The 144,179-nt window shown below is 39.2% G+C and overlaps 1 protein-coding gene across 3 annotated transcripts; it reads right to left on the bottom strand.

Moving 5' to 3' along the window:
- Positions 1-58,123: 58,123 nt before the first annotated feature.
- On the bottom strand, positions 58,124-130,693 carry GPBP1 (GC-rich promoter binding protein 1). Of its 3 annotated transcripts, XM_067730718.1 has the most exons (12): positions 130,426-130,693; positions 128,229-129,191; positions 96,488-96,607; positions 84,370-84,493; positions 84,010-84,233; positions 82,204-82,270; positions 73,350-73,534; positions 72,597-72,737; positions 70,897-71,064; positions 70,240-70,424; positions 65,925-66,027; positions 58,124-59,105 (listed from the first exon to the last, which is right to left on the bottom strand). In XM_067730718.1, the coding sequence occupies exons 3-12, from the start codon at positions 96,548-96,550 to the stop codon at positions 58,947-58,949; spliced, it is 1,419 nt and encodes a 472-aa protein (XP_067586819.1). In that variant the 5' UTR covers positions 96,551-96,607; positions 128,229-129,191; positions 130,426-130,693; the 3' UTR covers positions 58,124-58,946. The 3 variants fall into 3 exon arrangements, with proteins under 3 accessions (XP_067586819.1, XP_067586820.1, XP_067586821.1); XM_067730719.1 differs by lacking the exons at positions 128,229-129,191; positions 130,426-130,693 and adding an exon at positions 97,485-98,021; XM_067730720.1 differs by lacking the exons at positions 96,488-96,607; positions 128,229-129,191; positions 130,426-130,693 and adding an exon at positions 92,247-92,306.
- Positions 130,694-144,179: the final 13,486 nt, after the last annotated feature.

The following is a 144,179-nucleotide window of genomic DNA, read 5'->3' as shown; positions in this document are numbered from 1 at the left end:
CTGCAATTCAGACAAGTCCCTCTTCACCTTTAGTGGAAAAAGAAGTACAGGGACTGCCTGCTACAAACAACATTTCAATATAAAATCCTCTCTTCATTCATTAGACAAACACTTATTTGAGGGCATACTATGTGCAAGTCACTGTGGTAGGCTAGGGACAGAATAAAATCTTCCTGTTTTTGGATAGTGTATGTCTCTAAAAGCCAAACTGCTCACTCCAGGCAATAGGCCAATTAATTATCTCAAAGCCAAGTTTGGGCCTTGACCTTAAAAACATTATTCAAGGATTAGACCCTTCTGAAAATCAGGGGAAAAAATGCCTTTTTTTGAAACATAATTACCTTCTTTATGCTTCCTCTCAAACTCTTAAATGACTTTTCATGACACTCATATAAATTGCCCTTTTTTTTTTTTGCGGTACGCGGGCCTCTCACTGTTGTGGCCTCTCCCACAGGCTCCGGACGCGCAGGCTCAGCGGCCATGGCTCACGGGCCTAGCCGCTCCGCGGCATGTGGGATCTTCCCAGACCGGGGCACGAAACCATGTCCCCTGCATCGGCAGCGGACTCTCAACCACTGTGCCACCAGGGAAGCCCTAAATTGCCCTTCTTTCAATGATACAGGATAAGTTCTCCAAAGGGATCTAATCTTTCTCTCTCTCTCTCTCACACACACACACACACACTCACATATACACATCCTAAGGATACATGAAGAACTGAGTGCATTTCCTGGCACGTTGTAAGTGTTCAATAAATTTTCCCCAAATGTGACTTCAGTTTTATGCTTTACATTGTATATTCTATCTCTTGCATCATACCATGTAATAAATATTTATATTTGTATAAATCATGACTATTTCTTTACTTCTGTGTTTCTAGTATTACTGGAAATTATCAATTACACACACTGGTCTTCAGGAGATTCGTCCAGAAGGCACCATAATTCAAAGTACAAAGAAATCACATATAATGTCTATATGTCATTGAAATGTGTTTCTGTGGTTACGTTTGAATGTGAAAATGTCTCCTCTGAAACCGTTGTAAGAAATCTCTTCGACTAAGTCGAACCGTGAAGCCATGAAGATCTGCACCAGCAGCAACTGGAAGGCTGGCTGGCTTCCCCAGGGCTGTGGTTTGGGTTGAAAAGAAGAAATCAGACAAACACCGTGTTAATGAGGTGTGAAACTGGGATGCTCCTGCCAACCAGGAGGCAACCTCCTTCCCAGACACAAGCCAACGGAACTGCCTTCTTCAGAGTTTCCCTCCCTAAGTCCCTGGCAGCTAACGAAATATTTTACTTCGAAAGGGCTTTTCCAGAGCAAAAGATGAAGCTGCTATAGAGCATTCACACGATGATAGGCGAGAGCATTAACTACGTGGGGCAGCCTGCATTCAGGGAAGGAGGAGTCCAAAATCATCCCTACGCCCAGCCCAGGGCCAAGCCCAACTCTCTTTTCTTGGAGTGGCTGAGCTGGGGTAGACCAACTTCTGTACCTTAAACTTGACCCACTCACCCTACTTTCCAGCCTGGGGCAGACAGGCACATAAGCCAGTAGTATAAGACGTCTCCATTTAAAGCCTGAAGGTAGAATTTTCAGTGCAGGTCCCTGTATCTAAAAGGAAGCAACCGGGGTTAATTTCTAAAGGCTGCCCTTTGTATAAACAATTTAGCCACACTTAAGAGCATGTTCACTTAGAAGGAAATTTTCTTACTCGTTTCTTTTTTACAATTCCGAAGTTATACACATAAAAAGAAACAGGGCTTTTTCCATTCATCTGGTTTCATGTACTATTTTTTCTTATTCCTTTCTCTCAACATCCTGTTGGGCTTATGCTGCTAAGAAAGCCTCTTACATATTTGGGGTTTGGGGGGGAGCAGGACACGGGGAAGGGAGGATGTAGGAAAGCTCTTGATGAATTTGAACAGGAAATGTCTTTAACAAATGAAGTCTCTCTTCCCTTGCCTAATTCTGAAATGCCTCTGGCTTTTAAATCCCCCATATGCTCGTTATTTATGTATACCACGCAAATTCTAAACAAAGAGTTCCATTCTTGGTCCCCCCTACATACCCTCGAGCTGTGAGGAAATTTTCCACCAGAGAGATATAGGGGGAGCCGGAGCAAAACCAAGGGTCACTGCACAAAACATTCTGGGCAAAATCCAAATCTAAGGTTGTATATACAATGTGCAGCTGATTAACCCTGCAGTGATGAATTTGTTTTCTTCCAGAAAGCCCAAACCTTCAAGTAGGTGCCTAGATTCATTTTCTAGGGCTACTGTAACAAAGTACCACAGAATGCATGGCTTAAACAACCGAAATTTTTGCTTCACAGTTCTGGAGGCTGGAAGTCCGAGATCAAGGTGTTGGCAGGGCTGCTTCCTCCTAAGGCTGGGAGGGAAGATCTGCTCTACACCTCTTGCCTGGTTCCTGATGGTTTACTGTAATCTTTGGTATTTCTGGGCTGGTAGAAGCATCATCCTGATCTCTGCTTTCATGTTCACATGATGAATACTCCCTATGTGCATGTCTATCACCGAATTTCCCCTTTAGATAAGGACATCAAGTCATATTGAATTAGGACCCACCCTAATGACCTAATCTTAATGAATTACATCTGCAAAGACCTTCTTTCCAAGTAAGAGCACATTCACAGGTACTGGGGGTTAGGACTCCAACATAAGAATTGAAGGGGGGGACCACAATTCAATCCTTAATGTTGCCCAGTGTAAAGCACCTGACCACAAGGCTGAAAACGCTGCCCAGGGAACAGCCAGTGGGATGATTAGGTGTCAGCCTTTCAAAAAACACTGTGGCCTCCCTGGGCTGTGAAGAGCAGGTTTCTGAGCCGCAGGGATCCTCCAGGAAAAGCTAAGCGCTGAAAGGTTCTCTTAAAGAATAAGAAAGCCGACAACTCAAGATGAGCAGCTCTCCCCGCGCCCTCTGGTTCTCAGAGTGCCGGTCCCATCTCTCCACAAGCAGGTGGGCAAAAACTAGGCTACATCTGAGAGAGCTGCAGGTCTGCTGGGTGCCAGGCTTCCCCTGTTCAGAACCAGCCTTTCCCATTGCTTCTCAGAGATGCAAGGCAGGAGGGAAGGTAGAGATGGGGACTAATCACCAGCCTTTGTTGCCTGTCTGCATTCCACTCTGATTTCTCCCTCCCAGTCACTCCTTCCTGCTTCCTTCTCCTCCACTCTCTTCAACCCTGAATACGGAGAATGCTGACCGTAGGAAATGCAAAGGAAAGCAGTGAAGTGAGAAAGAACAATGTTGCAGACAGCAACATGTTTGACGTCTCTGAGTCCTGGCTCCTTTGGATTCCACAGACATGGAGGCCCGGCGGTGCTGGCCGGTTCACAGGCACTGGGGACCTGAGGATATTTTTCCTTCTCTGTTTGTTTTTTGGGGTTTTTTTGCGGTACGCGGGCCTCTCACTGTTGTGGCCTCTCCCATTGCGGAGCACGGGCTCCGGACGCGCAGGCTCAGCGGCCAGGGCTCACAGGCCCAGCCGCTCCGCAGCATGTGGGATCTTCCCAGACCGGGGCACGAACCCGTGTCCCCTGCATCAGCAGGCGGACTCTCAACCACTGCGCCACCAGGGAAGCCCTCCTTCTCTGTTTTGATTGAACTTCCTCAGGACTCAAAGGAGTAGGCAAGCTATTGTGGAGAATCCTTTTCCAAGTCATTTGTTTGTTCCCTTCGAAGCATCTGTGCCTCCCTCTGTTACACAGTGCAAGAGGAGGACTCTAGAGAAAGAAGGTGCAGGAGAGCCAGGGACAGGATGGAGAGGCCGGCCTCCTCTCCCATGGCCATGCCCGGGCCGGCTGAGCCCAAGCGGTCTTTGACCTGCCTTCACACCGAAGGAGAAAGCACTAAAACGGGGACAGAAGCTCTGGGGCACCAACACAGCTGGTCAACTGGTGGGCTTAGCTGTAGGGTAATCAGGCCAAACCTCACTGTTTTATTGAGGGAACCCCAAATGCCAGTTTCCCCAGAGAGGATACCTCCCCTTCTCCTGGGGGATGTAAGCCTAGGATGGAGGATTCCAAGGGTCCAGAGGAGGAAGAGGGTAAAGCCCTCGCTGTCTAGGAGATTGTGATAGGAGAAGTGGGCATTAAAACACTCCACAGAGGCAGCAAATGCCCCTTCTCATGACTCCCCTTTCTCCACTGGATAGGTCAGTTGTCTGGTGTCTCCCATCACAGCTGACCATGAAGACAGCCGTGTCCTTCAACTTAGGCCACCTCCTGATTCTGCCCCTCCTATAGATCTTAACCACACCTTGGCCCTGTCACCTCCTGCCTGAATTGCTGTAAATGCCTCCATATCAAAGGTACTGCAGGTTTTGTCCTCTGACATCCCAGCTCCCTGCTCCAGCAAAGCTTCCATTTCACCCAATTTGCAGTTAGTTCAACATCATACACACCCAGTGGATGGAAAGGCAGACAATCGGTCTCACCTGATGAAGACCATCTGATACTTTTTCCCAGGACATCTGGTAGCCTCAGCACGGGCAGGCCTGAGAGGGTAGAACCCTTTGCCGTCAATTAAAATCAGCCCTGGGGAAGCTGGGGGCTATTTCGTCAATACATATTAACTTTTAACATGTATTAAAAGGAAGTATATATGCTCCCTGTAATACGTTAGCTCCAGATTCCAAAATCTGTTAAGTTACAGTCTAATCCATGAATTTAGAACTTCCGGTTTGTCAAACTGAAACTGAGCAGGACCCGGCAGGGAGCTTCCTAGAACAAACCCCCATGTCCCTCGCCTCTTGTTTGTAGAAAAGCTTTAGCCTCCTAGGTCTTCCCGGAGTTCCAAAGAGCAAATACGATCAGAGAAGTGAGAAAATGCAGAAACAAAGGAAAACCATCCAGCAATACAAAATGATAATAGTATAGCCATAAAACAAAGTCAAGGACCTATAGTTCCTCTTCAAGGGCTATAGATAGTATCCTGAGCCATATCCTTGAGTTGTTTCGCAGGTACTAAAACCCTCGCCAGGTGGAAGAAGTTAACTGCATTGCTGACCACAAGCACATAGACCCCAGACCAGCTGAAACCAGAAGGCTGATGACGTGGACTTCCAATTACCTCACCACTAATCAATTAGAAGAATGATCAGGCACCCTAAAACCCTCTCCCTCACCCTGTCTTTAAAAACCTTTCCCTGAAAGCCATCAGGGAGTTCGGGTCTTTTGAGCATTACCACCTTTATGCCTTGCTTAGCCTTGCAGTAAACACTGCACCTTCCTTTACCATAACCCAGTGTCAGTAGATTGGCTTTACTGCACACGGGCCAGTGGACCCAAGTTTGGGTTGGTAACAAAACGTCATTTTATTTATTTAGCAAATATGGTAAATAACGTTATTTAGCTAACAAGTAACAGAGCCAGGATTCGAACCTGCTCCATCTAATATACAGAGACCACGGTCTTAACCACTGCATGGAGGACCAACTGTAACTTTAATATGTCAAACGGAGCAAAAGACAGGAGGAAATAATTGAAAAGGTATAGCTGAAATGGGGCCCTGTGGACACGAACTCACTTGTGTTTCCCTGGGAAGCGTTTACTGCACTTCAACACAGCCTTTCTCTAGCTCAACCAGGCTGGCCAGAGATTGCACAAGATGCGGCCCATTTTAGCACTGCAGTACAGCTACAACTATCAAAAGCAGTGCCTTTGCTCCTAAGTACGATAGTACTGGACCCCTGAGGGGTGCTGGGCTGCGTTGTATATCCTCTCACCACTGACAGCTTGTCCCCTGCTCTTCTCTAGAGGGGAATTCCTATGTGGCAAACAGAAAAAGTCTGGTACAATTTCTATTAAACGGTGTTTTCTCCACCTAGAAGGAGAAAAATAATATCCAAATCGTCCACATTTCATTTTCAACTCAGTCAGCAACTCGTGGATTCCCCGCTGTAGCAGGGCGGGGACATTGCCATTCCCGCCCTCAGAGAGGGAGAGCCTTTAGACTTGCTTCTTTCGCTAGTAAGTTGGCTCTTCCCTGTCAGGCAGGGAGTCTGTCATTGATAAGTTCATCATTCTCATCATTCGCTTGGAAAAAGGCCCTGCAAAGTGCTCCTCAGCATTTGGCAAATCCAGATTATAGCCTCTGTCAGATGTGCCCACACATTTGTTGCTTCTCAACAATGGAAGAACCCCGGTGATTACGGCTGCTGACTAAAACTTAACAACCTAGTTTATTCCAGCAGGTTCCTGGTAAACAGCACTGCAGCTGAAAAGGCTTATCCTGTTTATGTTAGCGTGAAATAGTCTGGGTTAGGGCTCCCAGAGCAGGACAGAGGCTGAGCTCCCTGAATGTCAGCTGTTTGAAGGCTTTGTGTTTAGACAAATGGTGTTTAGGTAAGAAAGCCGCTGTTGATGTGATCTTTTCTATCCACTTCGAGCATCTGACGTAGATGGACGCTGTTCTATTTCAGTACATGCCAGACCTTCTCCAAGAGGAGAAGCATCAGTGTGTGTAATGATTGAAAGCTCTCTGTTGACTAAACCTACATACACAGTTTGACCTTCTTGAGTTTCCGCCTCTGTGTCAGGCTTTCCCAACGTGGGCACTATTAACATTAGGACCGGATCATTCTCTGTTGTAGCAGCTGTCTGTGCATCATAGAACGTTTGGCAGCAACCCTGGCCTCTACCTGCCATATGCCAGCAGCACCCCTCCCCTGAGTCATGACATCCAAAAATGCCTACAGATAATGCCAAATGTGCCCTGGAGGAGGGCAGAATCACGCCCTGCCTGAGTTCAGACCACCACTCAAAGTTAAAAAGGAAGTTTTTCCTTATAAAGGCCAGCAAGGGAAGAGACCATTTGGAGACCATTCAGGAATTCTCAAAGCATACTCAGCCTGGTCCCCTCCTTCACCATCATCCATGTCCATGAGGAATTCTAACTGGTCCTGCTTATTGGAACTTGGAAACACAAATACTTAAAAGACTTTAAGAAACGTTACCAGAAAAATAGGAATCATCCAATGAGTACTGAATGCCCTCTATATGCCCAGTTAATGTGGTCTGCTCTCTAGAATCTTTTTTTTTTTTTGCTGTACGCGGGCCTCTCACCATTGCGGCCTCTCCTGTTGCGGAGCACAGGCTCCAGACGCGCAGGCTCAGCGGCCATGGCTCACGGGCCCAGCCGCTCCGCGGCATGTGGGATCTTCCCGGACCGGGGCACAAACCCGTGTCCCCTGCATCGGCAGACGGACTCTCAACCACTGCGCCACCAGGGAAGCCCTCCTTCACACACTTCTAAGCCCCAACCTGAATCCTGATAATCACACGAAGTCAGCCAACATCCTAACATACAGTTGATGAAAACTTCTCTTCATCAATTGTAACTTGCTTCTCCAATAAATCTTTTTAAGAGTAGTCAAATTCAGAGACAGAAAATAGATATGTACATTTAAAATACATACATTTAAAACCACGTCCTTTCCCTCTTTGGGCCAAATTTCTGCAGGAAGTTCTAATGAAGCTTGTAACACCTGAAAGCCTGAGGGTTGAGGGAATGGGAATTGATACTTTTCCAAATTGCTAATCAGGCCGCAAAGAAGCTGTGATTGAAGAAAGCGTGGAGCTATATTGAGAAACCCCCCCTGCCCCTGGCAAGACAGATTCCACACAGGAACAGAGCAGCAAGGGCACCTTGGGTTGAGAGGGATGGGGCCAGGGAAAGAGGGAGAGAGGCCACTGACTGGACTGGGCGCCACGAGAATCTGGCCCTTCCCAAAAGTTGCCCCAATGGCCAGGAAAGGGCTCCCATATCTCAAAATTTGTGTGACCAATGGCCACCTGCAGCTTCCTGTTCTCAGATAAGCAGAAACAAACATGGTAAACAATACAAGATTCAGATACTTTTTTGTGGTGTTCAAAACAATTGCCCAAATTTTACACTAATTTCCTTTTGTAGGAACATTCCATGGGAGCAGAGTGTGCTATGCTTTCATACTGCTTACAGGGCCTTGAATATTTCAAACCTGCCTTCCTCGCCAGCTTGGGTTCTTTGACCAGCACCACTTTTATGGGGGTTATTTTGTTTGTTCCCTTTTAACTTACAGTGGTGTTTCCGAACTAGGGTCCAAATAAATAATAAATAAAATGTGTATAGATAAATAGGTAGATAGATAGACATAGAGATACATAGAGAAAGGCAATATTTTTCTTTTAGATATATAAAAATTAGAAAATGCTAAATACATGTGTATATATAGCTTTATCTTAGTTGTCTAAGATGAAGAATTTTTTTTGCATTTTAATGCTTCTGAAATCAGCCTGTACTTAGTAATTGACACGTGGCACTTAATTTTTTTCCTGAAAAGCTATTATTAAATCAATGGTGGGGCCACAGGAGTCTCAAAGCAATGAAAGACTGTATCATGTAACCATATGAGAGGTCTCATGACCTGATCTCCAGGCAGCTAGGACCCTAGGCACCAGGCATTCATGAAAACTGTGAGCCCACAGGGCACTTCTTGGTGATCCTGGGCAGGGCAAATCATATCTCCAAGGCAGGCTGTCCCACCTACACTCGTCTCTTAAATTATGGCTGGTCTGGAATATTGATTTGATCTTAAAATACCAACAGATATTTTTCATTTTATTGGATACTGAACATGCATACCTTACACACTCATTTCCCATGGTGCTTTTTCTGAAAGAAAGTATTTTGCATAAAATGTAGAGGTTTGTGGCTCTCAAACTGTGTATAAATCAAACATGTAAAAGATCGGAATTCTCCAAAGTAAAAATGAAAATTTTCGGGCTTCCCTGGGGGCGCAGTGGTTGAGAGTTCGCCTGCCGACACAGGGGACACGGGTTCGTGCCCCGGTCCAGGAAGATCCCACATGCCATGGAGCGGCTGGGCCCGTGAGCCATGGCTGCTGAACCTGCGCGTCCAGAGCCTGTGCTCCGCAACAGGAGAGGCCACAACAGTGAGAGGCCCACGTATGGCAAAAAACAAAAACAAAAAGAAAATTTTCTGTCTTTGATTTATAAGAAACTGAGAGATAGGTTGTCCAAGACAAAATAATTCATGAATTTTAAAGTAGTCTAGTTCATATTGACCTGAATATTATAAAACATTCAAATGAAGTTCATCTTCCTTTTGCTACAACATTCCTAATGCAAATGGAATTTCCAAATTAGACTGTAATTTTAAAATATGTAAGAATGGACTCTATACTGCTTTTGATACGAGAATCTGACTCAGCAATATCATTATAAAATTTAGCAGACATGGAAAAATGGTCATAAACACTGCTCTCATACAGACTTAAAATTCCAATGCATTTGTTTACAAAGATAGAACAAACAATCCTAAAATTTGTGTGGAACCACAAAAGTCCAAATACCCAAAGCAATCTTGGGAAAGAAAAACAAAGCAAGAGGCATCATGATTTCTGATTTCAAACTATATTACAAAGCTACAGTAATCAAAAGAGTATGGTATTGGCATAAAAACAGAGACACAGATCAATGGAATAGGATAAAGAGAACAGAAATAAACCCATGCACATATGGTCAATAAATTTACAATAAAGAATCCAAAAATACACAATGAGGAAAGGAGAGTCTCTTCAACAAATGGTGTTGAGAAAACTGGATAGCCACATACAGATGGATAAAACTGGACCACTGCCTTACACCATATACAAAAATTAACTCAAAATGGATTAAAGACTTGCATGTAAGACCTAAAACCAAACACTCCTAGAAAAGAACATAGACATAAGCTCCTTGACATGAATGTTGGCAATGGTCTTTGGATTTGACAAAAGCAAAAATAAACAAGTGGTACTATATAAAACTAAAAAGCTTCTGCACAGCAAAGGAAACCATCTAAAAAATGAACAGGCAACCTACTGAATGGGAGAAAATACTTGCAAATAATATATTTGATAAATATACAAAGAACCTATAAACTCAATAGCAAAAATTCAAGCAATCCAATAAAAAAATGGACAAAAGATATGAATAGATACTTTTCCAAAGACAACATACAGATAGACAACAAGTACATGAAAACATGCTCAGTATCTCTAATTATCAGGGAAATGCAAATCAAAACCACAATGAGATATCACCTCATACCTATTAGAATGGCTATCATTAAAAAGACAAGAAATAACAAGCGTTGGCAAGAAAATGGAACCCTTGTGCACTGTTGGTGGGAATGTAAATTGGTGCAGGTACTATGGAAAACAGTATGGAGGTTTCTCAAAAAATTAAAAATATAACTACCATATCATCCAGCAATTCCACCTCTGGGTATTTATCTGAAAACACTAATTCAAAAAGATCTATGCCTCCCCATGTTTATAGCAGCATGATTCACAATAATCAAGACATGGAAATAACCTAGATGTCCATTGACGGATAAACAGATAAAGAAGATATTTTATATATATGTGTGTGTGTATATATATAAATTATTCCATTATAAAAAAGAATGAAATCCTGACATTTATGACAACATGGACAGAACATGAAGGCATTATGCTAAGTTAAATAAGTCAGGTAGAAAAAGACAAATATCATATGATCTCTAATATGTGGAACCTTAAAAAAAATGGAGCTTATGGAAATAGAGAACAGATTGGTGGTTGCCTGAGGTGAGAGGTTGGGGGTGAACAAAATGGGTGAAGGACGTCAAAAGGTACAAGTTGCCAGTTATAAAATGAATAAGTCATGAGGATGTAATATACAGCATGGTGACTATAGTTAATAATACTGTATTACACATTTGAAAGTAGCTAGGAGAGTGGATCTTGAAAATTCACATCACAAGAAAAAAAACTGTAACTATGCATGGCAATGGATGTTAACTGGACTTTTGTGGTGATCATTTTGCAAATATACAAATATTGAATCATTACATTGTACACCTGAAATTAATATAATGTTATGTTGGGACTTCCCTGATGGTCCAGTGGTAAAGAATCTGCCTTCCAATGCAGGGTTTTATCCCTGGTTGGGGAACTAAGATCCCACGTACTGCAGGGCAACTAAGCCCACACGCCACAACTACTGAGCTCATGTGCCTCAACTAGAGAGAAGCCTGAGCACTGCAACGAAAGAGCCCGCGTGCCGCAACTAAGACCCAACGCAGCTAATCAAATAAATTAAATAAATAAATAAAATATTTAAATTAAAATATATACAATGTCAACTATACTTCAAAAAATACTTCTCTCAGTAAAAAACGCAAAATAAAATTTTGCTTAATCTTAATATAGTTTATTTTTTATTCTTAAAATTTTCATTTATCTAATTTTGTCCCATTATAAAAAATGTTAACTAAAATTTGATTATTTCTTGCAGGAATTTATTCATATTGATTCCATATTTCCTGTCTACTATAATTCACATGCAAATTTTATTTAATAAGTTCTTTCAGTGCTTTTACAGTTCACTATAATTTGAAAAGTATCCTTTAGTCAAATGAGTTCAGAAACCCCACCTCAATATGAACTGTACAGTCTCTTGTTGATAGAACAGGCAGTCTCAGTATTTACAGTTATTTGTTAACATCAGGCATTGTAAAGGGTCATCCTGGTGGCAAGATGTTGGGAGTACCCACGTCTATCTGAGGACTTTTCTGCTGAAAGCAACTAGTAGCTACATCACACCAGATACCAAGAATCCTAAAAAATGGAAGGTAAGTTGAAACCCTAACAAAAACTTTTTTTAATGGAGGAGGAAGATCATATTACCATGTTGCTTTTCAATATTTCATGACAGGTCAGTGGTTTACAATAGGATATGAAGGGTTCTGATGATGTCAGGTGGTAGGTTGGAGAGTACACTTGAGAAGTGTTACTTGGAAAAGTGTTATAATTTGGAAAGGAGATTCTCCCGTATAAACTTTAGTCAAATTTGAATCCTTTGAGCTGGTCCTATTCCCAGAAGGCCAGTAGCTCTTGTGAACCCCATAGATCATCCTATGAGATTTTGAGCTGTACAAATCACCCTCTTCAGTATTTTTAGAGAGGGGTATACATGGGCATGTGTGTACATCATGCTCACATATGAGGGAAGTAGTTGTAGTACAGTAGCATCAACTTATGATTTCTGACATCCACTTTATAAGGAAGAGGAGCCAGATGGGGAAACTGAAACTCCATGAGTCTAAGAAAGATGGTTACCGAACGGTGATCACCAAATCCCAGAAGGTCCACAGAGGCCACCTGGATGGGGTGAGGGGGATCAGAGGAAAGGATGAGGGGGCAGCATTCCTAGGAGGAAGCCGCCCCATGCTTTACATACAGGCCTCCACCTAAAATTTCACTTTGAGGAAAGGTTTCAGCTTCTAGAATTTGAAAACCACTAGACTAACTCTAGGTTCCTTTCCCGCTTAAACATCCTGAGATCCCATTAGAGCTGGTTCATTATTCATTTGACGATTTAGCTGGCTAATCCCCCCTAAACTGGGGTCCCAGATATAATCCAGGCACAGCACTAAGAAATAAAAACCAATAAGACACAGCCTCTGTTCTCAAGAAATTTATGGTCCAATGGGATCCAACAACATATAAACCAAAAAAAACTTCTGTCCAGTACTCTAGTAAAAGGACTTATAAGTTGAAGGAAGCAAAAGGAAGGAAGTCTTTCCCTGCGAGGAGGAGATTCAGGAAAGGTCTTCAGGTGGGGCTAGGTTGTTATAAACAACAAGAAGGAATTCTAGCTAGCTCAAGCAGAAATGGGATGTAGTGCATCTTGGAGCTAGGAAGAGTTCGAGAGTAGCTCACCAGATGGAGATCAGAACTGCAGGAAGCGGGGCTTGGGGATGAGACCCAGGGACTCAGAAACATGGCTTCCAGGGTTCACTCACTGAAAAGCAGGCCCTCTGTACTACAGAAAAAATATACAGTCATCCCTCTGTTACCCGCGGGGGACTGGTTCCAGGACTCCCGCGGGTATCAAAATGCTCAGATGCTCAAGTCCCTGACAGTCAGCCCTCCCTCTGTCTCTGCGAATGCAGAAGCTCAGATACAGAGGGTCTACTGTATATGGGTGCCTGCAGTCCCAGCTTAGCGGCCAGAGGGGAGAAAGCACCACCCTCCTCTGCTTAGTGCTTCTCTATCAATTACAAGGAAGGATCCTTCTTGCCTCTAAGTTATGTGCCGCTGTGCCGGGGGATGCAGTACAATGACTGGCCATGTCAGGGTCATGAGCACCTTGCCCATCCCCCCACCCATCATCAAAGAGGTTAAAACCAAGACAAAGGGAGATGGGAAAGCCTCTGAGCAGAACAGTCAGCACTGCAGGAGGCTTAAAACAATCCAGGCAAAGGAATCCACCTGTGTGAAGGATGGCTGTCCCACCCTCCTACCAGCCCTCTTGCTGTCACACCTATTATACCATCCAGGTCACCTAGAGCCATTTCTGTGAGTGACGCTTCCAAAGGAGGGAACCGCAGGCCCAGACATCATTAGCCATTAGTTTTCTAAGGCTACCATAACAAAGTACCACAAACTGGGTGGCTTTATTATTTTTTTTAAGTTTTTATTTTTTAGTTATTTATTTTTTTAATTTTATTTATTTATTTTTTGGCTGGGTTGGGCCTTTGTTGCTGTGCACGGGCTTTCTCTAGTCGTGGTGAGCAGGGGCTACTCTTTGTTGCGGTGCATGGGCTTCTCATTGCAGTGGCTTCTCTTGCTGTGGAGCACGGGCTCTAGGCACGTGGGCTCAGTAGTTGTGGCTCGCGGGCTCTAGAGCACAGGCTCAGTAGTTGTGGCACACGGGCTTAGTCGCTCCATGGCATGTGGGATCTTCCCAGACCAGGGCTTGAATCCATGTCCCCTGCATTGGCAGGTGGATTCTTAATCACTGCGCCACCAGGGAAACCCTGGGTGGCTTTAAACAACAGAAATTTGTGGTCTCACAGTTCTGGAGGCTGGAAGTCCAAGGTGTTAGAAGGGCCACGCTCCCTCTGAAACCTGTGGGGGAATCCTAGCTTCTGGCGGTTTGCCAGCAACCTTTGGCACTCCTCGGCTTGCAGATGCATCACTCCAACCCTCCGTCTTCACAGGGCATCCTCCCTGTATGTCTGTGTCTTCACGTGGCCGTCTTCTTGTAAGGACACCAGTCATATTGGATTAGGAGCCCAGCCTACTCCAGTATGGCCTCATCTGAACTAATTCCACCTGCAAGGACCCTATAATCAGATAAGGTCACATTCTGAGTTACTGGGGGTCAAGACTTCAACATATCTTTTGCGGGGGGACACAATTTAAACCATAACCACCATCTACCTAACCAGACACTGGACTTTAGGGCAAAAACTCTGAAAGGAAAACCTTAAGCCTTTCCTATTTTGGGTGCACCCAAAAACATCTCTTGCCATAAGGTCAAAGACAGTAGACTGAGGTATAATCTAACCAGGGAAACAGAGTTCAGTCCTTACAAGAGTGAAAAATGTTAAAAATACATAATGCAAAAAGCTTATATTAACATGAAACTCCAAGTTATAATTCATGGTCTGTGCCTGCAAAGTCCATAGATTTGACTGCCCCATAAAATCAGTATTCTGCAATTTTCCTCATTATACAAGACCATACAGTAATTTATCGAAATATAAAATTGGAAACTCAGTCCTTAAACCATATGTTTTAATAAGTAGCAGCTAATCAGCCATCGTGTTTGCATGTCTGCTATTTTGGGACTGTTTCAACCTCTCCCAGGTACTGTAAATGTCCTTATTTGCAGTGAACTGCACCCAAAGTAGTAGCAAAATATAAGCCACAGCTCTGCAATTATGCTACTGTGAGAATGTGCTCTCAGCAGGTGAGAAAGTGAACCCAGGCAAGGATTAGGAAAGAAGCCTAGAAATGAAGTTAGCACTTGGGAGAGACCAGATGAGGGACTGCAGCCTCTGAGTAGACATCACTTAGCTCTAATGCAAAGAATTTAGTTTTGTCTAAATACTGAGCTACATGATGAGATCAGCTGTCTCCTAGCCTGGGACTGCCCTTGTTACAACCTTGGCTGAAAGGTCAGCTTTACTTACTTCTTACTAAGAGAGAGAAAGAAGCATGGGAAGGGTGAGGAGAGCGGAGGAGGGCAAGGTGCTTCTCCTTGTTTGTAAGAGCTCTGAGTGAATCAACTGACCTTTTATTTTTCTGAAATGAGGAACAGTGAACTATCAAGTGACTTTTGCTGCCCTGACAAATGATAAATGCTTATTAAGCAAAGAAGGTCTAGTCACCCAAAGTAGTATAATTTGGAAGCTCTTACCCTGTGCACTCACAGGGGTCATAGCACCCTAAATTCCACCAGTTAACATTTGGGGGAAAGAGCTGCACCTTTTCCTGGGGTCCTCCTTTAAAATGCAAAAGTTCAGGACTTCCCTGGTGGTGCAGTGGTTAAGAATATGCCTGCCAATGCAGGGGACACGGGTTCAAGCCCTGGTCTGGGAAGATCTCACATGCCGTGGAGCAACTAAGCCCATGCACCACAACTACTGAGCCTGCGCTCTAGAGCCCACGAGCCACAACTACTGAGCCCTCGTGCAACAACTAGTGAAGCCCGTGCGCCTAGAGCCCGTGCTCCACAACAAAGAGAAGCCACCGCAATGAGAAGCCCACGTACCGCAATGAAGAGTAGCCCCTGCTCACCACAACTAGAGAAAGCCCACGTGCAGCAATGAAGACCCAATGCAGCCAAAATTAAATAAATAAATAAATGTATTAAAAAAAATGCAAAAGTTCAGGCTTCAAGACACAACTCAAGCACAATCTCCCCGAAGTAACCATTTGGAATTCTACTCCAAGCCCCCACCCCTCAACCCATTGGCTAAGTTGGGCTAAACAGCCCCTTCTTGTTCCCATAGCCCCTGGTAAGAGAGGGTGACACACATCCTCTTTACACTTTTCCACTGTGACTTTTTTTTTCCACGGTGACTTTTTACTGTCCCCTTTCACTGTCACAATTTGGATGAAGAAATACACAGTCAACTTACTCATTCTTGTTCCCTGCCTGCCCTGCCGCAGTGCCCTGGCATCTCCCATTAGAATGAAAAGACAGAGTGTGTTGCATTTCTCTCTTTACTGCCAGTGGCTAGAGATGCGTGGCACTTTAAGAAATGCCAAAACACAAAAACAACAACAACAACAACAACTCTGAATTTATCCAGTCTGTGAGTATTATATACACAGGCTCCATATGGGTCATGGCACTGAGCTAGTTGGGGAGAGAGACTAAGGAGGATAAGTTATAGTCTCCACCTTCAAGAGATGTATTGATATAATCTAGTTAAAGAAAGAAGTAAACTAGGGATTCTCAACGGGTGGTCCCCAAACCAGCAGCATCTTATGGAACCTCTGAGATATGCAAATTCTCAGGCTCCAGCCCAGACCCACTAAATAAAAAACTTTGGGGGAGGAGGGCTGGGGTGTGTCATAACAAGCTCTCCTTGTTAGTACCTCTGATGGCTCAGAGGATAGCTGGGCAAAAGGTAGACTCTAGACCCTGCCAAAAGGTGGCTCCACTGAACTGTCCAGTGCTTGGTGTTGGTATCTATCTTGCAAGCTGCAATCTAGAAATAAGTGCAAACTGCAAATAAACCTGCTCGCATTTGCAGTGGAACTACAAGTCATTTGGGTGCCCACAGAGTCTCAAGTCCAGCGATTAAATCAACAGGATCCTGGGTTGCACCTCCAGGCACCTAGCAGAAGCATAAGAAAACTGGAGAAAGATATCATTCTAGGCCTCAAACTGTTTTTACGAATAATGTTTTCAAATACAGTGTCCAGCATACAATCAAATATAACCAGGCCTCAAGAATGCAGGACAAAGAGACAACTAATGAGAACATACTGTACAGCTCAGGGAACTCTACTCAATGCTCTGCAGTGACCTCAATGGGAAGGAAATCCAAGAACAGTGGGGATATATGTATATGTACAGCTGATTCATTTTGCTGTACACTAGAAACTAACGCAGCACTGTAAAGCAACTATACTCCAATAACAATTCATTTTTTAAAATGCAGGACAATATGAACAACCAGCACAAACTGACAACAGAAATGCACACACGGGTAGTGCAGATGATGAAATCGCCAGACACAGACTCTAAAACTACTATGATTAACGTGCTCAGAGAAACACATAACTAAACAGTTTCAGCAAGGAACTGGAAAAGAGGAAAAGTGACATTGCAGATTTAAAAAGGAAACAAGTTGAAATTCAGGAACTTAAAAATACAATAACCAAAATTAAAAACAATATACTGGTTTACCAGCAGATTAGAGGAAGCTGAATAAAGAACGAGTGGACTGGAAGATATGTCAGAAGAAAACAGAATTAAACAAAAATAGTAAAAGAAATGGGATACAGAAAGGAGTGGAGAAGAGACAAAAAATCACAATGAGAAGATCAAGCCTATGTCTAGTTGGAGACCCAGAAAAAGGGGAGAGAGAAAGGGCCAGAAGCAATAGGATGTCCTATTCTGTCAGGTGGAGTGAACCTCTCTCATGGGCTCTTGGAACTGACCCTATGATCAACCACTAAGTGACAGACACTGTGCCCAGGAAGGGGATGGGGTGGGATAGAGAGGAACCAATCGCATTTATCCATTTCAAAAAAATACTTTTTCAACCAATACAATTTAAATATTTCAATTATTTAAATAATTCCCTCATGCTTACTTTAAATAACAAATTGAACACCAGTGGTTGGTTATCACATTAAACAAAAAGGAAACACTCTAGTTTGGAAGAAAGGTTCTGAAGGGGTTGATGTGAACGTGGGTTAGCAGCTGAATGAGTACATCTAAGGCTGTGCCTGAGGGAAAAGACAGAAGAGGGGCCATCAGCGCAGTCTGACACCCAGGACTCAGGGCTGGACCCCAGGCAGGGTCTCTGGGCAGAAGCTGAAGGAACTGCTTTCAGGAAGTCACAGCAGACTGCTCTGTACACGTGGATGGCGGATAGCTCAGAGGTGGCGATGCAGCAGGCCCCAGCTTCTCATCAAGGAACACAACTTGGCATTTCCTCAGGCAGGACTTCAGAGAATGGAGCAGTCAGTCAGCAAGTCGGAAACAGCAAACAAAGAGCTCAGGGTACAGCCCTCTGCAGCAGGGGCAGAGGCCATGGCGAAGCAAGTGCCCTCCTGCATTTGCAGGGGACACACAACCCTGGGAATTGTGAATTAGTACCATTCATGTGGCTCCTTTATAAGTCGAGAGCAGGTGAGGCGAGCAATGCACAGGTGACGTCCTTAGGAATCACCACGGAAAAAGGAGATCCCCGAGAATTAGCTTGCTGTGGTCTATCTGCTCTGGTGTATTTACTCTGTTAGGTGTACAGAGACCCAAAGATCCATTGTTCATCTGACCAACTTTCCTTCCTAGGACTGAATGGAACATTTCAATACAGAAATACTGTACAGCCTTTATTTTGTGCTCACGTCAAAACACGTCCTGTGAAAAGGCAACTGGTAAACAAAACAGAAGCCAGTGGAGAAAGAGGATTCACAATGTAAACAGAAATTTCTCACCCAGATTTTTGGTTGTATTTTAGGGAAAATCTAATGCAAACATGAGGCCAAGTTCTGATGGAATACAGTAGATGGCCATGTTAGAGTGTTTCTGTTATAGATTTCAGCTTCAGGCTGATGACTCGATAAGAATGACTCAGTCGTTTAAAACATCTCACTAATATGTTCCACCTTCGGAACATGTCAAAACCTCAAATGTCACCAGAAATAAGATGATCTATGCTAATTAAAAGAAATAGTGTTCTTAGTCTAAGGGAAAATTTGGGATCGCTAGGGAAAAGGTACATGGATTAAATGAGTGCTTGCTGTTTTTTAGTTTTGACAAAACAGTTTATTTTAGATCTAAACATCCCCCTGCTGTACTGTGAGCCTAAAAATTGATGTATATTTTAACTGGAAAGAGAAACTAACCAGAAATAAAGAAGATAAACACATTGGCTCAACAGATTCTCAGTTTCCAAGCAAAACTCCAGGCAAACTGTAAAACAAGGCAGAAAAAGCAAAGGCCTGAAATGTTGCAGTTCCAGTGCACCTAAATGAGTATGTGTGAGAAAAGGAACGTCTTGCTGTCTAGTGAAGACAACACGAGGCATGTGGCTCTGCCCTTATTCCCAGCTCGGCTCCTTTCCCAGGGACACTAACAGCCTCCAACATAAGGAGATGGTTGCCAGTTGGGACTGATCACACTGGGCTCATACTTTAATAGAAAGAGCGATGTTCCAGTCTGAGAACCCACTTCATCTTCACAGCAACTCCATGAGGCACCACCGTCTTACCCGAATTCTATCTACAGGTGAGGACACCAAGGCACAGAGTGGGTTCCCTGTTACGGTCACTCGGTGGTCAGCCCAGGACGGCAGGCTGCCAGCCAAGTCGTCCAACAGTGCTTCCCAAAGCGTGGTCCACACACCTGTCCCAGGTAGAGGACTGTTTTTTATGGTTCCATTTCAGATAGCAACTGAATGTAAGTCTTCTGAAAATTTTATAGAAATGTGCCACAGAGTAATATTATTATTGTTAAAATCGAATCATTTTTTAAATGGGGCTTGTACTGAGTTTTTTTTAAATAAATTTATTTGTTTGTTTGTTTGTTTGTTTATGGCCACGTTGGGTCTTTGTTGCTGCATGCAGGCCTTCTCTAGTTGCAGCGAGTAGGGGCTACTCTTCGTTGCGGTACGCTGGCTTCTCATTGCGGTGGCTTCTCTTGTTGCAGAGCACAGGCTCTAGGCGCGTGGGCTCAGTAGTTGTGGCGCACGGGCTTAGTTGCTCCGCGGCATGTGGGATCTTCCCGAACCAGGGCTCGAACCCGTGTCTCCTGCATTGGCAGGCGGATTCTTAACCACTGCGCCACAAGGGAAGCCCAGTACAGGGTTTTTAATATCACTTTTCGCAAAGGTAAAAATTCCTTGTTACACAAGTATCAGTCTGTGATGGATTGGGAAAGATAAATATCATATGATATCATTTATATGTGGAACCTGAAAAAAGGCTACAGATGAACTTATCTACAAAACAGAAATGGAGTTACAGATGTAGAAAATGAACTTATGGTTACTGGGGGGTAAGGGGGGCAGGGATAAATTGGAAGATTGGGATTGACACATACACACTATATATAAAATACATAACTAGTAAGAACCTACTATATAGCACAGGGAACTCCACTCAATATTCTCTAATGGCCTATGTGGGAAAAGGATCTAAAAAAGAGTGGATGTATGTATATGTATAACAGATTCACTTTGCTGTACACCCAAAACTAACACAACATTGTAAATCAATTACACCCTGATAAAAACTTTTAAAAAATAAAGATAAAGATCTATTTGCTTTAAAAAAAAAAAAAAAAAAAAAAAAAAGCAGGTTCTTCACCACATAGAGTGTGAGGAAGACTGGTCCCAAAGCTCAGAGACTCTTCAAGTTCAGTGCTGATGAGCAGGACCCTGGCTTCCCATCTGTCTCCAGCAGGGATCGCTGTTAGTGGCAGAGCTCGTGTCCTGTGAAGGGGCCACCTGCCCACTGAGAATGACCACAGAGAAGACATGGGAGCCAGGGATGTTGGGGGTGCATGGGTTCAAGGCTAGCCATCTCCTAAGTTCTCTTTGGTGATCCCAGAACTCTCCTGCTACAGTAGGTATGTAATTTTAGGAAGAAATAGTGTTTCAGTGTCCTGCAGAGATCCATAAAAATGTTAGTGCTATAAGTGACCCTAAATAAGGTCATCTAACGCCTCTCCTCTCGCTTGGGGAATGAAACTATGAGGGGACAAGGCACCACGTTCCTCAGGAACAACAGCAGTCGCTGTGGCACCTGCAAGCCCATTTCCTTGGTTCCTCTGATCCCAAAATGCCTCTCCCAATAAATATGTTTGTGTTCCCTCCTCCTTGTAAAACAGGACACAAATGCACCAACCCCTCTCCTCAGTCTAGAAAGAAAGAAAGGAGAGTGAAAAAGGACCCTCAACATCTAAAGCAAGAAAGGATTAACTGGAAGCCCGAGATGGGTAGATGAAAGCCCCCCTGCCCCACGGGGGAGAGATGAAGAGGGCAGTGCAGGACACACTGGGGTCAGAGTTCCTCCGATTCACGGGTTTGTTTTCTTGCAAAGCCTATCCCAAATAAACCAAGATGGAGCTTTTGTATCTCCAAAGCCATGAGACCTAACATTTACAGAAAAAGTAAACAACTGAAATGGGGAAGGCTTCAGCTGAGGTACTTTGGACCACAGGGTACATATTTTGGAAGATGAGACACATGCGTGTGAAGGGAGCTTTGGAGAGGAAGCAGCTGAGGCCAACCGTATAAAGACATGGGTTGTTATTGTTCATGGAAAGTGAAAGAGAAAACCCAGAGAGGTCATTCGCCATGGATAAACTAAAATCCAAACTAGTCTGTTGCTACCTTTAAGAGATGCAGCCTGAAAGGAAAAATCCCAACCCTTCTGCTCAACAGAATTTGTGATAGCAATAATGGCAATGTTAACATCAAGGTTTTATGGGTTTTCATAATTTACAAAGTCACATTATCTCATTTGATCCTAATCTTCATCCCGAGCAATAACCAGTAGAGTTTTTATAATCCCCTTTGGAAAGTAATAATGAGCAAAGATGAAGAAACTCAAGACACCTTTCCAAGATCACACTGAAGCGTCAGTGGCAGAGTAGCTTCTGGCACCAGAACTTCAGATTCTCTCTCCAGAGCTCTTCATGCATCAGCTACTTGATTCAGTGTCACTCATTTCTCGGTTCATGTGTCCTAGGGGGGTTCATTTTGTCAGCTACTTACCTACCAGGTCAGTGAGACTTAGAAAGTAAAATAATGATATTAATGTACCTAACCAAGTGCTATTACTATACTAATTGGAACAGTGGTGTGTGTGTGTGTGTGTTTGGCATAGTCAGTACAATCTTCCTAGCCATTTTTTAACTGGATCTGAATTGCAAATGGACTCATAAAGACCTTTACATCAACACATTTTTACTAAGTTTTTGATGAATAAACGAATGAGTGAATGAATGTCAGTTAGAAGGAATACTTGCTATGTTCTAGCCTGGATGTCCACACCCCGGGGAGCTGACCAGAATCACCTGTAGTGGGTTGAGTTCCCCTTCTCCCTCACCCCCACCACCCAAATACACGTGCCAGGGACTCAGCCCCAGAGACTATCATTCTGTGGGAGAGGACAAGGGCCTGGGGATCTACATGCTTCAGGTCAGGTTCAGAGGTATGCTTCTGATTAAGAGCCACTATCTAGGCCAACGCCATCATTTTACAAATGAGGAAATAGAGGTTACATGACCTGTCAACATCACGCAGCTCATGGGGGTGCAACACCATGGCCCACCCCTCCAGTTTATGCTGGAACCACCATTAGAAGCACTTACGAGAAAACATCACATGGTAGCAAGGCCTCTACGAGGTCCAGATGAAGACCTCCACTCTCTTGCCAAAAACAACTGCATCTGGCCACTTGAACAATCAGAATGCAGCACACCCCTGTTTCTCCTCCAGTTTGGATGAAATATGGAAAGTTCTAGTTAAGAAGATATCTTGGGTAATAATTCCCAGACTTAGCAGAGGAAACAGACTTAGGTGATTCAGAACAAAATATCTAGCCAAACGCAATTTAGCCTTTGACTAAACAGAATGTCCCACAGGACAGTGCGGCACCTCCTGCTCGCGCCTGTGAACACACAGTGGACTTGGTCTCCTGGAGTCCTGTCACCTGTGAGGAGGTCTTAGCAGACACTGCATTAACTGAGACACCCACGGGTGGAGACCAGCTCCTCAGCCCTCAAGATGCAGGAAATGTACTAGTCAAGCTGATTCTTTCCAGAAGAGGTGATGTGCCCTTGAGGATCAACTCTAGGAGTTTTTGGGAAAGGAACCAGGAGTTTCCTGAAAGGAAACAATTGAGTGTAGTGTGTGAACGTGCTTCATGGGAAGATATGCAGATATTGGGATGATGTGGTGGGAAATGTTGAAAAGATTGAAACTGTCAGATGAGAGCAGCTCTGACATCAGGGCTGCCCTTTATAGAAGACAGTTAACAAACACATCACATTTTTCAAGAAAACAATTTTTGTGGGGTATTTTTTGCCCTCCTGAATTTGTGCAGCCCGTCCTCTGAACGGTGATTTGCTGCCCCCTAGTGTTCATTTTCTTTTATTAAAAGTTTCACAAATCATTCGTCTTTTTTCCTTTCCCTCCCAGTCTCTCCAAAGAAAATCATCCCTTGACTGTCAGTGCAATAGCCAAATTAAATGATGACAAAGTTAACTTAAAGACAAGAGCCTTCTTATCACACACATGACAGTTGCTCAGCACAGAAACACGTTCTGTCTGCCTCTCCTCCTGTCGCCACTCACCAACCTGAGCCATCACAGATGGGAAGGAATCCAAGGACCCACACGACAAAGCCAGAGCTACAAAGTCACCAGCATGTCACTCTGACTGGGTCTCTTTAAGGAGAGTGTAATTCTCTCCCTGAGGGAAGGTATCAGCCACCCCAATGGTTCCCAAACCAAGCTGGGCATCTCAGGAACAGTGTTTAAAATACCGAGTCCTGCAAGGAATTAATCTCCAAAATATACAAACAGCTCATGCAGCTCTATGTCAAAAAAAATCAACCCAATCTAACAGTGGACAGATCTAAATAGACATTTCTCCAAAGAAGACATACAGATGGCCAAAAAGCACATGAAAAGATGCTCAACACCACTAATTATCAGAGAAATGCAAATCAAAACTGCAATGAGGTGTCACCTCACACGGGTCAGAATGGCCATCATCAAAAAGTCAATAAACAATGAATGTTAAAGAGAGTGTGGAGAAAAGGGAACTCTCCTACACTGTTGGTGAAAATGTAAATTGGTATAGCCACTACGGAGAACAGTATGGAGGTTCCTTAAAAAACTAAAAATAGAGTTACCATACGATCCAGCAATACCACTCCTGGGCATATGTCCAGAGAAAAACACAATTCGAAAAGATACATGCACCCCAATGTTCACTGAAGCACTACTGACAATAGCCAAGACATGGAAGAAGTCTAAATGTCCATCGACAGATGAATGGATAAAGAAGATGTGGTACACACATACAATGGAATATTGCTCAGCCATAAAAAAGAATGAAATAATGCCATTTGCAGCATCATGGATGGACCTAGAGATTATCATACTAAGTGAAGTAAGTCAGACAGAGAAAGACAAGTTATCATATGATATCACTCATATGTGGAATCTAATTTTTTAAAATGATAAAAATGAACTTATTTACAAAACAGAAACAGACTTTACAGATAACGAAAACAAACTTATGGTTACCAAAGGGGAAATGTTGGGGGGGAAGGATAAATCAGGAGCTTGGGATTAACATACACACACTACTGTATATAAGATAGAAAACCAACAAGAACCTACTGTATAGCACAGGGAACTCTACTCAATATTCTGTAATAACCTATATGAGAAAAGACTCTGAAAAAGAATGAATATATGTATATGTATAACTGAATCACTTTGCCGTATACTTTAAACTAACACAACATTGTATATGAATATACTGCAATAAAATTTTTAAAAAGGAAAATAAAATAAAATACTGAGTCCTGGGGCTTGGCCACAGATCTTCTGAGTAAGTAGGGCTGGGACAGCTGTATTTTTTTAAACTCCCCAACTATCAATAACTCCACTACACTTTCTGGTTTGAGAAACACTGAACCACTACATGAGCAAGAACTGATGTGTACAGAACAGGCCTAAGAGAGAGGATATAAAAATCTAAGTCAAGTTTTGATGGCATTGAAGGGTAAGGAAGCCTACTGCAGTTTGGGACTTTGTCTGGGGCCAAGAAGGGGCCACACAGGGTAACACTTGGATTTGGGAGATGGCACCCAGGTGAAAGGAATGCCCTTATGGGAGGGGTGGAGGGCTCTGAAGAAAGATGACTCATGCTGCTTGTCTGCCCCAAGTTGGTCCAGGCCCCAAGGCGCACACCCCTCACAGTTTGCTGTTCTGTCTTCTCCACAGCTTGGCATCACCCAGTCCTGTTAGTTCTTCCTCATCGATCTCTCTGAAATGTGACTCTTCTGTGTCTACAGTTGCCACTTTAATTCTGGTATCAAGGCAGGAGCTAAGGTCAAAAGAGGAGCTTATTCTAAAGCTTTTTCCTTACAAAGCCATTTACTTAAAGATATTCTGCTGGTTCTGAGTATTTCAAAAGATACTTTCCACAGACTTACACTGGACTCCTCTTTCAATAAACCTTCACAAAGTGATGACATAAAGACACCTGGTTTACTATGGCCAACCGAGCACCCATATTACCTCCTCAACCCTTCTGCAACTTTGCTAAAGTAATAGGAAAGGCATATGAGAGGTATAAACCATCAGGGACAGAGTTACAGGGGAGAACATGACAGCAGATGTCCTCCTGGAGGGAAGAAAGTAAAGAAACACAAGAAAATTTCCAAGAACTGAAAAGATCACCTCACTGACCAGCAGAATTAAGTGAAAGAGATCCACACAAAGTAATATCTCAGAAAATTCCACGGGCCTAAAGATAAATAAAGCTTCTGGAAAGAATTAAAGCAGGTCGCATACTGAGGATCACAAATCAGAATGCCATCAAACTGCTCAGTTACAACGAGAGAGACTGGAAGGCAACGGAGAAATTCTGCAGGAAAAAGATTACCAACCTGGAAATACATATCCCACCAAAGTATATATCAAGAATTAAAACATGTTCAGACTTGTAAGGAACTCAAAATAGTAACCACGCACGCTCTCTTGAGAAGTTCCTGGAAGATGTGCTAAAGCGAATGAGGGAATAAACCAAGAAAAGGAAAACGTGTGGTAGAAGAGAAACTGAGGCCTATTAATAATTTCAAGTGTTGATTTGAGCAAAAACCTATTCACATTGGGCAGCGCCAAACCAGAAGTGGTTAGGAGCACACTGCCAACAGGAGCCAGGAGAAGACTTACACAGAGAAGGTGCAGAAGCAAAGCAAGATTATTGATTGGCTATAGTTGAAAGTCTAGTCAGCTGTTTGTGATGAGTTGTCCTTAGGTTTCAATTTCTTAACCTTGAGGCATTTACAGGCTTAGGTTTTGGTTTGTTCACGTAGGCTCCAAGGCATTAGAGCCCCTCCGTCTGGTGGACTCCTTGATACTTAAGTTAACACATGGGACCCAGAAACGAGGAGATTCCACCGAGTAGAGGGAGAAGGCAAGTTGGAGGGTGAGAGCTCTGTACAGGCTCAGAGCACAGGCAGTTCCGCTTAGAGCAAGAAGACAGAGTGGAAAAAGACATGCAGTACATTTGGTACATTGGCATTTGACAAATCTGATGATATGCATGGAAAAATCAGTGACAAGGGCATTAAAAAAAAGCTAAGCCAATGAAAAAGTGAAGCGATGAACTCCAGGAAAACCAAGTATTTTATAAAAAAGGAAAAAAATTACTCCAGTATTTAGCTCAGCAGTAAGAATACTGTCTATCAAAACAATGTGATTATTATGTTTATATCAGGAGGTGGGGGAAGGCAGTAGGATGGGGAGTACAAGAGCAAACTTTCATCTGCCATGTTATCAAGCCAGTAGCTAAATTCTCAGGCTGATAAGTGGAGACATAGGACTTAGTATGTGGACTCTGAGAGACACAGATAGGAAGGACACTTTTCTTTGAACTCCTATTGGAAGCTTTTGAATTTTGAACTATGTGAATGTATTGCCTTTCTGGAACTGTTATATTTGCTAAAAGACTCATCACATGGAATCTCTCTGGCAGGATATTCAATGAACTAATTACAGTGGTTGCCACTAGTGAAGGGATTTGTCCTTTTTTTTTTTTTTGGAGGGGATCTGTACTTTTTAAATCTGTACTTTGTTACTGTATTATTAAAAAGATACATATTTTTCCCCAAGGCAAAAGAAGTAAGAGTTGAAAATGATGGCCTCTGGGGAGTAGGACTGGAGAGAATGAAGGGGAGGAAAGGGTAGGGCATATTTTATATCATTTTGTGTTTTTATATACAAAAAGGTTTTTATGTTAATTTTTGGTATTATATTTTAAACAGTGTACATGTTGTTCTACATGTAAATTAAAATTAATTTTTTAAAATGAAAACTATGGCATTGTTTCTTGAACACCAAGTTTAAACACTGTATATTCTGCACCTTTAGGCAGGCAAAGGTGATTCTGAGCCTCTCTTCCTGTAGCCAGGGTGTTTCTAAATCATGGAAAGCTCTTTGGGCCCCTCTGCTGGTAAGAGATACACTTGTAAAAGAGTATTAAAGTCTTAGCTAAGAACCTCAGGTAAGCTAACAAATTCATTAACTGAGTGGTTTTAATTTCCATTAAAAATCCCATTAAGCTTTCTGAGTATGTTCCACATTCACTGGTGATGTCATAAAAGGAAAAGTTTCATACTTTTCTGTGAATTCCAAAAATCTTATTTCCCCTCAGCCAATATTTTCACATACTCGAATAAAATCTTGTTTTCTGATACTCAGAGATGCTTTCCTCTTGTGCTAGAACAGTAAAGAGAACAGCAAATTGTAAACTTATGAATTTTTCAACCTTGTCAGGTAAGTTCCAGATGCCAAGTGGACAGAAACAAGCTGTCTGAAGACTTGTTACTCTTTGCTTTTTGAGGCAACTTTCTCCATCTCCTGCCTCAGGTGGTATGGCTCCCTGGAGAGAGCTCAGACAGGTGAAAATCTACCTAGTCTCACCCACATATCTGTAGGACATAGAGAGTTAAAGAATACCTTTACCTCTTTATTTCTGAGTACCTAAGTAATACATGCTTGCTTTAAAAGTTAGACAATATTTTTTTCAATTGGCAAGATTCTTTTAAAGGAAATTCCAGATCTATTTTAAAACTTTTTTAGTTTTATACCCTATGGATCCATCAATTTCACTATTTGGTGACTCTCCTATAGAAACAGGAACACATGTACAAGGCCACAAGAGTGGCCACTGTGACACTGTAATAGCTAAAAAATGGGAACAATCTAACTGCCCATCAACAGGGAAATAGCTAAACAAATGGTTGATTACTTATGCTATGGTGTCTTATTCAGCAATTCAGAAGAATAAGATAGTTTACATGAAGTAACATGGATATATATTTTTTAAACACTGTGGAATTAAAAAGTGTATTGTAGAAAGATCCACACAGCATGGTATCATGTTGCTTTTTTTTTTTTTTTTTTTTTTTTTTTGCGGTATGCAGGCCTCTCACCACTGTGGCCTCTCCCGCCGCGGAGCACAGGCTCCGGACGCGCAGGCCCAGCGGCCATGGCTCACGGGCCCAGCCGCTCCGCGGCATGTGGGATCTTCCCGGACCAGGGCACAAACCCGCGTCCCCTGCATTGGCAGGCGGACCCTCAACCACTGCGCCACCAGGGTAGCCCGGTATCATGTATTTTTAATACTATAAATTCTCTCTATGTACATATGTAAATACACAGAAAATATCAGGAAGGCCACATACGAAACACATAACAAGGGAATGGGAAGGGAGGAGGGCCAGGATTCAAAAGGGGCAACTTACAAAATATTGATTCATTAATTACTTGAGTAATTAAAAACTAATGTAAAGATAATCATCTCTCCATCCTCATCCAATCCCACCTCCCCAGAAGTAATCAACCTTAAGAGTCCTTCCATAACGTTCTCTATTTTCATGCAAAGATATACAAATATACATGCACATACAATGTTTTCTTTTTTTAATTATCTAAAATAGGATCAGGCTATACATAATATTCTACAATTTTCCTTTTTCACTTAGTAATATTTCAAAGACACCTTTTCAGGTAATATATAGATATATTTCATTCTTTCTTAATAGTTTCACTATAATCCATAGTATGAATGCATCATAATTTATTCAAAATTCCCTTATTTATGAACATTTCAGTTTTTTCTAGTGATTTCTTGCTACCGTATCGCCTGAGTATATGACATACACACGTATCATTTAAATATAATATGGCAGGGCTTCCGGGAAGATGACGGAAGAGTACGACGCAGAGATCACCTTCCTCCCCACAGATACACCAGAAATACATCTACACGTGGAACAACTCCTACAGAACACCTACTGAAGGCTGGCAGAAGACCTCAGACCTCCCAAAAGGCAAGAAACTCCCCACATACCTGGGTAGGGCAAAAGGAAAAAGAATAAACAGAGACAAAAGGATAGGGACGGGACCTGCACCAGTGGGAGGGAGCCGTGAAGGAGGAAAGGTTTTCACACACTAGGAAGCCCCTTCGCAGGCGAAGACTGCGGGTGGCGGAGGGCGGAAGCTTCGGAGCCGCGGAGGAGAGCACAGCAACAGGGGTGCGGAGGGCAAAGCGGAGAGATTCCCGCACAGAGGATCGGCGCCGACCGGCACTCACCAGTCCGAGAGGCTTGTCTGCTCACCCGCCGGGGCGGGCGAGGCTGCGAGCTGAGGCTTGGGCTTCCGTCGGAGCGCCGGGAGAGGACTGGGGTTGGAGGCATGAACACAGCCTGCAGCGGGTTAGTGCGCCACGGCTGGCCGGGAGGGAGTCCGGGGAAAAGTCTGGACCTGCCGAAGAGGCAAGAGACTTTTTCTTCCCTCTTTGTTTCCTGGTGCGCGAGGGGAGGGGATTAAGAGCGCTGCTTAAAGGAGCTCCAGAGACGGGCGCGAGCCGCGGCTAACAGCGCGGACCCCGGAGACGGGCATGAGACGCTAAGGCTGCTGCTGCCGCCACCAAGAAGCCTGTGTGTGAGCACAGGTCACTCTCCACACCCCCTTCCGGGGACCCTGTGCAGCCCGCCACTGCCAGGGTCCCGGGAGCCAGGGACAACTTCCCAGGGAGAACTCACGGCGCGCCTCAGGCTGCTGCGTCACGCTGACCTCTGCCGCCGCAGGCGCGCCCCGCACTCCGTGCCCCGCCCTCCCCCACCCCCCCGGCCTGAGTGAGCCAGAGCCCCCGAATCAGCGGCTCCTTTAATCCCGTCTTGTCTGAGGGAAGAACAGACGCCCGCCGGCGACCTACACGCAGAGGCGGGGCCAAATCCAAAGCTGAGCCCCTGGGAGCTGTGAGAACAAAGAAGAGAAAGGGAAATCTCTCCCAGCAGCCTCAGAAGCAGCGGATTAAAGCTCCACAATCAACTTGATGTACCCTGCATCTGTGGAATACCTGAATAGACAACGAATCATCCCAAATTGAGGAGGTGGACTTTGAGAGCAAGATTTATGATTTTTTTCCCCTTTTCCTCTTCTTGTGAGTGTGTATGTGTATGCTTCTGTGTGAGATTTTGTCTGTATAGCTTTGCTTCCACCATTTGTCCGAGGGTTCTATCTGTCCGTTTTTTGTTTTTTTTTTTTTAATTTTTTTCTTAATAATTACTTTTTATTTGAATGATCTTATTTTACTTTATCTTCGTTCTTTCTTTCCTTCCTTCCCTCCTTTAGACAACAAATCATCCCAAATTGAGGAGCTGGACTTTGAGAGCAAGATTTACGATTTTTTCCCCTTTTCCTCTTTTTGTGAGTGTGTATGATTCTGTGTGAGATTCTGTCTGTATAGCTTTGCTTCCACCATTTGTCCTAGCGTTCTATCCATCCGTTTTCTTTTTTTTATCCTCTTAATAATTATTTTTTTATTTAAATAACTTTATTATATTTTACCTTACTTTATTTTATTTTACTTTATCTTCTTTCTTTCTTTTTCTCCTCCCTTCCCTCCTTCCTTCCTTCCTTCCTCCCTCCCTCCCTCTCTCCCTCCTTTCTTCATTTCCTTCTTTCTTTCTTTCTTTCTACCTCTACTAATTCTTTCTTTCTACTTTGTCTCCCTTTTATTCTGAGCCGTGTGGATGAAAGGCTCTTGGTGCTGCAGCCAGGAGTCAGGGCTCTGCCTCTGAGGTAGGAGAGCCAACTTCAGGACACTGGTCCACAAGAGACCTCCCAGCTCCACATAATATCAAACGGCAAAAATCTCCCAGAGATCTCCATCTCAACACCAGCACCCAGGTTCACTCAACGACCAGCAAGCTACAGTGCTGGACATCCTATGCCAAACAACTAGCAAGAGAGGAACACAACCCCACCCATTAGCAGAGACGCTACCTAAAATCATAATAAGTCCACAGAAACCCCAAAACACACCACCAGACGTGGACCTGCCCACCAGAAACACAAGATCCAGCCTCATCCACCAGAACACAGGCACTAGTACCCTCCACCAGGAAGCCTACACAACCCACTGAACCAACCTTAGCCACTGGGGACAGACACCAAAAACAACGAGAACTACGAACCTGCAGCCTGCAAAAAGGAGACCCCAAACACAGTAAGATAAGCAAAATGAGAAGACAGAAAAAACACACAGCAGATGAAGGAGCAAGATAAAAACCCACCAGACCTAACACATGAAGAGGAAATAGGCAGTCTACCTGAAAAAGATTTCAGAATAATGATAAAAAAGATGATCCAAAATCTTGGAAATAGAATAGACACAATGCAAGAAACACTTAACAAGGACCTAGAAGAACTAAAGATGAAACAAACAACGATGAACAACACAATAAATGAAATTAAAAATACTCTAGATGGGATCAATAGCAGAATGACTGAGGCAGAAGAACAGATAAGTGACCTGGAAGATAAAATAGTGGAAATAACTACTGAAGAGCAGAATAAACAAAAAAGAATGAAAAGAACTGAGGACAATCTCAGAGACCTCTGGGACAACATTAAATGCACCAACATTCGAATTATAGGGGTTCCAGAAGAAGAAGAGGAAAAGAAAGGGACTGAGAAAATATTTGAAGAGATTATAGTTGAAAACGTCCCTAATATGGGAAAGGAAATAGTTAATCAAGTCCAGGAAGCACAGAAAGTCCCATACAGGATAAATCCAAGGAGAAATACGCCAAGACACATATTAATCAAACTGTGAAAAATTAAATACAAAGAAAACTATTAAAAGCAGCAAGGGAAAAACAACAAATAACACACAAGGGAATCCCCATAAGGTTAACAGCTGATCTTTCAGCAGAAACTCTGCAAGCCAGAAGGGACTAGCAGGACATATTTAAAGTGATGCAGGAGAAAAACCTGCAACCAACATTACTCTACCCTGCAAGGATCTCATTCAGATTTGATGGAGAAATTAAAACCTTTACAGACAAGCAAAAGCTGAGAGAGTTCAGCACCACCAAACCAGCTTTACAACAAATGCTAAAGGAACTTCTCTAGGCAAGAAACACAGGAGAAGGAAAAGACCTACAATAACGAACCCAAAACAATTAAGATAATGGGAATAGGAACATACATATCGATAATTACCTAAAATGTAACTGGACTAAATGCTCCCACCAAAAGACACAGATTGGCTGAATGGATACAAAAACAAAACATATATATTTGCTGTCTACAAGAGACCCACTTCAGACCTAGAGACACATACAGACTGAAAGTGAGGGGATGGAAAAAGATATTTCATGTAAATGGAAACCAAAACAAAGCTGGAGTAGCAATTCTCATATCAGACAAAATAGACTTTAAAATAAAGACTAATAGAAGAGACAAAGAAGGACACTACATAATGATCAAGGGATCGATCCAAGAAGAAGATATAACAATTGTAGATATTTATGCACCCAACATAGGAGCACCTCAATACATAAGGCAAATACTAACAGCCATAAAAGGGGAAATCGACAGTAACACATTCATAGTAGGGGACTTTAACACCCCACTTTCACCAATGGACAGATCATACAAAATGAAAACAAATAAGGAAACACAAGCTTTAAATGATACATTAAACAAGATGGACTTAATTGATATTTATAGGACATTCCATCCAAAAACAACAGAATACACATTTTTCTTAAGTGCTCATGGAACATTCTCCAGGATAGATCATACCTTGGGTCACAAATCAAGCCTTGGTAAATTTAAGAAAATTGAAATTGTATCACATATCTTTTCTGACCACCACACTATGAGGCTAGATATCAATTACAGGAAAAGATCTTTAAAAAATACAAACACATGGAGGCTAAACAATACACTACTTAATAACGAAGTGATCACTGAAGAAATCAAAGAGGAAATAAAAAAATACCTAGAAACAAATGACAATGGAGACATGACGACCCAAAATCTATGGGATACAGCAAAAGCAGTTCTAAGAGGGAAGTTTATAGCAATAAAACCCTACCTTAAGAAACAGGAATCATCTCAAATAAACAACCTCACCTTGCACCTAAAGCAATTAGAGAAAGAAGAACAAAAAAACCCAAAGTTAGCAGAAGGAAAGAATTCATAAAAATCAGATCAGAAATAAATGAAAAAGAACTGAAGGAAACGATAGCAAAGATCAATAAAACTAAAAGCTTGTTCTTTGAGAAGATAAACAAAATTGATAAACCATTAGCCAGACTCATCAAGATAAAGAGGAAGAAGACTGAAATCAATAGAATTAGAAATGAAAAAGGAGAAGTAACAACTGACACTGCAGAAATACAAAAGATCATGAGAGATTACTACAAGCAACTCTATGCCAATAAAATGGACAACCTGGAAGAAATGGACAAATTCTTAGAAATGCACAACCTGCCAAGACTGAATCAGGAAGAAATAGAAAATATGAACAGACCAATCACAAGCACTGAAATTGAAACTGTGATTAAAAATCTTCCAACAAACAAAAGCCCAGGACCAGATGGCTTCACAGGCAAATTCTATCAAACATTTAGAGAAGAGCCAACACCTGTCCTTCTCAAACTCTTCCAAAATATAGCAAAGGGAGGAACACTCCCAAACGCATTCTATGAGGCCACCATCACCCTGTTACCAAAACCAGACAAGGATGTCACAAAGAAAGAAAACTACAGGCCAATATCACTGATGAACATAGATGCAAAAATCCTCAACAAAATACTAGGAAATAGAATCCAACAGCACATTAAACGGATCATACACCATGATCAAGTGGGGTTTATTCCAGGAATGCAAGGATTCTTCAATATATGCAAATCTATCAATGTGATACACCATATTAACAAACTGAAGGAGAAAAACCATATGATCATCTCAATAGATGCAGAAAAAGCTTTTGACAAAATTCAACACCCATTTATGATAAAAACCCTGCAGAAAGTAGGCATAGAGGGAACTTTCCTCAACATAATAAAGGCCATATAGGACAAGCCCACAGCCAACATCATCCTCAATGGTGAAAACCTGAAAGCATTTCCACTAAGATCAGGAACAAGACAAGGTTGCCCACTCTCACCACTCTTACTCAACATAGTTTTCGAAGTTTTAGCCACAGCAATCACAGAAGAAAAGGAAATAAAAGGAATCCAAATCGGAAAAGAAGAAGTAAAGCTGTCACTGTTTGCAGATGACATGACACTATACATAGAGAATCCTAATGATGCTACCAGAAAACTACTAGAGCTAATCAATGAATCTGGTAAAGTAGCAGGATACAAAATTAATGCACAGAAATCTCTGGCATTCCTATACACTAATGATGAAAAATCTGAAAGTGAAATCAATAAAACACTCCCATTTACCATTGCAACAAAAAGAATAAACTATCTAGGAATAAACCTACCTAAGGAGACAAAAGACCTGTATGCAGAAAATTATAAGACACTGATGAAAGAAATTAAAGAAGATACAAATAGATGGAGAGATATACCATGTTCTTGGATTGGAAGAATCAACATTGTGAAAATGACTCTACTACCCAAAGCAATCTACAGATTCAATGCAATCCCTATCAAACTACCACTGGCATTTTTCACAGAACTAGAACAAAAAAATTCACAATTTGTATGGAAACACAAAAGACCCCGAATAGCCAAAGCTATCTTGAGAACGAAAAACGGAGCTGGAGGAATCAGGCTTCCTGACTTCAGACTATACTACAAAGCTACAGTAATCAAGACAGTATGGTACTGGCACAAAAACAGAAAGATAGATCAGTGGAACAGGATAGAAACCCCAGCGATAAACCCACACACATATGGTCACCTTATCTTTGATAAAGGAAGCAGAATGTACAGTGGAGAAAGGACAGCCTCTTCAATAAGTGGTGCTGGGAAAACTGGACAGGTACATATAAAAGTATGAGATTAGATCACTCCCTAACACCATACACAAAAATAAGTTCAAAATGGAGTAAAGACCTAAATGTAAGGCCAGAAACTATCAAACTCTTAGAGGAAAAGAACAGAGGCAGAACACTCTATGACGTAAATCACAGCAAGATCCTTTTTGACCCACCTCCTAGAGAAATGGAAATAAAAACAAAAATAAACAAATGGGACCTAATGAAACTTCAAAGCTTTTGCACAGCAAAGGAAACCATAAGCAAGACGAAAAGACAACCCTCAGAATGGGAGAAAATATTTGCAAATGAAGCAACTGACAGAGGATTAATCTCCATAATTTATAAGCAGCTCATGCAGCTTAATAACAGAAAAACAACCCAATCCAAAAATGGGCAGAAGACCTAAATAGACATTTCTCCAAAGAAGATATACAGATTGCCAACAAACACATGAAAGAATGCTCAACATCACTAATCATTAGAGAAATGCAAATCAAAACTACAATGAGATACCATCTCACGCCAGTCAGAATGGCCATCATCAAAAAATCTAGAAACAATAAATGCTGGGGAGGGTGTGCAGAAAAGGGAACAGTCTTGCACTGCCGGTGGGAATGTAAATTGATACAGCCACTGTGGAGAACAGTATGGAGGTTCCTTAAAAAACTACAAATAGAACTACCATATGACCCAGCAATCCCACTACTGGGCATATACCCTGAGAAAACCATAATTCAAAAAGAGTCATGTACCAAAATGTTCATTGCAGCTCTATTTACAGTAGCCCAGAGATGGAAACAACCTAAGTGTCCATCATCGGATGAATGGATAAAGAAGATGTGGCACATATATACAATGGAATATTACTCAGCCATAAAAAGAAACGAAATTGAGCTATTTGTAATGAGGTGGATAGACCTAGAGTCTGTCATACAGAGTGAAGTAAGTCAGAAAGATAGAGACAAATACCGTATGCTAACACATATATATGGAATTTAAGAAAAAAAAATGTCATGAAGAACCTAGGGGTAAGACAGGAATAAAGACACAGACCTACTAGAGAATGGACTTGAGGATATGGGGAGGGGGAAGAGTAAGCTGTGACAAAGCGAGAGAGAGGCATGGACATATATACACTACCAAACGTAAGGTAGATAGCTAGTGGGAAGCAGCCGCATAGCACAGGGAGATCAGCTCGGTGCTTTGTGACCGCCTGGAGGGGTGTGATAGGGAGGGTGGGAGGGAGGGAGACGGAAGAGGGAAGAGATATGGGAACATATGTAAATATATATAACTGATTCATTTTGTTTTAAAGCAGAAACTAACACACCATTGTAAAGCAATTATACTCCAATAAAGATGTTAAAAAATAATAAGAAATAAATATAATATGGCAGCAAAAATACAGATGTATATATAGAAATATAAACTCATATGAAATAGAAAAACAAAGAACCAGAACTATTTATCTCTGCACCCTGGCACTCACACACCCACCAGCAATACACGAGGGTTCCCATTTCCCCCACATATGCTCACCAGTTTAGATGTTATCAATCTACTACCAAATACAAGATTTGGAAGAGCATCTAAGCAAGATCATCTACTACAACCTCCTTGCTTTACAAGTGCAGAAGCTACGATCTAAAGCTATTAAATTATTTACCCAAATCACACAGCACCTAAATAAATGAACTGGAAACTAGATCCCAAGTCACTTGCCGGGCATCCACTCCCCCTTCACCTAGTAACAGCTCCCTGATCTGGCAGAGGGTGGTGGGCAGAATATTACCCACCCCGCCGCCACCAAAGATATTCATGTTCTAATACCCAAAACCATGAATGTGTTACCTCACATGGCAAAGGGACTTTTCTGGCGTGATTAAGTTAAGGATTTTGAGATGGGGAGATGATCCTGGATTTATCTGGGCTGGAGTGATATGAATGCTGCCTTTAAAGATAGAAAAGGGCCATGAGCCAAGGAATGCATGTGGCCTCTAGAAGCTGGAAAAGGCAAGAAATGGATTCTCCCCTAGAACCTCTGGAAGGAATGCAGCCCTGCTGATACCCTGATTTTAGTTCAGTGAAACCCATTTCATAATTCTGACCTCCAGAACTGTAAGATAATAAATTGGTGTTGTTTTAAGCCACTTCATTTACGCTCATTTGTTACAGCAGCAAAAGAAACTAGTATGGGGAAAGCACCGGCTTCCTACTCTGTAGTTTGGATGGAGAATACAGAAAAATCAGCCAAGGGCATATGACCCAGGCTTGGGTAGTCAGCATATGCCATGCCCCAGGCCTATGTGACCCATGGATCGGCAGGTCAACAATATTGGCCTATGAAAGTCAGACCCAAAATTTGTATTGGAACTGTTTGCTAAACAGAATTTCTATTTTTCACTGGACTTTACCTGAAAGCATAGAAGTTTGGCGTTTCCCAGGGCTACCATGAGGGGAAAGCTAGCCTGAGAACAGAGTAACACAGAGATGGACAGAGCTAAGAGATGGATATAAACAGCTCCCTCCTCAATGCTGTTTACACACTTGATCAATCTGAGTCTGAAGGCAATTTCAGTCTGTTTTTCATCATTCGTAGCCTAAAACAAATTCTGCCTAATTCACCAAATTCCCAGTCATGCTTTTGTCATTATGGTTCTTTCTGAAGGTAATTTTAAGTTATTTTTTAACGCAACTGATATACTAGAAAACTATACAAAACCATAGAGCTAACTAAAAGCACAAGATTAATAATTACCTGATAAAGCATTAGCCAAGATCCCAGGTTAGTGGGTTCCTTTCCTTAAGTACCATAAGGAGCAACACGTTTCAGTTAAAAGCAGAATGAATTTAAGTTTGACATGGAAATAAAAGACCTTATGGCCTTCATAGGTTGTAAGATATAAACATATTCTAAGGGACTTCCCTGGTGGTGCAGTGGTTGAGAGTCCCACCTGCCAATGCAGGGGACACAGGTTTGATCCCTGGTCCGGGAAGATCCCACATGCCACGGAGCAACTAAGCCCATGCGCCACAACTACTGAGCCTGTGCTCTACAGCCCGCAAGCCACAACTACTGAAGCCCACACGCCTAGAGCCCATGCTCCACAACAAGAGAAGCCACTGCAATGAGAAGCCCGCGCGCCACAATGAAGAGCAGCCCCCACTCACCGCAACTAGAGAAAGCCCGTGCACAGCAATGAAGACCTAATGCAGCTAAAAATAAAAAATAGATAAAATAAATTTTTTAAAAAAGAGTATATTACTAATATTAAAATATATATATTCTAAAATTACAGTGTTTTCCAGAAATCTTTGGGAATATGCAAGCCACTTGGGGACAAATACCAGGACGAATAGTAAGTACCTCTAGCCCTTTGCTCTGACCCTTGGAAAGAAAGTGCATGTTCTGTTGGTTGCAGATATAAGTCTAGTTGTCTAGAGCAGGGGAAGCCACTTGGTTTTGTAAATAAAGTTTTACTGGAAAATATCCACACTCACTTGTTTACATATTGTCTATGGCTGCTTTCCCACTACAAAAGTAGAGTTGAGTAGCTGCCCACAAAGCCAAAAACATTTACATTTCTCTGGACCTGCAGAGAAAACATTTGCCAACCTTTGAACCAGAGAGTTGCCTTATTCTGGGTCAGGCTGGGGAATAATGGCTCCAGGAGAAGCATGGTTAAAGGTATGAAAGCAACCTAAGTGTCCATCAAAAGATGAATGAATAAAGAAGCTGTGGTATGTATATACAATGGAATACTACTCAGCCAGAAAAAAGAATGGAATTTTGCTCTTTGCAACAGCACGGATGGACATGGAGGGTATTATGCTAAGTAAAATAAGTCAGAGAAAGACAAATACTGTATGTTATCACTTATATATGGAACCTAAATTATAAAACAAATTAATGAATATAACAAAATAAAAAAAGAAGAAGGATTAAACCAGTCTACCAGAAGGGTTAGATTTCACATCAAACCAAACACTCCCTAATGCAGTAGTGCCTGTTATGTGCAGGCACTGGGCTAGGTGCTGGGAGTATAAAGATGAAGAGTGTCCAGGCCCTGACCTCTAGGAGCTTTCTGTCTCTGGGGAAACAGATACATAAACAGAGCACAGCACATATGGGATTTGTGCATTTAAACAAAGGTGCATTTAAACAAAACAATAAGCAGAGAATGCTTGGCACAGTGCCTAATACATAGTAAGCAATTAATAGATGTAGCTCTTAACTCTTAACAATTTTTATTATAATTCCCCAAGTGCTTTGAGAGCCACCTAACCCTAGCGGAGGTCAGAGGTATTTCACCAGATTAGGCACTGAAGCAATGGAGCAAGAAGGAACAGCATGACTCCAGGCATGCGGGATTAGGCTGTGAGTGTGAAAAATATTTATTTTGTCAGAGTGCAGTGAGTAATTTCGAAGTCTTGGGCTTAGCAATTGCAGAAGGGAAGAATCTCTTAAAGCATCTGAGACTCAATCATGAAAGATTCCTCATGTTACTAACATATAAAGAGCAAAAAGAAGAAGAGAAAGACAGGTTCAAGGAAGAGTTTGTTTTAGGATAAAGAAGCACTAAAAGGCTTGTAGGCACAGCGGAGGGAAAAGAAGGGAGGGAAAAGGAGACCAAAATCCCAGGCCTTGGGAAGTAGGTGTGTTCCTTGGAGAAAGCAAAGAAGAAGGGTGTTGCTTGGAAAACTAGCCCCGTACACTGAGGGTAAGGAGAGAGGGAAGGAAGAGGTGGGCCCCTCATTCCAGATGGGCAGGTGGCAGGTTTAATAAGCAGGGAACTTACATACTAGGCTTGTCTTGGGTGCCACAAGATGGAGCAGACCTCCACACAGGCCACCAGAACCTTAAAATGTATATAAAGACTTTAATGGGGTTCAGTCACGTATACGGACCATCCAGATGGTCTCAGCCACCCGTCGTACTCTCAAGGCTGTGCCCTTGGGGCAGCTCCTAGTGTGGGGAAGGCAAGCGGATGCATATTCCAAGGACAGGGAGAACGGAGGGGCCTCCAGCTGCCCTCGTCCAGCGCAAGGGTCAACCTGCAGTCACATCCTCTCCATGACCTCCTCCAAAACTCCACCCCTCAGAGAGGCTCTTACAACCTTACACCCGCCCTCTTCCATAACAATCGATCCTTCAGCAGGGGGTCCATCAACATGGAGGCAGCTCTCAGGCTACACTGGAGGCAGATCCCACAGCAGCAATAGAGGCACATGCAAGAGAAAACACAGATCAAGATAACGATTTTCAAATAAGTAATTTTTTCCACCAAGAGCTCCATGATCTGAACTACTGATCACTTAGTCCACAGGGCTGGGGGTCAGATCAACCAGGGCACTCACTTGTGTCCTCATGTGATTGAATAAAGATGATACATTAGCAGACTCATCAGGTATGAACACATAACACTTCATGTGGATAATGGCACGGGTGTCTCCTTGTGAGGCTGTCATAGTGTCCGAGGCCATTCTATTTTGAAGGACAGCTTTTCTCATTAGAGATATTTCAACGTTCAGTAAAAACAGGCTTTGATAGCTATAATTTAAGACTTGCTGTGAGAGTTTAGTAAGAGCTTCTGTGTGTGCTTTCACGTCCTCCAGGCCAATGGAGCAGCCAAATGATGGAACCAGTTGAAAACAGACCACCTGGCCTTAAGGAGAGGGAGGCTGGTGGCGTTAGGGATCTGATCTGGTTGTGTGGATCATACGTGCTGGCCGAAGGAAGAGGCAGTGTCTGACGTGAGATATGCTGGGGGCGGGCTGGGTTAGGGTTCAAAGCAAAGCTTTCCCAACTCTAGTGTTAATTACCTTACCATTTCCCATAATGTTCTTCAAGTGGTTAGCAATCATCTCCGGCCTTTGACACTTTAACCCAAAACGTGGTCTTCTCTCTTCGGCTACTTGGCAGCATTTGACGTCGTCATCCACCTCCCTCCCCAGCTCCAGTATACCCTTCTAGTCTTCTTGCCTTCCTGCCCTGCCTGTTCACTCGCTTCATGTCCCCTGCACCTGGCCTTCCTCTGCTGGGCTGCACCTCTGCACATGCTCCTCTCCCAGCTCAGTCCTGTCGACACAGATCCTTGTTAATTTCTTGCTGATTTTAAATGAAATACTGACTTAAAGAAAATATATAATTTACATGTCATTAGGACAAGAGAAATGACAACAACCTGGTTTATAAGTGTCACCATTTTAAAGATTAAGATTAGCCACTGGGACTTCCCTGGCTGTCCAGTGGTTAAGACTCCACACTTCCACTGCAGAGGGCACAGGTTCGATCCCTGGTCAGAGAACTAAGATTCTGCATGCCAAGCAGTGCACCAAAAAAAAAAGATTAGCCACTGAACAAGAAATATCGAAATGCCTAAAACCTAACAGTTCTCTATGTGAAATGTGTGAAACACATTTGATAGAGGTTTTCTCCAATTAACAATTCTAAAAATGTGTAAGTTATGAAACTAAAAGAAACTTTTCTAAACTATCAATAATAAAAGATAAATTTCAGTTAATGACATTAGGGAGAAGAGTGGATTCTCTTTCTATTCCACTTTAAAAAATAAGAAAATTGGGGCTTCCCTGGTGGCGCAGCGGTTGGGGGTCCGCCTACCGATGCAGGGGACACAGGTCGTGCCCCAGTCCAGGAGGATCCCACATGCCGCAGAGCAGCTGGGCCCGTGAGCCATGGCCGCTGGACCTGTGCGTCCGGAGCCTGTGCTCCGCAGCGGGAGAGACCACAGCAGTGAGAGGCCTGCGTACCACAAAAAAAAAAAAAATAATAAGAAAATTGTGTCATATGAAAAAGAGATCAGAGAAAATGCATCCAAAAACTGTACTGGAAAAAAATATTATAGAAGTACGTCTGTGAACTAATTTTATTTTATTTTTTAACGTTTTTATTGGAGTATAATTGCTTTACAATGGTGTGTTGGTTTCTGCTTTATAACGAAATGAATCAGTTATACATATACATAGGTCCCCATATCTCTTCCCTCTTGCGTCTCCCTCCCTCCCACCCTCCCTATCTCACCCCTCTAGCTGGTCACAAAGCACCAAGCTGATGTCCCTGTGCTATGCAACTGCTTCCCACTAGCTATCTATTTTACATTTGGTAGTGTATATATGTCCATATATATTCACTACCACTCTCTCACTTTGTTCCAGCTTAGCCTTCCCCCTCCCCGTGTCCTCAAGTCCATTTTCTACTAGGTCTGCGTCTTTATTCCCGTCTTGCCCCTAGGTTCTTCATGACCATTTTTTTCTTTTTCTTTTTTTTTTTAGATTCCATATATATGTGTTAGCATACAGTATTTGTTTTTCTCTTTCTAACTTACTTCACTCTGTATGACAGACCCTAGGTCCATCCACCTCACTACAAATAACTCAATTTCGTTTCCTTTTATGGCTGAGTAATATTCCATTGTATATATGTGCCACATCTTTTTTATCCATTCATCTGTCAATGGACACTAAGATTGCTTCCATGTCCTGGCTATTGTAAATAGAGCTGCAATGAACATTGTGGTTCGTGACTCTTTTTGAATTATGGTTTTCTCAGGGTATATGCCCAGTAGTGGGATTGCTGGGTTGTATGGTAGTTCTCTTTTTACTTTTTTAAGGAACCTCCATACTGTTCTCCATAGTGGCTGTATCAATTTACATTCCCACCAACAGTGCAAGAGTGTTCCCTTTTTCCCACACCCTCTCTAGCATTTACTGTTTGTAGATTTTTTGATGATGGCCATTCTGACTGGTATCAGGTGATACCTCATTGTAATTTTGGTTTGCATTTCTCTAATGATTAGTGATGTTGAGCATCCTTTTTTTTGTTGGTAATCTTTATATCTTCTTTGGAGAAATGTCTTTTTAGGTCTTCTGCCCATTTTTGGATTGGGTTATTTGTTTTTTTCATATTGAGCTGCATGAACTGCTTATAAATTTTGGAGATTAATCCTTTGTCAGTTGCTTCATTTGCAAATATTTTCTCCCATTCTGAGGGTTGTCTTTTCGTCTTGTTTATGGTTTCCTTTGCTGTGCAAAAGCTTTTAAGTTTCATTAGGTCCCATTTGTTTATTTTTGTTTTTATTTCCATTTCTCAAGGAGGTGGGTCAAAAAGGATCTTGCTGTGATCTATGTCATAGAGTGCTCTGCCTATGTTTTCCTCTAAGGGTTTTATAGTGTCTGGCCTTACATTTAGGTCTTCAATCCATTTTGAGTTTATTTTTGTGTATGGTGTTAGGGAGTGTTCTAATTTCATTCGTTTACATGTAGCTGTCCAGTTTTCCCAGCACTGCTTATTGACGAGGTTGTCTCTTCTCCATTGTATATTCTTGCCTCCTTTGTCAAAGATGAGGTGACCATATGTGCCTGGGTTTATCTCTGGGCTTTCTATCCTGTTCCATTGATCTATATTTCTGTTTCTGTGCCAGTACCATACTGCCTTGATTACTGTAGCTTTGTAGTATAGTCTGAAGTCCGGGAGCCTGATTCCTCCAGCTCCGTTTTTCTTTCTCAAGATTGCTTTGGCTACTTGGGGTCTTTTGTGTTTCCATACAAATTGTGAAATTTTTTGTTCTAGTTCTATGAAAAATGCCAGTGGTAGTTTGATAGGGATTGCATTGAATCTGTAGATTGCTTTGGGTAGTATAGTCATTTTGTGAACTAATTTTAAAATGCTATTTTTCTGGATTTTGTGAGTTTGTAGCACTTGTCATCTTTTTAAAATTTATAATTTGTTGTGATTTGTTCTCATTCCAGTCTCTTCTGTAGTTTTTAATTTTTCTTAAAGGAAGTCCCCCAAACTGCATAAGTTTTAGATTCCACAAAACCTGAATCACCCCAACTAAGCTGCGATGGTATATTAGTTTTATACAGGCAAATTACCACACACTTAGAGGCTTAAACAACACAAATTTATTACCTTACAATTGTGTAGATCAGAAGTCCAACATGGGTCTCACTGGGCTAAAATCAGTAGCAGGGCTGTATTCTTTCTGGAGGCTCTAGGGGAGAATCGGTTTCCTTGCCTTTTCCAGCTTCTGAAGGCTGTCTGCCGTGCTTGGCTTGTGAGCCCTTCCTCCATCTTCAAAGCCAGTAATGACGGTCAAGTCCTTCTCACATCCCATCACTCTGACCTTCAGTATTCACAGCGCCCTGACTTACTCTCCTGCCTCCCTCTTCCACTTTTAAGGACCTCTGTGACTCTACTGGGCCAACCTGGATAATCCAAGACAGTCTTGCTATTTTAAGGTCAGTTGATTAACAATTGTAACTTCATCCAGTCTTAATTCCCTGTTGGTATGTAAGGTAACAAATTCACAGGTTACTGGTCTCAGGACATGGGCATCTTTGGGAGTTATTCTTCTGCCTTCCACAGAGGGTGTAAGCCTGGACCACTGTGAACCGGGCTTCTCCACACCCATACCCACACCCAAAGGCTGAAGCTATCAACAGAAGGGAGAATAAGGGTAAACCTCAGGAGATAGGCAAGGTGTGTACTGAAGAGAGGAAGGAGAGGAGATAGGGAAAGAGCGAGAGGGAACACTCACAAGCCCTGGTAACACCGAGTTCCTGACTCCATCCCCTGTTCTTCCTTGCCCTTCTGCTTGAGCAAGCTAGAGTTCAGTTTCTGTCACTTGCCACCAGCAGAATCCTGATTCTGTCGGTCATTTATTGAGAGTATACTATATGGCAAACACTGCAAAACACTTCACATGTACTTGGGCTTTTTTATTCCTCACAACCACCCTGCAAAATATTATATTTTAAATATGAATAAGCTAAGGCTCTATGAGCTGAAGTTCCTTGCCCCAGGTCACACACCAAGGCTCAAACCTCAGTCTATCCAAAGATTTAAACAGACTTTATAGATAGAATTTGGAGTTCCTCTTCTGTGGGTCTTTTCCTTCTGGAATTCCCCCCTAACTGTCCTGTGGTTATTCAGCCAGAAAAACTACAGGTTTTCTATTGGGGTTTTAGCTGTTCCTAACTAGGGCCTGACTCAAGACAGAAGCCATGAAAACAGGAAACTCAGACAGTGCCATTCATTTCTCCAGAGTCAAACTCCCTCCAGATTTTGCTGGCTGGTCTCTCTCCAGTGCCCCTCTTCTGCCTTCCAAATCTGTATGACTAGACATTGCCATTTGAACATCTCAAATCCAGCATCCAAGGCTGAACTCTTATTCCCAAGGTACAATGTTCCTTCTGTATTTCTTATCTTAATGGCTGACACAACCTTCTAAGCCAAACACAAGGCAGGTATCTTTGACTTCTTCACTCCCTTACCTACCAAATCCTATTGACCCTCACTCCTTAACACTTCAATTTCATTCCCATTGATTTGAATTGCCTGGGCTCACTTCTTTTCCATTCTTTGCCAGTATTACTGTAACATCCCAAACTCACTCCCTATTCTTCAGTTTACCCCCTTCCTGTCCTTTCTTTACACTGTGGCCAAAGTGATCTTTCTGAAATATATGTATCTGCTCATATGACTCCTCTGCTTAAAACCCTTTAGCAGTTCATTGCCTCCAGGAAAACATGCCAGACATTTAGTTGGATTGTCAAGATCTCTGCCTGCCACTTTAGCCTTTAGATACTCCTCCACACACAGTCCTCCGATACTGTCCACACACTAACCCCTCTGTTGAAACACCCTTTCCTCCACCATCCAGCTAACAACTAATTATTCCTCAAAAAAGGATCAGAATTTTACCTCTGCAGAGAATTTTCTGACACGCCTTTATGAAGCTTCATGAAGGATGAGACTCCCTTTTCAATATCTGTGTTCCCAGAGCCTAGGACAATGGCTGATATGTATTCGATTTTCCATAAATATTTGTTGAACAAAAAATGAAACAAAATGTTTAAATAATAGAAGGTAGTCATATTGTAAATATACTTTGTGGATGCTTCTACCCTAGACTTTTCCCTATCTAGATAAAGAATTTTAGTTCTTCCAACCTTTCCTTTTAACACTTTGGTGAACCTCCACCAAAAAAAAAAAAAACAAAAAAAAAAAACTCCAGCTTCATCATACTGCATTCAACCTGAAGTGAACATCCCTAAAGCAAGTGTATTACTCTTGGTTCTTTCCACTACACTGACCATCAGTGTGATTGAGTGACCTAAAAGTTTTTTTAATAATTTGGGTAGCAAAAGGAACTCAATGCACCTAAAGCATGTCATCAAAATTGCCAAATTTCTTAATAATAACTGGGAAGAGCACCCACATTTTCCATTTACGTAAGAGTTCCCTGTGAATGTAGTCACCCTCGCTCTTTTGGTTAGAAGTATGCTAGTGAGAAACTATTCAGTAATGAATATTATCATTTCAACCTGTATCGACATGAAATGGCACGTAGGAATGGAATACATGCAAAGAATTTGACATTAGCAAGATAATTTGGAGTGGAAGAAAAGTCTTATTAATACAGAGAAGCAGCAACCCAAACACAAATTGGGCTCAAGATTAAAGAATAATGCATGCAGTATTTTTCCTAAGCTGCTTTGTAGTATTATGCCACTTGAGGGCACCAAAGATTTTTAAATATTTTCACGTTTTCTGATGAAATAAAAAGTTCTCAAATGTTTTCAATGAACATTTATTGAATTTACTGTTAATATATTTTATGGACAAGGAGCCGTAATAACGATACAAAGATAAACAAAACATGATCACTGGCTTTGGTGAGCGAGCTCAAGGTCTGGTGGGAGTGGCCTTAGCACTACAATGGAGAATGTAATTTTTTGAATTAATTATTGGCATTAGGTATAAGCATATCTAATCTATCCTTGACAGTGGTTCTCTAAGTAGGGTCCAGACTCCTGAGACTCATCTGAGTCCCTTTCGGGGTTTAGGGAGGTCAGAAATACTTTCATTATAATACTAAGATGTTTTTTCTTTTGTAATTTTCATTTTCTGGTGCATGTACGGTGGAGTTTTCCAGAAGCTAAGTGACATGTGATAATGTTATTGCTCTGCTAACTAATGGAATGTGTGTTCGTATATTGTAATTTTTTTTTTTTTTTAGAAATCTCTAAGGTGTAGTTGGTTTAGGGTATGAATTCATGCATTTTCTGAGATTAACTAAGTTTGTTCTCTATTCTCCTACTGGGCTCTTGCTAACTATCTTCAGTTATACTTGCTATGATCTCTGCAAACTCATTATCCAATAAATCATGCTTTTGAAGCCCACAAGTTTTTCTTGTACCTCTATGGAAACAACACTACTAAGTATACCTTGATATTTTTATATTCTTTAATATTGAATATAAAATTCAATATTTTTAAGTTCTTGAAACTTTTAGATTTTTTTACCTAAAATATTTCATAACAATATTTTATATGAAAATTAACTAACTATATGTTATGTTTCTTATGTTTAAGAATAGATGGCTTAAAATAGGGAGATTGAAAGACTGGTTTTTTTCAGTGCACAGTTGTGCCAGGGAGGCTCAAGAGGGAGGGGATATGCGGATACATGAATGCATAAGGCTGATTCACTTTGTTGTACAACAGAAACTAACACAGTATTGTGAAGCAATTATACTCCAATAAAGATCTATTCAAAAAAAAAAAAAAAAAGAAAAGATGTTGAAAGAGCTGAAACCGACACCCAAGTGTTTTCTATCTCATTGAAGGGAGGAATCTACTCGAAAGAAACTGGGCAAGGACTTCCCTGGTGGCACAGTGGTTAAGAATCCGCCTTCCAATGCAGGGGACACGGGTTCAAGCCCTAGGCAGGGAAGATCCCACATGCTGCAGAGCAACTAAGCCCATGTGCCAGAACTACTGAGTCTGCTCTCTAGAGCTCGCGAGCCACAACTACTGAGCCCGTGCACCCTAGAGCCTGTGCTCTGCAACGAGAAGCCACCGCAATGAGAAGCCCATGCACCACAACGAAAAGTAGCCCCCGTTCGCTGCAACTAGAGAAAGCCCACGTGCAGCAACGAAGACCCAACACAGCCAAAAATAAATAAATAAGAAAGTATGAGGCAAATAAATTATACAGAACATCTAAGGGAGAAGCAGTTTAAGTTATTTATGACCTTGTAATAAGTCACAATAAAAGATAACACTAAAAAGCATGAGTTAACAAATTTCATCCATGTAAGAGCATACAATCTAAGTCAAAAGAGCCATTTCAGTTATCTAGGTCAAGATTTTCCCAAATACAAAAAGTCCTTCATAATATCTATCAAAATTGGTCACCCAGCTCCTGCTTGACTACTGCCACTGCTCACACCCTCTCAAGCAAACCACTTTGTAAGAACTCTAATCGCACCATTTTTCATTCAGTGAGCTGAAATCTCCATCGTTCCTCCAACATTCTTTGCTTGGCCCTTAAGGTAGCCTGACATAGTGGAAAGCACACTAAATTAGGAAATTAGAAGACCCCATTCATAATTTCCACTGTACCCACATGCTAGCAGGGTGACTTTGGGCAAATTACTAACCTCCTAGGATTTCAGCTTGTAAAAATAAAAAGTACTAATCCTTTCAACTACACTCCAGTCACACTGGTGCAAGGAGTGAAGAATATATTTAAAACTACTTGGTAAACATAAAAATGTTTATTCATGTGACACATTTATTTAGAAAAATTCCTTGTTAGATTTCTCTCCACTATGCTGCACAGAAGAAAAATAATAACAAAAGCTAATATTTCTGATTGTTGACTACATGCCAAGCTCTCAAAATGGGCTTTACATGTTTTGGGGTTTTTATTGGTCTTCCCCAAAATTTTATGAGACAGCTCCAAATAGTATCCCATTTTATACCTAAGGAAATTGAGGCACACACAAGTTAGGTAACTTAGCCAACATCACACAAAAACCACCTAATTAATCCCTTTTTGGAATAGTCCTGCAAATACTTAAAGCCAGCTTCAGCTTTCCTACCTGCTCTCTAGTTGCCTTATCTTTGGGGGACCCTCACACATACATTTATCTTTTGCTCAGAATAGCTTGGAGTCAAAGCAATTGATAGATGGACCTTCTGAGACCCAAGAATGCTTGTGCTAATTAGATTCAACAAGACGAATACCCATGAAGAGCCACCCAGCCTGCATTGAGAGATATGCTAGGAAAATCTAACCTCTCTTCATAATTATCTCCAAGTCAAAAAGAACAGCTTGAAACTTTGCCAAAGTGAGCAACTGCAATTTCAGCAAAATTCCTGTCTACCAAATCAATAGCTAAAACTCAAGGCAAACAACCAGTATTACTCTAGAAATTTTTCATTACATCTTATAAAACAAAGAAATGTTATTTTTATTTTTTAACACACTGGAACTGGAGCATCCAAATGACTATTGTCCTAGAGTAGTCACATTCGTAGGCTCTGTACTTCATAAGACTCATCAGAGCGCTGGGCACATAGAAGCTGTTAAGTGTGTGAATAATTTTGGTGATGCTGCCATTACTTAGGGGGCATTTTTGGAATTCTTTTGGTTATGTCCTCCAAAGTCAAGACATGTATTTATTTTGGGGCTTCCCTGGTGGTGCAGTGGTTAAGAATCTGCCTGCCAATGCAGGGGACACAGGTTCAAGCCCTGGTCCGGGGAGATCCCACATGCCGCGGAGCAACTAAACCCGTGCACCACAACTACTGAGCCTGTGCTCTAGAGCCCATGTGCCGCACCTACTGAAGCCCGCTAGCCTAGAGCCCGTGCTCCGCAACAAGAGAAGCCACCACAATGAGAAGCCCGCGCGCTGCAATGAGAAGCCCGCACACTGCAATGAAGAGTAGCCCCCGCTTGCTGCAACTAGAGAAAACCCACAGGCAGCAACAAAGACCCAACGCAGCCAAAAATAAATAAATTAAAAATTTATAAGACGTGTTTATTTTAAATAATCTTTGATAGTAGCACTTCTTGGCCTTAGAGGACGCTGCATAGCAAGTTGTGAAATGCTTCCTTCCTCTCAAATGTGAAACAAACCACGGAAAAGTACATACAACATATGACCAATTTGAACATGCTTTAAATGTAAATTCAATGTATTTTTGGAAATACCTAAAGCACCTATTCAAAGAGTTTTTTTTAAACAAATTTTCAGGTACTAAGAATGGACCTAGGTATCTATACAAAGAATCTAAGACTTACGTACCCTGGACTTAGTTATATATACAGATATTTAGGTAAAAAGGTCATGTCTCTTGAGGAAGGGTCACGTCTTTATATGCTGAGCCTCTCATTCATTAACACTACATTTTGTTTATGGCAATTGCCAAATAATTATTCAATTACTTGCTTTTTAGTACGAGTTACTTTGGACAAGAGAAAAAAGGTTTATTTATTAAGAGAAAAATTACTTATTAGAACCTCATTTTTGTGGGGTCATTACCTAACAAGGTATTATTGATGGACTGCCTTGGGGAACTTCTCTTGTGCAGGCCACATCCTTGTTCAACCTAACCCCCAACATGCCAGTTATAGTTTCCTCTTCTATTGCTAACATGTACCCCTCAACCTAGATGACTCTTTACCTACTCACACCTGCATGAGGCATTTGCAAGTCTTCCCTCCTACCTGTAAGAAATCATACTTACGAACCTTGATGTTAAAGGATTTTTAAAGCTCCAGCTTATACTGAACCCCATAAGGTTTCCTGAACTCTTAGCCTACACAGGCCTAAAATTTGCCTATAATTCCCTTCTGCCTTCTGTGTGCCTTAAGTTATTATTCGTTAAAACTGAGCTACGACATCCTCTGGAAAACCTCCCCTGAACCCTCTTACCCTGCCCTTAAGTAACCCTACACACTGCACATACTTGAAAACTCATTTGCAATATGTTTATCCTACAGAGCTGTGATCAATTTCAGCACAGGGGTTATCTTTATTCTTTTTACTTTCAGCACAGGGCCTGGCCTAGCAGGCCCTCATTTTACTGACTTTACTATTTGTTTTAACTTGGGAGGTTGCAGATGTAATAAATATTTACTACTAAAGAAGTCACTGATCAAATATAAATGCAAACTAACAGAGTTTGTACCTCCACACTTTTTCACTCTCCATTCTGGATCAGATCCCTTCTCATCTAGGCTGGATGACAGATCAGATTAACTGAACCTGGAGCCAGTTAGACTGTTTAGCCCTGCCTCTAGTGAAGTATGGTAGGGTTCTCAGTCCTTGCTGCAGCAACTTATTCCTTATTCTTTTCTATGGATTTAGAGCCCGTGTGGTACCTGTGGAATGGCTTAACTACATCGTTTTGCAGCTTCACTAGTTGAGGAAGCTTCCTATCTCTAGTTTCTGGGTTCAGATTCAATACACTGATTTTACTTTTTTCCCCCATCATGAGACCTTTCCCTCACTCCAACCTCAGGAATAATTTTGGTTCTGTCCTCTGTGCCAAATTGTTGGCCTGAATATGCACTACTGAGAGATTATCTGAGCTATTATCTGGGCAGTCTTACAAGCATCCATCCACCAGACTTCAAAGGCAGGCACCAAAAATCTGATGGGAGCCTGATGTCTTGTAATAGTAACTTCCAATACCAAACCTTGGACCCTGACTTGTTTCAAAGCTCTTGTCCCAATTTATTTCCTGTTGCTGGTACAGAGTTGCTTCTGATTCTTGACTCGTGTTTAACAAAAAGGATAACATACTCTTCACCACAAACTCCCCCATCGCTTCAGAGAAAAGTTCTAATTTCTACCAAAGGCTTTGCCTAAAGGCTCTTCCTTTAAAATAACTGAATCCTATTACTGTTGACAAAATCAAGAATGGAAAGGACATTTTTTTATGTTTATAAACACATGAAGTACAGAATGCTGGCAGAGTAACGAAGTCAAGAAAGAAATTACTGCACTTTTAGGGGATAAAAATGTTTGTCCTTCTAAAACGCTCCATGTTTTACTAAAGTTTTCCCATTTTCTCAATAGAAGTCTCTATTTGTATTGCATTGATAAATCTGCATTTCTTTCAGTGTGATTCAGGATTCAATGTATTTTATCCTGGATAAATACTACAATCATCTTTACAAAAACAGGAAAAATATTTTCTTAAAAGTATTTTGCAAGACTGAAAAATCATCCAGGTAATGGTGCAAAGATCAAATACCACAACCCAACTTTTACTTGTTTCCAAAGGTCTGGTCCTTAAGACTTAGAAGAGGGATCAGCAAACTACTGTCCCTAGATAGCTAGTTTTATTGAAACAGAACACATCCAATCATTTACATATTGTCTACGGTTGCTTTCATGCTATAATGGCAGATTTGACTAGCTGCAACAGATTATATAGCCTAAATATTTACCATATGCCCTTTATAGAAAGTCTGCCAACACCCAATTTTAAAAAAATCTCCCAGAAGGAAATTAGAGACATCTTAATAGGTGGCATGAAGCCTCTATGCCTCTCTTTGGGCATAAAGATTGGTCCCTATATGCCTTACTTCTCAGTACCCAAGTTTTATCCATTCTGCCAAATGACTCACTCTACAACTCACTTCACCAAAATAATAAATGCTAAACATTGTCAGGACATTAAGTTCAAATTTGAGGGGAAATACTAACTCCAAATAAAATACTTTTTCACCTCACCAAATTAACTTCTTATAAAGCAACTACTACTAGTACAGTATCCAGACTAACCGAAGAAAAGTATCAGTTAATTGCTAGTTTGCCCATTTCTCCAGTCTTTAAAGAAAACCACATTAAAGATGCATTAAGGCTGAATTTGACAACAAATTCCTTACTGAAAAGGCACTCTCATATCTAAAATGTCATTAAAAGGGAACCGTCCTACACTGCTGGTGGGAATGTCAATCGGTACAACCACTATGGAGGACAGTATGGAGGTTCCTTAAAAAACTAGAGTTACCACATGATCCAGGAATCCCACTCCTGGGCATATATCCAAAGAAAACTGTAATTCAAAAAGATACATGGGGCTTCCCTGGTGGCGCAGTGGTTGAGAGTCCGCCTGCCGATGCAGGGGACGTGGGTTCGTGCCCCGGTCTGGGAAGATCCCACATGCCACGGAGCGGCTGGGCCCGTGAGCCATGGCTGCTGAGTCTGCGCATCCGGAGCCTGTGCTCCGCAACGGGAGAGGCTACAACAGTGAGGGGCCCATGTACTGAAAAAAATAAAAAAATAAAATAAAAAAAAAAAGATACATGTACCCCAATGTTCATTGCAGCACTATTTACAATAGCCAGGACACAGAAGCAACCTAAATATCGGCAAAGGAATGGATAAAGATGTGGTAGGGACTTCCCTCGTGGTGCAGCGGATAAGAATTCGCCTGCCAATGCAGGGAACATGGGTTCAATACCTGGTGCGGGAAGATCCCACATGCCGCAGAGCAACTAAGCCCGAGCGCCACAACTACTGAAGCCCGCAAGCCTAGAGCCTGTACTCCACAACGAGAAGCCACTGCATGGAGAAGTCCGCGCACCGCAATTAAAAGTAGCCCCTGCTTGCCGCAACTAGAGAAAGCCCGCGTGCAGCAACTAAGACCCAACATAGCCAAAAATAAATAAAAAATTAAATCTTAAAGAAAAATAGATGTTGTGTATATATATACAATGGAATTATTACTCAGCCATAAAAAAGGATGAAATAGTGCCATCTGCAGCGACATGGATGGACCTAGAGATTGTCATACTGAGTTAAGTAAAAAATATGATACTGCTTATATGTGGAATCTAAAAAAATGGTGCAAATGAACCTATCTGCAAAACAGAAATAGAGTCACAGATGTAGAAAACAAACTTATGGTTACCAAGGGGGGGGGCTGTTGGGAGGAATAAACTGGGAGATTGGGATTGACATATACATACTATATATAAAATAGATAATAAAAACCTACTGTATATGTATAGAACAGGGAACTCTACTCAATACTCTGTAATAACCTATATTGGAATAGAATCTAAAGAACAGTAGATATACGTATAACTGATTCACTTTGCTATACAGCAGAAACACAACATTGTTAATCAACAATACTCCAATAAAAATTAATTTAAAAAACAAAATGTCATTACAGAATCACAAACCTCTTAACACAAAAGTTGATACCTAAATCTAATTTTCTCAAGTCATCAATGTCACCCAGACCTAATGAGCTTATTCCATGATCTAGTGTCCATTTAAGAAGGGTAAACAGCTTTTAAAAAGTCATATTCCTCTCATCACGATCTCCAGCCCATTATCTGTTCATCTTTAGCATCCCAGAAAAAGGAAGAAACCTTAAGAGAAATGGAGTTAGCAAGTCAAACCCCAGCTTTGAATTATTTCCACAAATCACATGAAATGATGTCATTGTTGGAGGCAAATCTATTTTTAAAAGTTTGAAAGCACTGAAGCCCATCTTTGTAATTAGTTCACAAGAATATGATTTACCACTAAAGTTTGATGATTACATTTCAGAAAACTGATTTTACTTTATCTTTAAGGTGAGGTTTACCAAATTATCAAGCTTAGTTCATAACTGAGCATAATGTCAAATAAATGAAGCGGAGATGAAACAGTTCAGTTATAGTTCACTGTGAGAACTCAACCAGATGTTTCACACCATACACAACCATTTAGAACAGTTTCTGCCTGTTTAATCTAACATAATTTTTTAAAATATGTACTACATGCTACTGGGAGTTCCTGTTGAATAACATGGTGTTAACAGTAGTGATTAAACAGCTAAAATTTATGGAACACCTACTATGTACTCAGGATATACACCAAGTGTTAGTGATTCTCTTCATCCTTACAGTAACTGTACAGAATAAACATCCCAAGAAGCTGACTCTCTGGATTAAGATCACAGCTCACATAAAAGGCAAAACCAGAATTCAAATCCAGGTGTAACTACTTCCACCACACTGCATGTCAATACATTAGAATCGGGCTTCCCTGCTGGCACAGTGGCTGAGAATCCGCCTGCCAATGCAGGGGACACAGGTTCGAGCCCTGGTCCGGGAAGATCCCACATGCCGCAGAGCAACTAAGCCCGTGCGCCACAACTACTGAGCCTGTACTCTAGAGCCCATGAGCCACAACTACTGAGCCTGCGTGCTGCAACTACTGAAGCCCACGCGCCAAGAGCCCGTGCTCCGCAACAATAAATCACAGCAATGAGTAGTCCATGCACCACAATGAAGAGTAGCCGTCTCTCTCCACAACTAGCGAAAGCCCCCGCGCAGCAACGAAGACCCAACACAGCCAAAAATAAATTTATAAAAAAAAATACATTAGAATCACCATTTTTTTAAGCTAATGACATCAATGTGCAAATTTGGAAACTACTACAACATGGGGTCTTATGTATACCAAGAGTTACGACATTGCTGCATTAAACATGCTACAGTAATGTCCTAACACACCTAATGATCTGACACAAATTTCAATCACTGTTTCAGATTAGGTTTCTACAAAACAAATATTACAAATGGATAAGGTACAGTGAAACGTACAGGATAAGTTAAATGTCAGCAAATGATTAACTGCACAAGTTATGCCTCACAAGTATACAAGACAATTACAAAACCTTTTAAAGTAGGTGATGACTCAATTACACATATTCTCAAGCCCTTAACTACTAACTTTTCAGGTCCATGTGTTAGATAGCACCCAGAATTATATATTAAAATAATCAAAGCTCTCTTGGGAGCGCCATCATTTTTCTAAATTCTAGCATTCAGCCCTAAGGCAGGAAATTAACATTAAATAACAAAGTAGGATCAAAACTTCTCTGCAGCACTTGGAGGTTTTAGGGATTTTACTATTGCTTGAAATGCTCTGCTCACTCATTCCTCAACAGCGAAGTAAGGATTATAACCTCCAGAAACACGACTGTGCAAAAGAAAAGTCACAATATCCACCTCTCACAATTGGTGATACTCTATTATTTAAAAGCCTAGCAATATATCCCTATGTTTATAAGCCAAAATAAAAATCTCACTTCGAAGAAAAATTTCACAAGTGCCTTTTCTAATCCAAGTATCTGAATTCTAATAAAAGCACATTTTAATAAAACATCTTTCACAAACTTTTGGAGTAAAAGATTATGGATCATCCCAGTAGAATCTGATGTCAGGTTAAGGTCAATTATATTTTGGGGAGGGTCAATAAGTTATTTAAGACATTATTATTTAAACTTCTTCCTAAATAAGTTTAAAATGTTTATATAATCATGTTCTAACATCATTACATATAAACACTAGCAAAAGGAACTAAAAATGTTTAGATACCAAGCCCTTCAACATACTGAACTGTAATTAAGGTAAACCTAATATTATCAAGTCGATCTGAGTATTTTTAGATTAACACTTCTACATTTTAACTTTAATAAAAATTATTTATGGAAATAAGTTATTCTAACCCTTAATATAAAACAAGATACAATTTTGGAAATGCTATTTTAAACCCATTACCATAAGAATTTTGCTCATTAAAAAAAAGAAAAAAAAAAAGGCTGGGAAGACAGGAGAGTAGTAAAAAGGAAGGATCACAAAGGAGGAAACACTAAAAAGCTTTTCAGCCTGACATATATTCACTACCCTTAGCTGCAGCAATAGTTTCACAAGTCAAAGGTTATCAAATTATATGCTTTAAATATGTAGTTTATGCCAATTTATACCACAATAAAGTGGTTGTAAAAAAGAATTTGCTGCAGAGAAACTGAGTTTGAAGCAATTAAAAGTAGTAAATTTTTTTTTCAGGCCTCTATGTCCTGGGTTTGGCAATTTCACACTAAATGTACAATGTAACTAGTTTCTATACTACTTGTGGGCTCCCTTTCAAACAATACAGTTCAAACTCTACCAGCTGCCCGTATTTCAACAGCAACTTAAAATTATGCTAAGCTTTAACCATTCTATCAAAATACATTTGTATGCCTCCACCCACTCAGTAGCCAAACTAGTTAAGGCTATAATGTAACACATAATCACACTGTTGTGTCTTGCCACACTAAACACATTCAATGACAACGTGTGAATGCACAGTAAACAATAACTGCTGATAAAGAGTTAAGGCAAAAAAGAAAAAAAATTATCTGAATAGAAAGCAGAAAATGCCAAAAAATTAAAAATTCCAGAATATTTTCTGAAAGCTATTTAGAAAACACATTAAATTAGATTTCAAATGTAAACCACTTTTCTCAGATCCCTTCTAGCTTGTGTTAGCAAATACAATTTGCATCTGATAGATTTTATTAACCCATAAACGAAATAGTGAAATCTAAGAGTCCCCAAAACATTCAATATGATACTGACAGCGCTTTGTGAAAGCATACTTTCAGGTTCTCTTGTGGCTAATGCTACATTTTACTTTAAGTGACTGGACTGACTGTGGCATATTGTATAATAAAAGCTGATTTTAAATAACTTTAAGATATATTTAATACTTTGTTACCATTCTAAGCCACCCTCCATAAGTTTTGTGGGGTTGAAATTGTGTTTTATTTAAATTTCCCCAACACCACCAGTCTCAGTGTAAACCAAAAAAATCTGGCTTCTGGTGGAAGCTGGGAAACTTGGGTAGGATTACTGAAAGGGAAACAGCAAAAACACTGAAGCCTTCGGAGAAAACACAATTTAAAAATCTTGAGGATTACCTCAATCAGACATAAAACCGAAAACATTTTTGCTCTAAGATTATGCTCTTTACAATCAGAATATATTTAAACATGGGAGTGGGATGGAGGAAGCTAAAGTAAATGTGGATAAACAAAATCAGAAAAATCAAAAATACAAAAAAAAAAGAGCAAAATTACTCTTCCAGTGAGCAGTAAACAGAAATGATTCTAAAATTAATGTGCAAATGAAAAATAAAGTGGTTAACATTCATTTAATAAACTTGTTAAGCAATTGATAATAAAAAAGCTATTTTCCATAGCTTGCTTTCTCTAAACTCAAAAGGTAATCACCATCTTTAATAAAGTTTAACTTTGTTTTAATAAGTGAATAAACCACATTATGTTTACAGACCAATACCTTTAACACTACAGAGAACGACAATATTCTGAAAATCCAGTTTATTTTTCATGTTGTGGACAGATCCAGTCAGTGTGATCAGTTTTTCTGCATGTGTAATAATTTATCAAAATAAGTTTTCCCACAAGACTCTTTTCCATCAACTCTGAAAATCCTGGTCTGACAACATACCCAAATAAAGCTCTTGAAAATCACCTCTTAAAATTTGGAAGAAAATGTGGCAAGTCTTTGCTGTAACATTTACTGAACTACAAATGGCTAAAGAGCAATTTATGTTTTAAAAGGTGACTAGTACAATAGTTGAGTTCAGGAAATTAATGTTTTAGTGCACTTTGCTCCAGTTTTAGCCAACATGCTACATTGTCTTTTTTTTGCAGGGGGGAGGGGTGAGAGTGGGGGGAGCCGCACAAAGTGGACTTGAGGATTTCCACTGTACGAAAAAGATATGACTCTGCAAGCAAAACAGTGTAAGCTGCCTTTTTTCTTAAGACCTGGACATTTTAAGACAGAAGCTTTGCAAAACATTACACAATTTTTTTATTATTAAATGAGAAAATCTCATTTGTTACATCGTCACATTGCTAGTCAGAGAAATGCTGCAGTGATGAAGAAAGTCAATGTTGGATCAACCAAAGTCCTCATTTCTACAACATTCATTTAACAAAGAAATAATGTTCAACACAGCCCAACACAACATTCTTGGTTTTCTTCATATTGAAGTTCCCCAAAAAAATCATCTTCTAATGGGGTATTTTACTACATAAATTATAGTTCTTCATTTTTACAATTCACCCCAAACTGTATGAGAGATGTATCACACTAAAATTTCTAAAGCTGTTAGGAAATCCTTCACACATCGTCGTCATCTGATGTGTCACTGCTACTTGTCTCTGTGTCATCATTCTCAATAGTGGGTTTGAAAGTGCTGTTTTTCCAGGGTCCAAACTTGAAGTCACAGATCAGGCCATTTTTCAAAATACCATTTTTCCTCAGACCGTTCTTCTGTAACTAAAATGTCAACAAAAATAAATGGAATAAATAAACTATTCTCCAAGAGTTACTACAAATTAAGAATGCTCTAATAATCAAATGTACCCATGAATGCAATAAAGGTAATAAAACTCCATAGATTATGATATCATTTTTGAAAAACTAGTTAGATATAGGTAATTGATCCAACCAATATAACAAAGTATTTCCTATGAATAAATCACTACCTTTGGGAGAACTGCATTTATAACTTACCAAACCACTATTAAAAAATATATATATATATATATATATATGTATATGTATATGTATATGTATATGTATATGTATATGTATATATGTATATGGTGTATAGTACTAGTCTAGTGAAAAGATTTTGGATCCAGACAGGGTATGTGTGAATTCTAAGTCTGTCACTTGTTAAGGAATTAACCTTCCCAAATTTTCATTTCCTTAATGAGAACTGTAATAAGTATCTTCAGGCACTGCCTACAATATAATCAGCAACCATTAAGCTACAGCTGTTATTTTTATTATTCTGACCTAACTAGGCTATTAACATACCCCACAATCCGCTTTACTCATACTCTGCAGAATAACCAGAATACAAAGTACTCCAGTAAGTAATGAGTATTCAAATAAGGTAAGTACAAGGTAACAAAATCAAACAGAGGCCTTTGCTTAACCACAGAGATTAAGATATTGAAAAAAATAATAAGTTATTTCTGAAAATCAGAACTGAAGGGTTAGTATGGTAAGTATGGTATAAGTAAGAAAAATGTCTGAGACTCTGGTAAGTTTTATCAAAATGAGAAATACAAATTTCTGTAAGACCAAATCCAGTTATATAATAAGTTAATATTTGGAACTATCTATAGGTATCATAGTCTAGAGGGCTTTTTTAAGTCATAAGGATAGGGTAAGATCCAAACCCAAAGGGCAACTTACATCACAGCTAATTTTGCTACAGACCTTGATAACTAGAAATAACAAGTCTAGAGTCTTATTAGCTCTCAATTTTCCTTTTTCCCTCCCTATTTAGCTACCTCCCTTTACTTTGAACAAATGACCTCACCACCAACTTTACTAAGAAAAACAAAAGCCATGTTCTCAGTGTTCTCAGTCTCTGCCGTTCTCAGACACTGTGATGGTTACAAATACGCCTCATCTCTCTCTTAAAGGTACACCTTTCTAATCCCTCAGAGTTCTATCCTTGCTTCACATGATTTATCACCCAGTGCCACCTAATCTTTCCACAGCTTAAAATCAACTGTGGACAATTATGATAAAAACCAAATCTGATCTTTATCTCTGATTTCTCTAAATGCCTGAACCCTCCCCCCACCCAGGGGGTGGGGGTGCGTGGGGGGGAAATACACACGCACACACACACGTCTATTTTACATATACATGTATTTATATAAAATACATAGAATTATACATATACATACATATGTGTGTGTATATATATATATATATATATACAGTCTCCTAAAACCAGCTCCTCCTCCTCCATTCCTGTCTATAATAATGATATAATTATCAGTTCATAAGTTGAAATTTCAAAATCCTGCTGATTCTATTTCAGATCTCAGTCTCATCAAGACCACATTTTACTGTCATTTCTCTACTTCAGGCCCTCATTTACCCCTTCCCTAATTATTACAATATATTCCCAACTAACCATCCTGATCCTAGTCTTCACAATTACACTTCCAATATACCTTACACTATACCTGTACTTCCACATGTACAAATGGTTTCACATACCTAAAAATACCTCAAAAGGTTTCCTATAATAAAACACAATCTATACTCCTGACATGGCATACAAAAACCTTAATATGACCACAATGTGTTTTTTCAACCTTATATCACAGTTATAGGCACAGGCTATGAAGTCAGCCAGACTTGGGCTCAACTTCCAACTCCACTAATGATATACACTGTACAGACCTAGAGAAAGTTACCCAACCACTATGAGGCAATTAAGTTGTGTCGTCTACACAGCAGGACTAATGATATTACCGACTTCATACAAATACTACAAAAATGCACTTAGCACAATTACCTAGAGGGCATTAAGAGCTCACATGACGTTACTCACAATTAGGGAGGCCACGTTAATTTATCATTCAAACTAGGGCACTTTGGAGAATGAGTAAACATGTGCCATTAACAAATACAGTGGGATTAACATGCATAAACTGGGACTCTCCAAGGCAAACTAGGACTTAGACTCACCCTACTTATTACTGTTATCAAGATCTTTCATTAAAATCTTTCTACCCCATGCTCCAGCCACTCTGAACCCCAGCATACCCTGAACTCTTACTTTTGCCTTTGTTCACTCCCTACACCAGGAATGTCATTCCCTCATCTTACCTGACAAAGGCCAATTCAAACCCAACTCAGTTATGCTTTTTCAGATCACTGCAACTGGCGTTGACCTCTAGATTAATTAATTAATGTAAATTCTACGTGGGCAAAAATTTTTGTTTTCCCAGCACTCTAGAATAGGACCTCAAGAAACATTTGATGAATTTGCATGACTCTCTCTCTCTCTCCTGTCCTCACCTTAAATATTTTGAAAACTGCTATACCACATTCTGCTTTATGTGGGAATCTACCTGTCTTCATTAAACTGCAGCACTATGAAGGAGCTCATCTCTATAAACTCTAAAATCTTGGGCATAGTGAACACTTAAATGTTTGCAGAATTTGAGGAGAATAAAACTCAGATTAAACTAAGATTCTCAACTGTTACCAGATACAATATGAATACTTTTATAAACAGCATCAGGCCCCAATGGTTTTTTAGGCATCTAAATGTCAAATGACATGTCATCATTAACATAAATATACCCATGTCTTTATCTTTAGTTTTTTAAAAAATGGACATTATACTTACAGGCCATTGCTCTCCAACCCACAGTATGCACAAATTTTTTATATCAGTTAATTATTTTATTATCAATAGGGTTTTATCTACCTGCCCCAGTCATAACAGGGTTTTAAAGCCAATTATCTTGGTCAGGCAATATTATGTTTTCCTTGACTACTACCTTATGGTAATGGTATTAAGTGGTTTTTCTTGATGCCTTTCTTCAGATTCAAAACAAATCCTTCAAAGAGATACACAAAATGGCAAACCCACACAATGGGCTACTACTCACGAAACATGGGTGAGTTTCAAAAGCATGAAAGCAACCAGATCCAGGACTATAACAATAATATGGTTCAATCAGTAAAACACTGTGTAACTTGGGAGATTGGGATTGACATATACACACTACTATATATAAAATAGATAACTAATAATGACCTACTGTATAGCACAGGGAACTCTTCTCAATATTCTGTAATGACCTATATGGGAAAAGAATCTAAAAAAGAGTGGATATATGTGTATGTATAGCTGATTCACTTTGCTGTACAGCAGAAACTAACACAACACTGTAAATCAACTATACTCAAATAAAAATTAATGTAAAAAAAAAGGTATCCAGGAAAAAAAATTGTGGAAAGGCAAAACTATAGGGACAGAAAGCAAATAATCAGTGTCTGCCAGGGGCTGGAGCTGGGAGTGAAAGAACTAAATGCAAAGAGGGACAATGTGGAACTTTTGGGGATCATAGTCATACAGCTATATACATTTGTCAAAACTCACCCAACTGCACACCTAATGTGAACTTCTTGTTTGTAAATTGGACAATATAATAAACATAACAAAAAAAATCCTTCAGAAGTATTACCCATCATCAGCTTGTGAAAAATAACATGGTTCACTAACTTCTGAATAAAAAATTTACATTAACTGGGAAGGAAGAAATATGAAAGTGGAAAAGAAGTAAAATTATCTGTTTACAGACAACATGATCTTATATGTAAAAAACCTAAAAATTCTATTTAAAAACCTGTGAGAACTAACACACGTAGCAAAGTTGCAGGACATAAAACCAATACATAAAAATCAGCTGCATTTCTGTAACAATGAACAATCCAAAAAGTAAATTAAGAAAACAATTCTTAAAAAAAGAAAACAATTTTATTTATAATAGCATTAAAAAGAAAAAATACTTATTCTTAATTATAAGGAATAAACTTAACCAAGGAGGTAAAAGACTTCTACACTGACAACTACAAAACACTGCTGAAAGACATTTAAAATACATTAACAAACATCCCATACTCACGGATTAGAAGACTTAGCATTGTTAAGATGCAAATATTACCACAAACAATCTACAGATTCAATGTAATCCCTATCAAATCTCACAGGTATTTTTTTGCGGAAACAGAAAAACCCATCCTAAAACTCTTCTAAAAGCTCAAGGGATTCCAGAATAGCCAAAACACTCTTTTGAAAAGAAGAGCAAAGTTGGAAGTTTCATACTTGCTGATTTCAAACATATTACAGAACTTCCCTGGTGGCACAGTGGTTAAGAATCCGCCTGCCAATGCAGGGGACACGGGTTTGAGCCATGGTCTGGGAAGATCCCACATGCCGCAGAGCAACTAAGCCCGTGCGCCACAACTGAGCCTGCGCTTTAGAGCCTGCAAGCCACAACTGCTGAACCCACGCACCACAACTACTGAAGCCAGCACACCTAGAGCCCATGCTCCACAACAAAAGAAGCCACCGCAGTGAGAAGCCAGCGCACCCCACCAAAGAGTAGCCCCCTCTAGCCACAACTAGAGAAAGCCCACGCGCAGCAACAAGACCCAATGCAGGCAAAAATAAATAAATTTATTTAAAAAAAAAAAAAGAAAAAGGTCCTGGCTTTCCCAGGGTCCTGAATTTAGCTGAACTCAACACTAAACATAGCCTCCTCCATCCTTTAAAACAAAAAACAAACCCAAAAAAACCATATTACAGAGCTGCAGCAATCCAAACAATGTGGCACTGGCATAAAAACAGAACTGAAGCGACTTCCCTGGTAGCACAGTGGTTGAGAATCTGCCTGCCAATGCAGGGGACACGGGTTCAAGCCCTGGTCAGGAAAGATCCCACATGCCATGGAGCAACTAAACTTGTGCACCGCCAACTACTGAGCCTGCACTCTAGAGCCAGTGAGCCACAACTACTGAGCCCATGTGCTGCAACTACTGAAGTCCGCACACCTAGAACCCGTGCTCCACAAGAGAAGCCACCGCAATGAGAAGCCCGTGCACCACAACGAAGAGTAACCCCGCTCACTGAAACTAGAGAAAGCCTATGTGAAGCAACGAAGACCCAACACAGCCAAAATTAAAAATAAATAAATAAATTTATAGGGAAAAAAAACCCACCACAAAAACAGAACTGAAGACCAATGAATAGCAAGCCCAGAAACAAACCCCTGCATATACAAATGATTTTTAACAAGGGTGCCAAGACCATTCAATACAGAAAGCACAGTCTTTTTCAACAAATGGTGTTGGGAAAAAAATATGAGAAATGAGAGGGAAGAGAGCACCACTGGTGGGAATGTAAAATGGTGTGGCTACTACAGAAAAACAGTAGGACAGCTTTTCAAAAAGTTAATAATAGATAACCATATGATGCAGCAATTCTACTTCTGGGTAAATACCTGAAAGAATTAAAAACAGGGACTCTACAGATATCGATAGAGTCTACAGCTATCTATAGACTACCTATCTATCTATAGATATAAAAGCTGCTGTGAACATGGGTGTATAGGTATCTATCTATAGGTAGATAGATATAGATAGATACAGATACCTATACACCCATGTTCACAGCAGCATTATTTATAATAGCCAAAGGTGGAAGCAATCCAAGTGTCCATCAATGAATGAATAAACAAAATGTGGTACATACACATATAATGGATTATTGTGTCTTAAAAAAAGGATATTCTGATTGACCCATGCTACAACATGGATGATCTCAAAGACATTCTGCTAAGTGAAATAAGCCAGTCACAAAAGGACAAATACGGCATGATTCCACTTATATGAGGAACCCAGACAAATTCACAGAGACAGAAAGTAGAGTGGTGGTTTCCCAGGGTTGGGGGAGCAGAGAATGAAGTTATCGTTTAATGGGTACAGAGTTTCACTTTTACAAAATGAAAAGAGCTCTGGAGGTGAGTGGTGGTAATGGCTGCATAAAAATGTCAATGTACCTTAATGCCACAAAACTGTACACTTAAAAATAGCTGAAATCGTAAATTTTACGTTATGCGTATTTTGCCACAAATTTTTAATTAGGACGATGAAGTCTATTTTATTATGAAGTAAATGTAACTAATTTCCTCAAAGATTTCATTCAAAACATTTAAGAAGTGTTTTGAAGATTATAATATAAATTATAATATCTCCGTATAGAAAATCACTTCTGCATGACCAGAACTATTTTAAAAAACTATAATGGATTTGAAAAAGAAAAATCTCAACTCCCTGACACTCTACTGTACATTTTCTAAGGAATATTCTTTCAAAACGGCAACTATTAAGACATTAAAAAAAAGATGTTCTAGAATATAAAATATTCCTGTGCAAAGGATAAAAAAATGAAGCTACATTTGGCAAAGCTACTGCTGCTACTTCTTATCCCCAAGTCATTTTTTAAATACCTGAAAAGTGACAAATCAGACATATTCTTTACACTAATTCCTAAGCACTGCAGATCCATGGATTTAAAGAAGTCAGCATTGCAGACCTATTTAAAAGAAAGGCAAATCTGACCTACAGTGTGATGTTTAACAAATTCCTAAATAAAACTGTAAAACTTTCTTTCTCCCCACCCCCCCCAAAATGCTTAGTTATATGTTGTTCTGATTAAGGAAGGGCAATTTTTAAAGTAAACTTATATGATTCAGCTCTTCTTACCTGTTCACTAATAACCTGGAATTCTCTCATTTCATCCTCAGTTAAGGGAGCACATGTTTCATCATTTTCACTGTCTTCTTGCCAGCCCATCTCCTTTAACAATCTGGAAAGGGGGGAAAGAATAAATTTAATTTAGAACTTAACCCAAGTAAGATAATTCCTTTGACACTGTGAGCAAGAAAACATGATCCATTTTATTGGGTTAGCCAAAAGGTTCGTTCGGTTTTTTTTCTGTAAGATGGCTCTAGTAGCGCTTAGTTGTCTAACTTCTTTTGAAACAATTTTGTTAGACTGTATTGTAACAGCTGTCATATTCAACATGCATTTTAAAAAAAGCTTATCAAAATTGGTGAATTTTTGTGTAGCCATTTTAACAGTGAAGATGGAACAAAGAACATGTTTGGCATATTATGCTGTATTATTTCACGAAAGATAAAAACGCAACTGAAAAGCACAAAAAGATTTGTGCAGTGTATGGAGAAGGTGCTGTGACTGATCAAACGTGTCAAAAGAGGTTTGAGAAGTGTCGTGCTGGAGATTTCTCGCTGGACGATGCTCCATGGTGAAGGAGACCAGTTGAAGTCAATAGCGATCAAATCGAGACACTGAGAACAATCAACGTTATACCATGCGGGAGATAGCCAACATACTCAAAATATCTAAATCAAGCGCTGGAAATCATTTGCACCAGCGTGGTTATGTTACTCGCTTTGATGTTTGGGTTCCACATAAGTTAAGCGGAAGAAAAAAAACCCTCTTGACCATATTTCCACATGCGATTCTCTACTTAATAATTAACAACGAAAACATTCCGTCTTTAAAACAAATTGTGACGGGCGATGAAAAGTAGATACCGTACAGCAATGTGTAATGGAAGAGATCGGACAAGCAAAATGAACCACCACCAACCACACCAAACGCCAGTCTTCATCCAAAGAAGGTGATGTTGTGTAGTTGGTGGGATCGGAAGGGCGTCCTCTATTATGAGCTCCTTCCGAAAAACCAAACGATTAATTCCAACAAGTACTGCTCCCAATTAGACCAACTGAAAACGGCACTCGACAAAAAGCATCCAGAATTAGTCAACAGAAAATGCATAATCTTCCATCAGGATAACGTAAGACCACGTGTTTCTTTGCTGACCAGGCAAAAACTGTTACAGCTTGGCTGGGAAGTTCTGATTCATCAGCCATATTCACCAGACATTGCAGCTTCAGATTTCCATTTATTTTGGTCTTTACAAAATTCTCTTAACGGAAAAAACTTCAACTCCCTGGAAGACTATAAAATGTACCTGTAACAGTTCTTCGCTCAAAAGATTAAAAGTTTTGCGAAGACGGACTCCCCTGGTGGTGCAGTGGTTAAGAATCCGCCTGCAAATGCAGGGGACACGGGTTCGAGCCCTGGTCCGGGGAGATCCCACATGCCACGGAGCAACTAAGCCGGTGCACCACAACTACTGAGCCCACGTGCCGCAACTACTGAAGCCCGTGCACCTAGAGCCCGTGCTCCGCAACAAGAGAAGCCACCGCAATGAGAAGCCCACGCACCGCAATGAAGAGTAGCCCCCACTCGCCGCAACTAGAGAAAAGCCCGCATGCAGCAACAAAGACCCAATGCAGGCAAAAATTAATTAATTTTAAAAAAGAATAGATAAACAACAAGGTCCTACTGTATAGCACAGGGAACTATATTCAGTACCCTGTAATAAACTGTAATGAAAAAGAATCTGCATCAGTTTGCTGTACACCAAAAACTAACACATTGTAAATCAACTATACTTCAGTTAAAAAAAAAAAAGATTAACAGGGAATCAACCACTTTCTCTAGTTGGGCAAACAAGAATACTGTAGCCATGCTGCATTTGACTTAGAGCCTTTAAAGCTTCTGTTTCTTATATGGCCACATATCTTGTACTAGTCTGATTATACTGTTGTTTTTTTTAAAACATCTTTATTGGAGTATAATTGCTTTACATTGTTGTGTTAGCTTCTGCTGTATAACAAAGTGAATCAGCTGTACGTATACATATATCTCCAAATCCCCTCCCTCTTGCGTCTCCCTCCCACCCTCCCTATCCCACCCCTCTAGGTGGTCACAAAGCACGGAGCTGGTCTCCCTGTGCTATGCGGTTGCTTCCCACTAGCTATCTATTTCACATTTGGTAGTGTATATATGTCAGTGCCACTCTCTCACTTCGTCCCAGCTTATCCTTCTCCCTCCCTGTGTCCTCAAATCAATCCTCTACGTCTTTGTCTTTATTCCTGTCCTGCCCCTATGTTCTTCAGAACCATATTTTTTTAAGATTCCATAATTACATCCCTTAAACATACTCCTTTTTACACCTAACTCATCTTTCAAATTGAACCTGTCACATATTGGCTACTTTGTAGCCTTTACACATTTTCAAACAATCTCATAAAAGTGCTCAGAGACTGGAAAGAAAATGTAACACTATACCCATATTTTACAGATGAAGAACCAGGATCTCTTAAGTAAAAACAATTTGCCTACTTGACAGCAAACAAAGAAGCAGAATTCTGGTTTTTTGCCTCCTAAGTTAATATACATTGCACCAAACTCTGCTGCCTCTGAACTAAAATGTCATAGTCATCATCACTGTTAATTACTATTTCTCACATTTCTTTTAATCATTTAATGCTTTGTCTTCACTGTAACCTATGGCCTCCCTGTGGAATGGCACTTCCATTCTCAATGCCACCCAGTCCAGAGTCTACAGATCAAGACTGGTAAAACCAATCTCACACCTTTCACTAGATCCTTACTTTTACTTGTTTCACTTTTAAAAACTGAATCATAACTAAATAATAATGCAGATGGAACAAATTATTTCGAATTTTATGAAAAACAAGTATTCCTAACTGTCTATTCTCTCCTCTTTCCACTTCCCTCCAAGGGCTGTAACTGTTAACTGTTTCTAGAATAGCTTTCAAAACAAAAACTCTGTATTTCCCTATTCCCCACAATTAGGAATACACCACAACAGTGATCTGCACTTTGCCTTTTCATTAGCATTTCTTCCCATTCTCTTTCAAATTATTACCAAATCACCCTGATACCATTTTCACAATTACCACCCTCCACTAAATATTTTCAATGGCTTCCCACTTCCTAAAGAACAAACTCCTTAACCTTAACACCATGACCACAAATTCAAATTCCTTACATTAGAAAAAGGACAGGACTAGAAGTGGAAGACTGGGTCACAAATCCTACTCTCCACAAACCAGGTATAAGACACAGGCTAATCTGTTCACTTCCCTGAGCTATTTCTTCATCTGAAGCATTGAAAGAGCTTGAATAGATCTCTAAGGCCCTGCCTTTTCAATTTATCTCTAATTCCATTAAGGACTCCACACTCCTGTCAAGATATTCTATTCACTAACCCTAAAACAAACTAGGTATGTGTTCAACTCTAAATATCCTTTCATGCCCCTTTTTATTCCAAAATGACTACCCAGTACCCTTGCCCGTACCGTCTCACCCTTTAAGATTTAATTTAGGTCCCAATTAAAACTCTGACTGGTACTCAAACCATAATGCTATCTACCCCAAAACTCCCTTGAATTTCTCTGGCACTCATTTCTATTAATTCATTTGGTGCTTAGACAAGGTAACAACTACCCCTCTGATGTTGAAGCTATCCTCAATACCTTGACGACATACTGAAACTTGATAATAATAGTAATATATGTGCCTATTTCATATATTTTTTAACAAAAAAACTGTCATCCTTGAGAACTGTATCACTGATGCCTAAGTTGTTAAATCAAGCAATATGAGTACTTAAATGTGTATGTAACTTAAGAATCAAAGTTTACAGGGAGTTCACTGGTGGCCTAATGGTTAGGATTCAGGCTTTCACTACTGTGGCCCAGGTTCGATCCCTGGTTTGGGAACTGAGATTCCGCAATCAAAAAAAAAAAAAAAAAAAAAAAATTACAGAAAATTTGAAGCCATGGAAAAGAAATATCACTCAATTTTCAGAGAAACACATGCTATACACCATGGATGAACCTTGATAAAGTATTACTGAAAGCAGACTGGTGGTTACCTAAGGACAGAGAGTAACAATGAGGAGTAACTGTAAATGAGCACAGTGTTTCTTTTTGGAGTGAAAGAAATGTTCTAAAATTAGACTGTGGTGACAGTTACACAAATACACCAAAAATTAGTGAATTGAGTAAAAAATTTATAGTATATAAATTATATCTCAATGAAGCTGTTAAAAAATAAATCAACTTTCTATAATAAAATCAAAATTCTGGGTAGAGACAAACGCAAAAACACTAACCTGTGTTCTGCTTCAAGTGAACTAGAAAGAACATCAGTTTGTGGGAAGGTTGAAGACCGAATCTGTTGGGAAATTACCGAGGCATTGCCATTCTCTTGTGGAATTTCATTTTCATCAAAGTTTCGGTTTATATCCCTTTCTTGGTGAGTACTATTGCTGTTATGCAAATTAAATGAGTCGTCATCCTGATTTTTGAAGGGTTAAGAAAAATGAGTTAGAGAATAGAATTGTTTAAAAAAAAAACTTTAATAGATCCTGGTTAGATTTTCATTGATAAAACAACTGTAATGATTATATAATCATTTAGGAGACAATTTCATAAGATGTAAAACTAAGTTGTGAAGGGTACCAACAGCTTTCTGACTCTATGTATTCACATCTATTCAATAAAGAGAAAACTAACAGGATAAATAAAGGTAGGCAAGATGGGGAAAACACGAACATGAACGGGAATTTTTTTTAATTTCATTTTTGCTCAGGAACTACAGAGTAAGAAAAATCTATTTTAGAAATGAATTCATTATTTATGCAAATAGCTAGCTAGCCTTGCTTTCAGAAATATGAAAATATTCAAAGGTCCTAAATAAATAATGTTGGCCCACCTATTCCAATGACATGCTAATGTCAAACCAAGAATTACACTGCAAGTTCAATTACCTTTTCTGAGCCCGCATGGCTTTCATCTTCATGTTCCTCTTCTACTCTGTCCCTTTTCAATGCTTTCAAAAATTCACTCTTCTTATCAGTGCGCATACGTGTCAGTTTGGTTAGACGAGGCTGCTGATTAAGTTTGTCAACAGGTGAAGAGGAATTTGAGCGATTACACTAAGAAAAAAAATCAAAAATGTTGATAAATGTAGACAGAGAACTAATATCAATATAAAGTTTACAACTACCATAACTTTCTTTTTCACCTTCTTCCCAATACAAAATTGATTTTAAATTCTATTTTAAACTCTGTTTTCCACTATGACTGCCATTTTTATCTATCCTACTGAATGAGTAAACATAAAAATTTTATCCCCAAAACAATTAAGGTGTGATAATACCAAGAACTATGATTCTAAATTAGGACTTTAAATACTATTTTATAAAATGAATCCTGAAACTGCTTAAACATTTCTATAATTCAAAAAAAAAAGCAGTTTTTAAAATTGTGTTCCACAGAGTTCTAAGGTTCGTAACAGCTTCCCATACGTATTATAATTCTTTACACACAGGTACACATTGAGTTTATCAGATAGTGTTTTACGAGGGAAAACTTTTGTGGAAGAGCAGGAGGGGACAGTAACAGAACATGTACTGGAGTCCATTTTGACAGTGGAGTACAAAAGAAAAGAGAATGTTAGAATTCTGTGTCACAGGTATTTTAAGCCATGGGAATAAACCAAAATGCTTAACTGTTGGCAATAACGTCTACAGAATTTAAGCCACAACCGACCAGCTGAGAATGCTTGTCCTTCCATCAGAGTTCTAAAATTCTATGATTGAGAACTAGTATATGAGGGGTTATAATGTTCCACTATAGTACCCAGACCAATCTCAGTTATAACAATACAGTCACAAGTGTCTTTTGACCCTGAACTGGGCAGGGAAGTCCCTGATCTACAAGTTTCAGAAAGCTGGCCAAATGAGAAAGAAACACGTAAGCTACTTCAAGGTCAGTAAAATAATAATATGCACCTTTCCCTCTTCTTCCTCCTCTCTGCCCTCTCTTAGTGTCCATCATCCCCAAAAGAAGATTATATAATAAAAATCCTTATTTTTAGTCAAGGTTCAATCAGACAGCATAGCATAACTCTGTGTCAAAAGTCAAAATACCCGTTTTCATAATTCTTCTCTTAAAAATTACTCTTTCTGGTTGATAAGTATATGGGTGTTTCACTGTATGATTTTCTCTACATTTTAGGACATTTGGAAATTTTGTTAGAAATTTTAAAAATTATCCCTACTTAAACTGCAAAAAAAGTTAGCAAACGGAGGGAAGTATCTGAATCAAGTTTTCTGAAAGAACTAAAATATCTCATTTTAATGCATTCATTTAATGCATCTATGCCTTTTGTTCACTGTTAATTAAATTACCATGATTAAGACACATTTCGCTCCTCGGGAGTAATTTTTTTTTTTTTTTTTTTTTGCGGTACTCGGGCCTCTCACTGTTGTGGCCTCTCCCGTTGCGAAGCACAGGCTCTGGATGCGCAGGCCCAGCGGCCATGGCTCACGGGCCCAGGCGCTCCGCAGCATGTGGGATCTTTCCGGACCGGGGCACGAACCCGTGTCCCCTGCATCGGCAGGTGGACTCTCAACCACTGCGCCACCCGGGAAGCCCGACTCAGGAGTAATTTTAAATGCCATACCTCTTTCACTGAAGTTGTTGATGGACTAAAATTCTTGGCAGTTGATTTAAAAGTATTAAAGTTTCCGACACCATATGTAGACTCATGAGGGAAAGAAGTCCCAACTTTATTTTCTTTAGTTTGGCTTTTCCACTGTGTAGGCTAAAGAAAAACACACAAACGTTAATGTGTATCTAAAACAGAGTACATAGAAGAGAGAGAAAACAAACTGAACACATAAAGATGACTAAATGTGGCTCATAAAAACAATTATTTTTGTATTATACCTTAATCATTTCTACATGGTTCTCTTCCATCTTTTTTTTACAAATAAAATCAAAACCTGGTATTCAGATAAAACATCTAACTACATTGCTGTTTTTTCAAAGTTTTATAAACCTTAAGTTAGGTTTCTTTTGCGTAATACCAAGAAAACACAAGTGACCGAGTTTCAAAAACCTAAAACTGAACACGAAGGACAGAGCATTTTATACATTATTATTAAGTAAATATATCACAGATACATCTTGCAAAACAAGTATTTATAGATTTCATTTACTACTGACTACTAAAATAATAAAACATACATGGACAAACACACAAGCCACTTACAAGACAATTAAAATCAATGACACACAGTGGGCCAACGACGCTTTCCACTTAGAAATCAGCAGCCCACCAATACCCCCACACTTCAACGTGAAATTTTTTTTGTCAAAGTAATTCAATTGATAATCAACTTAAAACTTGCACGTTTAACAACTTAGAACTTACTTTTGTAGGTGGAGCAGCAGGTTTAGGGACTAAGCCTTTATAAACACTTGGACCAGTCCCATTCTTAACTGGTTGTGACTGAAGATTTCCTACTACTGGGAATCCAGATAGCTGTAAGTCTTTTGTATTACCTTTCTTAATGACCAGCATCCTTTGAGTTCTAGATTTAGGATTCGGGGGATATTCTGCATAAATAAAGCGCGAGCAATAGTTACACAGTTTAAATTTTAGCATAAAATTAAACTACCAAAAGAATCGTATATTCCAAACTTGATTATATTTAAAAGTTACAGCTGCTTCCTGACTAAAATAATTATGAACTATATTCCTGCTTGAGAAATAAAGCTAAAACAATCAAACAAATCATAGCAAGAATTGAGCAATGTCAAGTAACAAAGATGAATTCAGCTAGTTTCCTAGAATGGTTAACTATGACCCAGCCAAAATTAACTACATTCTAGCATACTTTTCATTATTTTTTTTAAATTACAAATTTCATTCTAATGGCTCTTAAGACTTGAAATATAAAATATATTTTCCTCTTCTCCATTTTGAAAAGAGAATTTTCCTAATTCCTTCATTCTTTTTATCTCACTCATAAAGTTATTACTAATTAGAAAGAAACTACAGTCCCTCTATTTCTAAATTCCTACTTAAGTTATGACTAATGAAAAGGGGAATTGTTTTCATAATACCAATTCATTCAAATATTTACTGGCCATCCAAACTACACAGAAGGCATTGTGTAAGTCACAGGGGATCCAACTCAGTCCTGGCTTCTGAAGATAGTACTAGAAATAATACTCGCTAACTGAAAGCTTTTCTCAGTACACCCACAGTTGCTAAAATATGAAAAATTACTCCTAGAGTTTAATCAGTCAATGTGTAATCAAACAGATGTTACAGTGAGCATATTCACAATTATGGCAGAGACGTATGTCTTTCTTCCCTTAGAAAAACTCTGAAAGCATCAGTTTCACAGTTGGAGAGTTTAGAAGAAAAGAATTAACTCAAAGAAAGAAATCGCAGAAAAACTAAATTAAAATTAGCTTAAGATACAACTCTGTGAGATGGTGAGTAGCACAGATATATATGATGATGCCCTGTGTCAAACAAACCAAACTTCCTACTGCATTATCTCAAAAACTAAACTAAACAAGGACTCCTAGGGACATGGAGGGACTCTTGAAGTCCATCTGGAACTTCGAACTCTTCAAACTATCGACCTTATATGGTATGTCATTTACTGTAATGCTAAAGGATTAAAGAACAAGGACCTGGCAATTCCTTGGCAGTCCAGTGGTTAGGACTCAGCGCTTTCACTGCCAGGGCCCAAGTTCAATCCCTGGTCAGGGAACTAAGATACCGCAAGCCGTGTGGTACGGCCAAAAAAACCAAACAAACCAACACAACAAGAACCTAAAGCAAAGTGAGAAAAGATTCATCTTTCTGAAAGTTAAACACTGAATGTTCATCTACTAGGGCAAACATTCCAACTGCTCAGCTGCCTACAAAGGCCCAAGATATTAAGGCTAAGAAAGATATTTTCAGGCACATAAGGACACAAATTACATCACCAATATATAGTTTTTCTGAAAAACAAAATGAAGTCAAAATGAAAATGAAGAATAATGATCTCAAACAGAGGCCAATGAAGAACGCTAGAAATAGTGCTAAACAGTTTAAGTTACAATTACTTCTGGTAAACAGATGGTTACAGCATAACTAAAGTTCTTGAAATTAGCAATTCTTTAAATTAAAATATAAGATAAAATCTTAACAGTCTGGTACTCAAAATCTAAATTAAATGAAGCTCAGGAATCTGAAGAATGACTGACTGATGCTGGGAAATGCAAAAGGTAGTAAGAGCCTGCAAGGTCTGATCTCAGAGGAATTCAAGTATTAAAGCAGGGGATGTTTCTTTCAGTACAGCACAATTAAATAAGTTCAAACATGACTGATGAAGACTTCTATTCCAGTATTACAAACTAAGCACACAAGTTTATCTTCTTTCTCTTCTAGATCCTTATGTTAGAATTACTATAAGGGAGGAAAACAAATACAACAGTAAAGAGGAGAAGGGGACTTCCCTGGTGGCGCAGTGGTTAAGAAGCCACCTGCCAATGCAGGGGACACAGGTTCGATCCCTGTTCCGGGAAGATCCCACATGCCTCGGAGCAACTAAGCCCATGTGCTGCAACCACTGAAGCCCACACGCCTAGAGCCCATGCTCTGCAACAAGAGAAGCCACCACAATGAGAAGCCCGTGCACCGCAACGAAGAGTAGCCCCCGCTCGCCGCAACTAGAGAAAGCCCGTGCACAGCAGCGAAGACCCAACGCAACCAAAAATAAATAAATAAATTTATTTAAAAAAGAAGAAAGAACAGGAGAAGGTTCATCAGCAATGGATGACCTCAACACATATTTCCAGAGAGTGAAGTAAAGGAAAAAACTTCAGCTTAGAGTGTGTGCACAAAGGAACCCAACAGCTGAGGAGGGAGACTAATCTGCCCTGTAGAATCCTAGATTGTAGAACTGGGACTTGGAAGTGCCATATAAGGCAGAAGACAGAAATGAAATCTTTTAAGACAAAAATCAATCTCAATCACCAAGAAAAGATCTTTACTAAAGTAAATCCTAAACAACGTATTGATACTTTAGGCAGAAGTAAAATGATCCCACACTGAAGGCAGAAGGTACAAGAAGAAAAAAAATATTTTTATATGTAAATCATCATTGATCAAAACCAGAAGAGGAGAACAGATAAGCAAGCAGGCATTGTTTAAGCCTCAATATAATTCCTGACTACAAAGTTCACCTTTCCTAAAACAGGTTTTCTAGACACCTAAGAGCAAGAAATATTCTTACAGTTTCCTCAAAGAGGTCTTCAGTGCAAAGAATGAGAGAAAATCCTATAAAGAAGAAGGGCGAAGCTGAAGAAATCAGTCATAGAAGAGAGGTAGTAAAGTAAAAGATGATAAATGTACCTAAAAGATGATGATAGGGATTGGGAGGAAAGAGAAGCAGACATAGTGCTGATGTACTTACAAAGTATTCACAGTCAAATAGTACAGAGGTTAAGACCATGTGTTTTTGTGCCAGATTTACAGAATTTTAATACTTGCTCTAACCTCACTAGTTAATGTCTCATCTGTAAAATGAAAAAGAGTTCCTGTCTCAGAGTTGCAGTAAAATGTTTTCTTTAAACCAAATACTAGAAAAAATGTCCAGAAGTCATATACAATCTCTACTGTAATAGGTTTCCAATTGTATTTCAAATTAAAGGTGTCCTTTTTCAAGAATTTTAAACCTAAAATTGAAACCTAAAATCCACGAGAGTATGGAAGATGAGAAAGATTATAAAAGAAATAAACACCTTTAATAAAGACTAACCTATATCCTATATAACTATGCTGAACATACTACATAAACCTGCATGTTTAAGAACAAGCAGTGTTCTTAATCTAATGGGCCAGATGGCGGCCACCAGCAGTGGTGTTCACGCGGTAGAGTGTTCCCAAGTGTGTGTGCCACCAGTGTGTCTATGTCCCCAGGGTAAGCTGCAGCCTCTCCAGAGAGACTCTCCAAGACCAGCAGCTGCTGGTTATTGAAGTGCTGGTATCATGAGACTGACTGACCAAAATCGAGGACTTGGACTCCAGAGACTCTGCTTTTGATCGGGAGACACCCTGAGAGCCTGAATTAATAAGAATGTGTTAAATATCAATACAAGAACAAACAAGCCAAGAAGAACGAATGGGGGCAGAGGGAGGAGGGGAGGAAGGAGGGGAGGGAGGGAAAGTTAGTTCTTGATAGTAATTATCACATATAAGTAATGGAAAAGGTGATGGCAGCACTAGTAACTTAAATTTGCCTCATTTATATTACTTATAAACTGGCTCATCTATTCATAGATTATCTCTACAAATTCTCCTCACATAAACCTTCTGAGTTAAAGTGTTGAATCTGTTGGATTCAAACAGTATCCAACGACGACTCCTACACTTTCTCCATTTACTTTATCAACTGGTAAACTACATGAAAAAGACCCAAATTGTTCATTTTTTTAAAGAGAAAATTTATGTATTGATGAAAGACTTTAACACTTATAAACAAGAATTAGAAAGTAAGTGACTTTGGTGACTTCCTTCTATAAGTCATATGTGCTTATTATCAAGCTCATATAAACAGTTACTCTTATTCAAATTGCCTTCAAAATATCTAAAGGCAAATGTTTTGGATTTTCATATCATTATTTCCCTCTATCCTCATAGACAACTGTGATCTGATAATAACTGACTTTAAATATCCTTTTATTATCTTGTTATTTCATGCTCTCCCAGTATCTTTGAATGTTATAATTAGTTTTGTTCCTTTAAATCCAAAGCCAATGGTGGAGGGGAAAGGCTCAAGCCTTTGAAGAAAGATTAGAATTAAAATACTGCCATGTATAATATTGATACAAAGTAAGCTGGGCAGACATAAGTCAGAGCTGACATCTCAATTCCTCATCTTCTTTTCTGTCTTTAACTATACTCTCCATATAGTTGCCTTATACATACACATATACATTCTGATTCAATCAGTTTTTACTTTTATTTTTCAATCTATCACTTAGGACACTTTTTGCCTTTTATTAAATGTACCAGAATCTCCCTCACTTATTGGATTTCAACATAATTAACTAACATGTATTAAACACCTGTGACATGACCAAGGATATGACACAGTAGACAATTTAATATTAACAGTGCTTTTTCCATTAGTGTCAGTTCAGTGATCCTTCTCATTTCACAGACAAGAAAATCACTCAGAGATTAAGTAGTCTTCCCAAAGTCTAAATAACTAATAAGTAAAAGACCTAACATTAGGGTCCAGACCTATCTGATGCCAAAACCAATGCACTTAACCACTATATTATACTACTGGAGAAAATGGAAATTAAAGTATTGCTAGGTCAGATACTTCAAAATGTATACTATCTCCAACTAAAATACTAATAACAAGTCTGTACTGAATGGTCAAAATTAAGAGGCTTGTAAGTGTTCACTACTAAGTCAGGGGTCCGCCCTTTCCCTCACCATCACAGTGATGCCAGTTAATAATTTAATTTGCTCATCTTGACATAAGAGGCAACTTTAATGTGTGAATAAAAGCATACAGCCAAGGGAAGGATAAACAGTATTTTAATTAAGTTTTCACACTAATTTGAAGAAGAAACTTAACCACATAAGATACAATAACATACAAATATCAAAAGCAAACAATCAGTACCACAGCAATTAAATCCAGTTGAACACTAATTTTAAAACAAAAATATTTTAAGATTTTTATACAGATTGATGTTGTTTGAATTTTGCTGGTTTTGAATTTTTAATTTAATGTACAGATCTTTTGTTTTATAGTAATATGAGAGTTTTAATCAAGTGAGTTTCACTAACATAATTTATGTCAAAGCAGGAGTATGCTATTCTTTCCTTTAACAAGGTCCCCATGTTACTCGTATGAAAAAAGAGTGGGCTTAAGTAAATATATTTCTAAAACAAAAACTTAAATGATGAACGCTATGTGTAACTCTGACCAAATAAAATTTACTTGTGTCAAGTTGTCTAATCAAACTATTAATTTTTCCTTCTCAACCTTGAACATGTGTTGCATTACCTTTTTCTTCTTGTTATAATGTTAACAATTGTTTTCATATAAGACACTGAAGGAAAGTGTAGTCATATCAATATATAAACAATCTACCAACAGAATGCTTTCATACAAAGAAATTTGATAAAGATTACTCCCTTCTCTTAATCCTTTTACAAGGTCACTTTAAAAACGTCACTTGTTTTCATGACCTAAACGCATTTAGTGCAATCATGTCACTCTCAACCTGTATGCTAGTGGTTAATACCATTAGAATTCTCTAAAAAACAGCCCACCTTTAAGAACTGGTCACCAGGGACTTCCCTGGTAGCACAGTGGTTAAGAATCCGCCTGCCAATGCAGGGGACACGAGTTCGATCCCTGGTCAGGGAAGATCCCACATGCCACGGAGCAACTAAGCCCGTGCACCACAACTACTGAGCCTGCGCTTTAGACCCCACGAGCCACAACTACTGAGCCTGTGCACCACAACTACTGGAGCCAGTGCGCCTAGAGCCCGTACAAGAGAAGCCACCGCAATGAGAAGCCCGCTCACCACAATGAAGAATAGCTCCCGCTTGACGCAACTAGAGAAAACTAGTATGCAGCAACAAAGACCCAACACAGCCAAAAAAAAAAAGAGCTGGTCACTAATTTGCTTTGATTTAGAACTTTGATTTAGAAGGCTAAAAAAATGAATACAGTTCTTAAAGATGAGCCTTGATGCTCTTAAGTACTGTATCAAATATGAGAAAAACTCAGGAATAAATTCATCAAATTCTCAAGGAATAAACACAAATATATACGCTGAGCTGAAACAAGACTATGCTTAAGTTAATTACTAGTGACTGAAGTTTTTCATTATTTAGTATCTTAAGCACAAAATGCTAGGCTCTGCTAGTGATATGTTCCTGACATATTACACCAACACAAATAGCCAGCAGGACTTCTAAAAACACACAAATCAATTTGATAGTCACTAATGTCTCAAATTGCATACAGACACACAAACACATCATTTTCTCTCTCTCTTTCTCACTACCCAAATCAGTCACCCAGGTAAATTATTTTAAAATTCTCACAGGCACACTGAAGTGCCTTAAATTTTTGTTTAGTTTTAAATTATTAGGTATATGAGATAAATTAATTAGTAAATATTAATCTTATGCATCAAGCAATAGTGATCCTGGTTAAGATCAAAACACTACAGAAGTTACAGATATAAACTGTAGGGTGTTTCCAATAAAGCTAATTAAGATCTAAATAGAATTAAACTTATATTTAACTATAGTTTAAATAGCCTGACTACTTTCACTCAAAGTATTTTTTATTTGGGATATTATGTTTAGACTCTTGCAATTTTTGATCTACAAAAGGACAGTTTCAGGGACAAACTGGTGGTGGTTGCTTTTTAATACATATTACATTTCCGTTATTAAATTCTGACTTACCTGGAAGGAAGTAGCACTAGAAAAGTTCTACTGAAGTCCTTCCTAAAATTCTCTCATGTCTTCCTCAGGAACATAGCTATTTTAAATGTTGCAATGGGGAAAACAATATTTGGGAACCCAGGGGGTAAAGTAAGAAAGGAATAGTGAAGTGTGATACAATGAAAGTTTCATTGTATTCCTATGGGAAGTACTGGGAATTTAACAATTAATCAAGCCACAATTAACCATTTTCTTTTTTCTAATGCAGACACACTTTTTAGTTTACCTAAGACACAGTAAAGAGTACATCCTCCTTTTAAACATCTTTTCAACTAGTGCCCAAAATCCTTTGACCAACCCTGAAACAGGAGAACCAAAATCTTTATATTAATACATTTTATTCTCAATATTTTCAAAGATGTATTTGCCTTTAAATCATTTCTAAAATTATTATATTAACCAAGGATCAGTACCAATAGTATCGATAGGTAGTTTTATATGACAAATGCTCACTAACATTCTTGATTTTTTATTTACTTTCATTTTAATCAAATCCAAATTATTCCTAATTTCTTAGAGATTTTATTTAACACCTTCCAGGTGGTTCTATATTCTTATGCAATCAGCTGTTCCCAGAAAAACTGAATAATAAGGAAACATACCTAAGAGAGGAGCTTGGGAGATTTTTTTGGTTGGGTATGTGTGTGTCTGGGCGTGTAGGCCTGGGGAGAGTGGCAGAAATACTAATTTGCAATACAGAAAAAACAATGCCATTCACATGGTTCTAACAAAAGTGTCTGACCACCCCCACCCCCACCCACAAGAAGCCCTTAAATTGGGAGATCAAAAGAAACAAAATAATTCCCCCAGCGTATCACCCCATAAATACAATAAAGAACAGCACAGGAAGTGGCAAAGTTTAAAATAATGCCTTTACTGTTAGGACTAGTATGCTGTCATAAGCCACAATCCTTTTGTTTTGTTAAGTTGTTGATTTTCAATAGGAAACACAAATGAACATGTGTACAAGTTCCAAAGTGGACACATCACCTCTGAATTTGGTATCAAATAATTAAATTTATTTTTCAGATATCAAATCTTCATATTTTAAGTTTTTTCCATTATTTTAAACTTCACTTGAATCTCTAAAAACTAACTAAGTTGTACTATATGTGCAGTTTAATCTTCTGTAAGATGCTATCAAATTAAACTCTCAGCAGTTTTAAAGAAAAGGGAGTTATTACCAGAAAAACTCATTAAGATCTGACAATCAAAAAGGCAAATAATTTCAAACAGGCTAGTTCGGTAGGCAAAATTTATACAATTATTTTTTAATACTGTCTATGTATAACCATTTTCATAAGTAAAAAAATTAATTTTTTATATCATACTATGATTGATTAAAAGTACTTATCTTTCCAGTTAAGTTTTCAACTTTGAAAAACTACAAATTAAGTTAAACTAAATTTTTTTGTTTCGTTAGATTATCAGGCTGCTCTCAAATGACTTTAATTCATTACATTAACTTACGACCATTTTTTTCAAAATGCATATTTGAGTGTACTTAATGGTACTAACGTGTAAATCAACTATCCAAATCAAGATCTTCTCCTATCTGCAATATCTTGGTTTTTAAAAGGTAAGTGCTACCTTTTTTGTAGCTTAGCACATCAAAAACAGGTATTTAAAAGAGAAAGTTTAATTCTAGCCTATTTATTTTAAACAACACAAAAGTGAAACCTAAAAATAACATTTTATATCCCTCAAAGATAGATCAAGAATTACTTACCCCATACACCTGCAGCTAAAGATTTATTCTGATTTGGTTCTCTCTCATACTCAGGATTTAAAGATGGCTGAAAAAAAGTTGGAATAAAAAGAATACAATAAATGTTTAAACGCTCACGTTTAAGAAAAAAATCCTTTTAAAAGTAATCTCAGGGACTTCCCTGGTGGTCCAGTGGCTAAGACTCCATGCTCCCAATGCAGGGGCCCAGGGTTCGATCCCTGGTCAGGGAACTAGATCCCACATGCTGCAACTAAAGATCCCTTGTGCCGCCACTAAGACACGGTGCAGAGAAATAAATAAGGATTTTTAAACTAAAAAAATAAATAAAAGTAATCTCAAAACTATACGGAAAAATCTGACATAATATAATGAACTCTTAACTACTAAACACTAATTATTCATAAATCTTACTTTCTGCTTATTCTGCTAACAATTAAAATGGTTACTATCTACACTCACTCCAAGTCGAAGAAAACAAAGGAAGGGTCTTTAAATATTCTCCTCATCCTCAACTACGTGAGGAAAAAGTATGAATTTTTTTAAAAAAAAGCAAATGCTAAGAGAATGTAGCCTTTGCATCAATATGAGAAATCATCCTTTCTTAGCATAAGGTCAAGAGCAGGGAAGAGGAAAATCAGACAATTAATTCCTCAACTCTTCTGTTAGGTTTGCATCACTGAATGTTTAGTTAAACATGCAATTTTCAAAGCAAAGTACAAATTTATATTTCAAAAAGTGATGCTCAGGGTATTAAAAAGAAAACTGAGGTGAAACACAATTGAGCTATTTGTAATGTGGTGGATAGACCTAGAGTCTGTCATACAGAGTGAAATTAAGTCAGAAAGAGAAAGACAAATACCATACGCTAACCATATATATGGAATTTAAGAGAAAAAAAATGTCATGAAGAACCTAGGGGTAAGACAGGAATAAAGACACAGAGCTACTGGAGAACGGACTTGAGGATATGGGGAGTGGGAAGGGTAAGCTGTGACAAAGCGAGAGAGAGGCATGGACATATATACACTACCAAATGTAAGGTAGATAGCTAGTGGGAAGCAGCCGCATAGCACAGGGAGATCAGCTGGGTGCTTTGTGACCGCCTAGAGGGGTGGGATAGGGAGGGTGGGAGGGAGGGAGGGAGACGCAAGAGGGAAGAGATATGGGAACATATGTATAACTGATTCACTTTGTTATAAAGCAGAAATTAACACACCATTGTAAAGCAATTATACCCCAATAAAGATGATAAAAAAAAAGAAAGAAAACTGAGGTGAGCACTGAATGTGTACTCTAAAGCTAATCTTATTAGATGTTTACTCTCTAGAAAAGGGAAATTGTTTAAACTGCTATGAAGAATAAAATGACATAAATTTATCCAAAGTTTTAAAAAACCACACGGTGAGACACAGGAATATAAGTAGGAGGGAAGAAGGAAGAAGACTGGGGAAGGGGAGAGTTATGTACAAAAAGCCTCACAAAATGTAAGGATTAAAAATAATTGAGGGACTTCCCTAGCAGTCCAGTGATTAGGACTCCGAGCTCCCAATGCAGGGGGCCTGGGTTTGATCCCTGGTCAGGGAACTAGAGCCTGCATGCCGCAACTAAAGATCTCACGTGCTGCAACTTAGACCTGGTGCAGCCAAATAAATAAATAAATATTTTATAAATAAATAAGTAAATAATTGAACCTGTCAAGTGTGATCTCTGTAGAAAATGAGCTGTGCTGATAAAATCTGAGAGAGACTTGATGCTTACATAGCATTTACAGAAACCTCATTTGTATTAAAATTATAAGAAACTTACAAAATCCTCAGCCTCAAACTGTTTGCGTTCTCTCTTGTCTTCTTTCCTCCCCGTTTCACTGTCAGGTATGCTGTTTTCATGTAGGCCCTGGCTTTTTCCAGAATGAAAAATACTGCTACGAGAACGGGAACTTCCACCATGGTATCCCCCTCGATGATTTATGTTTTCAGTACCATTTCTTCCATGTGTACGCCATCCATTTTTTTCTTTCCTTCCAAAGTTACCTTTATTTAATAATGGTAAAGTATTATAAATTCAAAGAAGATGGTTATGCTTAAAGATTTAATCACAATCAAAACATTCTTATAAGAATGTGAAGAAAATTATTCTTAAAGTCTACTGTTCCTTAGCAAATTTTACCTCCATTAGGACGTCCAATTCCAGAATCAAAGCCATCTGAAGAGTTGTGTCGTCGACGATTCACATCATAACGATTTTCTGTCCATGAAAAGTTTTCAGAATGCTTTTCAAAATTCAGTGACGACTGAAACAGATTATAAGCATACAGGTAAACATACATATACAACTTAACTATAACTTGAAAAACTAGTAATACTCTGGTTTAATTTATTTCCAAGAATTTTAAATGGTTAAGAAGAACATTTTATAGTTATTTTCAATGTGTTCGGTAACTGGTAACTTATGAGTTCCATTGTTGATCTATTTTTTTCTACCTAACAGAAACAAGAGCACCATTCTGAGCTCAACAACTATATTTATCCAAAAACTTTAAAGGTAAAAGACCACTGTAAGGAAATCAAAGCAAATAAAGTACCCTTCTTTTGTAACAAAATGTAATATTGTGTATCACACACTATTTGATTTAAACAGCTCAAGGTTTTCTTCAACATCAGAAAATTATGGCAAATGAAGCTAGTTCTATTTTAAGTTCTGTAGATTTATTTCCAAACTCCTCTTCTCCAAAGCAAATGTTTTAAGAAAAAGTTATCAAAGGAAGAATGCGTAAAAATGATTTTAAAGAATTAGAAATGTATAAAAACATAAAAACTCACAACAATTCATAAAGGTTGCTGTTTTTCCCCAATATTAATCCACTAATCTGATAAAATCACAATCAGAACTCCAGAACTTTTTTGTTTTAATGCCCTGACCATTCCTCTGGATTGTACTAATATTACAATTCTCTCCAGAACAAAGAGTAGGGTTCCTCAGTTACAATACAAACCCACTGCACATACCCATTTCATCCAACATGGCTGCTGTGGGACTTAACTGGTGCAAGTTCCCCTACTGCCCCTGGCTTCATCCTCATGCTGCTTCTGTGCATGGAAGGTAAAGCCTTTGATTATCTGTCTTCTGCCAGCATCCATGAAACAACAGTAACAGGCTAGCTTGCTAAGTTTTTAAGTAGGGTAAAAACCCAAGCCCTTCACAGACCCTAACAGTTTTGGTGATGAGGATGTCATGCTCTCAGAGTTAAAACCTTCTGGAAAAAGAAAAACAAGGGTATGGTCTCTTGGGCCAGACTGGGGCATAGGAGAAGACTCTCCAGGATCTGGCAGCAATTGCTCTCACCCAAGTGATGGGTGGAAGTAAGGGTCCCTCACTGTTTAGCAACCAAGTGGCAAGGGGCAGGACCGAAACAAGATGTCCGTACAGTGCTCTGATTGTTGCAAATCTCCTCTGAGTAGAAGGAAGGGATGTATTGTCATGAGATGGAGTCCCACCTGAAAGGCAATATGGCTGTGGCAGCTGAAGTCAAGAGGTCTCCAAAGCGGAACAGCAATGAATATAGAGAGTTTTGGAAAGACTGAAAACATCAGAAGTAAGTTTTTTAAGGCTGAACTGCTGCTACTACTGGAAACAAAGAAAAGGCAGAGTGGAAGTATTCTGTGCTCTTCGTACTCCCTGATCCCTTCCTTCCCCACATCAAACTCGGCTGCTTTAACAAGAAAGTCAACTGTGCAAGAACTTAAGGAAAGAAAGAGACAAACTCTTTTAGTTCTGTTGCACACAGGTACCCAAGACACCATCCTAACCACTCCCATGGAGGGGAGACAGTACTAAGCATAAGAGTGGCTGAAAGTTTTCAGTATGGGGCAAGCCATGGCAGTATGGCACATGGGGGCATGAAAGGTCCCAGCATGAGTGTTGCTGGGGCCAGGAGGTACACAAGAGAGAAGGCAACACCAATCCTGGCTTCAGAAGCCAGAATAGCAAAAGCCTCCAAGCCACCCATGCAATTCCCAAAGGGGTAGTCTTTCTCTCCACCCTGTACTTTCCCACATTCCAAGCTAAAGAAATCATGTAATCTCCTGAAAGCTTAGACTGTAACTCTGATATGCATGTACTAAACTCCTTAGTCTGTGTCCCCATAGTGGGAAAAGGCACCCCAGTGCCCCAATGTGGCCAATAGTTTGGAAAAAAACTCAGCAGGAGAGAGAAATTAAAAGCAATCTTGCAGGGCTTCCCTGGTGGCGCAGTTGTTGAGGGTCCACCTGCCGATGCAGGGGACACGGGTTCATGCCCTGGTCCGGGAAGATCCCACATGCCACGGAGCGGCTGGGCCCGTGAGCCATGGCTGCTGAGCCTGTGCGTCCAGAGCCTGGGCTCTGCAACGGGAGAGGCCACAACAGTGAGAGGCCTGCGTACCGGGGAAAAAAAAAAAAAAAAAGGCAATCTTGCAGGTGGGGCTATTAGGCCAACTCAATGTACTGTTGTGTTTTACAGTTAGTGATAATGTTACATGCTTGTACTGAAAATGCTCAAGATTCTCCCATTCAGGAAACGTCACAGGTTGACAGGTGATTCCCATCCCCTTCCAAGTGGTCTAATAAAAAGCACAGCCCCCAGAAGGAAAGAAAAGAAAATCAGATTATGTGGCTGAAGACCTGAAGGCTCTGGAGTATTCAGAGAGGCTATTTCCCAGTACCACAGTGCCATCTGCCTGACACACGCACGAAGTACACTCCTTTTTAAAATGGAATGCAGGGACTTTCCTGGTGGCCTAGTGGTTAGGATTCCAGGCTTTCACTGCTGTGGCCCAGGTTCAATGTTCAACCCCTGGTCGGAGAACTAAGATCCCAGAAGCTGCACAGCCAAAAGAAAAAAAAGAAAAAGTGGCTCTTGCCCGAATGCTGAGCTCTTATTGAAAGCAAACAACTCAAACTAAAGACTCACCAATAAAGTGGTACACCAATAAAGAGCCCAAGAGGGCTCCTGACAAAATGGAAATCGTGAGTTCAACAGCACAGCTGGCCTAGCCCTAGAAGCGGCAACTACACTTTGGAGTAAACTTTATTCCTCCGCCTGTCACCTGTAACAAGCCACTATTTCAATAAGGCTCTCAAATCAGAAAAGTTCCCTTAAACGCCTGAGCCTGGCTCACTGATGCTTCAACCAAGTTAAAAGATGATGGTGCACACAGCAGCCATCCAGCCCCAACAACTCTGGAAAACCAAATGGGTTAAGTGCTAATCAGCTACACAGAATAAAATAAAAGCTACGACCCTCGCCTTAGATAATATTCTTAAGGACAAGACATTTTATATTTTTCTAACTCTTGGTCTGTTGCCAATGGCCTAGTCATCTTGTCTGTCACCTGAAAAACTATAGACTAGCAGATTAAAAACATCTCTTCGGGGTCACCCACTGTGGGAAATTGCAGCTGTTGCTGAAGCAATCTGAGTCACTCATGTTGATACAGTAAAGCTTGCTGTCTGATGAGAGTGAATGGCACTGAGAACGACTGAAATTACAATGCTGATCAAGTCTTTGGCATACCACCTAGATCCATCATCACATCGGACATGAAACACACCCACTATCATAGACTGGCTACAAAATAAAGGACTTTATCTTTCTGATGCAGAAGCCACCACTGCATGCCAACTTGTGACTCCTGCCAAAAGTTGGTCCGTTTGTCTCACTGTGAAGAAGACCGTATCACATGAGAACTACATCAAACCTTTGAATACTTCATGGAGCTCTCAATGGAGTCTCACTACCACTGAAACTTTTTCAGGCTACACTGTTACTGCTGCAGTCTGATGGGCTAACTCTGGTCACACTACTGTGGCTCTTGAAATTAATTCATGTAATGTTTTTGGCATATTCCAGACCACTAACAGTCCACTAACAGTACATCTTCTGTCAAAAAGGTCATCCCTGCAATGAGCCAATATTCAAAGTACTCACTGAACATTCTATATTCCCTATCCACAAGTACTGACAAGCATTTTAACACATCCCTCATCTCTTCTCACATCTTAGTAAGACAGTCTGGTCAATGAATGCAGCATAGCCAAAAAAGGATCATCTCCTCTTAGCCACTTCCTGGGTAATAATCAGGATGAAATAAGTGGTGAGTTATGAGATTATACAGACCTATATTAAAAATTCAAGATTCTGCCCGGATTATCTTGACATGATGTTTCTTTCTTTCCCCTAAGAACAACTGCAGGCCAGGCCACCCCTCAGGCTGATGGCCAACCAAAAAGGAATTCAAACAATCTGGTTCGGCCACCTGGATTCTCTTGTTGAACTGGCATGGTCCTACACATACAATGACCATTTGCTTGTGTACACTTCTCACCAAGTCCCCACTACAGTGTCCAATGTAGACCAAGGTGAGGGCGAGACACCTTTATAATGGGTCTCTGAAAATCATTTTATAATGCCCCTCTCCCAGTCACGTCCAGTTCCTCTAGATAAAAAAATCTGGGCGCAGGCTTTCCTGGTGGCGCAGTGGTTGAGAGTCCGCCTGCCGATGCAGGCAACGCGGGTTTGTGCCCCGGTCCGGGAAGATCCCACAGGCCGTGGAGCGGCTGGGCCCGTGAGCCATGGCCACTGAGCCTGGGCGTCCGGAGCCTGTGCTCCGCAGCAGGAGAGGTCACAACAGTGAGAGGCCCACGTACCGCAAAAAAAAAAAAAAAAAAAAAAAAAAAATGATAACCTTGCCATGGGCCAAATATTCAAAGTACTCAATGGACATTCCATATTCCCTACCTGTACAACCTGTTTCATTCTGACTAATAAAAATTCACATGATTCTCTTAACACTTAAGTGGTCTTAGGTTATGTCATGTATGGCAACTGAGGTTGCAACTAATGATGACACTGTCCATGTTTCTTAACCAAACCAGTGAAATAGTAATCCAAATCAAGTTTAACAACAAACTGGAATGATCTGTGTCCCTTTGGACAAAATGGAGTGATCTGTGTCCCTTTGGGTGGTATGTTTGTAAAAGGGGCAGGGGGGGTGGGGAGGATAAGCCACAGAATGTCTTCTATTGAGGATAAGTGTTGCTTTTTGGCCCATCTTATTGCCCCTATAACTGTAGGTAATAACACCAAACCTAAGGTCAGTTTCCCTTGAGTGGATTTGGGGGGTGGGGGGCGCATGCTACGCAGCATGCAGAATCTTAGTTCCCTGACTGGGGATGGAACCTGCACCCCCCATAGTGGAAGCGTGGAGTCTTACCTTAACCACTGGACTGCCAGGGAAGTCCCTCCCTTGAATGGATTTTAATGGATATAACAGAGTGGTCTTAGACCATATACTGGTTGGCTGAAATAAATCATTTACTGGTCCCCCCCCGCCAAGTTATTCACAATTGGCTAAATCCTGGTCTCACTCACTGTGCTGTTTGGGACACTGGTAGTAGCCTTCATTAAATGCTGTGTAAAACAAATTAAATGGATTTGGTTCTAGCCTCTGTTTGTCAGATTAATCAGAGTAGCTGATTGAGTACAACCATGTGAAAATTCAAGTTTGGCCAAAAACATGTATGGCTGATGAGTGGGCTATTGGGACAGGCAACCCATCATAGGCCCTGAGCATCCCTGCATGTTCTTATTGTATGCCAAGAATGCAACGCCTTGACAGCTCTTTGTATGGCTCATTTCTCAGGGTTATGTTCTCAGAGAACATTGAGGAACAGGTAACGTCCTACTCTGAGACAAAGAGCAGGCTTATTATAAATGCAGTAGATTTCCCTCTCAGTGCAAGAACAGCATCCACCTGGGCCCCCTCCATGTCAACTCCCAGAGTTTTTAAGGGACATGAAGAACCAGTGCCACAATCATGCTGTACTGCTTGTTGTGCTAAGAGTAATAAAGCTCTCTGGGACTTCCCTGGTAGCGCAGTGGTTAAGAATACGCCTACCGAGCTTCCCTGGTGGCGCAGTGGTTGAGAGTCCGCCTGCCAATGCAGGGGACGCGGGTTTGTGCCCCAGTCCGGGAAGATCCCACATGCCGCGGAGCGGCTGGGCCCGTGAGCCATGGCTGCTGAGCCTGCGCATCCGGAGCCTGTGCTCTGCAATGGGAGAGGCCACAACAGTGAGAAGTCCACGTACCGCAAAAAAAAAAAAAAAAAAAAAAAAAAGAATACGCCTACCAATGCAGGGGACGTGGGTTCGAGCCCTGGTCCAGGAAGACTCCACATGCCACGGAGTAACTAAGCCTGTGTGCCACAACTACTGAGCCTGCACTCTAGAGCCCACGAGCCACAACTACTGAAGTTGTGGCACTATACGCACCTAGAGCCCATACTCCGCAACAAGAGAAGCCACCGCAACAAGAAGCCCGCACACCACAACAAAGAGTAGGCCCCACTCGCCACAACTACAGAAAGCCCAAGCGTGGCAACAAAGACCCAATGCAACCAAAAATAAATAAATTAATATAAATAAATTAAAAATAAAGCTCTTTGTCTCTGACCCGGAAGTCTCATGTCTTTTGCCAGCATCCATGAAACAGTAACAGGCTACCTTGTTATAGTTACCTTGAAAGTAGGATAAAATTTCAGACCCTTCACAGACTCTGACATATAGCCAGCACAATAAAATATGAATAAGAAACACAAGTAAGAGGACCGAAAATGCAGAGAGAAAACTGATATTATTTGTGAATGAACCTTTTTCCACATTAAAAAATCCAAAAGACATTAGAGTAAAAACTACTGAAGTTTGCTAGAAACAATACTAACACAAGAGACAATATATCTGCAACAAAGACAATGTGAAAGCTTTTTAAAACAGCATTTAAAATAGCAACAAGTACTATAAAGTACTTGAACATATATCTAGTGAAATACATGGGAGACGAACTATGTGACTTTACTTAAAACATTAAAGATCACACACACACACACACACACACACACACACACACACACACACTCTCTCTCTTCCAAAACCAATCCCCCCCCAAAAGGCAACCCAAAAGAAAACAAAGGATGTGAACAAGCAATTCAAAGAAATATAAGCCAATATCCAAGAAACAGTGAAAATACATTTCACAACAAAGATTGGCAAAAATGTTAACTGATAATCTGACAAAGTTTTGGCAAGAGTACAAAGTAAAGACAATAGTTATGCACAGCATACAGGGGTATATATCTGCATACCACATGGAAGAGGAATTTAGCAATATAGAACTAAATTCCGGCAATTTTTCTTTTAACTATAGGTTAGAGCCTTGCTATTCAAAGTGTGGTCCACAGACAAGCAGAATCAACAGCCATTTAAGACTGTTAGGACTAGGACCCCATTAGAGACCTACTGAAATTAGAATCTGCATTTTAACAAAATTCCCAGGTTATTTTCATAGGCATTAATGTTTGAGAAGCAGAGGCCAAAAGAATTCTTATCCAGGACTTCCCTGGCGGCACAGTGGTTAAGAATCCACCTGCCAATGCAGGGGACACGGGTTCAAGCCCTGGTCCAGGAAGATCCCACATGCTGTGGAGCAACTAAGCCCGTGCACCGCAACTACTGAGCCTGCGAGTCACAACTACTGAAGCCCGCGCGCCTAGAGCCCATGCTCCGCAACAAGAGAAGCCACCGGAGAAGCCCGTGCACTGAAACAGAGTAGCCCTCGCTCGACAACTAGGGAAAGCCCGTGCACAGCAATGAAGAGCCAATGCAACAAACAAACAAAAGAATTCTCATCCATGTATACAAGGAGACAGTACATGAATAGTCAATACAGTTCTCTCTAAAGTAGCCTAAAAATATAAACAATCTCAAATTAATGAGACAAATGAAATGTGATACAGAGGCACAAAACAGAATACTGTACAGAGTTTTAAGATAATTACAGCATATCTGCAGATATCAACAGGGGAAAAAAATCTCAAAGATATAATGAATATAAAAACAAGGTGTAGACATAAATGATAATCATTTATATAAATGTTTTTAAACATACAGAATAATACTATTTATTGATATTCACATACTTAGTAATAATATAAGAACATGCATCGAGAATACCTCTGGGGAAAAAATGAAGACAGAAAAAGGACTGTGATGAAGCATACAGCAGACTTCAATTGTTTATTTCTAGAAGAGATACAGAACTAACATGACAAAATGTTAAGATGTGACTCTTGGATGGTTAAGTGTTCGTTTAATTATTCTTTATGCTTCTTTGCATGTTTAAATATTTCATTAGAACCATCCACATGGTTCTTTTAGAATTATCAAGACAAACACACTGGAGGGAAATATCTGCAGAATATATAGCAAACAAACCCCTCAATATGAAAAGAGCTATCACAAATAAATCACTAAGAAATAAATTACATGAATAAGCAAGTTCTTAGAAACAGTTCCTAACACAAAAATATGCTCAACCATAATAATGCAAATCAAAACAATGAAGTGCCATTTTTCATCCAATTTCACAAAGATGAGAAAAATGGAAAAACATCCAGTGTTGCCAAAACTGAAAAAACTGGTCCCCCCTTATAAAATTTTTATAGGATTATACGTTGGTACAACCTTTTTGGAGAGCAATTAGGCACTATCTACCAAAATGTATAAATCTTCCAATTTGCTGATTCTGCTGCTAGGAATTTCCCCTACAAATATATAATCAAGAGATGCCCAGGCATTCCTGCGGCTTAATCCATTAATAAGTAACCAATTAATCTCTGTAAATTCACCCAATAGAAGATTACAGTTGATAGTTGAACAATACAGGGGGTTGGGGTACCGACCCTCTGTGCAGTCAAAAATCCATGTATAACTTTACAGTCGGCCCTCTGTATCCACAGATCACACAGTACTACAGTACATATTTATTGGAAAAAAATCCACATACATGAACACAAATAAGTCAAACCATATTGTTCAAGGGTCAACTGTACATAGCCACTGAAGAGTTAGATACCCATGTACTAAGTATAGAAATATACTGGAGATGCTATCCTTGAAGGAAAAAAAAAAAAGCAATTTCATTTGTTTATCCAAACCAGGATAAAAATATATTCTGGTGTATGCATAAAAACATCCTGGTATTTCACTTCTAAAAATTGGTCTACTTAATAACCAAGAAAAGAAAGTTATTAAGCTGATTAATCTTTAAAGTCAGGCACACATGGGCTCCTATCCTAATTCTAGCATTTTGGGTCAGGTTACTTATCTCGCTCAACCTCAGTTTCCTCATATGTAATTCGGGGGAAGAAAACAGTACTTTACCTCTTATGATTTTTTTAGCCTTCTTATAAAGTGTTTTACACAGTGATTGGTATGCAGTAATGACTCAAATAACACTAGTTATTACATTTTAAATCTTTTTCTGAATTCTTTTTCAAAATATAGCACAATTTTCTGATTCTCAGAATACCTAAATCAAAAGTTAACAGAAACTACATAGTAAACAAGAAGTTTCAATGAACTCAACTACAAGTCTGACTACATTTTCTCATCCTCTCACCCTCATCCTAAAGCACACATTTTCAAGGCAAACCAACACTGCTTACATTATTGAAAGAAAGTAATTACAATGTTACTTTTCAAACTGCAGGTCAGGGCCCATTATAAAGGACATGAAATTAGTAGCAATTTGCATTTTTATTGGAATAAAAAAGACCAAAAGAGAAAGAAGAACACAGGTAAATGACTTTTGTTTTAGTTATATCAATGTGCATTTAAAAACATTATGTAAAATTTCTTACTGGGTCCCAATCAACTGTTCAAAAGCCAATGCCCCACTTCATAGACATAAACAACCACATGCAGTTTAAAATTTCACCACATGATGGGGCTAAACTTCTGCATACCTCAGAAAACTGCTCAGGTGCAGTGCTGAAAACACTGCTTATCCTTAACTCAAGTGCTCCTATCATTCCTTCAAATAACAAAGAAAAGACTTAACACTGAATTGAGGTGGGGTGGTGGTGGGATGAATTGGGAGATTGGGATTGACATATATACACTAATATGTATAAAATAGATAAGTAATAAGAACCTGCTGTATAAAAAAATAAAATAAAATTCAGAAAAAAAACCCGCTAAGTTGAAATAGAGAACCCAACAGTAATTTAAGTCTATTCTATTTATTCAAGATAAGATTAAAAGGGCTCTGGCAGAAAACAAGAGGTTAATTATAACTGAGAATCCATGAATAGTGATTTTGAGCGATACACACAGTATAAGAAGTCATTACTAAAAGTGTATACTTGCTTGTGTTCGTCAAAACCACTTTGGGTAAGGTCTAAGGAGATAGTTTCAAATACTGCTAGTTAAGAGTTCAAACTGATACTACTTTCTGTAGGCAATTTAAAATAAATTAGAATAATTGATCATTTAGAACAGGCAATCCCAGGTCTCAAAATCATCATCTTCATTCATGATCTATATAGCCAGATCAAGAGTCTGGGTCTAGAAAGCAATAAGGATTCAAGAGTCTAGTTCTAGGGCTTCTCTGGTGGCACAGTGGTTAAGAATCCGCCTGCCAACGCAGGGGACACGGGTTCAAGCCCTGGTCTGGGAAGATCCCACATGCCGCGGAGCAACTAAGCCCATGCACCACAACTACTGAGCATGCACTCTAGAGCCCCTGAGCCACAACTACTGAGCCCATGTGCCACAACCACTGAGCCCACGTGCCTGGAGCCCCTGCTCTGAAACAAGAGAAGCCACCACAATGAGAAGCCCATGCACCACAATGAAGAGTAGCTCCCGCTCGCCACAACTAGAGAAAGCCCGCGTGCAGCAACTAAGACCCAACGCAGCCATAAATAAATAAATAAATAAATAAATAAATAAATAAATAAATAAAACAGGCAAAGTACATAAATAGACATAAAAAAAATGAAAACAAGTTTTATACTCATTTCAGAGAAAATGAACTAAAGAGAAAAAGGAAACAAAGGGAGGAGCAAGAAACTCATATGTATCCAGGCTCTGAAGTAGGTCTGGAAAAAAATGAACCCAGGAAAAGCATAACTGAGAGCAGCCTGGGGGGTGGGGGGTGGACACAAACAACAGCAGCAACAGCGAAGCAAATTCCAGAGACCTAAACAGAAGAGGAAAGGGGACAGAGTCTGTAACTAAGAAGTGATCTCAGTTACTTCTCAGTAATAGTCTACATTTCCTAACAACTATGATCCATTTTATGTCTATGAAATGAAATGTTCAATCATTTTATGAAATTCCAAAATGAGTCCTATGGAAATATTACAGAATAGAAAATGCATCCTAGATTCTAGTCTAGGCTCACACTAATTACATGAAAACAGGCCAATTAACCTTCCAGAGAACCATCTGTATAAAATAAAGTCAGTTCACATGATCATTAAAAGCCACCTTCAAACTTTAAAATTCCCCTGTCTAGGAGAATTTTCTCTCTCCAATGCAGCTTTTTCAATATATTATGATCTGACAGGTCCTTACTGGGGAACAACTTTCCAAATTGTAAAACTGTTCCTGTAAGAGCTGTTTCAGTAAACTCTTCTATAAGAACTGCCTGTACCCCCAAAAGGTCCTAGATGAATGCCTTAGCATGGCAGAGCTTGATTAACAGGCAAGCAGATGATCAAGACCCCCTCTTGATTCCTTTGCACTATGGAAAAAACAAAGTGGAAGACAGCTTTTGAGCCAGACAGATTGATTCTAATCAATTTCAAGGTCCCTCTTAGCATGCCTTGTAAGTGGATGACAATTTCAATGTCAATCAAGTCTTATACAAACTATGTTCTGTTTTGGTTATGTAAAATGAACATTTTTAAATTAGTGAGTCACCTTATACGTAACAACACTGCAAAGTTCTCAAAACTTCTAAAATTTGAGTAATATGCCATTCACAGTCTCATTTATTTGAAAAAGAAGTCTTCTGGTTATAAGAAATGACTTCAAAAACTTCTGATTTTTTAAAAAAACATTATCTATAGGAAAGTAAGTAAAGCAAGTTATCAGAAGAATAGTATAGGAAAAGGTAAGATGCAAAAGTAATGTGCAATGTACTTACCTGGTTTGAATTTTAAAATGCAGAGCTTTCAAAAGACAACTTTTGAAGTAAATGGTTTAGTATGTTGATGGTATATTGAAAATTGACTTCTTAAATAATAAAAACCAACAGATTAAATATAAAATAACTTAGAAAGTAATATAAAAAGTATTTTACGACAAAAACATTAAGCTTTAGTTTAACTACATCTGTGTAGAACATGAACTAAACAGAGGCAGACAGAAAGACAAAAAGAAAAGAGAGATGCAAGAAAAAATACCTTTGTTGATGATGGTGGGGTAGGAAAATTAAGCCAGGCTGGAGCAAAGTCATGCTGCGCCATTTAGGTCCAGTCTCTCCAACTCAGCGAAACAAGGCTTCAACACCTCATGGCAAGTCCCTGTCGTATAAAAATAGAAGGTATAGATCTATACAGCTCCTGGCCAAAATTATCTTCTTATACGTCCTTTAAATTACAATGATCTGACTACTACAAGATTTCAATTATAATGCAATTCTACAAAAGGCAAAAATATAGTGACAGAAACTAGATCAGCAGAGTGCAGGTGAAGGGCCTGGGGAGAACGGAAATGACTACAAAGGGAAGGAAGAAGTTTTCAAGGGTAATTGAGTACTTATCCTAATTGTGGTGATGATTGTACAAACTATACACTTGTTAAAACTCATCAAATTGTGTACTTAAAACTGGATAATTTTATTATAAACTATCTCAATGATGCTTATTTTTTTAAATTACAATAGTCTTATCACAAATAGATGAGTTATCAAGTGTCTCCTGATGTGACACAACAGGATGTATGCAGCACTATCTATGTACACAGCACAAGTTATTCTTGCCGCCAACCCTTACAGAATCTGAAATCTGATTTAACTAACAATTTGCAGGAAATTCAACATAGAGAAACAAATTAAAGGACAAATGAAGGAAGTAATCCACCAAATGCAGATCACACGATGAGTCAAATGATCTGGTTTCTTCAACAAATAAACAGCTTTCACAGGCAGAGCAATCAAATACAACATGTGGCCCTTATATAAATCCTTACTCAACCAAGTTTAAAAAGTGAAAATTATGAGTCAAAAATTTGAACATGAGCTGAATATTAAATGACTTTAAGAAATTACTAATCACTTTAGATGTGATGACTGTTAGTGCAATGCTGGTACAGTGGACCCTTAAAGAACAAGGTTTAGAACTGTGAGGGTCCACTTATACATGGATTTTTCTCTTTTTTTTTTTTCCACTAAATACATACTGTAGCACTTCACGACCTGAGGTTGGCTGGATCCAAGGATGTGGAACATCGGGTGTGGAGGGCCAACTGTAAAGATTTTCTGACTTTTCAAGTCAGACTTTTCAACTGCGTGGATGGACAGCACCCCAACCCCCACCCTGCTCAAGGGTCATCTGTAATAAAAGGACATATACAGAAGTCTTTGCAATTAAATCAACACATCTGGAATTTGCTTCTTTAAAAAAAAAGGGACCGTGAAAACGGGTGTCACTGAAACAAGGTTGTCCATATGTTTATAAATGTTAGAAGTAGGTGTATAGTCTCTCTACTTACACATATGCTTGAAAATTTCCATAATTAAAAGGTTTTTTAAAATTACAATCATCACAATGGGTATCCACTGCTCTTGCATTCTAAACTTAACTTTTTGGAAGCCTCTCTCAATTGCATCAATAAAAATTTCAAGTTGCCAGCACAATCTAAACACAGTAAACTCAGTCTTTTAAAATGAGGGAGAAGCCAACTGGGCAACTGTACTCATTTCAATATAGAGCTTACATATTAGTCAATGAAGAAATCAAATTTTCTGAACATTAATGTCTAAGTTTACTAATAGATGTTTCATATTTACAACTACATAATCTCAAAAGTGGAACTTTAAAAAGCAAAATGATCAATACCATTGTTAGTCTTCCTTTTTCAAAATTCTTTCAAATATAAGTAAGTGCCATGGCAGAATCTGTCATACCAATTTCCTAAAATACTTTAAAAATTGTCAAGATACTACAGGAACATTCTACTTCTACCCCAAACTGTACTGGTTCATTACAAGAAAGGTTAAGGGAAAAAAAACCAAAAAAACTGATACAATTTACCAATATCAATAAAACACTTATGAAACAAATGCAATATTTTAAGACTGTACCTAAATCAAAATGAACTACACAAAAATTTGGACATTTTGAGCTCTAATTCTACCACCACCATACATTATATTTTAAAGTCTTCTGAAATAAAAATGAAAACTCAAGTGTTTTAGGATATAAAAAATTTTTATTATCTATTTTGACATGAAGCTAAATACTGTTTTGAGGTGTCTGTGATAGGATGTTACTTGTCCAACAACTTTTTAGAAAATTTTTGTTGGAAACTCTTAAAATTATAGGTCCAATAACTCAATGAGAATGAAAAATTATTTTTATAGCTTGTTCCAAATAAAAATTCCCAAAAACTCCAAAGGACCTAAATAAAATAAACAATAATTTAAAGCTTTTTCATTTTATACAGAGTCTCATCCCAAATGATGGTTAAATAAGAAGTTACATTCTAAAACTTATCCCTAGGAGGCAAACTACTACTACTGTCTCTATTTCTGCAATGTCTTTATGAATTCTAATTTAAATCGAGTTCTTACAGAATAAAGCATGGATAGCTAATGGCATAGGTTTTCCTGTTCTGAAAAAAGGTAAAGAGCAATACTAGCTAATACTAGGACATTTATACAAGTGTGTGAAAGGATCAGGATATGCTATCCCCAAAATATGCCACTTTGACATAAGAAAAATTTTGAGCTGAAGGCATGTGAGTTCCTGAAATCCCTTACCTACCTCAAAGCAGAGCCTCCCAAAAGAATTTATTAATCCCATCCCCTGGAGTAACTCTAATCTTCTCCTTTTGGGAAACAAACAAACAAAATCCAGCACCACCACACCCAGACATTGCCACAAACCCCTAAGGACCCAGTTATCTATCTCTTCTCAAAAGTCATTTGCTTTTTCTATTAAGTATCCTTTTTCCCTGTGAAGTTAGGTATAGAGATCCCAAATTCTACTCATCTCTTTGAGTTACTCATCTCTAAGTACTGCCAGGTGTGAGGACACGCTAATAAACCTCTGTTTGTTTTCTCTTGTTAATCTGTCTTTCCTCAGTCTAATTTACAGGGCCCCAGCCAGAGAACCTAGGAAGGTAGAAAAGAAATTTTACCCCCTACACATATAAAAGCAAATTAACGTTTAAAAGCTCCACCCTATCCATTTTCTTTTTTTTTCCTTTGAATTTTATTTTTTATACAGCAGGTTCTTATCAGTTATCTATTTTATACACATTAGTGTATATATGTCAATCCCAATCTCCCAATTCATCCCACCACCACCATCCCCGCCTCTTTCCCCCTCCATTTTCTTTTAACTGTGCTTTATGCCATCTGATTTCATTCCATCTTCCTCTCCCTGTATGTTATAGGCTGAACTGTGTCCATTCCCCAGCCCCCCTGCCCAAAATTTCATCATGCTGAAACCTAACATACCTCAGAATGTAGAAAGAAAGAAGGAAAGAGGGAGGGAGGGAAAAATGCTGCCAGTATGAAAATCCTAATTTCTCATCTCACCCAATTTACAACTTGTTCACCACTGACAATAAAAATCCACCAGGGGAACACTGGTTCTGAAATAACCCAAATCGAAACTCTATACGTTCTAAGTGTACAAGCCTGACTTTAAAAAAAAAAAAAAAAAAAGACCACTAACTACTTAGAAGTCCCAAATACAGTTCTTTGAATTGAAAACTAATATACTTTGGCAAGAAATACACAAATAGATGGGACTTTCCTATTTCTGGTAATGTTTTACTTCTGAATCCACAAAAATTTGTGCCAAAGAATGAGCATCAAACTTACATCTTTATAACGGTTTATATTTCAGATAAATACGCTTTAAAAGTCACGAAGCCTATCAAAAACACCCCAAATCAACCAATGGCTAAAGCATTCTAACTAGAGGCAGAATACAGATTACTGTTAAAAAAAGAACATGGGGGGACTTCCCTGGTGGTCCAGTGGTTAAGAATCTGCCTTCCAATGCAGGGGACTCGGGTTTGATCCCTGGTCGTGGAACTAAGATCCCACATGCTGCGGGGCAACTAAGCCCACACACCGCAACTACTGAGCCTGTACCAGAACTAGAGAGCCCACATGCCACAACAAAAGATCCCACATGCCACAACTAAGACCTGACGCAGCCAAAAATAAATAAATATTTTTTAAAAAAAGAAAAATAGAACATGGGCTTCAGAGTCCAACAGGCCTGGATTCAAATCAGCTCAACCAGTTACTAGGCTGAGTCTCAGTTTCCTCTCTTTATTAAAATTAAGATAACTACTGCTTACTTACCTTATAAAATTCATCCTGAAACCTGTTAAAGTTATTTAAAAAAGAAAAAAAACTAGTACCCTTCACCACCATAATGGTTTTATAACAATCCTTGAGTAAGGTTAAGTTTTTCCATCATTAAACAGCTAACATTCCTTCATTAGGAAGGCAAGAACCAGAAGACCACTATTCATAGTCATCTTTAGTTCTCTTATTGGTAAACCTGTGGAATACTCCTTTAGTAAGCTTAGTTTAATACATTAACAGATTTCCTTTAAAAAGTAGTCTTCTTCCCAATTCAGGCCTAAAGCCATTATACAGGGCAGAGCAAAGGAGCCAAGGGTCTAAAACTAAGTGTTAGAGCCAGAGTAGGGATGAGAGGGTATCAACACATGGAACTGGCCCAGCACAGGACGTCAGCATCAAAGCAGAGCAACAAAGGACATCCATGAAGGGACAACCAGGGATGGGGCAGTGAGCCCAAAAAGAGTGAGGAAGGCATCCATGCAGTAGAAAGGAAGCAGCTAGAATAAGGAGTTATAAGACTAAGCAGGAGAGAAGGGTATCCACATGGAAGTGGCAGCTGGGGCTACAATAAAAAATTGGTTATATACAAGGAAAACGATCAAATAAATATATTTAGAATGATGAAAGCTAATAAGTTTCATACTGTTAAAGACAGTAACTAATAATGGAAAGGATGAAAACTAGAGTGAATGATGTGTTGTATGATTAACACAAGTCACATATTAATAAAATACTAATAGTCATATGTATCATAAAGATAAATATTTCTGGTTTTGTGTGTGTGTGTGTGTGTGTGTGTGTGTGTATGTGTGTGTATCCCTCCTCTCCCCCAGCTCTGCCCACTGAACGGGCCAGGCCTGAGCATAGTGACACTCCAATAGCAGTAAGCATACTTAACATCCTGGTCTTGTCTTCTAAAAACCATTTTCCAATAAAAGAAACCAGGGCTTTTTTGAGAAATGAACAGCTGATTCCAGGGCTAGGAAAAGATGACAAAGTAAGTTTGGAATATTTTGTTGTAGCAAAAACCAAGGAAGTGTCCAAATAATGACTGGGAAATATCAAAAGGACACAGAAACCAGCTTGAGTGAGCTCCCCACTGGTCAAATCAGGGACAATTTGAGCATTAAAAATGAGAAAATATATGGGAAGGACATCAACACAAATGGTGAAATACAGAACTCCAAGAGCCTACCCCTCCACACAAACACCAAAAAATCAAGCAAAATCTGTCAGAACCAACTTTATCAGAACTCTGAAAAAGTCAAAGGTTTACAACAATTAGGGCAGCACTGAATCAAGAAAATGGAAACTTTAAAATGATAGTAAAGCTTTATGGCATTTTCACTTGCCCTTGACCCACATCTTCTCTGTGGCACAATGGAGGTTTTGAAGACCCAGTGTAGGGCTCTGGTCTCTGGTTCCAGAGTGAGCAGAGTAGACCTTATTCTCACAGAATTACGTTTGTCTGTGTAAACCTGTCTGGGGTCTACGTGAGGACCGAGAGGCACTTGCCTTTGTTTTGCCTAACAGGGAAGGAAAATGTGTCAAGCAGAGAGCAATCCTCCAAAACACTGTAAGGCAAATGAAGAGCCCCCTGCCAAGGACAGAGGTTTACAATTCAGTGAACAATAGCACACCCAAAGCCTGGGAGAAAAGGCAGAGAGGGAATTGGGTGGAGGGTGGGGGAGAGTTATGGCATTGCAACAAACTCCCTCATGCCCTATAAGGGAAATGAGAAAACCACACCAACGCTCAGAGCAAGATGCATGCTCAGAAAAAAAACACCTGAGAAGGTCCTAAGCTTTCACCCCTGGCTGATCATTAGGTTCAGCAAAACCAGTACATGAAGGCTAAGACAGTTATAAACAGTGTGTAAAGAAATGCCCTAACACAGATCCAATAAGAAAAAAGTGGGAGAGTTCTTATTTTTTTCCTTTCCCTTTATTTTTATTCCCTTTTGGCTCCAGGCATGCATCTGCAACAAAACACTAGCTGACAAGGTAAAGATGGCTCTTGTTTGAAGAGCTCGGAGAACAGCAGTATCCGTGGACAGCTGAAATAAAACTGCTATTGTATTGCACTGAAACTACTTTTTGTAACCACTGAACCTTTAGTAAAGCCTTACTAAAGGCTGCAACCTGTCTCAGATGTGTTGTGAGCGCCAAGATGGTTTCTGGCTTGGCCAATGTGTGAAGGATTTGCAACCTTGAGACAAGATACTATATTGACCCTGATAACTTTTATATTTTGTTCATCATGGATTTTTTTGCATTAATTTAAATTTCATTAAAATGTTATTTATCTCAAACAACAACAAAACACTAGGTGATCGCAATCTAAGGGACAGAGATTTCAGAAACTAACCAACACAAAGAATACAGACTTTCAGAAATAGTTTAGAAAAGTCACTAAATGAACACAAAACCAAACCCACAGCAAGCAACCCCCAAGGATAGGGAGAAAAAACATTTGATTCCTAAAGTCTCCAAATTACAATATTCAAAATGTTCGATTTTCTAACAAAAATTACAAAGCGTGCAAAGAATAAAGTATGGCCCACTGTTGGGCGGGGGGACGTGGAGGGGAGGTTGTGATATTAGCAGACACTGTCCCTGATGATGAACAGACATCAATTGTCTTAAATACAAAGAGCTAAAGGAAACCAGAACAATGTCTCAACAAATAGAATATCAATAAAGAGACAGGAATTACAGCAAAGAACCAAACAAATTCTGGAGCCAAAAAGTACAATAACTGAAATGAAAATTTCACTAGACAGTTTCAACAGCAGATCTGAGCCGGCAGAAAGAAGAATCAGAAAACTTGAAGAGGTCAATTAAAATTATCAGTCTAAGGAGCTGGAAGAAAAAAAAGAAAACTGAACAAAGCCGAAAAGACCTGTGGGACACCATCAAGCATACCAACATACACATAATGAAAGTTTCAGAAGCAGAGAAAAGGAGGGGGTAGAAAGAGTCTCTGAAGAAATAATGCCTAAACACTTATCAAATTAACTAAAGACACAGAATATACATATCCAAGAAGCTAACCAAACTCCAAGAAAGATAAACACAAAAAGATTCACACCAAGACACATAACCAAACTGTCAAAAGCAGAGAATCTGCAAAGCAGGGAGCCAAAGGCCAAAGCCAACTGGTGGCATAAAAGGGATCCTCGGGCTTCCCTGGTGGCGCAGTGGTTGAGAGTCCGCCTGCCGATACAGGGGACACGGGTTCGTGCCCCGGTCCAGGAAGATCCCACATGCCACGGAGCGGCTGGGCCCCTGAGCCACGGCCGCTGAGCCTGTGCGTCCGGAGCCTGTGCTCCGCAATGGGAGAGGCCACAACAGTGAGAGGCCCGTGTACTGCAAAAAAAAAAAAAAAAAAAGGGATCCTCAATCAGTAATAGGCCACATTGTAATGAACAAAGACCTACTATATATAGCACAGGGAACTATACTCAATATTTTGTAATAACCTATAAGGGAAAGAATCTGAAAAGGGATATTTATATGTATGTATACTGAATAACTATGCTGTACACCTGAAACTAACATGACACTGTATATCAACTGTACTTCAATTTTTTTAAATTTTTAAATAATAATAATATGCCACATTAACAAAATGAATGAAAAATACCATATGATCATCTCAGCTGCTGCAGACAGGCACTGGACACAATCTAACAACCTTTCATGATAAAAACACTCAACCTGATAAAGAACATCTATGAAAAAACCAGAGCTAACATCATACTCAACACAACTTGTGTATGTATTCAATGGAAAAAGACACATTCTGTTAGGATTAACCATGAAAACATGCTAAGAAAAAGAAGCCAGACACATCCAGAAGCCAGATCACATGTTGCAAAATCCCTGTTTTTATGAAATATCCAGGATAGACAAATCCATAGAGACAAGAAGCAGAGACAACCAGGGACTGTTGGGAGGGAGGAACGAATGGGTACTCGTTGCTAGATGGATACAGATTTTTCTTTTGGGGTGATGAAAATGTTCTGGAACTTGGTGAAGCTGGTGGTTTCACATCATTGTGAATGTACTAAATGTCAGTGAATTATACGTTTTAAAATGGTCAATTTCATGTAATGTGACTTTTGCCTCAATAAAAATAAATAAAAGTGCTGTATTACAACCCCTTGAATAAAACATGAATCCAGAGAGATGAATACATACACTGAAAAATTTTAGGAGGAAGAGGTTATTTATACAATTTCTAAGAACCTCAAAAAAGAAAAGTTACTACAGTTTTGCAGTGAAATGGCCTGGCAAATAGCCTGGGAAATCCTTAATCAACAGATCAAAGTGAATCATCAGTAACAGAACAAACTGAAATTGCATGCCAATGAGCAAAACAGAGCACCACTTCACTTTTATAATATCCTAACCAAAGATAAAGAAGCACAGCCTGTCTCAACAGGAGAAAAGCTAACCTTAGAGACATTACATGTACTAAAACAACTGGCCCATAATCTTCAAGAATCACGTTATACAAGTCAAGAAAAATCATTTTTTAAAAATGATGACGCTGTAACATGTTTATTCTATAATTTTATGAGTCATGTTTTTAACTTTTGAAAAGTATACTTAGACATTTTATTCCATTCAGTTTTGTTTGCTTCACTACTGCAATACCATTAATAAAATTTTATTAATATTTAGTAAGCACTAGGTAATTTCCAGACTTCCCTAATAAAAAGCAAGAGGCCCCTCCCCTATGGAGTCTGATTCAACAGGTCTTAAGCAAGGCCTAGAATTCTGTTCTTAAACAAGCACTTAAAGTAATGATAATCAGGAAAAGATGGTAAATACTGTAATAAATATTTACCAAGAATAAACAAAATCCTTGCCTATGGAACATGACCTCTAAAGGAAGCAAAATAATCTATTACTTTACTATTTTTTTCCAGTTTTGGCCATGACACAGTGTCCAATATCTTCTGTTATCAAACTCAAAATTACAGATTACACACTCAAATATAAAACAGCATTAGCAAATTTCACAAGAAATCTAGACTACTAGAAATTTCCATCCTTTAAGAAGTTTCATATTATTAATGCTTGCTTTAACCTGGAATTTTGTTAGACCCCCATCCCCCTCAGCTTACCTCATTAAGTTGTTCAGAAACTTTCTATGCTTTACTTACATGAAAAAAAAAATCATAAAAAAAAGAAGAGGAATGTTATGAGAATTGTTATTACTTGTTAAATTGCTACATATGAAAATTGCTACTTTCACCCCTACAAAAAAGAATTTTATTTAAGGAGAAAAACACATTACTGGAAACAGCATGCTTTCAATTCTCAAGTTTTTAGGTATAATACACAAAATGTAACTGAAGTACTCCAAAACTTATAATGAGCTGACCTAATTTTCATATAAAATGCACCACTACAAAAAAATAAGCCTTACTCTATAAACAAATTTTTACTCACTGAGCTTCTCTTTCCCTCACAAAACTAAACAGTTTAAGTCATCCCTGAATAAGATTTTTTTTAAAGGTTGGTAAAGGTAAACTTTAATTCAGAATTATACTGCAAACAATATGGACTAAATGGCATAAAATTTAATTCAAATCAACTCATTTACTAAACAGCCAATGTAAGCAAAAACAAGTACTAAACACTGAATATCAAGGGCAGTTTTCCTTCTAACAGCTAACAAGTTAACAACTGGAAAACAAGGTTGCTGCCTCAACTCCTTTATCAGAAAAGGTATAAGCAAATTATTTATCTGAAGTATTTAACCTTCAGAAAAGTGCCAACATTATCAGGGTTCAAACAGAGTAAACATATACACTTAAAAATATATATATGCTGGGATCAGCTTAGATATGTTCTCTGAAAAGTGGGCAGAATCAGAAGAGATAAATAATTTACCGCTAAGCTACACAGCCAGTAATATGAATTCAGATTCTTCTGCCTCAAAAGCCATGTTCTTTGTTCACTACCAGTATATTTCTCAAACTTTCCCACAGAAATTACTTAAAGCTAATAATAAATCCATTCTCCTGCCCCACCAAAATGTATTTTCAGAAAGTAATCAAAATAACTCATCAAGTCCTATTTTTTTACAAACTCATGAAATTTCTGCATTATACTATAATATATCCATGTATGTTCTAATATAAAAAATTTTAAGTTACTTACTATCAAGTAAAATAACCTTGCAGCAAGAGATGACTGGTTTACCCTATGTGTTTCTTAAACTATGTGTTTGAGAAAACACTGCTATAACAATGTAAAATCCCAGCGATGACTTAGTTCAGCTGGAATATCAACATGAACAAAAAAGAATGTAAGTACATATGACTATGGTTAAAAAAAAAATATCTTGGATACAACTGACAATGTCTCATATAATGCAGAATTGGATTTTTTTAAAAACCAGGGTATTATATACTACAATCAAGAAACTTCTAAATTACCATCCCTTAAGAGTCAAAGATAGTCCTTCTTATTTAATATGTTCAAACTTATTTTATTTAGCCCAAGACACAAAACCATAATGCTTAATGTTTTATTTCAATTAAGCAGAAAACAAAACTACCCTCTCCGGCACTGATGCAGGAAGGAAATGGAATTTATCACTGTTTCTCCCCACCTGCCCCCGGCACCTTGGCCAGTAACATAATTCTAAAAAATAAAAAATCTGAAGCAATCAGTCACTCTGGTGAAGAATTTAGAGTAAGCATGGAATATCTCTAAACAGGTCTCTTAAAACTACTGGGGGCTTCCTTTCTAAATGGTACTAAACCATTCTGCTACAAATATATCTGAACTAATGAATCTAGTCACTATACTCTCAACACATCAAGCCAGTAATGAACAGGTCAACCAAACACCACTTAATACGCCAGGTATATCTAAAACCAAGTAGAGAAAATACTCTGGGGACAGTAAGCAGCGTGCTTTGAACAGCACACAGGAATAAGAAATCTGAACTACATTGAGCAGGCAAGGGGAGTACTCAGAAGTTTTAAAGTTGCAATTACATGTCTGGAAATGTGCTTTCAGAAAATAAATCTGGTAGCTTGTTGTAAAATAAAGGGGGTGGGGAGGATTCAGTAAATCACTTGGAGAGGAAAATATTAAAATCTAGAACTTTAGTTCCCATTACCACCCATTCATAACAAATGTTTTCAAAAGTTTCATTAATTTTTTTAAAGGACTATTCATGAGTTCAATTCCAATGGAAAAGAGCTTCCCTCAACTTCCTAAAAACTACAATATAAAAGCCAAACTCAAAGCTCTCTTATAAAAAATGGAAGTAAAGAGAGCAAGAGTAAGGGAGTAGTACAGGCAATTCAATAAAGTTGTAACACTCCCTCACACCATACACAAAAATAAACTCAAAATGGCTTACAGACTTAAATGTAAGACATAACACCATACAACTCCTAGAAGAGAACATCGGCAAAACATTCTGACATAAATTGTACCCATATTTTCTTAGATCAGTCTCCCAAGGCAATAGAAATAAAAGCAAAAATAAACAAATGGGACCTAATCAAACTTATAAGCTTCTGCACAGCAAAGGAAACCATAAAGACAACCTACGGACTGGGAGAAAATATTTGCAAACAATGTGACCAACAAGAGCTTAATTTCCAAAATATACAAACAGCTCACACAACTCAATAACAAAAAAAAAAACAACCCAAACAAAAAATGGGCAGAAGACCTAAATAGGTTTTTCTCCAAAGAAGACATACGGACAGCCAACAGGCACATGAAAAGATGTTCAACATCATTAAGTGTCAGGAGAAATGCAAATGAAAACTACAATGAGGTATCACCTCACCTGATCAGAATGGCCATCATCAGAGAGAGTGTCTACAAATAATAAATGTTGGAGAGGGTATGGAGAAAAGTGAACCCTCCAACACTGATGCTGGGAATGTAAACTGGTGCAGCCACTGTGGAAACGGTATGGAGGTTCCTTTAAAAACTAAAAAGAGTTACCATATGATCCAGCAATCCCTCTCCTGGGCATATATCCAGAAAACACGAACACTCTAATTCAAAAAGGTACATGCACCCCAATGTTCATAGGAGCACTATTCACAATAGTCAGGACATGGAAGCAACCTAAATGTCCATCAACAGATGAAAGGATAAAGGAGATGCGTGTGCGCACACGCGCGCGCACACACACACAATGGAATATTATTCAGCCGTAAGAAAGAATGAAATAATGCCATTTGCAGCAACATGGTTGGACCTGGAGATTATCATACTAAGTGATATAAGTCAGAGAATGACAAATATGATCTTTTATCACTTATATGTAGAATCTAAAAAAACAGTACAAATGAACTTATTACATAACAGACTCACATAGAAAACAAACTTACGGTTACCAAAGGCAGGTGGGGAGGGATAAATTGGGAGTATGGGATTAACAGATGCACAACACCATATATAAAATAGATAAACAACAAGGATGTAAACAACTACACTTCAATTAAAGAAAAAATTCAAAAAAATAAAAATATAAATAAGGGGGTAGTAACAATGGATATGGAGTGGGGAAAAAATGGCAGAGAGAGGAAGACTGCAGAAACAATCTACAGGTGGGTGATAGTAGATGACTGGATGTGGAGAGCTAAGGAGGCTGAGAAACCAAAGATGAAAAACATTTCAAAGTTAGGAAATGAGGGGGACACAAAGAAGATTTGGGGATGCTAGTAAATGGTGTTAACATTGTGTATTCATTTTGTGAGAATTTATCAAGCTGTATACTTAAAATTTGTGCACATTAGTGCATGTGCGTTACAATTAATGAAACATTCAAATACAAACTTTTTTTGAACAGAAAAACAGGAACAAAGTTCCCAAGAACTATTTGGTAACTTGGAGTGAATCACTGAAGGTCAGTGATTTAACCATTCATGCCTAGGTACTAGAACCTCTGTAAAAAACCCAAAAGGAAGGGGTACAGAGAGCTTCCAGGTTGTGGTACACCCCAAACTCCACAGGGACCCTTCCAGACCTCACCCTATGTACCTCTTCATTTGGCTGTTCAGTCGTGCCCTCTAGCATATCCTTTAGAATAAACCAGTAACAGTGGTGTTTCCTTGCATTCTGTAAACCATTACAGCAAAATATGGAACCTAAGGATGGAGGAGGGTTTTGCGGGCATGGGAATCTCCCATTTGCAGCCAGATCAGACAGAAGTGTGGGTAACCTGGGAATCTACTACTTGAGGTTGGTATCTGAATTGGGGGCAGAAGGGCAGTCCTATGGGACTGAGCCCTTAATCTGCAGGGTCTATACTAAAGGGTCTATAGTAACTCCAGGTAATTGGTGTCAGAAAATCCTAACTGAATTCAACTGTAGAACACCCAGTTAAGTGTGTCCACAAAAAAATGGAGAACTGCTTGCTGCCTGGTATATGAATGCACACAAGAGTATCTAACTATCGTTCAAAAAAAAAAAAAAAAAATAAGGAGTCGGGGTAGATTCTCCAAATAAAGAGCTAACATGAGTGCTGACGCCACGAAGATATTTGGCTTTTCAGAGTCTTTCAACATAACGGTCATTCAATAAACAATGCTCACATACACAAAAGTCCCAAACAGCTTTTTATCACCTCATTCTTGAGTATGAAATAATAATCAAACATTTTAAGGAAAGTGGCAATAGGAAAGGGACCACTAAAAACCACGAACACAAAGGAAAAAAATAATTCAAGAAATAACTAGCAAAATGGAATTTTCAGAACCCCAAAGATAAAGAGCAACTTCGGGACAGATAAAAAGAGAACACTCCTGTAAAGGAAGGAAAAAAATCAGAATGCATCAAAATTCTTAAAGATCTCCTGCTATAACACAACAAAATAGCAATCAAAGTGCTGAGGGAAAAAGTATTTTGAATCGTGAAAGCTATACCCAAAATATGAAGTGTGAGGCAGATAAATACGTTCTCAAACAGTTCCTAACAGCCAGGAGGAAAGAGAAAGACCAGTGGGACTTCCCTGGCAGCCCAGCTGTTAAGACTCCACGCTTCCACTGCAGGGATTGTAGGTTCAACCCTTGGTCAGGGAACTAAGATCCCACATGCTGCATGGTGTGGCCAAAAGAAAAAAGAAAGAAAGAAAAAGACCAGTGACCAACATTTTCTGTGAGTCCATAAAAAAATTAACTATTAAACAGGAAAAGATGCCCTGCTGTTCTCATAACAAGAGAAGTACAAATTAAAATACTGGAACTACTCACCTACCAAACTTGCAAAAATCTTTGTTAGGGTGGGTCCAGAAAAGCTTGTAGTCTAGAGTTAATTTTTGTCCCACTAATTGGAGCTCATCCTTTTGAAGACTTTGCCTATACTCCATTTACTGCCTGTGCTCCATCTATTAGGTGGTCTTTCCACTGAGGCTGATGCAAACAAAGACTTTTCCTGGTCCTATGTAAATCTTTGGAATTGTTTCACCTACTCCTTTCTGGTGGTTCTATTCCCTGGCTTCAGTCACTTCCAAACGCGCGTGTGCAGGTCAGTCCTAAGTCAAAGCCTTGAGTGGACCCTTTTGAGTTATCTCTCCTGCCAAGTTTCCTATTACAATACTTTGCCCCGCAAATTCTACCTACTTTGACCTTTTCAAATTTTCAGTTGTCTCCTTAACTTTTAGTTAAGACCACCAGACTATGTTTGAATTCACCCTCCCTGTGCTGTAGCCTATTAATTTTCTTCAAGCAATGAGCTGGGGCATTTATAACACTGACCACCTCCTGTCAACCAATATCTAAAAGCCTGTTTCATACATTTTAGATTTCTCAGATGAGTGGGTAAATCTGGTTATCTGGTTGCCTGTTAGTCCATCACAGCCAGAAGTAAAAGTCTGCATGCCAATTCAATGTTTTTTTAATTTTTTTACCAGAAACGTGTCTATTTTATTTTATTTTTAATATTTATTTATTTATTTGGCTGCGCCGGGTCTTCGTTGTGGCATGCGGGATCTAGTTCCCTGATCAGGGATCAAAACCCAGGCCCCCTGCATTAGGAGCACGGAGTCTTAACCACTGGACCACCAGGGAAGTCCCTGCCAACTCAATTTTAACACTACAGGATTTTCACTAAATTGAATGTTTTACTTGTATAAATTTTCTCATGGAGTTTTTCTTGAAAGGATTCAACTAATTCCAATTTAACTGTTTCCCAAAGCAAAGTCCAACAACAAAATCTAGCACTCAACAAAATGAAATTCATAATTTTCAGCATTCAATCAAAAATTATCAGTCATGCAAAAAAGGGGGGGGGGCCTGCAGGAAAATGCTACCAATAACAAGAAAAAAAATCTATCTTTATAGAAAGATATCCAGAAATGATGGATATGATGGAATTAGCAGACAAGGACATTAAACCAACTATATGTTTAAGGAAAGGGAAAATAGGAACACAAAGGAAAAATGGAAGATATAGAAGATACTTCTAAAGATTAAAAAAAAGTAATATCTGAAATGAAAAACATTGAATAGGATTAACAGCAGATTAGACAATGCAGAAGAAAATGATCAGTAAGTGTACTGCTACGGTAGCGTTCAAACTAAAAAGCATTAAAGGAGACAAAGACAGACACTTTATAACTGAAATGTACGTTTAGCAAGATAATTCTAATATTTATGCACCCAGTAACAATGAAACACTTTTATAAACCAGAAAATACAGGTGATACAAGAAAAACATAGAAGACTTGAACACACCTTGCTCAGTCCAATAAAAATCTAATGGATAAAAAATTAGTAAGAATATAGAATATTTAAGCCATACTCATTTAGGTGTTCACAGATTTTGTATATCAAATACTAAACCCCCAAATACAGAAAGTATATCTTCTTCAAGCACCCATCTTAGGCCACCAAAAAATCTTTAATAAATTTCAAACATACCTACAAACAGCATTATTTGACCACAATTCAATGAAACTAAAAATAACAAAACAACAAAAAGACTCTTCTACACGTAATTTTAAAATAAAGTAAGTGAAAAGAAGCAAATTCACAAAACCAATAGTTAACAAACTGGAAAAGCTGAAGAACTACAAATAAATCCCAAAACTGTTTTGGGTGGGGGGCGGGGAGATCAATAGAGAAGCTACTAGAATATAAAATCAGAAATGACAAAAAACCATAAGAAATCATCTGAACGACTCTATGTAAGGTTGAAAATATAGAAATGGACAATTTTTAGAAAAATACAATTTACTAAAAATATCCCCAGTAAAGAGAAAACCTAAACAAATTACCATGAAAGCGTTCCATTACAAAAAAAAAAAAAAAAACAGTCCAAAAGTGTCCTTGAGAACCAAGATTCTAAGCACTGAAGGAAGGAAATACACATGGTAAGACAGAAGGCAATAAATAAAAACCCTGTGGTCCTAAAATTGAATTGGAAGTATCAGTATGAACTTGTGCAGTACTGTAGGGTAAATATACATTAAGACTGGCTTCGAATTTAAATTCTACTTTAAATATCAAGCATTCAAAATTTAATTCAATGCGATAAAACAACTATCACTTTTAAAACTCTTCCATCCATGGATGAATGGATAAAGAAGTTGTGGTACACGCTAAAAGTAAAATAAAAAAAACAAGGAAACCCTGCCATTTGCGAAAACATGGGTAGACTTTGAAGGCATTATGCTAAGTAAAATAAGTCAAAGAAAGACAAATACTGTATGATCTTACTTATATGTGGAATCCAAAAAAAAAAAAAACCAATCTCACAGAAAGAGATCAGATTTGTGGTTACAGAAGTGGACTGAGGAGGCCAATGGATAAGCGTGGCCAAAAGGTACAAACTTCCAGTTACAAGATTCCCAGGGTGGAATCCCACTAAGGGTGGAATGTACAGCATGAGATAATGGATGGTAACTAAACTTACTGTGGTAATCATTTCAGGATATACGTGAAGTCAAAATATTATGTTGTACACAAACTTACACAATCATATGTCAATTATATCTCAATAAAACTGAAAAAAGATCCAAGGCATAAAAAAATTTTTAAAGAAAACCCTTAACCATTTCACTACAAGTTACTTATCAAAACATTCAGCATATATACATATATGCTATTCCATTAAACACAATTAAGCTCCCCATAAAAAAATATTTGACATATTTGTTTTCTGAATAACACAATTCATCAACAAAAATGACATTTATGGAGCAGATACTCCAAAACACCACATTAAACAACTTTCTCCACAAGAACACATACTAGTATGGAATGAATGAAGAACTGAATGAAGAACAGGAGGGAGGCAGGGAGGGAGGGAGGGAGGGAGGCAGGGAGGGAGGGAAGGAGGGAGATCAGCTCATTCTTCCCAGGTATCAGGAATGGCAATTACACGTAAAAAAACAGAGGCACGATACTGGTAATGATTATCCACCACACTAAATTACAATGAATGTGGTATCAATTTAATTCCATAATTGGTTACTTTGTGCTGAAACTCCACATAAGTAGATTTATTAACAAAGAACAGTAAAAATCTTTAAGACGAGAAGCAGGTAGAGATAGAAAATTACTGACAAAAGTAAACATTACAGAAAAGGGAAAGAGAATACTTACTGAGCATCTACATGCAGATACCATGTTAACACTTTACATCTCAATCTTCTTAATAAGAAAAAGTATTTTAATCCCCATTTTACAAATTAAAAAAAAAAAAACAACTTGTACCCATGGTGTCACAGCTAGTTCCAAACTAGCTGTTTGGAGTTAAAAACACAAAAATCTTACTCAGTCTTTTCATCTAAATTATGGCACAGAATTCATTTTTTAAAACACAACTGTCCTATTTACAAAATAATGGGCTTGATAATTTGCATTTCAAATCAATTTTCTAGAATTAGGAAACCATGAATTTAAGAATACAGTTTTCTTAATTCCAGATTAAACAGTTCTTTAACTCCTTTTTATCTAACGAGTCCACTTTAAAAGCCACAATTTCACCATAACATTAATATGCAAATTGAAAGAAACATCATTGGTAGACAAAATACACCTGACACATACAGAATTTAGTATGTGAGTAAAGTTGGGACAACCCTGCCTCGAAGCTTACTCAAAATAATCATCAAATGGATCAAAGACTTAAAGGAGAAAAAAGCAGTCATTATATAAAAAGTAGAGGAAACTTTTATTATCTCAGAAAGGGGAAGGAAGGCCTTTCTAAGTATGACACACAAAAACAGAAGTAATAAAAATATATTTACATATAAACTCAAAAAGCATTCTATATGATAAAATTCACAACCAAGATCAAAGAAAACATCACACTGCGGGGGGGGGGCATACTTGTCACATAAAGCACATATAAAGGGGCTTTTCCCTTCCTACATAAAATGTTGCTATAAATCAACAGAAAAAGAACTCAATAGAAAAATGAGGAAAGAATATAAAGAGTTCACAGAAAAAGATCTTATATATAAAATTTTCATTCTCGGGAGTTCCCTGGTGGTCTAGTGGTGTTAATATGGAATAAACTTCTAAGATAGTTCCTTAGTAAAAAAGGTTACAGAGCAAAGCGGACATCATGCTACTACTTGTATAAGAAAGAAAAATATAATGTGCTTATATATACATAAGGTCTCCCTAGAAAAATTCATAAAAAAGTTTCTTCAGACAAGAACTATTGCTGGACAAAAGGACAGAGAGGGTGACTTTTCCATTAAAAACCCTTGTACTATTTGTAATTTGCACGAGGTGCATGTATCCAAAATAATTTTAAATCCTCTTTAGTCTGATTCAGCTTTACCACTTCTTGAATCCTCAAACTCTTTAACATAATCCACCTTTTTCTGAAGCCAAGTTAGGCTGAAGAGCAGGATCCCAAGAGCAGCAAACAAGTTTCAACAAATGAATTTATAAAGCCTAACCCTATGAATAAGTTCACCAAGGGCTAAGAGATACAGGACCCTTGATATGAAATGAAAAGATTTGGGGAATTCCCTGGCGGTCCAGTGGTTAGGACTCTGCACGTCCACTGCAGGGGGCATGGGTTCAATCCCTGGTCTCAGGGAACTAAGATCCCACATGCCTCGTGGTGTGGCTAAAAACAAATTTTTAGAAAATGAAAAAGACTTGGAAATTCAGGTACCTTAACTTAAGGACATAAATGGTTATGAAGACAAAAATATACACTGAATATATATATTCTCTCACACACACGCACACACAGACGCACACACAATCTGCTAAGCGATCTGCTTTAGGGCTTTACAAGTACTATCTCATTTAGTCCTCACTACATCCCCAGGAAGTTGATATTGTCTTTTCTACAAAACAAGAAAAACTGGTGTTTATATAGATGTGAAGCACATTTTAAAATTCCCAGGGTCACAGTACAGTCAGTGGCAGCTCAAATTCTTACACCCTACACATGCTGTAAATAACCCAGGATACATTAGGTAGAGACCATGCGTTATATAAAATATTAGCTTTAAGTTTAACAAGCACCTAGGTCAGTCTCTAAGCTCTGAGTTTAAGTTTTAATCTTACCTGTCAGGCACTGTCTTCAGCCATAGCTTTATATCAAACCATACAAAATACAGATCTCAATCTGCTAGACAAAAAGTCTCTTACGTGGCAAAAAAAAAAAAACAAAAAAAAAAAAGACGAGGAGTAATTTGAACTACCGCAGCAGTCACAACTTGCTTTCCACTAAGCTAGCCAACTTTGTCTCCAAATAAGACTCTTGTCCTCTCATCGAATTCAGTCCTTGGAAGGCCCTAATTTTAAGGACTAAGGTGACAACATTTTTACTCACTTTTCCCCATTTCCACAATGTGCATATAAAAGGTACTCATTTTAAATGAAGAAAGACCAGAGACTACAAATCTAAAACTATCAGTTGAGTTAAAAAAACATGAGGCAACTAAGCTTGCACAGGAAAAGTCCTTAAGACATCTTGATTATCAGGTAGTTTTCAACCTAGCTAGCGTGCATGAAGCAATGATTTCATTATTCACCTAATGATACTTGCTGCAGTAGCCTCAAGTTTAGCATCCTGCTAGAGCTTTAGTAAATAAGGCCCCCTGCAAGGGACCTATAAGATCCAAAGCTAGACCAAACTGAGAAAATTTGTAATAATACCAAAAATAATTAAAGCTCTACGGACATAAATCTGCATTTCCATCTTTGAGGAGACAATGTAAAAGGATTATGTTTTCTCAAATAAAGACAGTTAATATAAATGAACAATTATGGCCTTCCTGATTTCCAAAAATGAGGAGCCTGAATTAGCCACCCACATTTTTTTTTTTTTTTTTTTTTTTTGGCAGTACATGGTCCTCTCACCGTTGCAGCCTCTCCCGTTGCGGAGCACAGGCTCCGGACGCGCAGGCTCAGCGGCCATGGCTCACGGGCCCAGCCGCTCCGCGGCACATGGGATCCTCCCGGACCGGGGCACGAACCCGCGTCCCCTGCATCGGCAGGCGGACTCTCAACAGCTGCGCCACCAGGGAAGCCCTAGCCACCCACATATTTTAAAGTCACTCCTTGAACTCTAAAATGTGCTTTATCTTTTTAAACCTGAGAGGGCAATTTCACTAGATTTCAATCCGACTCAACAATTCAAAACTGGGGACATTTTTTGAAAGGCCAGGGTCATAATAAAGAACTCTTTATCAGGCAGTCCCCTCAGAAAGGCAACAGCAAATCCAAAGCCAGCCTTGAATCTAGCAAACAGACTAGAAGCTCATGTAACAATTTAAGTCTAGGCAGATAAAACCGCTTCTAAATGATCAGACAGCAAAGAAACTCGGCTGTAAATAATCTCCTAACAAATTTTACCTAGTCCCCACGCAGTTAAACAGCAGTTCTATAATAAAAATAACAATTATATATACTCAATTTGGGGGGAAAAAGTGAAGTTACATTATCTAAGATGTTAACAATTATTTTGCTGTTAACAATTCTTTTGCTCTGCAAGTAACTGCTCTGCAAATAACTGCACTGAGCATATAACAATAAACAAATAAGACAAGGTACCTGCCCTCAGAAGTTTATGCAATAAACATGGGTGAGAGTAAATAAGATAACTAAGAGACTGATCTGAATGAAATAAACAGGATAATATAGAGTAACAAGACAAATCAAAGGATACAGGAAGGGGGATGACCACTTTACATAGATAGAATGGTTAGAGAAAGTCACTCAGAATGTAACATGAGTCAAAACTGAGCTAACAAGGAAAAAAAAAGAGGCAGAACATAAAGGCCCAAAGACAGGAAGGAAAATGCTTAGTGTAGTCAAGGAAGAGAAAGAAGGCCAAACGTCAATGGTCTAGGAAGACAGTAAACAAGGCTGCAGAGAAAGGAAGGGGAAAAACAATAAAGACGCTGGTAGGCTATAGAGTCTGCATGTTATTCTTAGGGTCCAATGGAAAGACACTCTGCTCTATGAATCATAAACTACAGGAGTTTGTAAGAATAGCACAATAACAAAGTTACAAGGCTATACAGCAAGTAGTTCAAATAAGAGACAGATGGCAGCTTGTATAAGCCCAGTGACAGTGGAACAGAAATGGACATATTTGGGAGAGCAAATAGATTTGCTAATTGATTAGATGGGAGGAAAAGAAGGAATCAAAAGTGAGCCCTGTTTATTTAGCTTGAGTAGGTGGATACTGTATCCATTTATTGAGCTAGGGAAGAATGGAGAAAGTATGGGGCTGTGAAACACTCAAAAAAGTTCAGTTTTGGATATGTTAAATTTGTAAACTAAATGGAGAAGTCAAGGTTAGTTAAATTACAATAGTAGAATACGGGGAAGATCTTTTGCATAAAGATCCCATTTAAAACTATGGTACCATACTGCAGGTTAAACAATTACCTCAGAAGAGTATAATGCATTATGCTTCAACACTTTTAAACTGGTCATAAATGCAACCTAAAGATACCTGGTTTCTGCTCAGTTCTGTCCCTTCAACTTACATTTATCTATTTTCCCTTATCCACAATCTTCCTCCTGGTCATATGATCCTCACACACTACTATCTATCTGACCCAGCCATAACAATACTACTACTACTGTTGGTTATCATCTTACAATTTCAAAGCATTTAGCATTCATTATTTCACTTGATTCTAACGATAACTTTGTGAAACAGGAAAAGAACCAGTTTCACTACAGCAGGAAATAAAAGTCTTACAAAGGCTGGCCGGGCCAACAACAAATAGCTATTATTTACTAGATGGGATGAAATCAGTGTTCATATTTAAGGACTCTGTTTACTCTGTATTCACAGAATTTCAGAGCAGACAAACTACATGAGTTCAAGAACTACATTTTTGCCTTGTTTGTTACTAAACAAGAACCAGTGAAAGTACAGGCACACAGTAGACACTCAAATATCTACAGGCAATGAACATCTCTAGCATAGACTAGTACTCAAGAAATAAAAATCCCAGATCCACTGTTGAGCCAATGTTTTACAGTAAATAAGGTGGTATGTTTGTATCCTACTTTCTCATTTCCAATACAGAAATGTTGTCATTTATTTTCCAAGTATGCTCAAGTATAAATTAGATAATATCCAACATTTCAAGCTACTCAAAAGAAGATTGCTCTATGAATTCAGGATGGCATTATTTTGCAACCAGTCTTATTTCACATATCCATAAAAAAAATTTCCCCTTTTATTTCGAATTTCCTATAAAAGATTTTAGGAAAGAAAAGATGTCAAACAGGCTTTACAATAGAGCAGAAAAAAAGATCAAAAACTACCATTTGTATTTATCGACTACTATTTTGTGGAACTGACATACTACATACATATCAAGGAAGACGCCAAATAGTTCCACATACTTAAGGTCAATTGATATTCAACAGAGGTATTCCAACATGATTCAATGGGAAACAAAGTCTTTTCAACAAATTGAACTGGGAGAGTAGAACATCTAAATTAAAAATAATAATAATAGAGAAATGAACCGAAACCCTTTCACAGGCCAAAAAATCATTCAAAATGGATCACAGACATAAAAATATAAGCTAAACTACAAACCTTTTAGAAGAAAGCTAAAAAGCAGAAGAAAATCCTGTGACTTGGGGTTAGGCAGAGATTTCTTATGACACAAAAAAGCACAAATCAGGGACTACCCTGGTGGTCCAGTGGGTAAAACTCTGTGCTCACAATGCAGGGGGCCCAGATTCGATCCCTGGTCGGGGAACTAGATCCCACATGCATGCCGCAACTAAGAAGCCACGTGCCGCAAATAAAGATCCCACATGCCGCAACTAAGACATGGCACAGCATGCATACATGCATGAATATTTTTTTTAAAAAAGCACATATCACGAAGAAAAAAGTAACCAATTTTACTATAAATTTTGAACTGCCTGATCTTCGAAACACAGTTAAGAAAATGAAGACAAACCATAGATGGGAGAAATTTGCAAAACGTGTATCTAATACACTTGTAGCCAAAATATATAAAGAATTCTTACTATTTAATAAAACAAGCCAATTTTTTTTAATGGACCAAAGACTTTAATAGACACTTCACCAAAGCACATAAAAAGATGCTCATCACGTCACTACACCATATGATAGCTTTAATGTTTGCTAACTACCCACTCAACTACCCTGGCAGTAAATACTATAAAAATAAAGGAACGTACTCCAATTAATCACTGTATTATTAATCAACTTGAGGTACTTTTCTTCCATAAAGGACAAGAATACTTAAGAACAATAGATCATCTGCTTCTTTTAAGAAGGGCAAATAACCTGTACACGGTGTTTTGGAAATTGGAAGGCAGGGAGGTGGGTGTCTGATCACACCTGTGCTATTACATATTGCAATACATTATTATAAATGTCTTTTTTTATAGCTATATATCATTGTGATCTTATTATATGCATAGGATATTTTATTTCAGGATAGTATACACACTTTAAAAAGTGCACTTTAAAAACGTTAGGGGGCTTCCCCGGTGGCGTAGTGGTTGGGAGTCCGCCTGCCGATGCAGAGAACACGGGTTCGTGCCCCGGTCCGGGAGGATCCCACATGCCGCGGAGCGGCTGGGCTCGTGAGCCGTGGTCGCTGGGCCTGCGCGTCCGGAGCCTGTGCTCCGCGATGGGAGAGGCCACAGCAGTGAGAGGCTCGCGTACCGCAAAAAAAAAAAAAAAAAAAAAAAAAAAAAAAGTTAGGGATCTGACTGGATTCTGTACCACTGCTCTAGACCTGTGCTTTCCAATACGGCAGCTAGTAGCCATATATTGCAATTTATATTTAAACTAACATTAAATAAATCTTAAAATTCAGATCCACATCTGCACTAGACACATTTCAAAACTCCATAATGACATACAGCTAGTGACTATTATACTGAACAGTATAGACAAAGAAATGCTTCCATCTTTTCACAAAGTTCTATTGGACAGCACTGCTCTTAACAATACAACCTATTACTTAGAACACTAAGGAAGTTAACTGTAACAAAAATGAAGATAAACAGAATTCAAATTATGGTTCTGTCACCTACTGTGAAGCCTGGGTAAACTAATTTCAAACTGAGTTTCTTAAACCACTGAATGGAAATAGCATTTCTTCTATATGATAACTGGGAAAAGCACATTCTAAATTAAAATATTATATAACATTATTTATGAAGTGATCCTAAAGGAGAATATTCCTGAAAAAGAACTCATTTGAACATTTTATTATAAACAACTCACAACTGTATCACATTAAGGAAAATAAAATTTAGTTGCTGGCTAAGAATAAAATATCTTCTAAGTTCCTGAAACAAAATAGTATTTGACTTTCTTTATATTGTCACCCTACAACTCTAACTATGAGCCATAATGGGTGGGAGTCTAAGTTCTGGATACAGAATGTACGGATTCAGAAATACCACTCGCTTACTGGCTGTGTAACCTTAGCAAGCAATTTAAAATCTGTGACTTCATTTTCTCATCTATAAAATTAGGACAATAGAACCTTCCCACACACTGTGTCTATGAAGATTAAATTAGTTAATACAGTTAAAAAGCTTAGAACACTGCCTGCAACATGGTAAGCATTAATATTAGTTATTAAAATCCACTCATTATGGTAAATGTTGGTATCAAGAATAAAGAACTATAACTCAACAACATAAACAATCTGGTTTGGGGCTTCCCTGGTGGCGCAGTGGCTGGGAATCTGCCTGCCGGTGCAGGGGACACGGGTTCGTGCCCCGGTCCGGGAGGATCCCGCATGCCACGGAGCGGCTGGGCCCGTGAGCCACGGCCGCTGGGCCTGCGCGTCCGGAGCCTGTGCTCCGCAGCGGGAGAGGCCACGGCAGTGAGAGGCCCGCGTAATGCAAGGAAAAAAAAAAAAAAATCTGGTTTAAAAATGGGCAGAAGACTTGAATAAATATTTCTCCAAAGACATACAAATGGCCAATAAGCACATCAGACATCACTAATCATTAGTGAAATTCAAATCAAAACCACAATGATACCACTTCACACCCATTAGAACACAAAACATGGAAAACAACAAATGTTAGGAAAAAATAGGGAGAAATTGGGACCCCTGTGAACTGCTGATAGGAATAAGAAGTGGTGCAGCCACTATGGAATACAATATGGTGGTTCCTCAAACAATTAAAAATAGAATTACCATATGATCCAACAATTCCACTTCTAGGTATCTATCCAAAAGAATTAAAAGCAAATCTTCAAACATATATTTGTACACCCATGTTCACAGCAACATTATTTAAATAACCAAAAGGTAAAGGCAACCCATGTGTCCATCAATGGATGCATGGATAAGCAAAATGTGGTACACACACATATAATAGATTATTGTGTCTTAAAAAAAGGATATTCTGATTGACCCATGCTACAACATGGATGAACCTCGAAGACATTCTGCTGAGTGAAATAAGCCAGTCACAAAAAGACAAATACTTCATGATTCCACTTATATGAGGTACCTAGTCAAATTCATAAAGACAAAAAGTAGAGTGGTGGTTTCCAAGGGTTGAGGGGAGCAGGGAATGAAGAGTTATGGTTTAATGGGTACAGAGTTTCACTTTTACGAAATGAAAAGAGCTCTGGAGCTGAGTGGTGGTAATGGCTGCATAACAATGCCAATGTACCTAATGCCACAGAACTGTACATTTAAAAACCGTTGAATTGGTAAATTTTATTGTTGTATTTATGCATAATATGTCATGCATATTCTGCCACAAATTTTTAATTAGGACAATGAAGTCTATTTTATTATGAAGTAAACATAACTAATTTCCTCAAAGATTTCACTCAAAACATTTAAGAAGTGTTTTGAAGAGTACAATATCAATAGGTATGAGGTACCTAGAATAGTCAAACTCATAGAAAGTCAAATGGTGATTGCCAGGGGCTGGAGAGAAAGGGAAATGGGGAGTTAATGTTTAATACGTACACAAAGTTTCAATTTGAGAAGATAAAAATGGTTCTGGAGATGGATGGTGATGATAATTGCACAATAATGGAAATGTACTCAAGGTCACTGAACTGCACACTCAAAAATGGCTAAAATGGTAAACTTTATGTTTATTTTACCATAATAAAAAAGTTCCCTCATTACAAATACTGGGAGATTAGTGAGTGCAAGGAGTGGAAAACCTTACTTACATATCTCACACTGGTTCAAAAGGTAGAAAGACTTAAATCTTCTAAAGTGATACAAATTTAGAATACACTTTCTCCTCTAAACTTATAACAACTCAAACCTCCTATTTGTGGGGCAAAGACTTTTAGCTAGTTATACTGACACAACTACTGGTTGTAAAGAATTACCCCTATTGTGCTTTTTAACTATGTCCACAAATTCTTTTGACAAAAGGTAGAGCCTAACTCCTCACCCCTTGATTGTGGGTTAGACTTAACGACTTGCTTCTCATGAAGTGAGTGTGGCTGAACTGACTTCTGAGAATATGTCACAAAAGGCATCACGCTTCTATCTACCTCTCTTCTCAGATCACTTCCTCTGGGAGATGCAGCTGCCATGTAAAGAAACTCAAACAGCTACAGGTCTGTATATGGTAAGGCATATGGTAAGGAAATTGAGTTCTCCAGACAACAACCAGCATCAACCTGCCAGCCCAATGAGTATACCTTCTTGGAAGGAGATCCTCCAGCCCCAATCAAGCCTTCAAATGAGTGCAACCCTTGAGATTTTCATGAAAAGACATGGAGGGAGCCAGGACCACTCAGCTAAACTGCTACCAAACTTCTGACCCACAGAAAATCCATGTGCGATACTATTTTTCTTTAAACTCATTTATTTAAAAGAATATACAGTTGACGCTTAAACAACACAGGTTAGAACTGTGCAGGCCAACTTATATGTGGATTTTTATCAACAGTAAATACTACACTATCCACAACTGGTTGAATTCGTGGATGCAGAACTGCAGATACCGAGAAACCTCAGAAATGGAAGGTCGACTATAAGTTATGTGTGAATTTTCCACTTCAAGGGTAGGTGCCCATAATCCCCGCGTCATTCGAAAGTCAACTGCATAATTTATGTTCACTGCAAAGCTAACTTGTTTTTACTAGTATACGTATGTAAAGACAAAAATGACACTTTTTCAGTTGAAGAATGTTTTTTAACATATCTGCAAGTTGAGTTTCAAAAGAAAAAAACCTATGTAACTAGAATTTTTTTCTTATTCTTGCTTTAAAAAATTGTTTTAAGTATGGAAATAACTTTTAAATGTAGTTTTAAAAATATATAACCTGAAAACTGGATTAAAGGGTAGAAAATGAAGATCAGAAACACTGCACTCCTCAAGCTGTGAACAGAAAGATGACTAAAGAACAAGAAACTGAGTAGGATATCTTGTATAAAATGATGCAGAAACCAGCAACTACTTGAAAAGATACAGAGCAAAAGCCTATAACTACTCTGCTAGGTGAGGCAGCTAACAAAAAGGGAAAAAGCAAGCAGGTAAAACTGAAAAAGACAGACCCAACCACAAAGGGTCTTCAACAATTTTAACATTTTGTTTTTCACAATGCTACTGTTGAAAGAAATGAACCTGCTATCCAAGAAAATACATGGAAGCACCACCAAAATTATCAATTTCGGAGACTTCTCGAACCACACAGCCAAAAAGAATTCATGTTAGGAGCCCCTCACACATACATCATTAAAAGCAGGGAGGGCAGGGAATACATTTCTTTCCAACCTACTCTTCCCTAAATATTCCAAATACATGACCCTAAAGGCTGCTAAAGCAACAATAACAAGAACTATAATTTAGCTAGATTTCTCTGGCCACAGGAGACTTTGTGGAGACTGAATGTAACTAAAGGCTAACACATGAGTTAGGAGGTTATTTCCTTAGTCAAGGACCAAACTAGCACAATAAATGGAACTGGAAATGAGTAGGCAGGGCTGACTGGCATGCAGGTAATGCCATTAACAGAAACAAGAGAATAACTTCAGAAACTAAAATACTGGTTTGACATGTAAAATACATTAAGCAAAATTTTAAAATGTTACAATTAGAATAAAACTTTACCTCTATATCACACCTCACAATTAACAAAGTCATCAGTTTTATGAAGAAACTAAGGCCAAGAGAGGTTAAGTAAATATACAAGGTCATACAGGCCCTTTTCTAGATATTCCAAATCCAAGACCAAAAATCTCCTAACTCCCAGAAATTACCCTTTTTCTACATCACTACCCTTACCTGGAACTAAATTGTTATCAAAACATTTTCATCAAAAATTAAGCAGAAAAAGTGGTTGACTCAAAGATAATCTGGCCTGGGTTTAGGTTCTATCCTCACTTGTAATTTTACTTTCAGATTAGAGGTTCCCATCCTTATTCCCTTCTCTTGCTAACTTTAAATTTTATTTTCTTCTCTCTTATGTTCACTCCATAACCTGAAACAACATTTTTATTTTTAGCTAACCAGCGTTATCCCTCAAATAGCTACTAACAAATAGCAAAACTAACAGTAGTTTCTCTTCTTTCAGCTGGTCTCCAAGCTCCACTAGTAATCAATATTAACCAAAGAGAAGCAGTAAATAAGAAAAACAAAAACATCAGTGATTATGCTCAAAAAGAATGAGTTAATAAAGTAAAATCCACATGAAGGCAGTATTAAATATGACTAGTGATTAAGCATTTGGGACTCTGGAGTCCGACTTGGAAATCTGGTCAAGACTCCAACCTAACCTTGGTCATAACCAAGTAACTCTCTCCCAGTCTCAGTCTCCCTAAAATCTTAAATTTCTCACCTATACCGCTGTAACAATAGTACTTTCCTCTAAGATATACTATGTACACAGCAAAATACATGACACTATCATCATCTATAAACGTTAGTCATTATAATTGTCATTTTAGACCTATATATTTTTCAGGCACAGGAGGGGAAAAAAAGGGGGAAAAAATGGGAGTAGGGGAGACAGGTACTTAAGGGGGGGAAAAGAAGCAACCCAGCAATTGTTCCAGTTACTACTGGTACTGTATATTTCAATGCAAAGAAAATAATTAAATATTTATCAAAAACTCAAGTTGAGTGAATCTGTCCTTGAACAACTACTGTAAGCAAATTTCACGAATGTCAGACTATCCAAGGATTAGAGCTAACTGAACCTGGTCGGGCTTCCCTGGCCGCACAGTGGTTAAGAATCTGCCTGCCAATGCAGGGGACACAGATTCCATTCCTGGTCCAGGAAGATCCCACATGCCGCGGAGTAGCTAAGCCCCTGCGCCGCAACTACTGAGCCTGAGCTCTGGAGCCTGCAAGCCACAACTACTGAGCCCACGTGCCACAACTACTGAAGCCTACGTGCCACAACTACTGAAGCCTGCACGCCTAGAGCCCATGCTCTGCAACAAGAGAAGCCACAATGAGAAGCCCACACACCGCAACGAGGGGTAGCCCCTGCTCACCGCAACTAGAGAACGCCCGCACACAGCAATGAAGACCCAACATAGCCATAAATAAATAAACAGATAGATAGATAGATAAATTTATATTAAAAAAAAAACCCTGGTCACTGAATAATCGTTATCCTGATACTACTGCTTGGAGTAACATCATCAATAGGAGAAATTTAAAGAAAAATAATCACAAATAGTAAATGTTATGTGGTTCTTTTCTATAAATAAAGGCTATTCACTTCCAGTTCAACTTCTCAATCACGTTTAAAATGAATGTTCTTAGACAAGTAACTTGAAAATCCACTAAGTTAAGGAACATAAAATACAAGCCCTCTGAAGCATAAAAAAATAAGGGGGGGGAAAGAGGGGTTGTTCTCATCATAATTTTACATAAATCAAGGTGGAAACTCAATTAGCAGTACTACACACAGCTCTGACCCAGAAAACACAAATATCTTATTCTATTCTAACAGAGAGATTTATTGAACTCTAATCTCAATTTTACATCAGAAAGTAAATATCATATATGTATATCTAAATACCTACAATCTTTCGGACTCGCCTACCTCTTCTGCTCTAAGTGAGCTAACAAGATACAACAGTATAACAACAAAAAAAAGTTCTGTGTTCAAAATAAATGAGCAACTGGCCAGTTATTAGGCCATCTTGGCAAAGTGTTCAAAAATTACAATTTTTTAATCTCAGAAAAATAATTAAATGAAATAAACTCTAATTTTAGCTACATTGATCTGTTAATATAAATTGTTTAAAAATAAACTTAACTTTTTAAAAACAAACACTTCTACTCAATGCCTATGATTCAGTGAAAAACTAAATGCAGTAACAAATCGTAACACCACTCAATCCTCAAATATACGAATATTATTAAAAGATGATACTCTTATTTGTCAAAAGATTTCTATTACAGCAATTAACATTCACAACTTTTTTAACAAGCTTTGTTTATAAACTTAAGGCAGCATAACCTTCCAAGGGAGAAAACATACTCGTTTTTTGTGGGTTTTTTTGGTTGTTTTTTTTTTAAGTTATTTGAAAGGTTCTTAGTGCACCTTGCTCACTTCCTCTCAGTTTCTGTTCCTAGTAATGAACTGACTTTTTGGAAGTCAGATCTTAAGCAATAATTTGAAATACAAAACCACTTCAAAAATTGTTTCAAGAAATTTCTATAATGGATTAAAAAGTTAGGAACTGTTACCCCTTAAAACAATTTACTTCATGAAATACCAGATTAAAAGTCAAGCCCTATAATTTGTTTTAAACAACTACCTAACTCTAAATTGGAACAGTAAACTGTATTTAGAACACAATTTACACTCATATTTAGAAAAGTAAACTGGCTATTTGTTGTGTTTTTTTCCTACCTTTCTACCAATCCATAAAGCCATACTGACCATATGGATTTTGTCTTTTACTTTAGAAGCACAAAAACTTCAAATTTGGACTGTTCCATCTGAAATATTCTTAACTTTTAATTCTTTCTGCATTTCAATTTACTTAATAGTTGTTTTCAGACTGCTCAGGAAACTGAAGCCAAGCAATCTTATTGCAAGAAACTGAAAGGCTTCCAAGAATAACACAGGGATAAAGTTGACTCTCATTACAGTTTACAAACAAGACATTTGATTTGCTCACCACAGGGTACTTACAAATTCCAACAGGACTGCACAGGAAGGTGTTGGGTTTTTCTCTGTAATCTTTATGTTTTCCAGTTTGTTTTTTTATTTTGTATCCTCTGAAATAAAATCCAAGTTCTTTGAAGATACTTAACCTATGGCTACTTGACATAGAGTTACTTCAGTCAGCTACCCATACTTCTGTTTTAAAGTTTTCATATGGTTATCTCCAGAATTAGCCAAGTTCCTTGGATTTAAGATTTTAAAGTCTTCTTTATTATTCCATGTACTTGTCACTGTTGTACTTATCCACTCCAGATGAAATATCCAATTTACGAGCCAAAAAGCAAAAACAAAAAGAAAATTTCACATCTGAAGAGCATTCCTAAACATCAGCATAAACAGAGACACACAGCTATCTCAATACTACCGTGCTGCTGGGAAACTGCAACATCTTAAATTTCCATGTAAATAAAAGATAAAAGCAAAAAAACTGTATTCGTTCAATGTCTTCATTTAGAAAAGCTGTCCCATTGTGACATGAAAAGGGCTGAGGTCAAAAATTCCTAAAACTTTAAATAAAGGTAAAAATAAACTGCCATGAAACTTCAGCAATATTTAAACAGTAATTTGAAACTGCAGAGAAATTACTCAGTACACAAATCAAACATATCTTACAGTTCTGGCTGAAGAACACCAACAAGAGGGGAGGGATTGGGGGGCGGGGGAGGGCAAAAATACTACCAGCTGAAATACTTTAACCAGTTATATAATCCGTTTGAACCAAAATACTGAAGAAATGCCTGGGTCTCTTTAAAGCTTGTAGAATTGTTCACTACTACCAATTCACTTCAGAGATGATTCTTGCCAATTTTAATAAACTTCTGGGGCAAAATTATCCAGAAACATTGTAATTCCAAAATGGCCACTTGAAATATCCGGGGCCTTTTACACAAAACCTAGAAGATGATCTTCATATCTGAGTAATTCAATCACCTGTAAAAGTTATAAAAAACAATTTAAATTACACAGTGAGCTTTAATTTTGAGCTAAAAATTAATCCCCAACCTAAACAGTCAACCTCTGGACAGAAATGCACTTCTATACCAAGCAAGCACCCCAAAAAAGTCAAGAGTATGAAAAGGACTTCAGGATATGTAGAGACAAGGGAAAAACGATGGGAGATGGTATTATGGAGGGCAAGCGCTGATTTCAAGTGGGAAGGGGGTGCGGATATAAGCTAACAGGATTATATAAGCAAACCTCCTTATACGTTGAGTAAATATTACAAACTATGAAACAAGCAAACAATCTTACAAAAGACCTTCTGTATTTTCTATTCAATCTACCAAAGGAAAACGAACAGACAGGTGTGCTGCCACCGAGCATTATTACTAAATGCAACTTAGAGAATGAGGGATATAAAGAGAAAGACGCTCCCTCCAAATCAGAATGTCCAAAAGAAGAGGCATGTTTTCCCCGCTCAGAGTAGGAAGGTTAGTGCCTGAGAAGTGGGGCGAGAACATTCCTTAAATTCGCCCGAACGTGAGACTTACCCGGCTTCTAAGGGCAGCAAGGAAATGTGAGGCTTCCCAATTTCCTTGAATTAAGGAAACAGGTTTCTTTCTCACAGCACTGAGGGGGTGGAAGAACCTAGCCCTTCTCGTAAACCGCGTTCAGAGTGGTTCTCTCTCCCAAACAGACCAGTCCCCTCAGACCCCACGGGACTCAGAGGGACTAGACACCGCTCGCCTCAGTCAATAGCTCGGGCCACGGACCTCGAGAGGCGGGCTGACCGGGCGCGCTGAGAAACCACCGAAGGCCACAACTCGGCCTCGACTCCCTCAGCCCTCCGAGAGCGGCAGCGGTGCGGAAGGAGGCGGGCGCGTGCGAGAGGCCGGAGCGGGGAAGACCAAGCACGGACGGCGCCGGACTCGTTCCCAGCCTCCGCCAAACAACCCCCCCCACCAGCCGCCCAGGCTAAGCCGCCCACCCCCTCCCCACAACTGCCACCTCCGCTCCACCAGGACCAACACCTAGAGGGGCCTCCCCGCGCTGTCCTTCCCTCTCTCTCCTTGCTCTCCCGCCACCTCCCCCCCGCCGCCGCCCGCGGACAGCCTCACACCTCGCGCAGCCAACGCCGCTCCCGACCCCTCAAACCTTAACGCCGACACGGGCACCCCCCCTCCCCTCCCCAGACGCCGGCGCCGAGCCCAGAGGACGCTGTTACCTTCTGCGACACCAAAGGTGCCCCTGGCCTGGGGGTGCCACTGCGCTCGATCCCGGGAGGAGGTTTTCGGTACTTTGAATAATCCCCTTTTGCCGCTTTTCCCTCCCCCACAACCAGTCTCAGTCCCAAAATGGCGCCGACCCGATCCGCAATGTTCTGGGCCAAGTCTCGCGAGATCGTGGAAGGTGGCGAGGCGGGGAAGGAACTAGAGGAGCTGAGGAGACGGGAGAGGAAAGGCGGGGCGAGGAGAAGGAGGAGGGAGATAGGGTGTGGAAGAATCGGTGCGAACGAACCTACTGGGCGGGGCAGCAGGAGGAGCGCCTCCACCAAAGAACCTTCTGGCCCAAGCAACCGCTCACGCCCCGGCCAAAGAAGCTCCGCCCTCTACGTCGGGCGGCTGGGGGGAGGGGTGGAGGGCGTGGTTATGCCTAGGGGCGGGGCTTCTAAGAGGTCCCGGAGGCAGGGGGCGGTGGCTCCGTGCGGTGACGTCAGGAGCAGCTGGAGTTGGGGATTACCCCCTGCTGCTGACGTGAGGACGGTGAACAATCGGGAAGGTTCGGTGGAAGGGGGAATTCCCCGCTGCTCCCTGAGGAGCCCCCCCCCCTCCCTTCCCCCAATCCGGGGCCAACCCGGAGCCCGGGATGGTGGGGCCGCCGGGGGTGGGGGCCAGAGGGGAACGCTGCTTCGGGAGGCGGCCGAGCGCGCTCGAGTGGCGCGCGCCGCGGCGTCTTCCACTGCTAGATGTTCGGAGGTGCCGCGGCGCGCGCGATGCGCGGAGTACCGCGCTGGGGCCTGGGCGGCTGCGAGATCACATGCTCGCCTGTACACTGCCCCTCCGCGGGCGGAGCGCCGGCAGGGTTGGCGCAGGGCTAATTGGGCGCCCTGAAGCAGTGGATCCACTACCGTGTGCAAATATTAGAGGGTGTCGGACGTAAATAATATACGTATGGGAGGCTGGTGACTGAAGAGGCGAGACTCGCTCTTTGGAAACGAAGCCCAGATTCTCAAGGGATAAAAATGGCTACTGCATGTAATCGTGCTAATTATCGTTTCTGTCTTTATTAAATCTACAGCAGGGGAGAATTATTTCAAGTGTCTCGGTCCCACACAGTTCAGACGATTTTGTGTAGAATTCTGTGGGCGTCACCATTTTCTAGTTGCGATACCTTTTCGCGTTGTAACTGAAGGCTCACTTTGAAACCTGTGAAATTAGCCTTCCAAGAGGAAGAAAAGTAACAATGTTTGTTTACGGATTATGTGGGGGGAAGGTGTCTTAACGAGGGAAAATCCAGAGAATATAAAGTACTTGGCTCTTCGCCCTCTTCCGAGCCACAAAGACTTCATACACGGAAACTTTATGGTTCTTTTATATGCATTATGGGGTTTGTAGTTTAATGGACTGCTTCTAAAAGCTCCCTGAAAGAATATTTGAATGTAAACTCACCAAAAATTACACCTCCCAATCTTTTAGTCTTCGTAGGGGAGGCGGACACTTGGCAATTGATAATGCCTCGCTGAGTGCAAAGAAATTAACACTTGCTAGAGTCCTTGTCTGTGCCAAGCACTTAATCCTTATTCCAGTCTCTGAAGTGGGTGTTACTTTCCCCATTTTGCAGATGAGGAAACTGGTTCAGGTTACACGACATGGAAGTTGGGTGCCACAACTTGCCTGTACCAGACTTTATCGCAAGTCCGTTTGGGTCTTAATTCACCTTCTTTCCACCACACCACATTGCTTCTGTAGAAGTAACTTATGTATTGGGACAAGACCTGCTTCTCCTTCTGTTTCTAAGCATGATGTCAATTCAATAAACAAAGGAAAAGTATTGATAATTTAAAAACACTAATTGTGCCTTTCCTGTGGCGAAAGACATTGTAAAGTTGAAAACCAAATAATGAAGTAGAGAAACAGTTGTAACATGGATGACAAAAAGGTTAATATTTAATTATAGACACTTGGCTGCTATCCTTAATATCTAACAATGTTTAATTTACATAGTAAATATATCAAGAGCTCTTAGAAATTAAGGAACAGATAACCATACTGACTCTTAAAAAGTCAAAGGACATGAACAAGCTAATCATGTATGTGTCAGTAATTATATGGAAAGATGCTCTACCTCACTAAAATCAGAAAAAACGAAAATAAAACTAATAGTGACGTACTACTTTCTCCTAGCAGATCGGCAAAGATTTAAGAGTAAAACCTAGATGAAGGTATAAGGAATAGGCATTTGCATTAACCCGTATCAGCTGCTCTTCTACATCTTAGAATTTTTATTTGTAAAAAATAGGAAAGGTGTCCAATAATTTATAAAGATACTCATTGATAAGTTGCTTAAAAGTACAAAAAAAAAATTGAAACAACCCAAATGCATATAAATACAGTGAGTAAATAATGGTACATCCATAGATGGAATATGAAGCCGTTAAAAATGAGGATATAGGGCTTCCCTGGTGGCGCAGTGGTTGAGAGTCCACCTGCCGATACAGGGGACACGGGTTCGTGCCCCGGTCCGGGAAGACCCCACATGCCGCGGAGTGGCTGGGCCCGTGAGCCATGGCCGCTGAGCCTGCACGTCCAGAGCCTGTGCTCCGCAACAGGAGAGGCCACAACAGTGAGAGGCCCACGTACCGCAAAAAAAAAAAAAAAGAAAAATAAGAGGTAGATTACAGGACTGTCCACTTTTTGTCATCTAAAAAAAGTATATATCAAAGGATAAAGTCTGACTGAATAGATACCAAAATGTTACCAATGCTTATTTCCAGGTAGCAGAATAATAGAGGATCTTTATTCTTCATACCTGTTAAGGGCCTATGTTACTTTTCTAATCATTAGGAAAAAGCTAACTAAAAAATTAAATACAAGAACTTGTCTCCAACCAGTAACATGTTCTCCATTATTTTATTCATTTAGTGAAATCTAAACAAAGGATTTATCACATAGTAGAGGATTTTAATTTATTAAAGAACATACATTATAGTAGTTTGAAAGAACACTTTTTTAACCAAGCCCTATATAAGAAATATTGAATAAGTTTGGTAATTTTTTCAATGATTTTATAAATATTAGTCACAAAGAGATTAAGTAGCTTGCTCCAAAATAATGTTAGCCCAAGTATATATGATGTGTAAATGAAGGTATTCATTTCCAACTTATTTGTAATAGTGAAAACCGGAGAACCTAAATGTCTACCAACCGAGTACTGGTTAAAAAACTAAGGTACATCCATATAGTAGAATGCTGTACAGCTGTTAAGAATAAGGTAGGCCAACATATGCAAAGATGTTCAATATGTTAAGAGATAAAAGTATGTGGAAAAACAGTATATATAGCATCAGAATCTATTATTTTTTCAAAGTAGGTATGTTTATATAGAAGTAACTAAAGAATAACTTTAATATCATTAAATCAGGATTCTTTTTTGTTTTCTTCACTGCTGTACTATTTGAATATACTATTTTATAATAATTTAATATTTAAAACTTTATTGCCCCAAAATCTTCAGCAACTGGGGAGCAAAATAAAATATTTCTGTAGGAAACCATGTAATTATATCCAGTGTTCCTTTTCTGTGTTCCCATTGTACAACCCTGTCCTTACCTCTATGATTATCTACCCATTTTTACCTCTACCTTTATCCTGGAAAGTGTCCAGGAGCTTCCTTATCATCCCCCACATTTATTATACTAGATTATAGTTGCTGATTTTCTTACTTGTCTCTACCATGGAACTCAAAGATCCCTGAAAGCAACAACTATGTCTTATTCATACTTATTCATAGCAACTAGTATAGTTTCAGCCACAGCATAAATATTTGTTAAATGCATGCCTTCCCTACCTTTAGTCTTTGTTTTAGCCACACACTACTCGCAGTTCTCAGAATTTCCCTTGTTCTTGAACATTCTGTGCAGATATTATTCCCTTTTACTAGATTACCATTCTCCTCTCCTCTCTCTACTTTGCAAATTCTTATTTCTTATCCCTAGAGACCCTGTTCAAATGGCACTGAGGTAAATAACAATCAGATAAAGGTTGGAACGTCCTTCTCTGGACTCTGGACTCTCACATGGATTTACACTCACTTTTATCACTTTGTGTCCCCCCCCTTTCTAGACGGTGAGACTGTGGTCAGGGACAATGTTCTATTCATCCTCTGCCCCTAAATCAATGCTCAGCCCATAGAACATCCTCAGTGAATATGACTGGCTGGGTGGTTGAATGAAGGATCCAGAACCCACTCAGCTCCGTTCCTATGCACCAGCACAACACTGACCAGTCTCTGAGGTCACTGCCGAGGTACAGAGGTCCTCTCATATTCTCTGTTTACTGCTGATTGTGGTCCTACTGTTGCACTCTGCCGATTGTGGTCCTACTATTGACAATCTGAGTTAAGGCTCAAATATCTCGCTTGAAGAAAATCAGAGACTCACACAGGTTTTCTCCTTGCTATCATCAAAAATATTTGCATGCTTCTTTTTTTTCTTGGCAAGTTTCAAAACTTTGTGCTGATCTGATTAATGGGTCCCTCTCCTCAGTGGGTTTGATGAGTGGAGAGCCCATTCCCGTTTTGTTCATTGCTGTGTCCCCAGCACCTGGCACGATGCTGGGCACAGAGTAGGCACGCCATAAATATTTCCTGGATGAATGAAGGATTGGTTAATGAAAATAAAAACATTTTGAAGAGAAATGTTTCAGGAACAACCCTGCTCTACAAGAAATAAAAAGGGTTTTTTTCAAGTTATGTAACAAATGAAAAAATGATAGAGTATAATTCTAACTTTGAAAAGATCTGTTTTGTCCTTAATCTTGATGACATTTAAAGATAAATTTGATTGATAAATTTGGGGTTCATTAATAAAAAATTTTAAGTACAGAAGTTGTACACGTAGAAAGTTTGACAGACACAGAAGAGTATAAACAAATGAAAATTACCTATAATCCACCACCCAGAAATAACAGCTCTTAAATATTAATGTATTCCTTTTAAGTATTTGTTCTTTGTATATCTTTGTATCATAGTGTATACAAAGCTTTATATCCAGGACTTCCCTTGTGATCCAGTGGTAAAGAATCCGCCTCCCAATGCAGGGGACGCGGGTTAGATCCCTGGTCAGGGAACTGAGCCCTGTGCACCACAGCTACTGAGCTCGCGCACCTCAACTAGAGAGCCTGTGTGCCACAAATGATAGAGCCCCGTGCCCCGGAGCCTGCAGGCCACAACTAGAGAAGAGAAAACCCGCACGCCACAACTAGAGAGAAGTCCGCGCACCACAACAAAGATCCCCCGTGCCGCAACTAAGACCCAGTGCAACTAACAATAAAATAAAATAAATAAATAAATCTTAAAAAAAAGAAAACACATTTATTTTTAAAAATTTTTAATAAACCTTTATATCCATTTTTTTGATCCATGTGTTCAAAATTTCCCATATTTAAAAAATTATTCCTTTTGTCTATGTTCCATTTTAAAGGATTAACATAACATTTGATTTCTAAATTTAAAAATTTTGTACTAGTCTTTATAATCTCTTTATTTTAACACAGTAAGGATGGTTACTATTTTTGAGCCACTTTTCTAACCTGCCTTCCACTAGAAAAGGTTCCTGATCCTATTGTTTCACTCAATTTAATTCATGATTATAAATTTAAATTTACCAAGCATTTTCTCCTTTTGATGAGTTTTTCAATTGTACATAGAATTAATTACTGGAGAATTGACCACTTACTCCTTAATCAAAGCCGATAAGTGGGTTGACAATTATTCCTCCCGGGTCCAGTTATGGGTGGCCCAGTTTTCCTAATTGGCACTTCCACGTCTGTATTCCTCCCTCTGTCCTAGAAGGTATGGAGGAACACTATTAGCATGAACACAATTATCAACAAAATTTTTAAATGTTCTCTCCAATATGTGACTTCCAAAACACAGACTCTTCTTGCGTGGCATCTATAATTTTAAAGCTACAGCAGGAATAAATGCATGTAAATCGTTGTACATAAAGTGAAGAAAATGTTTTGTAGCGTTTTTAAAAGATTTGTGATCTATTTCAATATGTTGTTTCCTCTGTCATCTCTAGAAATGGAATACGAGGAACCCTGGAGGTGTAATTGCCACCACCCCCTGCACCTTGTTACTGACCGAGTGACATGAGAGAAATTCAGTCAAGAGCTGGGCTACTCTGCTACCTCTTGATTCTAGGTACAATAAATATGGGGGACACTGCTTAGGAATATTCTCTGTGATGGCATTTCCCTGGTATTTATCCTCTTAGCTTTCCAAATTCATTTTGGGGTAGCACCCTCCAAAACTTTTGGTTCGGAATACCCATTTTGTGAAAGGAAATCCATCATGTACTTTAGAAACTTTGTTGAATCAATAGCTTCCCAGTGCAATTCAGTGGAAACCCCTGCCCCTCCAAATAATACGACTTAAATGCATTAATGCCTCTTGTAACACTGAGTCTAATTGCCTAAAGAGCCTATAGGGATACAGACTGGAGGCTAAATGGCATGATCAAAATCCAGTCAAAGGATATCAGATATGGAAGTAAAACTAAAGATTTCTCATTTTGATACCTAGTATTAAGCCTTTAAGTTTCAGAATTAAACAATCATAGGTCACTTCAACTTTACTAAGACCAGAAGCTGTGTTCACACTAACTGGCTTTTAAAAAATTCATAGGAATTAATATGGTAATAGTTTTTGTTACCAGAGCATCTTTTAAATTTTCACCTTTTTCTTCCTTTTTAATTATGAAAGTGATACAAGTTTATTATAAAATCAAATAATACAAAAGTGTATAAATTAAACAACAGGGTCCTACTGTATAGCTCAGGGAACTATATTCGATATCTTGTAATAAACTATAATGAAAAAGAATCTGAAAAAGACTATATATCTTTTTCAGTTGTATACAAATATACAACTGAATAACTTTGCTGTATACCAGAAACTAACACAACATTGTAAATCAACTATACTTCCATAAAACATTTAAACATTAAAAAAAAAACCTATTGGAGATAAATAACATTCATTGAGGACGTCCTAAGCATCAGTACTCTGCATAGATGGCTCAATTTATTTTAGGTCAAGGATCATTGTGAGAATCTAATGGTAATAATGTACACCATCCCCAGGGGGAAAAAAATTACATTTCTACATACATACAAAAGGTACATGCTCTGTCAGAGGGTGCACAGCCCCCTGTAGCCCATCTGACAATGATCTAGGAGAGTCAGGGTTGTCTCTAAATTAAGAACCACTGTCCGACTCACAGACATAGAAAACAAACTTGTTACCAAAAGGGAAAGGAGGGGGGAGGGATGAATTAGGAGTTTGGAATTAACATATACACACTACTATATATAAAATAGAAGATAAGCAAAAAAAAAAAGATAAGCAATAAGGGCCTACTGTATGGCACAGGGAACTATATTCAATATCTTGTAATAACCTATAATGGAAAAGAATCTGAAAGAGAACAGATATATAAGTATGCATAACGGAATCACTTTGCTGTACCCCTGAAACTAACACAACATTGTAAATCAGCTATACTTTACTAAAAAGTTGTTTGTTTTGAAAAAAAAAGACTATATAAATTAGAAGTGGGCTTCCCTGGTGGCACAGTGGTTAAGAATCTGCCTGCCAATGCAAGGGACATGTGTTCGAGCCCTGCTCCGGGAAGATCCCACATGCCGCGGAGCAACTAAGCCCATGCACCACAACTACTGAAGCCCGTGCGCTCTAGAGCCCGTGCTCCGCAACAAGAGAAGCCTGCGCACCGCAATGAAGAGTAGACCCCGCTCACCGCAACTAGAGAAAGGCTGCGCACAGCAACGAAGACCCAACACAGCCAAAAATAATAAATAAATAAAAATAAATTAATAAAAAAAGCACTCCTTTATGAGTGGACATCTGGTTTAAAAAAATAAATTAAAAACATAATAAATTAGAAGTAAAATCCTACTATACCTCCAGAGTTAAGCTTTTGTGAACGGTTTGTTGTGATCCTTGTAGATTTTTCCCTATGCATACATGTACGTATATATATTTTAACAAATTGGTCTATACATACTATTCTGCAATTTGTTTTTTCAACTTAGTAATGTATGGACATCTTTCTATGTCAGTACACTTAGTGCTAACTTATTTTTAAGAACTGTGTAATAATCCATTGGAAGAATTCACCTTATTTAACCAGTGTCTTATGGAAGAACATTCAGATTGTATCTAATTTTTTCTTCTATAAACTGTAGAGTAATAAATGTTTCCGAATTTAGAGAGTGTGTTAGGAGAGGAAGGAGAGGGAAGTGGTGGAAAAATTATGGTAATATGCCAGAGGGTGACCCATTGAGCCAAGGATGGTAGTTTAAAAGGAAGATTTGGCAAAATAACATTATTTATTGAGCATTTATGATGAACCAGGTCCTAGATAGATGCGATCCATGCTGCCATTTTTCATTAATAGTGTTACTACTTTTACTTTAATAGACTCAGATTCACCTGGATTCCACATAGTAATGGAAAGATCATGGGGCTTTGGAGTTAGGCAGACCTTGGCTTGAATATTAGCTCAATTCAATTCAGATTTAATTATGTGAGGCACTGTTGTTGTGCTGTTGAGGATACAGAAATAATTAAAACACAATCTGTCCTCCAGATTCTTACAATCTGAGGGATGAAGCTGACATAATATCTGTTTTGCTCACTGCTGTATCCTCCAGTGCCTAGAACAGTGCTAGCAATAGTAACCACTCAACATTTGTCAAGTGTATGGATCTCAAGACTTTATCCCAAGTGCTATGTTAGAGGTATGCAGAGTGCTGTGAGGTGGCTTCCAAAGAAGCCTTTAAAAACTTGAGTCTGATGAGTTGAACAGAATTCCGGGAGGCAAGGGCCTTCCAGTTAAAATCTGTTGCAGAGCCAGAGGTGCAAAGATGAAAATAAACCAGAGCAAGGCATTTCCAAAGATGTGAAAGAAGTGACTGCCACCACAGACCGCTAGGAGCCATGAGGGAGGACCAGAGAACAACACAGAGAACACATCCCAAGAGCCTTGACCCTGTGCTAGGGAGATTAGGTATTTATCTTGAAGGCTTTGGAGAATCTTTATTTTAAGTAAGAAAGAGACATGTTGGATTCATGTTTTACAAAGAGCCTCCTTGTAATCCTCTGAGGAAGAGATTAGGAAAATGAAACTCCACAAAGGGAAAAGCTAAAATGCTATGGCAGTAATCCAGGTGAAAGATGATGATGCCTTAAGACTGCTGTGGCCATCTTTCAGTTTCTCCTACACACCATAATTCTCCTCCATGATTCTTCTAACACACCACGATTGTGTAAAGGGTCATCACACAAACTGTTCCTTTTGGCTGGAACACACGTGATCTCCCACTTTCTGCCACCAGTTCTTATGAGCTTTCAAGTTTCAGCCTAAATGTCACTTCCTTAGGTAGTCGTCCCTGACCCCCTAGTTCCCCTTGTACTCTCCCTTATAGCACTGATCGTAACTATAAGTTCAACAGTTACTTTTATGGTTATTTGTTTGATATATGCCTCACCCACTGGACTCTGGATTTCATGAGGAATTGAGTGAGTGAATAGGTGAATGGACAGAGAAAGATATGAACAGATTCAAGAGTGGATACAGAAAATGTTATGTTTAAATATTTGTGAAGGTAAGGCAAGAAAAAACTAGTTTCTAATTTGGTCACCTGTGTTGATGCTGGTGGCATTTTCTGAGCTATGAAATCAAAGCAGAGAAACAAATTAGGTGGAAGACGGAAATCACAATTCAGATTGGGACATGTAGTGAGTATGAATCTCAGATCACAAACTCAAGTGGGCAAGAAATAGGTTTCCATAATAAGCCCTATATCTCAGTGTTAATTTCAGTAACCTCCAGCGCTGACTCCAATGATAACTAAGGCTACTGATTGTCTCAGTCATAACTATCGTTCTTCACTCTTGGAGTTATTTTGCATCTATTTTATTTGCGTCTTTTCCTCATTTTTTTTTCTTTTTCTTCCTAGTTTTCTCTCTTTCCAAGCCATTAAATCATTAAAGCAAAGTTGTCACAGTTGTTTGACATCTCTGTCAAGATTCCAACAAAAGTACGTGTGCTTATAAATTAGAGCATGAGTGATCTTGATTGGAAATAAAGAGATGATTTCTGGTAGAAATTTACTATTAGAATGGATAACAGAGTAGTTTGAAGAATTGCCATCTTTTAAGTTTCAGACTTGAAAGAAGTTTAAAGTGGAGACTTTAAAAAAAAAATGGTGGGGGAGGACTGCCCTGGTGGTGCAGTGGTTAAGAATCTGCCTGCCAATGCAGGGGACACAGGTTCAAGTCCTGGTCCAGGAAGATCCCACATGCTGCAGAGCAACTAAGCCCACGAGCCACAACTACTGAGCCCACGTGCCACAACTACTGAAGCCCGCGGGCCTAGAGCCCATGCTCTGCACCAAGAGAAGCCACCGCAACGAGAAGCCCGCGCCCCACAACGAAGAGTAGCCCCCGCTCGCTGCAACTAGAGAAAGCCTGTGTGCAGCAACTAAGACCCAGCCAAAAATAAGTAAATAAATAAATTTTTAAAAAATGGTGGTGGGGCACCTAGTCAGCACTCCTTCCATTTGAAAACACCAGTTTCTTAAGAGAAAATGCCAGTTTCTTAAGAGAACCCATTCTGTGTGGTATGAGTGGGACTGATCGCACCCCATTAGCCATTTCCCTCCCTATTCCTCAGCTCCAAGTGTGGATCTGTGTCCTATTCCTGCCTAATTGGAATACTATCTCCATGGCTACAGTGTTGATTTGGAGCACCTGACTCAAGCTAGATCCATCAGAACCTTCTCTGAGACTTTTCTACAGATTCTATCAGGAAAGCATTCTCTTTCTACTGGGGTTACTAAAAACTGACGGGGTGTAAATCTAGGATTTCCAGTGGAGAAACTCTGGAATTTCCATCCTGCCTACCATGTAGCTCTCAGCGGCAAACATAATCAGAGCCCTAACATCATTTTAGTCCTTGGATCTAGTCCTTCCTGAAGTAATGACCATCTCTGGACTTCATAGTAATGCAAGCAAATAAATTTCCTTTACTGCTTTACTAGTTTGTGTTACGTTTCTGTCACTTTCAGTCTAGGAGTGTCTATGAATTCAGGATCTTTGTCCTTTAGGCTGGCTGATACTATGCAATGTTTTCTTTCATCCATGATATCCAGAGTCAATTGTGAAAGACCTTTGGTTTCTGGTAAAGGAACTGGCCATCTGAAACAACCAATGGGATAAATGTAACAATTCTAGTGTTTTTCTCCCTTCTTGTGTCAACACTGTGGCTAACCCAAAGAAAAATCAACTTTACTTATTCTATCTATAAATAAGTTTCCCTTTAAAGGAGGATTTCTTTTGTGGAAAATAAATTGACAAAGAGGCAATTTATCCTACCCAATTGTCCTCCATCATCCAGGGCAGAAGCTCTTTTCACTTCAACAGAATGAAAAGGGAATGTGAGGAAGACTCTGGGAAGTCGCCCTACAGTTAGCATTCTTTTCTACTGCAAAGGATGAATTCAACCAGACTTCCAGAAGTGTAAAATGAATAGGTGAAGGAAGGCAATCACTTTGAGGGGAAAAAGTTGGTGACTCAAAGAGTGAGAGAAAAGCAGAATTGGAATGAGAAAATAAATTGGATAAGAGAGAAAGAAAACTGAAACAGAAAAATAACCTGATTTAGAATTTTCTTTGTTGTTCTTTGCTTTGACTTACATGCAAAAAATTTATTTATCGATGCCATAATCATTCATCCGTTAAAAAAAACAAAGTCACGTAAAGCCTACTCTGACCTAGGCACAGGCTAAATGCTGAGGATGCAACAAGGAATAAGATACCCATGACTCCATCTATATTAATAAAAATCAAAGTTTGATTGTAAGCAGGATTGAGGAGAAGAGAGAAATAGTTGAGGGAGATTAAGAGGTACAAATTTCCAGTTACAAAATAAATCATGGGTATGAAATACAGTTGATAAGTATGTAATATCTGTGTATTGTAACAACAGATAGTTAACTAAATTTAACATGGTGATCATTTTTTAGCATATTATATGTAATATATATGTAACATATATTACATAAAACATGCGTTGTATAATAATGTAATCTAGTATAATGATACATAATTATGTGATCTATTATATATAATAGATTATATGTGTATGAATCTTTATATATAATTTTGTACCAAAAAAAAGCAGTATTACACATTCCTGCATATAATGAACATCACTAAAAATCATCAAATATCATCAAGTAAAAATTATCAAGGAAATTTTCAACAAATTACAAAAAAACTGAAATCCCGGTCTTAAGTTTGTTTGGGTCATTATAACAAAATGCCATAAACTGGGTGGTCTATGAACAACAGCAATTTATTTCTCAAATTCTAGAGGCTGAAAAGTCCAAGATCAAGGCACCAGCAGATTCAGTGTCTGGTTAGAGCCTGCTTCCTGGTTCACTGTGTCCTCACATTGTAGAAGGGTCATTGTGATCATTTTGAAATGTATAGAAATATAGAATCACTATGCTGTGTACCAGGGACTAACATAGTGTTGTAGGTCAATTATATTTCAAAAACAAACCAAACAAACAGATCAGATTTGTGGTTGCCAGAGGCCGGAGGTGGGGGAGGTAGGGGGAGGGGTACTTGGATGAAGGTGGTTAAAGGGAACAAACTTCTAGTTATAAGGTATGCAAATCCTAGGGATGTAACGTACAACATGATAAACATAATTAACACTGCTGTACTGTCATCCATACCAGCCCCTGAGAGCTAAAGGATCCTTGCCTTAATTTATCCCTGTGTTTGTTTCTAAAGCACCTGGTATTTGACAGAGATGTTTTGCAGCTGTGCTTTAAGAGAAATGCCGTGGTCAACTGCTCTGAACCGGCCAGCTCTGACCTGACCACAGGAACATGCCTGAGCAGATGAGACCTGGAGGTGTCCAAAAGTTACCTTTTTTTTTTTCGGTATGCAGGCCTCTCACTGTTGTGGCCTCTCCCATTGCAGAGCACAGGCTCCAGACACACAGGCTCAGAGGCCATGGCTCACAGGCCCAACCGCTCCATGGCATGTGGGATCTTCCTGGACTTGGGCACGAACCCGTGTCCCCTGCATCGGCAGGCGGACTCTCAACCACTGCGCCACCAGGGAAGCCCCAAAAGTTACCTTGCTTCATTACCATGCTAAGGTCTCCGCCCAAGGGGGGATGTGTACCCTGCTAGGCACAATTTGTGCCACGTGCAAAGAATCGTGGAAGACTGCGCAAGCCCCAGCTGCCTCTGGCTGCTCCAGGAAATCTCTGCCCCTTTCCTAGAGCCCTGATGACAAGTCTGCCTCCTACCCCTTAAGATTCCCTTAGTCCCCTCCCCTGGGGGAGAAGGGAGAGCTCATGCTCTAAAAACATGCTCTAAAAACCCATTCCTTGGTCAATGAGGGTCAAAGTTTCTGCTCTGCTACGTCAAATCTTCGATTGGCATTTGCAACTCCGGGCAAAGGACCCATCGACGGGTCATTGATCCATTGGGGGTCAGTAACAGTATGTGATATATGAAAGCTGTTAAGAGAGTAAATCCTGAGAGTTCTCATCCCAAGGAAAAAAATATATCTATGTATGTATACATATCTGTATTTTTTTCTATTTCTTTAATTTTGTATCTATATGAGATGATGAACATCCACTAAACTT

Source organism: Pseudorca crassidens, chromosome 3 (assembly GCF_039906515.1).
Source record: "Pseudorca crassidens isolate mPseCra1 chromosome 3, mPseCra1.hap1, whole genome shotgun sequence".
Lineage (NCBI taxonomy): Eukaryota > Metazoa > Chordata > Mammalia > Artiodactyla > Delphinidae > Pseudorca > Pseudorca crassidens.
This window is presented reverse-complemented; position numbering and strand designations above follow the sequence as displayed.

Excerpts from the sequence above, each read along its gene's own strand:
- GPBP1 (XM_067730718.1), bottom strand. The coding sequence starts at position 96,550 with ATGGCGCAGCATGACTTTGCTCCAGCCTGGCTTAATTTTCCTACCCCA. Across the intron at positions 73,535-82,203 it reads TTTAGCTGCAGGTGTATGGG|AATATCCCCCGAATCCTAAA; the intron begins GTAAGTAATTCT and ends TTATTTATGCAG. Across the intron at positions 66,028-70,239 it reads TCACTTGAAGCAGAACACAG|ATTGTTAAAGGAGATGGGCT; the intron begins GTTAGTGTTTTT and ends CCCCCTTTCCAG.